This window comes from Sarcophilus harrisii, chromosome 3, assembly GCF_902635505.1.
Source record: "Sarcophilus harrisii chromosome 3, mSarHar1.11, whole genome shotgun sequence".
Classification (NCBI taxonomy): Eukaryota; Metazoa; Chordata; class Mammalia; order Dasyuromorphia; family Dasyuridae; genus Sarcophilus; species Sarcophilus harrisii.
Genome location: NC_045428.1, coordinates 418,553,567 through 418,697,745, shown reverse-complemented (window position 1 = coordinate 418,697,745; position 144,179 = coordinate 418,553,567). Strand labels below are relative to the sequence as shown.

Genomic DNA, 144,179 nt, shown 5'->3' with positions numbered 1-144,179 from the left:
ATCTCTTGTAATAAAGGTACCTTTTGAAAAAGAGAATACCGTTGTGAATTCTTCATATGTGCCTTGAGCCTTGCACCTCATATTTTGAACTAAGAATTGCTATCCTAACTTCATCATTTGGTGTCAGTCTCATCATTCAAAGAATTGGATATTACAGAACAACAAAACAACTAAGTTAATAGCTAGCTTATGGAAAGATCGGGGTTATGGAGTGAGGGGATTTGTGTTAGGAGATATGGAGGAAGAGGATGTTTGGATACACCAAAGTTACATTCTATATACTATGTCATAGTTTTATATTACATAGTCTTCACAGTCATATGTCTGGGGCAAACTCGGGAAGTGGCATTTTTTAAACTACAGAACTGGATTAGATTGTTCTGATAAGATATTTGTTTCATATGATTCTTCTCCAAATCATATTTCAAGTCAAAAAAGGTTTAGTAGTTAATTATGATATATTTCATTTGAAGTGGTCATAGTATGATAATATTGCTTACACAGCTGAAATTAAAACATTGATCCAGCAAATGAGAATGAGAAAGATAAACTGAAGTTTCTTTAAGCTCCACATCTGTTTGGACTTCAGAACCTGAAACTTGCACGTCTAGTCAGACTAACAGCAGAGAGACTTGTGTCCTCTCTCCCAAAACTGTATAAAAATAATGAGGATGATAGTAAAGGGGAACATCAGAGCTAAACAGATATAAGGTGGCAGAATTCATTTTTCTCAGGTAGACATGAATTTAGTTAAAAATTTTCTTATCACTGGGTTGACTGATGAAATATGACTAGGGAAGATTTTTAATTTGGGTTCATTTTTACTAGAATTGACCCAGCAGCATGGCAGAATATTCTGAAGACCTCTCAGTTATAGAATTACAGTTAGGAATAATTTCCAAGCATATTCAACATTTAGCAAAGAAGACAAGATCCCAAGGAGCAAAATAAGCCCCGGGAGAAAAATGAAGAATATTTGGAAATTGAAAGTCCCAAATTTCCCTTAGTGAATGGGAGGTTATAAGTTATCCCTTCTTGAATGCAATCCTGCAAAGTTTCATTAACAATCTTTTACCTGAATACATGACTGCATGTCTGGAGCAAAATATCACCTGGGGTAGGGGAAGGAAAGAAAAAAAAACAAAAACTAAACAAGCTTCCTATTGGGTTTCCAATCTCCCTGGCCAACAATTTATAATTGTAAAGAGTCTCATTCTGTCTTTAATCACAGAGTTGCCCTGAAAAAAGTGAAGACATTATCCAGGTTCTCTACATGATGTCCTCAGTTAGATAATTCAATTATTGTAGAAAATTATTTTAAACATTAAGATGCACAAAGTTCAGTTTTCTTCTGTTTCTGCTACTATCACTAAGCTATTGATAAGATGTCTAAATTTATTGCAGAATAATTCTGCAGGAAAAGAGATAAAAGGTTCCTGAATAAAATATGAGGCGAGAGCTGTAAATTGTAGCAATGCATATCATTTCATTCAAATGTTGGAAGCAATTACCATCTGCTATACTCATCAGTTCCCTCCTTTATGACTTAATTATATGTTTAATGCTATCAGATCAAGGAAAGGGCACAATAGATGAATGAGTGAGAGAAATAGAAAAGATTCCGCAACAAGACAAAAGGCAGATGAAAAGTACCCTAAGAACAGAATTGATTTCATTTGTTGGGAGAGAAGTTAATTTAAATAGTATATTCTATCATCTCCTGTGCTGTGCTGAGATAATATAAATCATGTGTTTGTGAATTTGCTTCATACAATTTTAACAAAAGCATTCAAGTTTCTGAAAACCGAGGGTCTGCAGGTTTTGATTTATTTATGAAATGGGTAACATTTACAAAGAAAGAGCAGTGACTGACAACTAAAGCATTTAAATGATTATTAACAGTACTTTGCTGTACAAGTAGTAGATGACAGAGGAAAAGCTGCCTTGCTTTCCCTGTTTCCCAACTATCTGGTTTGAAGCATCTACAGAGACCTATAGCAGCTTCTACTAAACAATCCCTCCATTCCTTTGAATATTTGCTTTACCCCAAACCAATCAAATGCTTCAAATATAGTCTCAGAGAGGATATCAGAACAGGGCCATGTTAAATGGAGGTATTTGACTTAGCTGAATATTCTTTTAAATACTTAAATGTAGATTTATTACATGGGAAAAGGTGTTGATGCTTTTTTTTCTAGATTTGCCAGGATTGAGAAGGTGTTTGGTCCCAATATTCTATCCTAGAGGAAATTCATCTGACATTGGGGCTCTGTTCAGTCACTCATTTTATGCAACAAAATTTCAAATATATCATTTCCAATCCAGTATCAATACTCTAATCTAGTTCAAGTTTGAGAAAAGGTCAAGACTACTATTCCTCCAAGACTTCTCTTATGAATGAATGAATAAATGAGTAAGTATTTATCAAATGTCTGCTGTTTGTAAACAATTATGCTAAGCACTGGGAAAACAATCCTTAATTTCAAGGTAATGTCTTGCACAAAATCTCTAGCTTTTAGGATGATGACCATGGTATCATGACCATGATGACTCATAGGTCCATACAATCTAATCTTTTATGTTGTAAAGGAAAGCCTAGAGGAGGGGTTCTCAACTTGGAATCCCCTCTTCCATGAACCAAAGTTCAGGGGGCCAAGGAATTTGGATGAGAAACAAAAATGACATTTTTATTTTTACTAACTTCTAACTGAAATTAAGCATTTCCTTCAATTATTTAAAAACATTCTGAGAAGAGGTCAATAGGCCAGGCTGCCAAAAGAGTCCAGGACATACAAAAAAAAAAAAAAAAAAAAAATCTTAACTTCTGCTTTAGCTCTAGAAAGGACCTTTTAAAAAAGAAATATCTTGCCACTGGACCTAGATGGCTTTAGAAAAGAAAGTGAGGCTGGTGACTTTGCACAACCCTCCCTCAGTCAAATCCAATTAATTTGTATGTCATGGCATCATCTCCCTGCTCTTCAAAAACAAAGGAGTAACAACAACAACAAGAATGAGCATTTTAAGTCATCCAGTCAAATCCCCTTATTTTACAGAAAGGAAAAACCAAGGGAAGTCTAGGTGATGACTTGTTTGAGTTCATAGAGAGTAGTTACTAGCATAGTCAAGATACAAACTGAGATTCTATAATTCCAAAACTCAAGAGATGGAAGATATTTAAAATCCCTAGTGTCTCCCCATCCTCACCCCAATTCACCTTCAATCTCTGAATTCCTTTCAAAATGCTCTTCAATGGCAGCAGGACAGAGTCATATCTTGATTGATTGGTCAAAAAGGATTTAAGATTCTTTAGTTTCCTGTTTTTGGATTATCAACAGTGTCTTCAGAACAGTTTCATTATACAGGTATTTCTTCTTTTATTTTAAACACAAATATACTTCCAACACTTCTCTCTTTTAGTCTTTATTATAAAAGTCATTAAACAATCTGTCCAAATTATTTAGGGCAAACGTGCTTTATATAATTTGTGTCTAGGTTCAACATATGTCTCCTGGTTAATTTTGCTTTTTAATATCTTCACATTCTAAGGGGCAGCTAGTTGGTGTAGTGGATAGAACATCAGCCCTGAAGTCAGGAGGACCTGAGTTTAAATCTGGTATCAGATACTTAATACTTCCAACTGTGTGATCCTCTGCAAGTCACTTAACCCCAACTGCCTCAGGAAAAACCCCTCAACCCTATTATTGATACGAAGTAATAGTAAGATTCAAACTTCTTTCATTAACTTTTATCTAACCTTCTCTTAGCTCTTTGTTAAAGGCTTTCAAATTCTTAAGTAGAATGACCCTGAATTTTGAGGATTTTTTTTTTTTGCTTTTTATGACCCCATGCTTTTTTGATTCATATGCAGCTAAAACTGTTACTTGGAATAACAAGTAAATATTCCATGTGAAACTAGTTTTATACTCTGCCCCCCCTCCCCACTCCCTGCCTGTTATTCCTATAACATATGTTTGATACTTACATTGGAAAGTCTTAGCATGCCAACACCAATTTTCTTCTCTCAAACTTGGAAGCTCAAAAGCAGCCAGGTGGAATTTTGTTAAAATTTGCCCCTACTTCCCATACACACACACGCACACTCACACACACACACACACAAGCCTTAAACTGTGATCAAATCTCTACCGTTCCAGGCCCAGAAGTGCTAGTATTGTAGAGAACATGACTAATGGCTAAAAATAGACAAGCTTAACTAGACTAGCAAGATGACAGCTATGCTACGATTTAGAGCAATGACTGATAAGTCAAAGTTATAAGTGCCAGGCTGTCTTCTGTTGTTGCTCCCAAGTGGCGTGGCGCCCATGTTTGTTCAGCTGAAGACAATTTAAGAGGTTTTCCTGGCAACAAGGAGAACTTCGTTTTGAAAATGGCATTTGTTTACCTCTATAGCAAGCACTTTATAGTAATCACTCTAAAGATGTGCTTCAGTTACTGTCCAGGAACTTGGTGCCCTCTGTTTGCCCATGTAACAGACATAGTAATAATAATAAAATAATAATATATTCATATTGTTCTTACCAGGGCACAATTTATTTAAGAAGGACTTTCTGGCTACAAGCCTTTAAGGTATATTGTAAACTGAATGAATGAATTTTAAAAACATTTATTGTGACTAGTATGTTAAATAATGTGTTCATAGTTAATAGTAAAAAAAAAAAAAAAATTATCCAATGCCCACTATGTTCCAGGTACTGTGTTAAGAGCTGGGGATACAAATATGGAAAAAGAGAGTTCCTGCTGTCAAGGAACTAAAGCTATAAAGACCAAAGCTAAACAGTACTTTGAAGGTGCTTATGAAAGCAAGAGACAATGCATGTGGGAGAATAATGACCAAAGAAGAAAGTTTTGTCTAAGTCATCCGCAAGATTGGTCACTAAAACTGCAGGACTATTTATTCTTATGCCCTACCAGAAGTAATGGCAACATTGCTTTGATTGCTTTTCTGAGAACAACATGGTCAAGGGTCAGTTAATGTGGTCCTTGAGGTAAGAATTTGCATTCACTTACTGACCAGTCAAGTTCAGCCCCATGGTGGAATTCTGTAAAAGGATTGTATGTCAATGTGCCCAAAAGAGGGAGTTTTGGAAGGTACATGCAACAAATGAGTTTCTTCTAAAATTTTAATTCAAATCACCAAATTACAAGTACAGAGTACCAATTATTTCATCATATAAACAGTATACTCAAGTGTTAGCCTTGACTTAAAACAGCATCAGTAAAAGAAATTGTGATCCTACCAGGGCTTGACCTTTCCAGTGAAGTAAGCTGAGGCATGTCATTCAGCTAGGTCATTCATTCTGGTGGTGCTAAGATAGAAATCACTTAGCCAAAATTTCCGTTATCATCTAGCATTCTAGACATCAACAAGGAGCTATATACTTTTGGGCTTTAAAGAATTGTTACAGTAAAAATTATGGGACCAACTTTTTCCTTATCTTCTTTCAGTTCAACTTTCATTCTTCATGACCAGAGTGAGAAGGACTTAGAAATACTATCTTATCTTCTGGTGCCAGGGTAGTAGCATATCTTTTTTTTGTGCCAACTTTCGGTGTATTTGTGAGTGGTGGTCTTGTGTCTGGTGATAATACATCTAGATGGATTTGTAACTTGTATTGATTAGTAGAACATTGTATTGATTAACAAAACAATGTCAATCTGGGGGGAAAAAGGTTTTTAGTGGTATGGAAGGGATATGTCCTTGGGTCCATCTAATATTTTTATCACTATGTAATAATTTCAATGATATTCTTATTAAATTTGTGGATCAAAGAAAAGTAGAATTAATAACTTCTGTATTACCAGAACTGGAATGAAAAAAGATCTTGACAAGAGAGAAAGATGGACTGAATCATCAAACAAGCAGAAATTTAATAGTAATAGATATTTAAAGTCCTATATTTATGTTAAAATCAACTACAGAAATAATAATAGCTAACATTCATAGAATACTTGTTATGTGCTGGGCACTGTGCTAAACATTTTACAATTATTTTCTTATTTGATCTTCATTGCAACCCTCAGAGGTAGGTCCACTCCCAGCACCACCCACCTAAGTATGTGATAGGGAAGATATAAGTAGATAATTTTATTCAAAAAAAAAAAAATCTTAAGAGTTTTAACTCAACAGAAGTCAATGGAATAATAAAACAGACTAAAAAAAGCAGTTATGATCTGAGGCTGTATTAATAGAGGCATAGTGTATGTGATTAGAGAAGTGATTTCAACTATACTTTGACATGGTCATATTGGGATATGACTGAATGTTTTCATTCCATTCTAAGGGACACATTTTAGCAAGAACACTTAAGTAGGAAAGAGCCTGCAAGAGAAGAAAAACAAAGACAGCAAAAAATTTACAGAATTATAATTTATTGATTTGTTGAAGAAGAAGAACTAAGGAATGTTTAGCTTAGGAAAAATTTAGAGGAGAAAGAATAGCTTAGTTGGGTCTTTAAAACCTACACACAGACCACCAGCCCTGAAGTCAGGAGGACCTGAGTTCAAATCTAATCTTAGACACTTAACACTTCTTAGCTGTGTGAGCCTATGCAAGTCACTTAAACCCAATTGCCTCAGCAAAAACAAACAAACCAACCTACACATAGGTAGTGAATTAAATTCTTCTACTTGGTCCCCAGAGAGCAGAAGATGCAAATAAGAGTTTGTTTTAATAATTAAAACTGTCACAAAGTAAAATGGGTAGTTTTTACATTAGGGCTTCAGCCAAAGGTAGAGTCAGGTTACTTTTGTTGACTTTGACTCTGTCCCAGTTTTTTTTTTTTTTGGGGGGGGGGATTTAAGTTTGTTTTGTTTTGTAATATGTCTATATGTCTACTAATCTATCTTATGAATACGTGACTCAGTAATACATGAAACAAAAGTTACAAGTCTTATGTAATTTTTTATTAAGTAAAAAATCTTAACCAATTAGTTAACTACTTGCAGGATGCCTTATTTATTCTAAAAATAATTTTTCCTCCTCATCATAGAACTACCTAACCTGGCTTGTTTTCATTTTTTAATATTAAATTTTCAATCATTTAAGGCAGTTTTCTTAAGGGAATAAATTATAGTAGCAAGATGGCACATTGGACAGTGTTGAGCCTGGACTCAGGAAGACCTGAGTTCAAATATAGCCTCAAGTACTTCCTAGTTTTATGACCCTGGATCTCTTAACCTGTTTGCCTCAGTTTCCTTATCTATAAAATAGTGACAATTATAATACTAACTTCCCATGGTTACTTGAGGATCAAATGAGATAATAAAAGTAAATCAATTAGCACAGTGCCTGGTACATGTTTATTATTACTCATAGTCCTCCTCTTTCTCCTCTTCCTCCTCTTTTTCCTGCTCTTTTCCTTCCCCCTTCTCCTCCTAATTAAGGGAAGATTTATTAGTGACTTCTCTCTATCTGAGATTATTCACAAAAGCAAAATAAGAGATATTTGCTTTTAAAAATATTTGCATTATCCTAATTTTTTATCATTCAATAATGGTTTTGTCTATGTGTGTGTGTGTGTGTGTGTGTGTGTGTGTGTCTGTGTCTGTGTATGTGTATGTGTATATAATTTAATTATTGGCTTTAAGAGATTTTTTTTATTTTACTGAGGAATACAAGAGGAAGTCATTCCTCTCCTCCTGCTCACCCTCTGCAAAAGAAAAACCTACATATCCTTGGTGTTTGCCTTATTTATCCCATTAAAAGAAATCTTTCTTTGCTTTTTGGTGAAATGATCTAACTCTAGAATACTGGGAAGGAAGTTGATTATTCCAGTTGTCTAGAAAACTGTTTTACAAAAAAGTACAGTTCTGTGTGAAGCCTGATACTAATAGCTTTATAAAACATGAATAAAGTTTTATAGTAGATCTTAGGAGATAAAAAGGCTGGTATTAGAATATTGGGAATATCTGTGTGAGTATAATTTGATATAGGGATTGGAATGAGTCTAATGATTTCAGTGGCATAGGTAACTCCCAGATGATGAAACTCCTTCTGCCAAAAGGGCTAACACTTTCTCTGCAATTTCTACTAATCTTAAAGAGCTAGCCCAAGCCCTGAAAAGTAAGTTAAATTCCCAGGGTTTTTTTTTTTTTACTATTATGGACTTATGTTCTAATGAAAGATGGTACTGAAATGCAGGTCTTCTTGACTTTGGATCTTAATCTCTAAGAGCCATCATGGCAATGCCTTTGTTGCATAGATTGAGATGATAGATGGAGTGATAGTAATTACATAAACAGATGAAAAATAGATAGAAAGATGATAGATATCTATATATAAAAATCTAGATCTATATCAATAAATATATAGATGTTGTTGAGTTTCTGTTTAATTTTTTTATTGGACTTGTGATTACTTTGGTAAAAAGGATTTCTTAGGAACTTCTAACAATAAGGATCAGCACTTTCTCAATTTATCACAATTATCTGGGAGGCCTAAGTAATTTCAGGCTAAGTAATACAATATAAGATGGAGGAATAGTTTCAACTTAGAACTTACAGCTTTAAACTCAATGTTCTTTCCATCGTTCATACTTTATTAGTACTTTATTTAACTACTTTGAATTTATTTTATATTTATATTGATTTATTCTGCGTATATGTTTTTTATTTTCCCTGGTAGAATGAAAGTTTAATAGTAATAGGAATTGTCACCCCCCCCCTTTTTTTTTTCTTATATGCCTAACAATTAGTATAGGGATGATACATTTTTGTTTGTTTGTTTGTTTGTTTGTCTGTTTGTGGTTTTAGGGAAAAGTATTAGGGTTAAGTGATTTGCCCAGAGTTACAAAGCTAGTAAGTAAGTATCAGAAGGCACATTTGAACTCAAGTCCTCCCGACTCCAAGGCCAGCACTCTATCCACAGCACCTAGATACCCTCTGGCATATACTTCATAAATAGTTGTTTATTGATTAATTACTTGAGTAACTCCCATCTGAGACAAAGCTATGAATTCATCCCAGATCTGGGCAGATCCTAATGTCTTTGCAGTTTCAAGCACAAAGACTGATAGGTTTGTCTTTTGATCCCATGAACCCGATAGTTTATAGCTATTAGGAATAGGAAAAACTATTGGCAACCTCTGAGCCTATATAAGGAAGTGAAATCCCTTCTATATATTCTATATATATATATATATCCCTAATATATATTCTATATATTAGAAAAGAGCAAAATCTCTTCTTGGAGCTGCTGTAAACTTTGAAGATCTATATCCCAACTGTGAGCATTTAACCTAATAGTGGTCAGCTGTGGACCAAAGTCAGCAAAACCCCCAAAGGGTGGAGGAATATGCTTTCTTAATTAAAAAAAAAAACCCAAAACGAATACTATTTTATGTTTCCAAATACATGCAAAGATAGTTCTCAACATTCACCTTTGAAAAACCTTGATTTCCAAATTTTTCTCCCTCTCTCTGTCCCCTCCCCAAGACAGTGAAATCTGAAATAGGTTAATAATGTGCAATTCTTCTAAATATATTTCTATGTTTTTCATGTCACACAAGAAAGAAAGGAAAAAAAATCACAGGAAAGAAAAAAAAAAAAGCCCAAGCAACCAAATAGCAAAAAAGAGGTCAGAATACTATGCTTTGAACCATATTCAGTCTCCATAGTTCTCTCCCTGGATGCAGATGGCACTGAAGAATATTATTTTAACTAGAAGAGCTCAGGAGACTATGTGCATCTAGGAAACCTGCAGAAAAGTGCACTTTTCTGCACTCCAAAATTTAATTCCAATAAAGTTTTCTTAAGATACACAAGATTTATGCATTTTCTGGTGTGAAAACAATGCTACAAAAAGTAGTCACTTAAGCCCCAGAACCATAATCCAATTGTAGACATTAATGTTGTGTATGTGTGTGTGTGGCATTTCCTAAGTAGACTTTGACCTTAAGAGGTATAGGGGAAGGGTAGAGAGAAGACATTTTAATCTTTGCATCTCCAGTGCACTGCATGTACTCAGATGGATCTGTAATCTCAAATATGTGGGTACAGACCACAACAATACAGATCACAACTAATTCATGTTGGTTATCCTGTAATGTTCTTACACATGCCATCCCAAAAGTTTACCACAAAGGGTGTATTGAACTAATATATGAAAAGCCTTTCTATTCACTGCTTATACCTTATTCTTACCATGTTGACAAACCTTTTTTTTTTCCCATCAAACATTTCTTCAATGGCATGGAACATAGCTTGGTATAGTGGAAAGATCACTGACTCTAGAATAAAAGGACATGTCATTAAATCTCAAACTTGACCCTTAGCTACTGGGATAAGCCCCCAAAGTTCAATAAAAATTACGGGGAAAAATTGGAAACTATTTCAACAGAAATTAAATATGGGCTATTTCCTAGGTCCTGTATTAAGCATTTTACATATATTATTTCATTTAAGTGGTGGGCACTATTATTATTCCCTTTTTACAGATGAAGAAACTGAGGTAATCAGCACCAAAATGATTTGCCCAGGTTCACATAGCTAGAAGGTACCTGAGGCTAGATTTGAATTCAAATGTTGTCCAGTGTTCTACCTTGCTGCTATCTCCAAGCCCTGAGCTTCATCCACTGTGGGTAAGTAGCTTCTGTGAACCTCTGACCTTTCTTATTTCTGCACTTCTGATTTATTTACTCCCCATCCCTGATTTCATTGAAATCACAAAATACTGAAGTATGTTTTAATTTGTTTGGTAAATTACCAAGTTTATGTAAAATTTCTCTACTCTTTCTTTATATAGTTTTTGGCTGCAACTGTCTTCATGGTGTGTGTGTGTGTGTGTGTGTATATGTGTGTGTGTGTGTGTGTGTGTGTTTTAACACTTATCCTGAGCTCTGCCATAAGACATGACAAAACCCATGAAATGATTTTTCTTGTTACCTTTGGATGAACAATAAAACCAACTTTGCCAGCTCTCTATTTGCCTCTCTAAGGGAAAACTTTGGACCTTTCTTCTATTCAGTTACAATTTCATTTTTTTTTCTTCCTATTTCATTTCTAGTGAAAATGTCAAGATTGATATGATTCATCTCCTGTAGCTCATGTATACTCATTGGTCACTGGAGAAGGAGCTCACATTCTGAGTACTACTGGCCAAGTTAATAGTTCTCAATGATATTTTAAAACAGTATGACTATTAATATTCTTGACTCCATTTTCCATTTCTATCCCACTGATAGATAATATTGATGCCAAAGGAGACTGAGTAAGACTGAGGCCCACTTCATAAATTTTTCTGCTTTGTGGATTTCTGTGGTTAATAAATGATTTCTATGGTGATTTTCATCACGAAGTAGCTTTCCTAATAATGATCAATTTGTTCATATTTAGTTAGGCTACTCCTCAGAAAAGGGAAAGGGAAGAAAAAGCATTTACATAGCACCTACTATGTGGCAGGAATTTTTTTTACAAATATTATCTCATTTGATCCTGCAAAGTAGTTGTGTTATTATTCCCATTTAAATTGAGAAAAATTAAGCTGACAGAAAGGTTAAGTGACTTGCCCAGCATCACACAGTACCTGAGGGGAGAATTAAACCCATATCTTTCTGATTCTAGGCCCAGGGCTCTAATCACTGAACCACTTAGCTATCTCAAAACAGACTTTGTTGCCAATATGCTATTATAAACTTTCTAGTGTGACAGAACCTGCTTAGGCTTGTACAATACTAGTATTAATTTTAAGAACCAGGGTTATTTATCTGCTCCAATAAGGTAGCAAAATAAGTGGTATCATGCCTAGAGGCAGGAAGATTCCTTTTGATGAATTTAAATTCAGCCTCTGATATTTACTAGTTGTGTGAACCTGGGCAAGTCACTTAATCCTGCTTGCCTCCGTTTCCTCATCTGTAAAATGAGCTAGAAAAGGAAATGGCAAACTCCTCCAGTATTTCTGCTAAGAAAACCTCAAATAGGGTCATGAAAATTTGGATGTTACTGACATCACTCAACGATAGTACTTTGTGAAGAGATTTTCAGACTTCAGAATTCAACAGTGACTTGGGGATTCAACTGACTTGGGGATTCTCCCAATTATTTTCTGTTAGCTTTCTTCATTATGTTTAATAGAATAACAGAAAATTCTACTGAAAGGTGGTGCATTTTCTGTCTACTTTCTGCCCCTCCCTCATTCCTGGCTTTCTTCAGGTTTATTCTTTGGACAAACTGTCCTGTTTTCTTGCTTCCTTTTTTATAACACAAAGCACTAAAACTACACATCAAAACTGGACCTCTCCTATAGACGAGTGTTTCATTATCCTTCTTTAGTCACAAATTCCTATTTGTTCTGATTGAGCAACCTAGATACCACAGTATATCTTTCAGAATCATTTTTTAATACCAGAATTTATTTTGCTATAAGTAAATACTCTTTTCATTTATAAGCACTGGTCTATAGAGCTCTGATGTAACCAAGAGCTGCAATTGTGACATTCATTTGGATGTGAAAATAGACTTGCACTTGTCTGATTTCAGGGCAGAAGGCTATTGGTATAAGAACCTCAGAGCTGGCAAAGACCTCAGAAACTGCCTAATTAATGCTATAGCTAAACAAGAAAATCCTCTATAATTACTCCGCTCCTCCTTTCCCCAAGTGTCCATCTAATCTTTGAAGATTTCAAAGAAAGGGAATCAGCCACTTTGTGTGACTGTACATAGTTCAATTAGGGCAGTTGGGTGGCACAGTGGATACAGTGCTAACCCTGGAGTCAAGAAGATTCATCTTCCTGAATTCAAATTTGGTCTCAGTCACTTACTAGCTGTGTGACCCTGAGCAAGTCATTTAACCCTGTTTTTCTCAGGTTCCTCATCTATAAAAGGAGCTGGAGAAGTAAATGGCAAACCAGTATTTCTGCCAAGAAAACCCCAAATGAGGTCATGAAAAGTTGGACATAATTCAAACGACTAAACAATAATAGTAGACTTCATTCAACACTTTCAGACAGTTTAACTATTAGGAAGTTTTCCTTAGCTCAAACCTAAATACACCTCATTGCATATCCTATCCGTTGAGCCTCCTTTTGCCCTCTGGGGCAAAAATAAATATAATCCCTCTACTACATGATGGCACTTTAAATACAAGAATACAGCTATCATTTGCTCATTTTCTTTTCTCTAGGTTCAACATGTTTAGTTCTTATAACACTATCTCCAGTCCTTTCATACTTCAGATTGACCTCTTTCTTTTTCATGTGCTTCAGTCTATAAATGTTCTTTCTAAAATAAGAGACCAGAACCCAACCCTCTAAATCTATTATGACCAGGTAAAGTATGGCAGAACTAGATACATCCTTGATGTGAATGATATGTCTTTTCTAAAAAAATTCTTGGGACAGCTAGGTGAGGTGATAGATGAAAGAACAGGACCTGGAGTCAAAAAAAAAAATTCACTTTCCTGAATTCAAATCTGGAATAAAGCTCTTAATAGCTATGTGTCCTGGACAAGTCACTTAATTCTGTTTGCCTTAGTTCTTCATCTGTAAAATGAAGGAAATGGCAAACCACTCCAGTATCTATCTTTGCCAAAAAAAAAAAACAAAAAAACTCCAAATGGGGTCACAAAGAGTTGGACATGACATGTTGTTTCAACAACTGATGACAACAACAGTGAATTCTGAGATAATATTAGTTCTTTTGGCTGCCATGTTCCCTGTTGAATATTCACTGTTCACTTTTGACAATAAGGTCATAGATTAATTAACTTATTGAGCTTGCTTCCAGTAAAATCCCCAGTTTTTGTAAAAACCTTTGTCTAGCTATACCTATATCATCTGTTTTCTGTGAACTAGATTTTGTAAAACCAAATCCAAAACTGTATAGTTAGATGCAACAAAGTTATGTAGTGGATAGAGTACTAGATGGAGTCCAGAAGACTTGAATCTCATTCCAGCATCAGAAACATACAAACTGTGTGACTGTAAGCAAATCATTTAATCTTTTTGCTTGTTTTCTCATCCACAATAGCATGTGCCTCTCAGGTTTGTTATGAGGAACAAATGATATAATAATTTAAAAGGATTTAATACAATGCCTAGGATATAGTAAGCACTTTATAAACATTAACTATTATTATTGCTATTATTTTCTCTATTTTACTAGATTCCACTTATTTTTCTAGTATGTAGAAGTATTTTTGGATCCTAACTTTGTCATAGAAATGATTAACTATTTCCTCCAAGCTTCAAAGTAATTGTAAATTTAACCAGCACATCTTCTCCATCCTCATCTAAATAAAAGTGTTTGGGCCAATGGCAGGGCCCTAAGGCACTCTACTAGAGATCCTGTCCAGAGTTGATATCAGCCCATTAACAATTATCCTTTGGATATACAGTCATACAACCAAATCTAAAGCCATTTAATAGTTTTATCTCAATCTCCCTTTCTCAGAGCTCTCTAAAAGGACAGTTTAGATGACTGTCAAATATTTCAATTAAATCATATCAAATCCCCTTATTCTCACTTTCTCCAAGAAAAAAAAAAAAGGAAATAAAATTAATCTGGAATAATGTGCTTTTGATAAAGGCTTCCTGCCTTTAAATGATCACTGTCTTCCTTCCTAAATGTTTACAGGTCATTTCTTTAATAAAGTTCTTTACAATTCTCTAGGAATCCACTGTCAGACTGAACTATGTAATTCACAGATTTCACCCTCTTTCCTAATTTTAAAATTGAAACATTTTCTTTCCCCCAATCCTATAACTGTTTTCATCTTCTCTGGGATCTTGCAAAGACTGCAAGCAAAGATCACTTGCAAAGCTCAGTAATCACATCTTCCAAGTCTGGCAATGTCTTATGAACCTGATTGGAAATTATTGGAGTTATATAAATTCTCTCTTACTGTCTCCTCACTTAACTTTGGTTTCATCTATCTATTAACCCTTTTTGTATAGCAAAGGATCTGGTGTTTCTTTTTTTAAAATAGTATTTTGTTTTTCCAAATACATGAGAAGATAGTTTTTGTCATTCACCTATGACCAATTTTTTCTCCCTCTCTCTCACCATCTCTAGTCCCCAAGATAGCAAACAATCTGATATAGGTTAAACACGTGTAATTTTTCTAAACAAATTTCCATATTCATCAGGCTATGCAAGAAAAGTCAGATCAAAAGGGAAAAAAATACAAGAGAAAAAAACACAAGTAAACAAATAACAATAACAAAAAGATGAAAATAATGTGCTTTGATCCATATTCAATCTCTATAATTCTCTCTGTGGAGATGGCACTTTCCATCACAAATCTATCAAAATTACCTTGAATCATTTCATTGTTGAAAAGAGAAAAGTTCATCACAATTGATCATCACATAATCTTGTTTAAACTGGTGTTTCAAATAGGAACTTTTAAAATTCTTTTGATATTGTTGTAACAATTGATTTATATCAAACTTCTCTAAGAAAATATTTTATGAGAGAAATAATAAAGTGGAGAAAACAATGAACTTAGAATCAAGGAGTCCTGAATTCAAATTCTTGCTGCTGTATAAATCTAAGGATGATTCTTAACATCTTTCAATTTCAGTTTCTTCATCTGTAAAATGGAGTTAATAATGTCTATCTCATAAGGTTGTTATTAAGATCAAATGAGAAAATGTACTGTGCTTAGTAAACCTTAAAGAACTCTATAAATATTATGACTTTTTCACTCATATGATTTTTCAAATATATCATGTTTGAATAGGTCAAGGTGGAGCTATTATAATTGCTATGTTCTCATTTTTACTCTGTTTAATCTTTGTATTAATTTTCATCTTTTCTCTAATAAATGAATGTCCTTTCTGACCCAGACTGATTAAAGAATGATCCCATCACTAATCTGTCACTTCCTTTTTGTTCAAATATAATTTTACAATTGTGATATTATTCAATGCAAGATGCTAATCAAAACTTACTTTATTTCACAGATTGCTTTTCACTTTTCCCAGCAATTATTGGGATAGTTGGTGTTCTTGGATTTTTGAATAATACATTGTTTTCTGAATTTGTTTCTAAGATTTCCTTATCACATCTATTCTGATCTACTTATCTAATTTTTATCCAGGCCCAAATAGCTTTGGTTATTATTCCCTTCAAGTACAAATTGAGATGTGATAGTAGTAAGTCCCCCTCCTTAATATTTTTCCCTCATATCCCTTGTATTCTTGACCTTTTATTCTGCTAAATCAGTTTTAATATTTTGTCTAATTCTTTAAAGTATCCCTTTGGAAATTGAACAATTTGGGTAGTATCATCATTTTTATTATATTGATGACACTCAGCCCCATCCATTAATAATGTTTCCAATTATTTAAGTTTTTTTTATTTCTGTAAAAAATGTTCTATAGTTGTTTTTATAAAGTCCTGAATGTGTCCTGAAACACACATTCCCAGTTATTTAATGCATTTAAATTATCTTAGTTGCATTTCTTTTTCTATATGTTCCTTTTCAATTCTGTTAAAAATATGTAGAAATACAAACTGATTTTTGTACCATGCTCCTTCCCTGAAGTTATGTTAATCACTTTTTTGTTGATTCACTATTGTTCTCTAAGTAAACCATAGCCTATCCTCAATAAATACACATTTATCTCCTCTTTACCTATAAATATTTCCCATTTGTGTGTTAATACAATAGCTAGTGTTTCTAATACTATTTAAAGGAATATTTCTTGTTTCATTCCAATCTGATTGTTAAAACTTCCAGTGTTTCTTATAAATAATAATAACTTTTGGTCTTTTTAAAATATTTTATTCAGGAAAGTTTCTTTTATTCCTTTGATTTTTTTTTAATATATTTAAAATAAAGGAGTTGTATTTTATTCAGACTTTTTCTGAACTTGATATAATATATGACATTTTAATTATAATTTTCCATAATATTTATTATCACTATGTTTATAGTATTCCTAATATTAAATCACTATCATGTTCTTGATTATAACAAATAGTTTATAGAGATACACATAGACTCTTTGCTATTATTTTATTTAATGTACTTGCTTCAATATGTATTAGAGATTATGAGTCTATAATTTTTTTCTTTTTATTTAGATAATTTAAATTCATTAAATGATTGAGAATGTGTGTTTCAAGACACATTCAGGATTTTATAAATACAACTATTGGACAATTTTTACAGAAATAAAAGAAAAAAATGATTGGAAACATTATTAGTGGTTGGGGGTGAGCATCATCAATATAATAAAAATGATATTATTATTATTCATCCAGTTTCACCTGTCAGAGCCATATTTGTTTTAATAGTTGTTAAACCATTTTTTTTTTTTTAGTATTTTAAAAGCCATTTTATATTCCATGGGAGTTATTTGTACTTAGGTATTTACTAGAATTGATTTGCATATTTATCTCCATCAGAATTGATTTGTTTTGATTTTTCCTTTAGGAATTCATTCTATCTTGTTTAAGTCCCCTTTCTGAAACTGATTTGTTTAGATTCCTTATTTTCTATTTTGTTCAGGAAGGTATTTTATGTTTACATATATAAATATAATATCTGTGTACATATATATATAGTATTAATACTTCAGTTCTATTTTTTTCAATTTGTGCTTATAAATTATTCATAATCATTTGTGATAATTTTCTTTCTTTTCTTACCTTATTGTGAATTACTTCTAGTTTTAAAATTTGGTTTTAAACACTCTTCTAAAAATGAAGTTAGCTAATAGTTCTCTATTATTTTTAAAAATATCATTCATTTTTTGTAGTATTTATTAGCTTAATGGTCTTTTGGTTTCTTTCTTATTTTACTTTAAAATTTATATTTTTACCTGGAGATTATTAATTTGTAGATTTTCTAGGATTCTTAAGTTATATGTCCAATTCATTCATTTTTTTCTGTATTTTATTATGTATTCAGAGAAAGTCACTTTAAAAAAAAAGAAATTTAGCAGCATTCCCCAAATTTGAGTATATTATTTCAGTTATAATTTTATCTAATACAATTATTTATTTTTCTGTAATTTGTTCTTTGATACACTAATTACATAATCTCTGCTTAAATTCAAGTCCTTCTTCCATATTTTGATTACCTCTTGCAATTTAATTTCATTATAATCTATAAATTGTGCATTTAACCTTTTTAATTTCTATATCCAGGTTTTTTTTCCCTACTGCATGATCAATTATTGTAAAAAATACCACAGAATGCTGAAAAAGACATGTATCCCTTAAGATTACCATTTTTAAAATGATCAAAGTTCTGTTTAATTTTTTTCTTAATATTTTGTATATAATCAATTTATTTCATTTAGCTTTCTGATTCATTGAAAAGATACATTGAAAATACTTACAAGAATTGTCCTACTACTAGGTAGTTTTGTTTGTTTTAATCTGTGAACTTTTCCTTTAAATATTGAGAAGCTTTGTCATTCTGTGATTTTAATAATATAGTTTTTCCTGTTTCTGTTTTGATCATATCTAAAATACAGACTCGTTTATTTGGTATTCATAATCCTTTACAACTTGACTCTATTTTCAGTATATATAATTCTGTTACAATCATTATAAATCAGCCAAAGTGATACTTTTGATGATATTCTAGCTCCCATTTCTGCGTCTTTGAATAGGTGATTGGTCTGTGTTTACCTCTATCTCTCAGAATCCCTAATTTCTTGCAAGGCTTAGGATAGGCATTATCTTCTACATGTACATTTTTGTAATTCCAACTGTTGCTAAGATAAATACCCAAAACCACACATACACATACAATTCAGTATACACATGTGTGTACATATATGTGTGCATCTGTGTTATTTCTCCTAAATTGTAATCTCCCTGAGGCCATCATTTTACTCTTGGTTTTTATACCCTTAGGGTCTTGCATAGTGTCTAGAAGGCACTAGGAATTTAATAAATATTTGTTGAATGATTAAGACAAAGAAGCAGGAGGTTTGTGCCAGTAAACTAGGTGATAGCAAGAGGGCACTTAAAAAAAAAAATACAGAGAAAAATGAGAGCTAAGGAAGGCACTGTGTTATAAGAAGCCCACTTCTTCCCTGGTAGCCACTGTTCTGTGGTGGCTACAATGGTATTATGGTACAGAGAGACTATACCCTCACCAGGCTGGGTTCAGAGCAATTTTGTTAGTCATGTGATGAGAAGAGTCTGAAGGTGGCCAGAGCAGAGTATCTGAATATTAGAGTGGTCAGTGGAAGAATCAATATCTCTTAGTCTTTCTTTACTAATTATATATGGTCCCTCTAGAAGATTGGGATGGAATAGCCTTCATTCAGGGATGACTGCCAGATTCTACAGAATTAATTAAGAAGGAAATTGAATCTAAGTATCCAAATTGTGCTTAAACTAATCTGTTAGACTTATCTATAAAATAAAATCAATTAATCAATATTTTTAAAATACCTACTATGTGACATGTCCTATATTAAGCCCTGGAGACTCTGAAATGGCTTATTGGAAAATGAGCTGGAGAATGAAATGACAAACCTCTCCAGCATCTCTGCCAGGAAAACCCCAAAAGAGGTCATGAAGATTCAGATAGGACCAAAACAACTGAAAAAGGACACACAGATTACAGTACTGGACCATTGAGTTTGGTACTTCTACTAACAGAAGAGGTTGAAGAAGGAATTAGAGGTAGCCAGCTTTCTGATGACCAGAATTTCCCTGAGTGGCCTATGGGAATACTTAAAGCACTTACCTATTAGGTCAACTACCATTTCTGGGCTCTCATCAATAAAGTCAGGGAATTAGGCATTAACACCTGGAATTCCTAGTATCAAGGCCAATCACTAGAGCTAAAATTTTAAGAAAGGATCTCTTTGTCATTTTTATGTAAATATTTTAAATATTTCTGTATGCAATATTAATAAAAACAATGACTCATTTCTAAAACTTTAGAGCCAAGTCATCTCAACAAGCATATATAAAGTGCTTATTATGTCTGGCATATTATGTATAGCTTATTATGTCTGACACTGTTAAGTATTGGGAATACAAATACAAGCAGAAAGACAATTCTTGCCCTTCCAAGGAAGAAAATAATGAGTAAAAGGAAGCTAGAAAGAAGATGGAGGAAGAGAGGAGATGAAAGTATCAAAAGGGAAATGGGGGGGAAAGGAAGAATCATGACCTTAGCCTAATGAGAAATTAAGATAAGGGTAGACTGGATGTCCTTCTTAAAATGGAAGTTTTAAGAGAAATCAACCAGTGAGAAGGAGGAACCATAAATGTAAAAAAAAAAAAAAAAAAAAAAAAAAATTTCAATAGGGTGCCATCCATATCCAGAAAAAGAACTATGAAGTTGAATATAGATCAAAGCATGCTATTTTCACTTTATAAAAAATGCCTTTTGTTTTCTTTATTCATGTGGTTTTCCCCTTTTGTTTTGATTCTTCTTTCACAATAAGACTAATATGGAAAGATGTTTAATAAGATTGTACATGTAAAATCTGTATCAGATTTCTTACTGTCTTGGAGAAAGGAAGGACAAAGAAGGAAGACTGAAAAATTTAAAACTTGAAATCTTACAAAAATGCATGTTAAAAACTGTCTTTACATGTAATTGGAAAAAATAAAATACTAGTAAATGCAAAAGGGAAAAAAAAAAAAAGACTTCTAATGAATGTAGTTCAGGACTAGAGTGAGTTTCCAAGGTAAAGAGATTTGTGGGGCAGTGCAGACAAAGTCTGGGTGAAGTCAGAAGTGTAGCTTAGAGAGAAATAAAAGATTTACTAAGTGCTTCCCTTACAGCAATGAAGAGATAGTATAATAGCCCAATGGACCTAAAAGAGGCTTCTAGAAGTCCTTATAATCTTTATCTAATAAGAGGTTGCTTTTGTTTCACTGCTTTGAATTATTTCTGTTCCTTTCCTGTGTTGTATACCCTAGTTTTGTTTCTTTTTGTGTTTACACATTCCATCTAGCTCTCCTGTGCCCCAAGTCAAGCTTTAATGCTTATCTCAGATTGGTCAAACTGCAATATTTAATTACCTTTGAGTTGATCTTTGCTGCAGTGAAGTACTTGATGTATTTGAGATGATTTATGGTGTTTTGCTTAAAAAGAGGTAAGTAAAAACCCAAACTCACATTCAGTCCTAAAGTCACCTCCTTGGTCCAGGGCCCCAAGTGGTATCTGGTCATTTCTCAGTAGAGGAATGAAATCCAGGCTTCAGTGAAATCTATTCAGAGTTTGAGAACTAGGGGAGCTTGCCATGACTGTATGGCAGTAGTAGCATATTTTTATGCATATGTGCATTATTCACCTAAAAAGCATCTTTTTCTTCCAAAGTAATATAAAGATACCAAATATTTAGCCTGATGGTGGTGATCAAGGCAGCATTTCCTTGAGCTCAGTGTTGATACCTGAGAGGCATATAGCTGAGCGAGAGAGGGACCAACTCTCACACATGGGTAGAGAGTTATTATCTCTCTTTTGCAGATAAAGCAACTGAGGCTCAGAGAAATCAAATGGTTTACCTATGATTGTCATAGCTAAAAATATGATATGGAATTTTGAACCCAGGTCACCTATTTCAAGTAATAAAAGCATGTTTATACTTGGATATTTATACTTAAAGGCTAACATTATGGCTGTACTTTACTTGAATACTTTACAATTCAGTATTTCAGGGTTTACCTTGACTGCTCTAGGCATGGGGAAGACATTTTTATTCATCGATGTGTTCAGGATTGTGATCTTTAAGTGGAACTGTGCAAACAACCATGAAGTTCTAATATCACCCCTGAAATGCAAAAAGTTGATCTTTCTTTTCAGAATTCAAATTGCTTATCCGATCCTATAAAAGACAAAGTAAAGACCATAAAAACAAACATATGGCGTTGTTATCTACGGATGAAGAACTAGGAAAAGGGGAAAAAAAAACACAACACAATTTTGTCAGTAAACATCCCTGTGAAATTCATCTCCAGACTCATTTTTGCATGCTTATTCACCTCCTCTTATATTTTGATGTTCTCTTCCTCCAACACAGACCACTAATTCAGAAATATAAATAAGGGCATGGACAGCTATCATGAGGGATCAAAGAAAAACAGAAAATTATATATTGGAGGAAATAAAAACTACCATACTTACTTGAATATTTGCAATACCCAAAAAAAGTCATTAAAATTAAAAATAATAAAGTCCTTCATTTAGTCATACATGGTAATCAAATTATAATCAACTGTCCCAAATTCACAAGATTGTAATATTAGGTTGTGTCTCCCTTTCTATGCAGTGAAGTTCTATTCACTATTTATTTATATTTGGTCAATGCAGGCGAATTTAGTCAATAAGAGTACTGAATGTGGTCAGAGGATTTGACTTTTGCCAGTATGACCTAAGGCAAGTGGCTACTTCTTTGGGTCTGTTTCCTCATCCGTAAAATGAGAGAGCTGGGCTAGATTAGGGCTTCTTAAACTTTTCCATTTGCCACTTCTTAATTATACCAGAGATATATTTACACAACTCTAGGTATATAGATATGTGGATATATAAAATAGGCATACAAACCAAACACTTACTGATAATAAATCATAATTTTGTGACCTCTACATTTAGTTACACAACCCCATATGGTATTGTGACCCAATTTGCTTTGATCTATATGATCTTTAATGCTCCTATTAATTACACTCCATATTTCTGTAAGCATTCTTTTTGCTTCAAAAGATCTCCGATTTCAACAATGAGGGTACTTATTCTGCTGATATAGAGCACAATCCCTCAAAATCTTAGCTTATCAAACATTATTTATTATAAAGCTCTTATTGTGTAAAGAACTGTGCAAAGTTTATGTGTACTTCATGAACTATGATATGTAAAATATGTGTATCTATTTATATATGGATATATTTATGTATTTGTATATTATATTTATATATAACACACATATATAATTTGTACATATAATACATATATGTATATAATATGCATATTATATATCTATTCATCATCTGTTGGTCAATCTTCTTGTGCCAGCATTTTGTGTTCTTGGTAGAGGTGGAACTTTGAATGGTTTCCATTTCTAGATTTCTGTCCAAAACCTTCCCACCTATTAGGACCTTCCAGAAACCAAGATCATCTCCACTGACAAAGATGACCAAGAGTTGTCTCTCCTTAATACACATTTACCTATTAGAATATTCTGGATGTAATGACAGAAACACTTCCAATTGAACTGTGTCCTTATTTCTTTTTGACAATTAAATGACTAGGCAAGGAGGTGTACTGCATTTTAGATAACTTTGTTTTTATAAAACAGTTCATTTCATGAGGCCTCAGCATTTCTCTATATTACTGTACCAATCCACAAATGGCATTGGTAAATAAAGTCCTTTAAATGTCAGTATCATATTGGTTATAATAAAGATAGAAAGGAAATAATCAGTTGAATGAATGAGAATGAGTGTCAAATCAGGAGTATAATACTGAGACACTTAAAAGACTTCTGAAAATCTTAAGATAATTCAGAGGATAGAGGTGAGTGATTATTCCTTTTTCTTCCTCTATGTTCTTCTGCCCCTTCTCTACCATCAAATTACCACTTTCCATACTGGCAAATGTACAAGTTTTATGTTTTATTTGTATCCTGATATTTGTTTCCTATCTTCATTTAGAAATTTCTTCCAGCTATTTTTCTATTTCATGAGGTTAAGATATTCTTTTCTATGAATCTGTACTTAGATTTTAGTGAATTTCATCTCTTACCCATTGAACTTCCCTCAGTTCAAAGTATTTTTTCATTGTTTTGGAGGATTTTTTTTCCTTTTATACATATTTTCAGTCTCAGTGTCTTCCTGGATTTGAGTCAAACTCTGCTTTGTTACTCCTGAATGGCATGGGTAGGCCCTGTTTTGTCCCAAATTTGATGGATAAAAGCAGGCCCCACCTTGTGTAGGGATTGCCTGGCTTTTCCTCCTTCTGTAGTTCAGGATCAGGCTATCTAGATGCTGGCCTGAGCACAATCTACCTGCTTGCTTGGTCATGCTGAGCTTGTCTCCTGAAGTGGATGTTCATGATTCTGGTTTGTCTCTCCCACACTGAAAACTAGTCTAACCCTTCTTCACATCTGTCTTCCTTTACCTCCAGTCTAACCTTTTATGAGATTCTGGAAAACTTTCTGCCATGTCAAACTAAATGGAGGAAATTGTAGTTGATTCTCCTTAGTTTTCTTTAAATTGTTCCTCCTAGTACAGTTTTAAAGAATTTCTGGGGTATTTATAGAGAGATTAACCTTCTCTATGCCCTAACATACCATCACTTTCCCACAGGCCTCTGGACTCCATTAAGTTATATATCAGGTCTTTTGTTTCTTTTAAAATACAAGCCAGCATGGGGAAATGGAAGGAGATAGATGGGTTCAGACCCTATGTCTGACACTTCCTGACTGAGTGACCCTGGACAAGACATTGAATTCTTGATTGTCAGTTTCCTCAACTGTAAAAAGGGGGATACTAATAGCACTTTTGAACTGATAGCTGATAGCATAGATTCATAGATTTAATGAGCTAATCTGAAAAATATTTTGAAAATTTTAAAGTCTTATGGAAATTACCATTATTTATATAATAAACTACTCATGGGGCCTCTAAGAATGTAGACATGTACATTCTTATATTGTATATCAGATAAATGGTCTCAATCTAGCAGCAATGTCTACATTGCAGAAAACATGCAAATGATTACAAACCAGTTTGTCAAGTTAAGTTTTTAAAACCTGGATAAGACTAATTGTGTACCTGTGCCATTCAGTCCAGTCAACAACCATCAAGATGCTCAGGCAGCTGTTCTATTATGAACTATAGTAGAAAGACTGTGAGCAGGGGAAGAGAACACAAAGAACACTTTTAGAATTCACTGAAACACAGCTTCAACTGAAAAGACCAAGAAACAACAGGGACTTATATTCCAGCTTGATTTGCATGAGGAAGCAATGAGGAAGCTTATTTTGCCTCTTTTAATCAACTGGCAAATGCTGTGTTGGGTTCTACAAGAGAAACAGAAGACCTGTACTCCCTTATTTTAGAGAGCCTACAATCTAGTTGAAGAAATTAAGACTAAAACAGAAGAAACAATTGGCAAAGAATACATGACAGTATATTAGTAATAGAAACACAGATTATATAGTATAGGAGTTGGATTTTTAAAAAGAGATTAGGGGACAGTTGGGTGGCACAGTAGATAGACCACCAGCCCTGAAGTCAGGAGGACCTGAGTTCAAATATGGTCTCAGACACTTAACATTCCTAGCTGTGTGACCCTGGGCAAGTCACTTAACCCCAATTGCCTCAGCAAAGAGAGAGAGAGAGAGAGAGAGAGAGAGAGAGAGAGAGAGATTAATTCAAGTTTTAAAGTTGGAAAAGACAAATTGCACAGCATACAATATGACCTGTGACTCCAAAGTTGCATAGAACTTCTACTGATGAATGGAAGAAGAGAAGGTATTCCCAGCCAGGGGATAATATGAATGATAACAAGGATTTGGAAATGAGCATGGATGTAGCCCAAAAGTAACTGATCTAACTATGGAAGAGTATTAAGAAAATGACAAATGTGAAATCAAATACACAGTATTGGTCTAAATCCTGGGTGGAAAACCCCTTTTTTTTTCTGCCAAGGGCCATTTGGACATTTTTAATATTATTGTGGGCCATACAAAATTATCAATTTATGGAACTCAAACAGTGGGAGATTGTTGTATCTTATTTTCAACTGATCATTGTCTGTGGTTGCCTTAGCAAATGATTTCATGAGCTTTATATGACCCATGGGCTGAATATTCCCCATCCCTGCTTTAGATTGTGGAGGATCTTCAAAACTTAGTAGAGAATTTTAAATATGATGGAATAGACATTAAGACACCATTAATGGCATGGGGGCAGGAAAATGATAAAATCAACTCTATGACTTTAAAAAAAAACTATTCAGACAATGCTGTGCAAAATGAATTAAAAGAGAAAGGGAATGGAATCAGGTGGACCAGCTAAGAGTGACTATAATAATCTAGGTGTGAAATGATGAAGGAGACTAGGGGGATGATGATGGATATAAAGAAAAATTCAATTAAATAAATAGTAAGCTTCACTATGCACAAAGCAAAGTGATAAGTACTAGAAATACAAAGATTTTTAAAATGGCATGCAAGGACCTTAAGTGTATTTAGAAGGATAAGGCATATTATTCATGTATATATACATATACATAAATAACTATAACATGAGGAAGAGCATGGGAAGAATTCAAGCAAAAAAGCATGTGGGACTTAAGAAGATATTGTTTCTCACTGGGAAAGAAAGGGAAGATAGCATATGGGAGATAATTTCTGAGCCTGAAAGAGGAGAATGTCAAAAGTTGGAGACAAGATGAGAATGAGTGAATGACCCAATTTGTCTGAAAAAATAAAGTGCACAAAGGAACTACTATGGAAAAAAAGAAAGCTAAAAAAGTAAGACAGAGCTGAATTTTGGAGAATTTGGAAATGAGACTATGGAGATGGAGAGAGAGTAATCAGAAGACATTAAGGATTAAGGATCACAAAATGACATGATCAAATCATAATGAGAAAGAACCTGGATTTGGAGTTGTTTTCTTTTTCCATTTTGCCAAATCTATTTTTAAAGGAGTGGCTTCTTCAGATAATTTTTGTATTTCCTTTTCCAAACTCTCCTGCAAAGCTTTCGTTTCCTTTCCCCATTTTTTTCTAACTCTTCTTTTAAGATGCTTTTTGGATTCTTTCAGGAGGGCCTTGTGAGATGGAGAAGAGTTCATACCATCCTTTGAGACTTTATCTGGAGATATTTTGCCTTTAGTATCCTCAGAGTTGGAAATATGTTCTTCTCCATTTCCATAAAAGCTTTCTATGATCAGAGCTCTTTTTGCTTTTTTGCTCATTTATAAAGGTTGATATCTGCTCTTAGGACAAAGAGGTTATTGTCCCAAGTTTCCTCTACAGGCCATAGCAGCTTCAAGCTGCCCTGGGGCTGGTACTGCTGACTTCCTTTCCATGCTAGGTGGCCATAGCAAAGTCCTGATTGTTAGGTTGGAGTTCAATCACTATTTGCCTTCTGTAGTTGATCTGAAGGTCTCACAACTAATCTGCTTATCTCCTGGTTTCTGAACCTTGACAGGATAGCTAACACTGCTGTATTTTTATTAAGAGCCTCCCAGTAGATTGCCATGGCACAAGGAGGTCTTTTCCTAATCCATATTCTCTATGAAGTTTTAGTCACTCTTAATCTTTCTTTCACCCTCAATACTCTCTCCTTCTTTAATTTCTCTGACACTTAGCTTTCTGGGTTTTTTTCCTGCTCTCTTTCTGGCCACTCCTTATTTTTCTTTTTTGAATCATCATCCATCTCCAAATTACTGATACTTTTTTTTCTCTTTATTCCTTTCTCTTGGATGACATTATCCATACTCAAAAGTTTTGCAATGTCTATGTAGATTACTGAAAAATCAAAATATCCAAAAATAATTTCTCTTCTCAAATCTAGTTAAAAATATTGGTGTCCCAATGGATAGAGTTCCAGATTTAGAGTCTGGATGATCTGAGTTCAAAGACTACTTCGGATACTTAATAGCTATGTGACCTTGTTTACAAGTCATTTAATCTTTTTTCAACTTTAGTTCCCTAATCTGTAAAATGGGAAAATAATAGCACTCCCAGAGTTGTAATGAGGATTAAATATTGTGTGTGTGTGTATACATGTACATGTATTTATATATGTGTATGTACATATTGTATATATGTGTGTGTGTCTTTGTAAACATTAAGGTGCTACATAAATACTCACTATTGATATTATTATACTCTACAGAGCTTCTAAAATAAATTCCCCTAAGGTTAAATAAAATTACTAACATGTGATAATAATAGCCCCTTCAAGATCTTTTAGTGTATCCTGATAGCTTAGAAATCCAAATTCCTCAGTCTACACATGAAATCCTCTCCAGAGTTTGTCCACAACCTATAACTCTAGGCCATTTGTGTAGATTTAAGGGTAATAGACAGCTTTCAAATTCATTAATGAGTTAGAGGAATGCCTACTCTAAGCATGTGAAGATTTCCCCCTGAAGAATGGGTGAATGAAAACAATTTGTTTTATTGACCATGAAGGTGGCTGAAGCAGGTACTGGGGTTCATTTATATCTTGGTCACACATTGAAGACATCAAGGTTATCTGCTGTATCCTGGTCATCACCAGATCTTGACGTTTCTCTTGCCATGGGACTTCAAGGACTCTGGAAGACAGAATTAAACTGACAATTGCACCATCTTGCCTCACTTAAATTTAATTCATGTGCAAATCAAGACATCAAGTCATGTTATCATTGGTGCTCTTCAAAATTAGGGATGAACATCTATATATCTAGAACTTTGTTTCATACTTTTCCATATCACTTTCTCTACCTCCCTCTATTCCTGATACAAACTGGACTGTAGCTACATTTATACATTATTTTTCCTACCACCTCCATAATCCATAAGTTCTCAGAAGCCACCTCTCATACCCAGAAAGCATTCACTCACGTCAATTCCGCCACTCAGGATCCTAAGCTACTCTCAGTTTGTTCCAGTCTTGTTAGATTAAATTAAAATGTCATGAATGGTTCCATGTTTTATTTAAATTTAATTTTATTAAATTTATATAATACATATTTTATATAATATATAATATAAATTAAATTACTTAAATTTAATTTATATTATATATTATAAGTATTATACACATATTTATTTATTTATTTTATTAAATTAAATTAATTATTTAAATTTAAATTTAAAATATGCTCTTAATTTTACTTCAATAGATCTGTGATCTGATTAGTAATCCCATTCAACAGTACAAATCCTATAAGAGACTGGAGTCTGTATCCTCCCGTGAAATCCATCTAATATGCTGAGGTCCTTGCTAGAATGCTCTTAACATTGTAAAATTATCATTGTTTCTTCCCAATTCACTGTTTAAATTATTTTACATTTATTTTGAATATGTTCTGTATTTATTTTTTCTCCCAAACCCATCCATAAATTATAAATATATCAAAGACAAGGGTGATTTTGCTTTTGCTTTTGCAGCTCCAGTGTTTGGTTTAGTATGTATTTAATAAAAGCCTACTGATTTGAAACTCAAGGCTCAGTTCAACTGTCATTTTATCAATGGAAACTTCCCTATCCCATATTTTTTGTGTACATAGAATATTTATTCCCCATCACAGCAGATTAAAAGGTCCTCTGGAGCAAGAATTTTTTATTTCATTTTTTTTTTATTCCCCTCATCTAGCTCAGTACCTGGGACATAGTCAGTGCTTAATAAATATTGGTCGAGTTGAAATTTAGTTAACTAGAAAATGCTGTCTCACAAAGTACCAAATTACTCTTCATTGGAAATATTTAAGCAGAAGGTAGATGACCATCTGTCAAAGATGGCCATCTGCTGTAGAAGAGATGCTTATATTGAGCAAATTGGACTAAATGATTTCTATGGTTTCTTCCAACTCTAAGATTCTATCATTTTTCCAAAGCTATCTATCAAAACCAGTTACAGAAGAATGAAAGTAAGATCTCTTTATAAGGAGTGCCCAATTTACTTGGAGCTAAAGGTTGTTATTATAACCCACAGTGCTCAGGACTATCCAAATATTTCTTAAAAGATTGATGCTCATCTATACAGGAAATTTTTCTGTTAATAGGTCTTATTTATATTGAGTTATTTTTAAGAAAAATACTCTATCAAATTCCAGGTAGCTTATTTGACTTGGGAGGATCAAGAAGACTTTTCTTCCAATGTATCCACTGTTTCTCTCCATATTTGTAGATTTACATCATGAACAATCTCTAATGGAGCTCTTTTTCTGTAAAAATTAAATTTGCACTCTGCTTCCACAGTGTTTTTCCTCTCCTTTAACAAGAATATTTTGAAAATGTTTTAGTTTTGAAATCCATCCAATTGCCTAGGACTCTCATGTGAACTGCAAGGAGATGCATTAAAAGAACAGCAGTCTCCATATAAGCAAGTTCACACCATGTTCACAGGACAACCACAGAAAATCTTTTCACGTTCATGGAAAAAGGAATTTTACTCAGGTGAAAATTCACCCTACTTTGACTTTACTTGGGTCATTTGCTAAAAGGATTAATTTCACAGTAAATAACCAATCTAGATGCTATCTAACTATCCTGCTCTTTTTTCAAATACCTAGAAAGTTAATTCTTAATGTAGATGTGTTATAAATATTATTAGATGGGGTACAAAGAGCATCAGACTGTACTTTTCCATATGCCTCTTTCTTCCTCCTGCTACAAGATCAGAAATCTTGGATTGGAGTCCCAACTCTCCCACTTTGCACAGTAGCTTTGACCCAATTAGGTTTTTTTCTCTTTTAACATAATGTATAAGTAAAAGTTAAAGTGCCTTCCATGTATGTACTCTTGTATTACTGTGATGATTTAGTTCTTAAAAGTAGGGAGAAGATTACTTACAGGAGTCCAAAAAAGAATAATTTAATACAACCATATTTAGTCCTTTGACCATTTATATGAGCCTGACAACATTATATCAATTCTTTGCATCTCAGTGTTCTCATTTGTAAAATGGGAAGAATAAAGATGTTTGTCCTATCTTGCAGGGATAATACAAAGAGAGAACCCTCTGTAAGCTATACAGTGGTTTATAAATATGAGCTATTGGTAAAGATTACCTACTTTTCACATTAAATAAGGATAGCAAACATTTTGAGTATCCCAAAAATCTTAGTGCAGCTTGAAGCTTTAATAGCTAAAAATTACACTAAGACTTTAGGGACACCCTGCATAATGTTTTATTGGCAGAGGTAGGGCAAAGAAATTGGGGAGAAGCACTGAAAACTTGACAAATTATGTCAAGAACATATTAGCAAATGCCACTGTTTGTTGGATGAATTCCCTAGAAGGATATACATTCCAGAGTCTTACAGAATGGATACACATGGATGGATTTTGGGAGTCTTTCTCTAATACTTTGAAGTTTATGTGCTGTTGTTGCTGTTGTTCGGTCATTTCAGTTGTATTCAACTCTTTGAGACCCTGTTTAGGTTTTCTTAGCAGAACTGGAGTGTTTTGCTATTTCCTTCTCTGGCTCATTTTAGTAAGTAACTTGATTAAGGCCATATAGTAGCTAAATGTTCCATGTTGGATTTGAAAGATGAGTCTTGAGTTTTCCTTACTTTAGGTCAGACACTAAATCCATGGTTCCACCTAGCTGATAGCTAAATTTGCATATGTTTAAATGCATTATTAATTAAGATGAACCTAATAAATGATTGCATGAGGAAGGAATTTTAAGTATTATTAGCCTCAATTTACAAATGAGAAATTTTAGACTCAGAGGCACTAAGCATAACACTGCTAGAAAAGTGTCAAAGGTATTCTTGAGAGGAATGCTAGTCTTAACACTTCATTCTCTCTCTCTCTCTCTCTCTCTCTCTCTCTCTTTTATTAAGCTTTTTATTTACAAAATATATGCATGGTAATTTTTCAACACTGACCTTTTGTAAAACCTTCTGTTTCAAATTATCTCCTTGTTCCCCCCACTCCCTCCCCTAGATGGCAGATAGTCCAATACATGTTAAATATGTTAAATCCATTATATGTATAACACATATCTTGCTACACAAGAAAAATGGTATCAAGAAGGAAAAAAAAAAAACTAGGAAAGAAGACAAAATGCAAGCAAACAACAACAGAAAGAGTGAGAATGCTATATTGCGGTCCATACTCAGCTCCCATGGTTGTATCTCTGGGTGTAGATGGCTCTCTTCATTACTGAACAATTGCAATTGGTTTGTATCATCTCATTGTTGAAGAGAGTCACATCCATCAGAATTGATCATTGTATAATCTTGTTGTTTCTGTGTATAATGATCTGGTTCTCCTCATTTCACTCAGCATCAGCTCATGTAAGTCTCTCCAGGTCTCTCTGAAATCATCCTGTTGGTCATTTCTTACAGAATAATAATATTCCAAAACATTCATATACCATGATTTATTCAGCCATTCTCCAATTGATGGGTATCCATTCAATTTCTAGTTTCTTGTCACTACAAAAAGGGCTGCCATAAACATTTTTGCACACAGGTTCCTTTCCCTTCTTGAGGATCTTTTTGGGATATAATCCCAGTAGAAACATTGCTGGATCAAAGGGTATGCACAATTTGATAACTTTTTCAGCATAGTTCCAAATTGCTCTCCAGAATGGCTGGATGTGTTCACAATTCCACCAACAATGTATCAGTGTCCCAGTTTTCCCACATCCCCTCCAACATTCATTATCATCTTTTCCTGTCATCTTAGCCAATCTGACAGGTGTGTAGTGGTATCTCAGAGTTGTCTTAATTTTCATTTCTCTGATCAATAGTGATTTTGAGCATGTTTTCATACAGCATTTCATTCTCTAGGTCTCACTTTAGCCACTTGTTTTTAATTTTTTCTCTCCTTAAATCCAGTGCATAAGTGAACATTAAATTCCAACTCCTCATGAATGCATTATTATTTTGTTGTAGAACCTCAGTGCTTGAAAGTGAGAAACAGACATTTTCATGAGTCCAAAAGGAATATAATTAGTACACCAAATACCAAACCTCCCATGACTGGAGCTTAGGCAAATTCAATGTAAAAAAGTTAAATATGGCAATGAGAATAATTATCCTGGAATGGACAGAAACTATTATTCAAGAACACAACATGTTAAATTTCTCTTTCATTGCAAACTTCCACACCAGGATTTAGAGCCATCACTATATTGTACAATCTCTTTAAGCATCTGCATCCCAAGTGTCCCATTCTTTCCACGAAAACTTTAATCATTCATGTAGAGAAAACAAAACAATAATTTAAAAGAATGGTCATTTTTTTTCTGTCCAATAATATTTAACAAAGTCTATCTCAAGATTCCCTGATCTTTTTTTTTTTCTTTCACTTATTTTTTTACTATCATGACAAAACTGCTCCATTAAAGCTCCCCCACGGCCTCTAAGTTGTGATTGGCCTACAAAGAACTTGCTGTGGGTGATGGTGAAGTTTTTCCCTCTCCACCTTCTCCTTCTGCCTCATCAGTGTCTGGCTTTAGAACTAAGAAGTTGCTCTCCAGAGATTTCTTCTCTACTTAAATATTTTTATTTGCTGCCTTTAGAGTTGTAAAGGGAAATCCAGATAAAGATATCAGAGTAGCTATGTGATGCAGTGTATAAAGCACTAGGCTTAGAGTTAGGGGGACCAGAATTCAATTTAGACTCAGACACTTTATAGCTATATGACCCTGAGCAGATCATTTAACCCTGTTTGACCCAGCTTTTTCATTTGTAAAATGAACTAGAGAAGGAAATGGCAAACCACTCCAGTATCTTTGCCAAGAAAAATCTAAATGAGATCATGAAGAGTTGGATATGACTGAACAACAAAAACAGTTAAGTCAATTTTTGTTGGATTTTAAGAAAGGGTTTGTTATAAAGAAATGGACCATGAGGAGGAGTGAAGGTTAAAAGTGAAGTCAGGATAAACCATTTTAGTTTTAACCACAAGCCTGAATTAAGCTCCTTAACTCATTGCACAGAATGGTGTCAATTTTAAAAAATCACATAATTATGAGATAGTGTTGCTTTTTCCCAACTTAAATTGTCTAATTGCCTCAATTCTCTAATTTACATGGTAAAGTTCTAGACTTCAATAATATATCAAGACTAAATCATTTCCAAAGCTATACAACTGAATATAATTTTTCTTATTGCTCTATTTCTAAATGTGTTTGTTGTTAAAAAAAAAAAAAATCCCAGCTGTATAGTCAAACACTGCATCTGGTCTACCAAGATTACCTTATAATTAATAATATTATCACCATTGAGTCGACAAATATCAAATTAGAAAAAAATCTGCAGCAGCTTCTGAAAAGCCTTTCACTTCTAAAACTATATGGAACTTTGAGAGAAATGCAATACTCATACTACTTCATGAAAGCAATTGGTCTAATAGATTAGATAATGTACCTAGAGTCAGGAGTTGTATTGAAATCGGGCTTCAGACACTTAATAGCTGTATGACCTAGGCAAGGCATTTAATCTTTGTCTTCCTCAGTTTCCTCAACTATAAAATAAGGATGATAATAGTATCTACTTTTCAGGGTTGTTGATCAAATGACATAATAATTACAAAGCCCTTGCCAGGATCTGGCACATGGTAAGTGCTGATATAAATGTTATTATTCTTATAATAGTTCAGAATACTCTCAAGGTACAAGTTATTCCCCATTCAATAAATACTTCCAATTTTTCTTGTAAGTAATGCTTAAGTCTGTTTGCTTCATGAGAAGCAAATGAGCTTAGTCTGTGGATGAATTAAGTATATAGGACCCAACATTGAAATTGTATATAAGTGGGGCCACAGAAATAATAATAGAACCAATAAAAATGCAAGTCATTAAGTAGGGAAGAGAGAAGGGGTGGATTTTGACCTGAGATAATGAGATAATATATCCAAATATTCCAGTGTAGTTAGGCCTTAGTTGTACAATAATACTAAAACCAACTTCCTGTTTGTTTGGACATTTTGGGTAGCCTAGAAATCACTAGCTTTATTGAGACTGCCAATATGCAAAAATGCATTCTTCCATGTAAAACTTACCAGCAGAATTAAACTGGCTAATTGCACAATCTAACAGTCCGCAGAGAATGGGAAGCAAAAACAGATCTTTCCAGGCTGAACTTCTTTAAAGTCTGTAAGAAAAACATATGCATATTTGCATATATTTACACAAGGAGAACAATTCTTCTCTTTTCCTACATGGGCAGATATACTACCCACTAAGAAAGCTATGAAGGAATGAAATGGCTTTGTGCTAATTCCCTTAATTTAATCTCACAAAATGTCAGTGCAATGTCATCTCAAAACCTTTAATGATTTTAAAACAAATGATCCCTGAGGCAGGAAAATAGTTCTACTAACATTGCAAAAATTAATTTAATTTCTTTGGAATTGAAATATTAAATGGACCTATTCTAGCCCATTTGCTTTTGAAATGATATTAAGAAATATCTGAGGACCTCTCAGCAAAAAGAAAAAAGAAAAATCCTTCACCCCCTTCTGTGAATTCCATGGAAATTTGATTCTCAGTAAAGCTGGACAATTCTATTGGGCACCTAGAAAAGAGATAATTGTCATAGTACGCACATCTCTACAACTTCTTTTGTGAAAAATCCAGGCCTGATTCATCAGCACAAGAAGTCTACTTAGTATGGTTGCATAGTTCTATATATATTTTTTATTTTCCATGTTAATGTGAGTCATCATAGCATATCTCCTTAACCATATGTGCAAAAGCTAAGGACAGACAGTTATTTTAATATTCCTGGCCTAGAATCCTTCCCACAACAAACACATTTGATGCTCATACATGGTCCCTTCCTTGCCGACACTCATGCCTGTCAAAATGGCATTGTGCCTACTCACCATATGGCACTCTAGTTTGTCTCACTGGGGCACAGTTGCCAAGGAAAGATGGGTTCAGCTGGGCAGTCTGTGTAGCAGAGCAAGTGACAACTCTCTTGCCCCACTACAATGACAGGGACACTACATAAGCTCTTCCAACCCCTCCTTATCAATGCTCATCATTGTTATGTGAAAGAGAAGAACTAGAGGCAGCCCCTCACACTTCTTCTATCTAGTTCATTTGACCCCATTGTTTCTTATTCATGATGAGAAAAATCAACCTTTTGTGAAAAGTACTCATAGTTTAGTAAAGCCTTCAAAACCCAAGTTTTATGGAACATGAATAAATAGCAAAGACAGAACATGTAGGTGTACACATACAGACTTGGAGGTCTTTCATCTGAGGCGCCACATTTTCTGCCTACAACAGTTTTGGGCAAGGCTCTATCACAGATAGTTAAGAGTTGAAGATAGAGCACAATTGTTTAAGTCTTACACAAATAAAGTTCTTTCATTACGTTAATCCAGTGAATCATTTCCTCAAGAACTAGGCTGCATCCTGTTTGGTTTATAATTTACGTTTCAAAACTCCCAAACCTTTTTTTTTTTATTTGTCTAAATGAGTTTGTTTTGGCAATGGCAGAAAAAAGATCAGATTTCCCCCAAAACTTTTCCCATGTAACTTTGTCATACAGTTAGTTGGAAACTTAAATAAGTTATATACTCTGGACCTAATTTCCCAGCACAGATGCCAGGGATGGCCTCTTTTGTCAAATCTATATAGGCTGCATTAATCCATCTGATAAATCAAGGAAAAGAGATTTCCATTTTCTTTTTTTTTTTTTTTTAATAACTTTTTATTGCCAGAACCCATGCCAGGGTAATTTTTTACAACATTATCCTTTGCACTCACTTCTGTGATCTCCATTTTCTTAATGAAACTTCCAAGAATGTGAATGGTCTCCCAAGCTATCCAAATGATGTCAATGGGGACAATGCATTTAATTAATCATCAATGAATATGCTGACATTTCATGGACCTGTGTGTCTATTAGACCAATCTACTGTATAATTTTAATCATTTCTATGTAATACATCAAATTGACTATTTCAGAAAACATGTGTTTGTATCTGTATGTATGTTTAATTCACTAAATGATCAGCCCCATTGATTGAGAAGATCAAAATGCTGGGATTACCAAAAAATAAGGCCCAAAATAATCCCTAACAGGTATATAAAACACTAACATATACCAAAGGGTAGACCTGAAACTAGGAAGATTCACTTATCTGTGTGATCCTGAGTAACTCATTTAAACTTCTCTTAGCCTCAGTATCTTCATTTGCAAAATGGAAATGATAGAAGCACCCACCTCATAGGATTGTTATGATGATCAAATGATCTAGTATCTGTAAACTCTTTTAGCACTATGTATTATTTGTCATTAATACATAAAACCAGTCTTAATTTCACATGGTCTATTGCATTAGCAATAAAAAAAAAATGAAATGTTCAGAACTACAATAGATTTGCTCTGTGGAACCAAAAGTATCATCAAGCAAGTTTAATAATATTCCATACATGGAAAGACTAGCTAGCTCTTTTCTTCACTATCAAGTTCCACATATTCCACAATCCTTTCAAAACCAGCAAATAATATTCCTATGAGGCTAAGAATGTTCCTTTCTTTATCCTATCATTGCCTTCATCATTCTTCTCTATTATATAGTCTTTACTAACCCACTACTCTGTGCTATAAATTTTAAATATTACCCTGGCATTCAAAATCATCTATAAAATAGTCTCTACCCACCTCTCATTCTGATCTCATTTTCCATTTCAACCTAAGGAGTAACCCACTACTCCAGTAAAACTACTGTGTTGTCTTCCAAATATGCTTTTCTCCTTAGTTTTCTCCTAGAATGTTCTTCCTTTCTCTCTCACTTGCTCTAAATCATATCTAGTCTTCAAGGCTCAGTTGAAATTCTATGTCATCCATGAAGCCTTTACCTGATTACACTAACATTAATTTCTTCTTCCATTAAATTCCTGTATCTTTCATTGTTCATATTGCTCATTAGACACTAATCTCTTACAGATTTCATGACATGTCTTAAATTCCAAACTAAACCCTTAGCCTTTTGAGCATAGGGCATGTACCAAAGATTTTTAAATATTACAATGTCTGCATAGTAACTGCTCAATATATATTTTATTGAAACACATCTTTATCAGATTCTCAAATATTTCTGTCCATTCTTCAGTTTTTCCTTTCTTTCTGCATCTGAAACTCTTAGCTGACTGAATTGGTGGAATGGGCTAATAATGAGTCAATAAGCATATATTTAGGTCTTACTATGCATTGTGCTAAATACTGGGAATATGTAGAAAGGTAAAAATCACTTCTTTCAAGGAGCTCACAATCTCCTAGAGAAAACAACTTATAAATAACTGGATAAATTTGAAATAATCAATAGAGGGAAGGCACTATAATTAAGGAAAATTAGAAAAAGTTTCCTATAAACGGTAGGATTTTAAGTGGAATTTGAAGGAAGTCAGGAATCAGGAAGCAGAGGTGAGGAGAGAAAGCTTATCAGGCATAAAGGAGTGCCAGTGAAAATGCCCAGAGTTGTGAGATGGACAAAATTGTTAATATTATCAAAAGGCATTTTTCCTAACTAGCTCTAATATTTTGTCACATTCCGGCAAGACAATGAAATTTCTCTCTGGTATTTGGTTTTTTTATACATAAAATGAGAAGATATTTCAGATGTCGTCCATCTCCAAATGGCATCCTCTTGATGTTTATCTTTATATCTTATAAAAGATGGTCATTTTTTATTCATTTATTTATTTTTTGAGGCAATTTGGGTTAAATAACTTGTCTAGGGTCTCATAGCTAGTAAGTGTCATGTCTGAGCACATATTTGAACTCAGACCTTCCTGATTCCAGGCCAGTTCTCATATCAACTGTTCAGCCTAGCTGCTCTGATCATGTGAGCATAATGTTTAATGGAAGCTCCAGGGCCAGGAAAGTCAAGTAAAGAACTGAGGTTAATCAGGAGCTCTGGGTTGAAAAACAGCTTCAAATACTTACTAGTTCCATGACTGGACAATTTATTTAACTTCTTTGAGTTTTAGTATCCTCATCTATTAAAAAAGGGGATTGAATTCCCTGGTCTCTAAGGTCCTAGATCTAAGATCCTAGTGTCAAACTCAGATAGAAATGGAGTCTCCCTTTCCCCCAAATTGTTTTAAAAAAAAATCACAAATTAACATTATGTTGTATTGTATTATATTGTATTTATTTTATTTTACATATCCCAATTACATTTCAATTTGAGGCCTATAGGCTGGAAGTTTGACTCTTTTGTGACAATCTATGATTTTGTAAATAGAATAAGATAAAATAAACTTCAGGAAGAAGATACAATAAATTGAGGTATAAAGGCACATGTTTCCATTTTTCTTTTGTCAAATATTTATTTCAGAAAGATCATCTGGTATTGGCATGCCTCACTTTTTCAATTATTTTTCCATGACCCACATCTCATTTATTCAGTTTTTAGATTATTGAGGGCCACTGTTTAATCTACAATCCCTACTATCTAGGGATGTTCCTATGTCAATCCCATCTGCCTTTACCCAAAGAGAGAACACAATTTAATCAGTCTAATCTCAGAAACTATTTCAAGAATTCAGATGACAGTCATCTGAACTAAAAAATATTTTCCAAAAGCAGATATGCATAATTTCTAAAGTATGATCAAGACCTGCAAAGAAGTCTCATCTGCAAAGGTGGATAAAAGTCAGGAAAGAACTGGCAACCCTGAGTCAGTCAAGTTTACCAAGTGAATAGAGTTAGTCATCTAAATGGTATAGTGAATGGAATGCCCTGCCTAGAGTTCAAATGCAGCCTCAGACATTTATGATTTATATGATCCTGGGCAAGTAATTTAGCTTCCGTGTGGCTCAGTTTCCTCACCTGTAAAATAGGGATAATGATAGCACCTTCCCCTCAGGATTGTATTGAAGATAAAATAAGATGATTATAAAGCACTTAGCACAATGTCTGGCACTTAATAAGTGTTATATAAATGTTAGCTATTACCTTATTATAGTCTCACCCTGAGCTGCATGTACTTCCTATTCTTTTTAAATCAGACCAGCCTTACTAAGCCTACCTTCCAGTGTCTCTCAATAGGTATAGAAGTATCTTAGGAGTGGCTTGTCCATAATGACATAGCTATTAAGTAGCAGAGCAGGATGTGAATTCAATTGAGTCTTATCAGTCCCATCTCTAAACTAATCTGCACATAAATGCCAAAATGACTTTTCTACAGCATAGATTGGACCATGTAATTCACTGCTCAATAAACTCTGGTAGCTCCCTATTATCTCAAGGATCAAATCCAAAGTCCCCTTTTTTGTGTTTAAAGCACTTCACAGTCTACCTCTTATCCATCTTTTAAAACCTTTCTACTACTATAGCCCAGTGAACCTAGCCTCTTGGGAATTCTTCATATATAGCTCCCCTACCTGGAATGCATCCCCTCCTGATACCTGGCTCTCAATATTCCTGGATTCCCTTAAACTCAGTTTATAAGCCACGTGAGGAATGGGTCATTGCTCATGCTCTCAGATAATAGTTGTTTTTTACTGTCCCTAAAAATTATCTTGTATTTTTATATGTATTCTGCATATATTTATAGAAGGACCAAAATTTAAGAATACCTCCAAAGACTACCTTGTAGTAATTAATATAATACTTTTTTTAATTCTTAAGGCAAAGAAAGTATTGAGAGTAGAACAAAAATTTTACTTAAAAATAAAATTATATCTGTATTTAAAGCACATTTGTACCAATAGAAAAATATAATAAATTATAATGAAATTATTTTTTTTCCTGTTAATTGATATACCCAGTCTTTTTAATATGAACTCTGTACATGTTTTTGCCCTTAGTAGAGGGAAGTCCTTGAAGAAAGAGACAGTTGCTAGTTTTTTTTTTGTCTTTGTAACTCCAGTTACAAAGTAACAGTAACGTAAAAGTTACAGTAATTCTGGCTTAATACAGTACCTCGTACATAATAAGTGCTTAATAAATGCTTGTCAATTAATTATGAAGGTAAATGTATTATGCAGGTAAATGAGATTGTGAAGATAAAAAGAGGTCAAGAAATGCAAATAGCCATGAAGGTGAGTATAGTAAGATATTTAAGTGGGAAAGAAAAAGATGTCCCAGATGCTACAGCTAGTCAGTCAGAGAATACAGTCTACTTTGTGTCGGGCACTATTCTATACACTGGGGACATAAAGGCAAAAGTATTCCCTACTCTCAAGGAGTTCCCAGTCTAATGAGGAAAAAAAAAAGCATGCAAAAGATAATTAAACTTGATTTTTTGTTCTTGTTTTTTAGTCAGAATTGACTCTTGTGATCCCTGGGGTTTTGGGGCAAAGATATTAAAGTGGTTTGCCAGTTCCTTTTTCAGTTCACTTTGCAGATGAGGAAACTAAGGCAAACAGGGTTAAGTGACTTGGCCAGAGTCATACAACTAGTAAGCACTGCAGATCCAGAACTCCATCTACTGTGCTATCTAGCTGTCTCCATGTTATCCTTTATATCAGTGAATATAAAAACTTTAGAAGCAATCAAAGACTTTAGATAACATCAAAAAAGGGAACAATTCTCTCAAGTCTATGAGGAACTTAGAACCACTCAGGAAACAATGAATTCAGGTGCTTCTTCTATAAGATGATAGGAACATACAAATACAAAAATAATTTTAAAAGACACCACAAATTTGAAAGTGTTTTAAAGTTCTCCATCCTTGCGCAATTTCCAAAATTAAAAAGAAATTTTCCCTAGTATTTAATAAATCAGTTTCCACCCTCTATGCAAGTTTCTCCCACACCCACATCCTGGCTGATGCTTTTTAAAGGAGAGAACTGCTGCTGACTTCTACCCTGGGACAGATTTTAGGCTGCCTTTTTGTTTTTCCTCTCTCCAATAGCTGCCATTCCTTCTCAGTTCATCACACATAAAACCTAGAAGTAATTCCATTTGCCATAACTACTTTTCTAATAAGGAAAAGATAAAAGACTTTTGAGAGCATGATTTTGGTACTGTTTCCTGTTATCATTTATGTCCAAGTGCATTCAATCTATGCTAAGAATTTCTGACCCATCGTGAAATGCAATCTAATTGATTTAGCAACACTATCTAATTTAATGCAAGCTAGTTATCTTTCTGTGAGACTCATTGTCGGAGACCAGAATGAAAATGGTCCAAACCAAGAGATCAGGCATGCTCTATGTAAAAAAGCAATCAGCGCCCAACAGCAGACAATGAAAGGAAGTCCAACAAAGCAAGGCAGTCTAACTTTAAGTAAAATAACTCCATTTACAAAGAACTCAAGCATTTACTAAGTACTTTCCCTATCTAATCCTTATGTTAGCAATTCCCTTTTGACATGAAGGCCATAGATGCACTTTGGGGAATCTTCTGATTTCCCTGATGGGTTGCTTTTATTCATAGGGGCTGGAAGGCATTTTAGAACCCATTTAGTTCAATTGCCTCATTTTATAGATGAGAAAACTGAAGCCCAAGGAGTTTAATTAATTTGCCCAAGCACTGAAGGTAGAATTCAACCTTTGTTCTCTCACTAAAGAACAGTGTCCCTCTGAAAGACACTTCTACCCTCAGCATCAGAGCTCTTGCAATAAATAAACTCAGAAAGTTCAAAACATGATTAGTATTATGTACAAAATAATGGAAACATAATCTATACCCAAGCCTATAGAAAGTAATGATAGGACCAGTAAGTGACTCTCTCCCTAGAGAGTTTGATATTAAAATCTCTAAGACTTTCAGTACCATCTTGAATAGGGTTCTAGCCTGGAATGATCAGAGTTCATTTTCAGTCTATGCAGTGTTGCTCATTTGCAACCATGTTTTCCTTCCACTACTGCTCTTTTATAGCTCTCTGCCTCTCTCCTGAGCTCCTCACAGATGCTGATCATTCCACTTAGTCTTCCTGTCCTCTGCCCTTCACAACCCCTGCTTTATACAGATCTCATCTTCTACTCCTCAGCTGGTCACTCTTTTCAATCTCTACTCTACCAGTTTTCCTTACTTCCTAGCAGATGTGCATTTAATTTTCAGCTCATTTTGCTGTCTCCCAATATTTATGCTGTTCCCTTCACAGTAAATAATACTCATTACTTTCCCCACAGGATCAAATCTTTAACAACTGGTGTTTATAGGAAAAACAAACAAACAAAAAACATCCAGGTTAATTTGCTCATGGAAAACACATCTCAGATGCTCTTAAGCCTATTTTTGCATTTAGCTATCCTAGCCCCAGATCTCATACTTAAAAAATATCTTAGAGACTATAAGAAAATTCTTTTTATGCACCTTATAAATGAATCTCTCCTTCTCAGTCTTCTATAAAACTATGGTGCCTCATACCATTTATCTCATCTCTAATCCAGCTATCTTTTATTTATTCATTTGTTTATTTGTTTGTTTATTCATTTATTTATTTTTCTATCTATCTCTATGTTTATTTGTTTATTTCTATTTGTATTTCCAGCATCTAACACAGCACCTGCAACATAGAAGACAGTTATCAAATTCTCACTGATTGATTGATTACTCCAGGGGACCATTATTCTCACCTTCCTTCTTTGACCAGAGATTCGAGTGATGTATCTCATTTCCCTACTTCTTCTTCTTTCTCCAGCCATCTCCCAGGCACAGATTGGTAAAAAGATCCTTATCTGCCTCTTGATTCATTTAGAAGTCCTATATTAATCAAGTGTGGGTGGTCCTGAATTCTGAATAAGGTATCCACAAAGCAATGAGAAAAAGTGTTTAGTATTTGTATTTTCTCTACCATACTCATAAAAATCCTATGATTATGAGTAGTATGATTTATAAGTATATCATAAGTATTATTTTTGTTGCTTTATAGAAGATGAAACTGAAATTCAGAAAGGTTACACAACTTGTCTGTAGTAACAAGCTTAACAGAAGACTTGGATTAAGAAAGATTTGGATTTGAATTCAACCTAATACTTACTGAATGAACCTGGACAAATCATTTCACTTTTATGCGTCTCAGTTTGCTTATACAATTTGCTTATAGATGGACTCAATAAACTCCAAGGATGCTTCCAACTTTAAAACTGATGATCCCCTCAGCCTTTTCTGAATCACTATCCACGTCCCCCACCCTAACCTTCTAATTCCAAGTTTAGCACATTTCCATTTTATCATGACATTTTCTTTCCTGGATGATCTTCCTCTTCCCACCATCCTTCCCTGCAGTGGTATTCTGGGTTCTCTCTATCCTGGGTTCTCTTCTATTTATCTAATTCCTTTCTCTTGATTTTTTTATACTACTCTCCTTTTGGTACTCTGCTTTTAAGTCCAACTTCCTTTTTGCTGTTACCTAAACTCAGTATGCCATTTTCTCTCTCTATTCCATTGTACATAGTCTCCCATTCTAGAATGCACTTTCTTCTTGCCTCCACATTTAAAATCCCCCTATCTTTCTCCAAGTTTCAATAATGTCCCACATGTTATAAAAGCTATTAAGAATCACAGAGCTCCTCTTCTCAGGGCAAAAAAAATGGAGATCAAGATGATGCCCATCAATCGGTAAATAAATGGCTGAATAAATTGGTAAATGATTATGATGGAATGTTATTGTTCTATGGGAAATAATGAGCAGGATTCTCTCTTTCTTCTCTGTTTTCTCCTCCTCCTCCTCCTTCTTTTCCTTCTTCTCTGACTTTTCCTTCTTCTCCCCCTTCTCTCCCATTTTCCCTCAACTTATTATATATATATATATATATATATATATATATATATATATATAATGCTGGAGTTTGGTAGGAGAATGAAAGCATGATATTAAGGAGAAAATACAGAAATAGATACCTAAAAACTGGGGACTCAGAGTCAGAGGGAGGACTATATTTCCCAGAAAAAAACTAATAGAAATAAGCCGTAACCTAAGTCCAAGAATTCTAGTACTATGAAGAGACTCAAACTTGAAATTCAAATACTGGTGTACAGAACTGGGATTGTTTACTATAACCAGTGAAAATGATGGGTAATTTGTCACAGGGAATAAGGTAAGAGTCTAGTTACTGGAATTAAGGCATAAAAGCAAAACAGAAAGAGTAGCAAAGCTTATTTGATGTTTAACTTTCTAGGTACAGAAGTTTGACATCCTTAAAAATGCTTTACCTTGAGATGCGTTTGAAGGTAGGAGTCAGATGATTCCAACTATAAGTTAGAGAGAGCTACAGGGGTAGGAAACCAAGTAAATCATTACCCTAAGCCTCACAAAGTATTTTGACTCAATAAAAATTTGCTTATAACTCATATCTCCCAATGCAGTTTACAAAAGAAGTGAGGAAAAAAAAAACTAGATGGAAAAGGGCAAGGAAGCGCAGACAGGATATAAAAAATGAGAACAATTGCTCATCTTGATATCTAAGTTTTCCAGCAATGACTGTAGTAAAAGGTCTAAATAATCAAGGTGGTGTGTATTTATCCACTGGACTATAAATCATTTTCTAATCCTTGTTTGGTAGGATAACCTAATTTACCTTTTTCCTTCCATTCAGGATGGAAAAAAAATTTTTTTAGTTAAGAAAATTGGTCAGTTATAATTAATTTTCATTATTAATAAGATGTTGGGAGTTTATGATTCATTAATTTCTCTATTTCCCGGAGAATCAGAAATAATTTCATAAGTGGGGTAATCATATTTGCTGATGAAAATGTTCCAAATTCTTATCCTTGTCAAAGAACAGTTTCTATCTCTCTCTCCATCTCTGTTTCTCTCTGTGTGTCTCTCATTTGCTCTCTCTTTCTCTGTTTCTGTCTCTATTTGTGTGTGTATGTGTGTGCATGTGTGTGTGTGTATGTGTGTGTATTTAAAACCTGCATTTTGAAAGTGCAGAAGACCAAATTATCATTGGTATAAGGCTTTTTAGCATATTTCTATTACTCCTAGATTATTCACTACCCTCTCTCTTATTAATATCTATCAGAGACTGTATTAATTATAGTGATGCTTATATATATATATACTACCATTTCTATAACATTTCAAGATTTACAAAGAGTTTTCTCACAACAGTCTTTGAAATAAGGGTGTGATTATTATTGCTCCATTTAGCAGATGAAAAAATTGAGTGATTGAATGACTAACTCAAGGTAAAGCACATGGTAAACTTAAAAGATGAAAGTCAAATCAGAGTTTCAAAATTTTGCAGAATCTAGTTGTGCATAAACATAGTATATCTTAGGATAATCATAAGTCAATCTGACCTGGGGGACTTAGATAGTTGTTGACACCTAGTCAAGATTCTTTGCTGGCTAAACCTGTCCCCAATTGTCTCAGCTTCTCAATATTCAGAGTGACAAATTATGAAAGTTGTTGCTTCCACCTTAAGGTGTCTCAGGACTCTGAAAGGTTAGGACTCTAACGAACTAGTTCTCCCATCATAAAGCTAATTCTTTCCTCCTATCTCTGATTCAAATATATCATCTGCTAAAGTGAAAATCCTTTTCTTGATTCCTTTAGGATAATGTAAATTCAGATTTAAGAAAATAAAAGCGGCAAAAAGTAGTAAATGAGGGGTCAACCTTCAATGTAGAGAGAGTTGACTAAACTACTAGTTGGTCTAGATTTCAAGGAATTCATGAGTAGGAATGATTTACCTTTCCAGTTTATCCTACAAACAGAATTATCAGGAATGCATCCAGTTAACCGCACTCTCAGATACTAAAATGTGAAACTGTATTACACTAAGTATCTTGGCATATAAAGGCTTGAAAAAGTAAAAATTATATGAAAATAACTATGGAATTAGAAACTTTAGCTGTAGGCATCTTCATCCCAATAGGTTGTTTTAATGGGATTATAGAGTCCTTAGGTAACCCTAAATTCTTACACCATCCCTGTTCTTTCTTCCTAAAAAATCCTAGAAAATAAAAGGGACTTTGAGGAACTGAGCAGGAAGCCTCCTTCCCTAATACAATATGAAACAAAGCTAATTACCTTTACAAATATGGATCATTTGTTAAAAGAGATGTTCACCTTTGATCTTTAAAAAACAAACAAATAAACAAACCAAGCTCCACAACCAGTGAAGAAGTCCTTTTCTGAATCTGTATTACTGTCAGAAAGAAAAATTTGGAAAATAAAATTCTTTAAGTTAGTTCAGGAACCCCAACCTTGTCTCCTGGGCCTCCTTTGGAACTTTCTTTCTCACCACCTTCTTCTCCCAATTAGACTCCCTTCTATCTTTGTCACCAGGGAGTTACCATCACTGAAATGAACCCTGAGAGATTCCTCATGATCTTTTACCACCATTCACTCTTAAGAAACAAAGAACACACACAAATTTGCCCTAGAAGTAGTCCCTCAGTTAGACATGTTAATAGTTTTTCCCATGATATTAGGGAAAACATAAAAATATATCTTTCTATAAAAATATCATGCCTGGTAGTTTTGTGATCCAGAACCTTCTCTCCCTCAACTCTTAAGTCTAAATCTGAGATTTTATTGATGTATGGAACTCCCTCTACTTATACAGATCAGAATCTGCTCTAAAGTTTATTAAAATCTTAAGCAATTCTCTGGGTGCAATGAACAATTGAGACACTTGTCCAGGGTTATTGAATCAGAGGCTTTCTTGATTCCATGGCCGTCTCTCAATCTTATTCCTTGCTGTCTGCATTCTCTTACAAGTAAATAGGGGTATTACATTATACCATGGTAACCACTGAATCTAGAAGGTGACCATATATATATGAAGTTACATCTCATCTTTCAGTTTTTAGGGTACTAAGTATTAGTTGGTACTATATGGAAACCAATATTTCATACAGTTTTAATATACAGCATAGTAAAAACCTGTCTCCAACATCCACTCTTGGGAACAGGAAAAATCAGTTGCTTGGTAGAGGAAGTCTTTAACTAAAGGTCAAATAAAATTGTACTGGAGACCTTGGGGATTCTTGAAAGTGGTCGCCTAAGATAGGGAAGCTACTTAACTGAGGTGAATACTTTGTGGGGATGTCACCTCAGTAGCTCCATGTAAATCAGGTTAAGCTCAGGAGGCCAGAGGCCAAAAAAGAATTAAGACAAACAGTCTAGAAAGAGGGTGAGGATTTAACGGAGAGTATATAGTTGACGAAAAGGATTGGAGTTGATTTTTTTTTTTCCTTTGATTTCCAGTTTGGATGAAGTAGTAATCCTAAAACTGCCTTTGAAGTGATCAGTGATCAGAAAAAGAGCAGTGGGTGAGGAGCCATTTAAATTGAAGATTTTGAGGGCCCTTCAACCTTTGTTGATACTTAATCTAGATTCATACACAGAATCCTTCCTTTCCCCATTTCATAGAACCAAGAACTGCCTGAGCTAGAAGGAACCTGAAGGAATATATCACAACTGACTCCCTCATTTTGCAAAAAAGAAATTAAGGCCCAGAAAAGGAAGGCATCTGCTAAGGTTTCACAGCTCATAAGTGATAGAACTGCAATGAGAACACAGCCTTCCAATTCCTAGTTCAAAGAATGTCCTTCTCCCAACTCAGGCTGCAATTAGCCTCCAGGAAGAAGCATCAAGTATTTTCTTTTTGCAAACCTAACTGATTTTCCTAAAAATTTTGCTATAGCCTTGCAAGGATAAGTAACCCAGTAAAAGAGTATCTCTGGAAAATTCAAAATGATAGATAAAGACAGAGCATTTTTACCAATGTAGCACTCCACCCCCTTTTCTGGGTTTACTATTCCAACTTTCACAAGGGGCAGGTTGGGTCCCTTACAATAATATATATCTCTCCCTAGTGACTATTGGTCTGAAAGTCAAGACATTTTAAAACCGCAAGCCTCTGATGCTCATGAACTCTGTCGAAACAATCAACTCTTAAAAGGGTTTTAGCAGATAAAAGGGGATTGTAGCCAGTCTTTTCCACAGCAGCACTAGCAGCAAGTTAGCAAAAAATGAAGCCAACACAGTAGCATCCTTGCCTATAGAAAAATGGCTGCAAGACCATCTGCCAGGAATATTGAAGACAGAATTCATCGTTTGGGGGAGAGTTTGGACTAGATAGACCATCTCTGAGGACCACTGCAATTCTAAGAGTCCATGAATGTCAAACAAATGAAGAAAGGTAGCTCAAAACATAAATTACCTCTAAGAAAAAAATAAACAGGAGCACAACATTTTCATAAAAGTGAAACAAATCTTTTTGTAGTTTATTTTCAACAAGAGATTTTTAAAGGTATACTTCTATTTTCCTTCTCTTCATCCCCCACTGCACCACTACAATTTTTGAACTACTAAGTTCATGATCAGATTGAAATTGGTGTTAGATAATCTTTTAAAAGTTGGGGTGACATACAAGTGTTAATCAGTTGGAGAAACATACCTTAGAGATCACAGAAATAATCCTAATTACTTTGGCCCATCAAAATAAGACATAAAGGATGGTACCCATGGTTCTAGAGGGTAATATATGTACATGTATGCATGTGTCACATATGTATATGTGTATATGTATATATGTGCATTTCATTCTCACCTTTATATTAACATTTCTTACCCAAGGGTATGTTAGGGGAATATTTTTGGAAACGATGACAAGTGCTTTGAACTCTAATGATTCTTCTAAAATTAAAGACTTTTTTCAATCATTTTAAAGATTTTTTTTTTTTTTTTTGCTGTTTCACTGAAATAGAGAGTGCAAAAGCACCATCTAGTGGCAAAAGGGAGTTAGTATTTTGACATAAGTGCAGTACAAATAGTGGTGTGTGTGTGTGTGTGTGTGTGTGTGTGTTTTTTCCTTTTCACACATACTTTTTATGAAATATTTGTCAAGTTTCATTTTAAGCACTTGGTATCTTTCTCAAAACAGATGGCTAACTGAATTAATACAATTTGGGATTTAATATGTCTTAACTTTACTTTTACATAAATTTGATTCCAGATTACAAATTTCAATACATGGCCATATGAGACAGGAATATCTCAATTTTGAAATAAAAATAGAAATGTGTTTAATAAACAGGAAGCTAAAACTTTGTTTTAGATATGATAATTGACTATTGATAATTTCAGAATGTAAAGTTATTTTTAATTAGAATTAATTATCAGAGGAAGGAGTGATTGTTCTCATCTAATATCAATAAAATCAAGATTTCATGACAGCAGTATCTTTATCTATAGATAGATCTAATATAAATATCTAATTTCATCTCCTGGGAATAAGGTAAAGTTGTAGTTTTTCTTTGGCCCTGCCTCTGGCCTCTTCTCTGCCATCCAGCTAATGTAAATATTTAAAGTATTTTTTCTTCCACCTGAGCCTATTTCTTCATTTTCTTTTCTTTGGTTTATTATTGCTTCAAATTTTTCTCTACTCCATTTTTCTTCCATGCTCTCTCTTCTCCATATCTTGCCATTTAAGTCGCTGAAAAAAATAAGGCTCAGAATCATGAGTTATATAGCTGAAATAACAAAACATGAGTAAAGCTAAAAGTGACGAAAAGGTAGACTTTATATATATATATATATATATATATATATATATATATATATATCCCACAGAAAAGGGCTAGAGAGTATTTTAATACATGATAGGAAGAGAAATAAGTGCAGAGCCAGTGAAAAGTGAGGTATGAAGTTCTCATTGTAGTCATTCAATTCTGGGTAAATAAGAGTAAAGAGGTAAGATAGAATTCCTAACTTTTGCCTAATTGAGTCTATGATCACTTTTGTGTTTTACATTCAGCTATGTGTTCCTGATCTCACCTTCTGATTTATTTTGGATCCCCTTCAACTGGAGAACCTCAAAGCACCTCTCTCTCATTATTCTCCAGAACAATGTCAGGCAGGAAAAAAAAAAAAAAAAAAAAAAAAAAAAAAAAAAAAAGTGGTTAAATATCAAAATGCTTTTAATAAAGATAAAAAAATTTCCTTTAAAGGATCCCGTTCTTTTTCTACTGATTAATGTCCCTCCCCTTCTTCAAACCTTATCTCAAAACATATTCTTTAAGAAACATTCCATCACTAAGTCCACTTTATTATTCTGATTTTGCCTTTACTTTATCTCTTTATTGCATATTTAACTCATTTGTTCCACGTTGCTTTGATTTTACTACATGCTGCCTTGAAAACATATTTAGCTGTTTTTCATGTGCAACATTTTAATATTGTCCATCTCCTCCTAAATGCAAGTTACTCGAGGAGAGGAACCATAATTTTTGTATCCTTTGTTTCTTTTCTACAATTTTGTAACAATGTTCAGCCCACAGTGTCACAATGTCATAAACTGACTATGGTTAAAATAATGATCGTGTTATTGTTGACGATTATCTCATTTAATACTTAGAACAATCATGTGAGGAGTTATTATCTTCATTTTTACAGATGAGGAAACTGAAGTTGAGCAAAGTATAGTAACTTTGAAGGGCTAAGGTAGTATTTGAACTAAGCTCTTCCTGAACTAAGATCCAGCATTCTATATGCCATAATACCAACTCCTTCATGCATAAAACATCTCTTTTGGGATTTTCAGCATGTCCCCATTTCATTCTGCTTTTCTCCATTTTTCTCTACCTTTGTTTATAACTGAAATATTTTCCTTCCTTTCTACCATTCCCATCTCTGCCCATTGAAATCCTTCTCTTTTCTCAAGCCCTAACTCATATGGCTACTTTTTCATGAAATCTACCTTAAACTCCTGACTTCAGAATAATGGAAACTAATTTAGGTCTTTGACTTTTTTAAATATCTGAAATCCCTAATTAAGCAAAAGGCAACAACAGCTATGCAGAAAGCTAATACCAAAACTAATATGACTTTCACTAAAAGGAGATTTCTCCCAACCTGAATTTCTTAAAATATTTTATTTGAAATTTGTCTTTGTACTTGTTCTAATATATATTATGTTCATTTGATTGAATATATATCTTATCTTCCGTGCTAGATTTTAATTTCCTTTATTTTATACACTCTATACTCAGCACATGGCATTTAATGAATAATTGTTTAATTGAATACACAGTATTATAGACTGTGAAATGGAAGGCAATTTAGAGATCATCGAGTTCAATCCCTTCATTTTACAAATGAGAAAATTGAGGCCTATAGGGATATAGTGACTTGCTCATAAGCACTATTTAGATTTTGAAAGTGAAATTAGGATTTTCACTATTCTATTTGAAAGTGAGATTAAAAAGTGAAAATTAAACCTCAAATCTAGTTCTTATAGTTTCCACTTCTAACCTCTTTTCAAACACATCATTTTGTTTCCCTGAAATTACATCAATTCAATTCAATTGGATTGAATGAATAAGACCAAGAGGAGTAAATATTGTCTTAAGATCTCTTCTAACTGTAGGATCCTAGAACCCTGAAGAAATGGAATTTAACTTTATTTTGTTTAATTCATACATTTTAGAAACATGTTCCAAAGAAAAGGACAATCCATACATAGTATGTGGCTAAAACAAGCAAATAAACGAAAATAGAATAAGATACATTTTTTTCCACCCTATTTACTGGTATATAGGAAATAATTGGTTTTGAAAACTTTAAAATTAAATTGAAGAAATTAAAGTTGAAGAAGAATTCCAACTGGATATGGAAAGAGACTAAACTAAATAATTCATCATGGTAACCTTTTAAAACATTTTGGCAAACACCTCACTTGCAAAAGATGGTCATGTTTAACCCTTACAATTGGAAGCAACAAAAACAAACTAGGATGTGAAATGGGATGTGGTTGCAAAAAAAAAAAAAAAAAAAAAAAATTAGACTTAAGTAGAGCTTAAAATACTTGCAATCTAAAAAATGTCTTAATGATAGGCAATTTGGTTATTATTATGATCAGCACCTAAGGCAAAAATCTAGTCACACTCCCCTCCTCCATAAAGTCAAGTTACTCTTTATCACTCTAAGATTGGGGTTGTTAAGTTTTTTGTGTTGTGAACTCTTGATTATTTAGTGTAGTCTATGAACTCCTCAAAATAATGCTTTTTAAATATATAAAAAAGGAAATTCAATTATATTAAAATGCAATTATTAAAATATATATTTTAAAAACCAAGTCAATAGCCCTAGGTTAAGAACCCCTACTCTGAGAAAAAAATGTAAACTCCTCTGTCATTTACAATTCTTACAACTTGGATCCAATTTAACCTACCTTTTAAACTTTATCACTCTTCTAATGCTCTAAGATCAGAATAAACTTCTTTTCTAAGATTCAGTTGAAATAATACATTTCTTGAAGTCTTTCTTTATCTTCATCAATGACTGGTGCCCTCCTTTTTAAAATTACTCTTTTTTTTTTTTTAACTTTGAATAGTTTCTGTATATACATGTATTTAAGTGTTCTATCTTTCCCCAAAGAATACAGTCTTTTTGAGGGCAGACTTTCATTTTCTTTCTTCATATTCCCAACAGTACCTGAGACATAGAAAACACTTAACAAATGTTTTTTGATTGATTGATTCCATCGTTACAATAAAATTATAATGATAATAACAAACATCCTTAATTATCAAAGTGCTTTAATATCTTACTTTGTTGTTATTTTATTCTGGCCAGGATTCTGTGCTATCATTATCCCTTGGAGATAATGGCTCCTTATCCAACTAATAATTATCAGAACAAGGATGTTCTGATGAATTAATGTTTGTGCTAGTTCAAAAAGTCCTTACCTCTTTTTAGTATATAGCCTTTTTATATTACCCCTCCTAATTGCAACAGCTCTAGAAAAGAGAGAGAGAGAGAGAGAGAGAGAGAGAGAGAGAGAGAGAGAGAGAGAGAGAGAGAGAATAACTTTTTTTTTCTTTCAGGTTTATTTAAAAGACCTTGATATACAAAAATAGCTCACTATTACCAATTGTTGATTGTCTTAGTATCTAAAATTCCTATTTTAATCAGTCATTTAAGTCAAAGTACTGAAATTTCCTGTCAAAATCATTTAATCCATAAGCATTTATCAAGTGTCAAAGCATTGTGTTGGAGGTCCCAGATACAAAGGCAAAGACTACCATTCTTTGCCCTTCTAGAACTTACATTTGAACAGTGAAAAGGACAGACATACAAAACACTTGCAAAGTAACCTTGGATCTGGAAAGCCTTAGCAGCAGAGGGAACTCGGAAAGGCAATTATGCTATCTTAGAGAGTACTGTGTTAAGTTATTTATCATCTATTAACACTTCAATGGAGAATAGGTTCTATCTCGTTAGCTAAGTAGTGACCTAGCCAGGATCTGGGGGATGGGCACAAAACAGATAAGGTTTAAGGCAGGAAAGAAAAGTTATTTCCAAGCCCAGGTTGACCTGGAAGTGCCAAGGTTGGTAAGGAAGAGGGGAGGAGGTTAGACTGGAGCAGGTTTGAGTTCATCATAGGGTCTACATTTCAATCAAGTTCATAAAATTAAATTAATTGAATTAAATAATGAAATTTAATATTTATGATCATAAAGATATGGTCAAAGTAACATTGACTTAGGGGCACTTTGTTAAACAAATTAAAATATAAATAAGGAAGGTTTTTTTTTTTAAATGTTTTAAGCATTTCAAAATAGTTGAGATAAAAATTATACAGGAACTTATTTCCCTTTAAAGTGTTGGCATGCTAATTACAAACAATCTATTCTATAAAAAGAAATACTAAGAATAAGAGAAGCCATGGGAAGCTAAGGATCAGGACTTCTGAATTTTTATTCTAGACCCACTTCTGGGACCTTTGGCAATTTACATACCTCTCAGCCTTGGTTTTTCCCTCCTTAAAATGAAAATCTAGATGATCTAATAAACTTCCAGTGGACTGAGCAAAGGACCTGTGCTTGGTCCTCCACTATCTAACATTTTAAATCAATGATTTGATTTGGACAATGCTAGAGGGTTGTAAAAATCCTGATAAAGGCAAACAAAACAAAAAGAGCTATGTGTTCAATCTATAGGAGACTTACTGGTTAGCTTTGGCTCCACTTTGCTGCAACTCAATCTCCCCACCACCTTCACCTTCACCCCACAATACGAATTGTTCCCTTGGAATCAGCATAAAGAAATACTGCCCTATACTCCAATGGGCATTTAATTATATGAAAAACAAGGATATAAAAATAGAACAGGAAGCAAGTCCAAAGTTTCATAATCTAAAAAGACATAAAGCCCTATGCTTTAGACCGTGTTTGGACAACCAATCAGGTGATCCAAAGACTCACAAAGTTGGAGGGATGAAAGCATTCTTATAGGGAAGGTTGCTGTTCCAATCTTAGGAGACCCTCACCCATGCACAGACTGCTGGTATGGAGCCAAAAGTCATACCTCTGTAAGAAGCTAAGGAAGGCACAGGAAGCTGGGACCCACCGCCTACTGGGTTTGAGTTTCATCATTTATCTCTGACTGCTAATGTTCCTGTATCTTTTGAGGATCTTAGTAAAGGTAAAATCATTGCAACTGGAGCAGAGAATGATTTCCTGCTGAATCCTGAATTTTAGTTCCCCCCAGGGCTAATTCAGAGGTGCTGAAGGAGTGAGGGATTTTTCGCCTAGAAAAAGCTGAGATGTGACATAAATAGCTGTCTTCAAGTATTTGAAGAATTGTCCAGTGAAGAAGGATCAGATATGTCGCGTGGTCCACAGAGAGTAGAAATAAGGAAGAACAGAAAGTAGTTACCAAGAGGTAAAATTAGGCTAGATTTAAGGAGAAACTTCTAACTAATGATATCAAAAATTAAATAGGCTGTTCTCAGATGGTTTAGGGTGTTTTTAGTTGTTGTTGTTTTTCATTTCACTTGAAGTCTTTCAGCAAAAACAGAAGAATGATTACTTCTCAGACATTCCTTTGTTCTGTAGTGTTTCATTCAATCCTGAAATTCTATGATTCTATAATTCCTATTCTAAAATTATATCATACTGATGGTTTCTAAAATACTATGTATTTTTAAAAAATGTAAAATCATGAATGACAGGATGAGGCTGTAGGCAGTAGGCATCTACTTCCTGTTCCTCCTTCTACTCTCTGTGGACTAGGGGGCATATCTGATCCTTCTTCAACTGACAATTCTTCAAATACTTGAAGACAGCTATTTATGTCACATCTCAATCTTCTCTAGGTAAAAAATACCTCATTCATTCAGCATCTCTGAATTAGCCCTGCTAGGAACTAAAATTCAGGATTCAGCAGGAAATGGATTTCAAGTCATTTTGGTAAGATATATACTAGGTGCAAAGTATTCAAATTCTTTTTAAAACAAACAGCCTAAATTCTGACAGACTTGTGTTGGAAAGGGCCATCTGCTGCTAGAGAGAGAACTATAGAGATTGAATATGGATCAAAGCATAGTATTTTCATTTTTTGCTGTTGTTGTTGTTGTTGTTTTGCTTGCTTGCTTTCTCATGCTTTCCTCCTATTTTTGATCTGATTTTCCTTGTGCAGCATGATGAATATTAAAATTTGTTTAGAAGAATTGCACATATTTAACTAGTATGGGATTTCTTGCAGTCTAGGGGAGGCAGGAGAGGAGAGAGGGAGAAAAATTTGGAACACAAGGTTTTGCAAAGATGAATGTTGAAAACTAGCTTTCTGTGTATTTTGAAAAATAAATACTATTTTAAAAAAGAAACGTAAAAATATGTATGAATTTTTATCATACATAATCTTAACAATAAATAAAGAAAAAGAAAAAAAAATATATATATATATAACAGAACTTAGGACCAGACCCTTGAATTGCTTTATCATCAACTATTAAAAAATAATTTCAAAAATAACAAGGCATATTCTCTCACTTAGCTCAAATTAAAATAATTCTTATTAATGCTATAAATAAATAGACAAATAAATAAAATAGTCCAAGGAACCAGAATAAAAGAAATTCCAAGAGCATTCAATTCAGTAATTATTGAAGCAGTTAGGTGGCATAGTAGATTGAACACTGGACAGGGAGACAGGAAGGACTGAGTTCAAAACCAACCCCAAACACTTGCTAGCAGTATGGCTCAGTTTCTTCATCTGTTAAATTAAAATAACAATCACATCTACCTCTCCAAGTTACTATGAGAATCAAATGAGATAATAATTGTAAATTGCTTAAAACAGTGCCTGGCAGTATTAAGTTCTATATAAATTTTAGTCTTTGTATTTAAGCATTTATTATGTGCTAGACATTGAGGCCTATACACACACACACATATATATATATATATATATATATATATATATATATATATATATGCCTCTCTCTCTCTCTCTATATATATATATATATGATGCTTGTATTCAAGGAGCTTATATTCTATTGTGTGAAGGCAATAGATACAAAGATAAGTAAATATAAGACATAAAGTAAATAGAGCATAATTTGGTTTGATAAGAGCACTAACAAGAATATTAGAAAAGGTCTCTTGTGGAAGATTGCATTTGAGTTTTGAAGAAAAATAGGGACTCCAAAAAGGTGGAGGTGAGAAAGTTGTGCTATGCAGACCCTGTAGATAGACTATTCAATGGAAGAACAGGTATGGGGAACAACAAATAGGCTAGTTTGCCTGAAAGAGTGGATAAAGGGGAGAAACAATTGTCTGGAGAGTTCAGTTGGAAAGTATCTCAATTTTTGTTGAATTTTGGGTGAAGTGATATTGTTTCCACAAGAATTAGAGAAGGCCACAATGACAAAAATCATTTGCCATGACTAAAAATATTTCTTTTGGCAAACAATTATGGGATAGAGTGTCATTGCTTTTGAGGTCTACTCAGTGAAGGAATGAATGCTAACTTTGAACCACTTAATCTGTTTCAGAATGGAGAGTAAAGAGACACAATACTATCTAGGATCTATTATAAATAAACATTATCTAAATGAGTCAATAACTACCCTTGTTCATGAAAACAGCAAAAACAAACCACAGCATTTGGGGATTAACAAAAAATCCCACTGAAATAAATAAGACACAGTAATTCTTAAGAAAAGGCAGAGTTGTAAATGAATAAGTCAACAAAAAATTTAAAAGTAACTATTAAAAGGAAGCAAATCCAAGTTAAAGATTATAGCAGTTAATTCAAGCCACTGGCTCTTTTGACCTTAGCTGCTATTTTCTCTTATTTTCCTTCCTCTTCCCTAAACATATTCTGAGGAATAGATAAGAGGCCATATGTGCAAAGTAATTCAAATCACCAATACTATGTTGGCCATATTATTTCCTGAGAAAAAAATGGAGTCGAACCAGGATCCTGAACCCCACCAACAGCCTTAGGAATGGCAATCCTTTCAGCCCAGTGTCCTCAGTCATCACCATAGGAAACAATCCCTGGAAGATGAAGCTTGGAAAATGCTCTTGCAGTTGCTAAGGCAGAGCTACCAAAAACCAAAAAAAGAAAAAAGTTCTTGTCATCACAATTCTTGGCACAGTTGAATGGTTCAACACGAGAAATGCAAGCATCATTATATCAGTGAAAATAACTTAAAAGTAAAAACAGTAAAATCTACTTTGCCTTTTTACCCTAAAAACCATGGCATCTTTCCACCACATCAGTTTACATATATATTGTCTCCTCCATGAGGATGTGATCTCTTTAAGAGCAGGGATCGTCTGACATCTATTTGTATTCTCAAAACTCAGCATACTGCTTTGAACATAGTAAATGTTTTATAAATGCTTTTTTCCATTCATTTTTCAAATACCTTATATTCTGATAAGCATCTGGTACTGCTTTATTAATCTATCATTCTATAAACCCCAATTTCAAATGAAATCTGCATATGTTCCAAGAAAATTTCCTAATCCATTGTGAATCTCCTATGTCCTTCTTTCTTATGGCCCAATCACCCAATTTATATAAGCCCTTTTCTTTCTGTCTCTTATGTAATGAATCCTTAGCATATAATGGAAAGTAATAATTATGCTTCCTGAAAAGTCCTAAAACTTCTACCCATTCTTGCTGTACCTATGCACTTAACTCTCTTTTGTGCTCATTTTCTCACGTAGCAGGGATTGTAGTCAATTATCTTTAGGGATTCAATCAATCAATAAATCAATAAGTAGAAAGCATTTATTAAGCACTCACCAAGTACAAAGAACTGCACTAAATCCAGTAGGTACAAATAGACAACTTCTAATTTAAGAAATTCAAATTTTAAATTCAACACATACAGAAAGTTTTAGTGACAAGTCAGATGTAAATATTCAGTGTTTCTTATGGTATGGTTTCAGAGTGAAAGACAGAGCCATCAGTAATAAATACTTACCTATATGGCATGGTTCTAGACAATCTCAAGAGATACATCCCATCCAGTTAATGCTTAGTCTTTCTTTTTTACATCTGCTAGTTTATTTCTGTCTTTGTATGAAACATGACATTCATTTCTCTATTGGTTCCTAGGGTCTGCTACATAATAGGTGCTTAAAAATGCTTACTGACTGATTGATTTCACAGTTCCCTTCCAACTATTCCCCAATCCCTTAGAGCTCACCACCCAAATTATATTACAACACACACAAAAATCCTGCTGGAAAGACAGCAGTGTTCTCAAACATATCCAACTGGAATATCTATTAAAGAGAGGGAGCATGATTACTTAAGATAATTTTCACTTACTGAAAAATCTTATTGTAGTTTTCATTCATTTTATTTTTCATTCAATTAAAGATTTCTTTTTGACCCAATATGTACACATATACAAAGATCAAGAAAGGCACAATCCCTGCTTTCAGGTAGCATATGATTTCATATGTGGCATAAGACATCTACAGAAATAATTATAATTAAATGTAAAAAACCATACTAATAATATAAGAGAGACTAATTAGAAAAGCCCAAGAGATCTAAGAATCACAGGCAGCTGAAGTGGGACTAATGGGAGTTAGGAAGACTTAGAAAGATTTCCTAAAGAAGGTGACACCTACCTAGAGCCTTAAAAAAAAGAGAGAAATATTTAACAAATCTGATGATACAAAATAACATAATTCTAATGAATTAATTATTGGTTTTTGAAGTAGGACTATTGTTTGCATATTAAAAGAAATATAGTTTGGAAAGATAGCCAACTGTACACAGAGTTAGTGAGAGACTTGACTTCAAAATCATGATCATAAGCAACTCACAAACTCTATGAATTCTATTTTCTTTATTTGGGAAATAAAGACAACATTGCCTGTAGTACCTACTTCATAGGGTCTCTTTGTAAGGATCAAGTGAAATCCTTTGTACTTTGCAAACTTTATAAATATAAACTATTTTCATTATATAGTCACAGTGAAAGTAGAAGAACATAAGTCATGTCATATATTTTTACTCTACTCATTTTTATTTTGTTATGCGATATAGTCCCCTGTAATGGGCTGAGGTTTGAGTTGATGCACTGAGGTCCCAAGTACATGAGGCTAAATAGTAATTGAACTATACTCTATTAATATACATGATTGGATAAAGAATGGTCCCTGCCCACTCTCCATGCAAGTCCTGATGTGTTGTAGAGGAAATGACGATTTTGGTGGGTGGAGGCAGAGAGAGACAGGAAGAGAAGCTGGGAGAGATTGGTAGCTGCTGGTCGTGTGGTGGCTGGTCTAGCTAGCTTCTTGACTCAGCTGCACACATTGCTATCGCCGATTCTCTTCCACCTCTGATCCTTCTTCACTGAGAATAAAGACTAACGATTTTCCCCTAACCTGAATTCCTGACTCCTGCTGATTTAAAAATACACGGTCTTCACAATCCCCAAACCATATTATATGATATCATATTATATTATACAATATAAATCATTACTACACCTGAGTTAAACAGTGAAAAGTTTATCCTTTAGCTTTTTAAAATATTTTGGCTTTTATATCATTATGAACAGAGATTCCTAACTTGGTTTCCATAAACTTATTATTTTAAATATTTTATAACAATTTCAATATAGTGGCCTTTGTAATCATATATTTAATATTATATTTCTAACACATTTGCATAAAAAAAGAGTATTCTGAAAAAGTTTCTATAGGTTTTATGACTAAAAGCATGCAAAAAATGTCAAGGGCCCTTGGACTGAAGTCTATTCAGTTTTTCAAAGTAACCAGAAAAGTTTATAGAGTCTTTTTCAGTAACTCATTCTAGGGGTCTAATAACCCTCAGTGCCAAGAAGTTTCTTTTTATTTCTAACATAAATCTCGTATGCTTATGCAAAGAAGGATCCTTTATTTAGGAATTTTTACTTTCAAATGTACAGGGCTCTACTCTCTTCCAGTAATCCCTAGGAAGTACTGCTACTTTTTTTCATTATTCTTATGAAACTTCTAGATCACAGAACCCAAATAGCAAAGCACATGTGCAGAAGGCAAGTTATAAGTTTTGGTTTAGTTTATGTTCTTATTATTTTAAAGATAAAATGATTTTAGTAGAAAAAATTTTGAACTTCTACTCTTGAACACAGAACCCTCCCTCTAAATATCATTTGGGTCATTTTTATGACCCAAATGTTCCATCAAATGTACTTTCCAAATGTTCCATTAAAAAAACAGAGCAGGCTACAGAATTACCATATGTTATATTGTGACAAATTTTCAAAGCTCAAACTCCTGGAATAATTTGGAGATTATATAATTAATCAGTTTCCCACCTCCACAAGCAAGGAGGGGATCACAAAACAAGGAATTTCATAAATTAGTAAGTCAGAAAAATGCTTCTTGTGCTAGTTTCTATTCTTCCTGACCCAAGACCTAATGTTACTTGGTCTCCTAGAAGCACTAAAAATGGTCTAAATAAAAACTTGTTTTTATTAGACTAGCAGCAAACCTATCCCCAGAATTTCTAACAAATAAGCCCTTCTGTTCATTTGTTAGAATCGTGATCAAGAAGAAGCCAAAAACAAAAATTATGTTAGCCCATTAAGATCTTAGTTCTGGGAAAGAGTGAAGATTGGGTTATTTAGCTGGCAAAGTTCTAAGAAGTATCATCGATTTTGCATGGTTCATATGATAAATATGAAGAAATGTTAATTTGCCATCAACCTTTTCCAATATCTTGCTTTTAGTATGTAGCTAGAGATTTCAGTATACATAAAAGAGTAAAGAATAAAATATTCTTTAAGGTGCCTGTGGACTCAATCCATTGTGCTATTTGAGGTTTTGTTAAATCAGAGACATAATGATAATAATATTAATGTGATGAATGACCTTGGGTCTTGAAATATACCATATTGATATTATTGCTTCCTACAATCCTTTTTTAACCACTAATCCAGATCTAGCTTTTGTCTTTATAACAACTACAGCAAAAACTCTCATAAAATGATAATTTACTTTATAATAATTCACAATAAATAACAATATTATAGAAACTAATATATTGAAACAAATACATAAGTAATAAAATATATCACAATATCCACTATAGAGAAAATACATTAACCATAAAAACTCAGATCACACTTTTCCACAAAATAATAGTAGTAAAATGAAGCCATATGGCACAGAAATGAAAAGAAGAATGAGAGAAAATGAAGCAAGACAAAATACTGCATTTCAATCAATATAGTCACCAGAGATCTATTTTGGATCTGAGATACTTAAGAACCAGGATTGTCCAACATGTTACCTATTTGATGTCTCCCCTAAAGCACTCTAATCTTTTCCTTATCTTATATAATGATATTGATAATGATAATAATAATAATTCACAAATGCATTATAGATGAGCCTCAGAGTCAGAAAGACTCAAGTTCAAATATTACTTCTGAAACATCTAATTGTGTGCCCGGGCACTTTGCTTTAGTGCTCTAGACAACTTTCAAAAATTATAAATTGGAGAGGAAATAATAGCCTACATTAATGGAAAGAATTTCCTATACTGATATAATGAAATTAAAAGTCCAGTTTCTGCATTATTCTACATGTAGTCTTTGTAATTTCCACTTTACACATGAGGATTCTAAAGATCAGTGAACTTAAATGCCTTAGCTGTGATCATATAGCTAATAATCAATAAATCAACAAGCTTTAAGGGCCTACTATATATGCCAGTGGTGACATAGCCACAACTTGAACTTGAACTAAGCTTTTTGACTCCAGGTCCAATTATCTTCTCAATATTGCAGCCCTTGAGGCCCAAAGCACAAAGGCCAAAAATAATTTTGATTTATTCTATTTATCTTCCCAAAGAGCAAGTTCATAGTGAGATTTTGGCATCTAGCCCAAACTCATGCTGAGGAGTGGAAAGATTGTGAAAAACCACGCCTCCTTTTGGTCTTTGTTCCATTATTACATAGGCCCATTAGGGAAACTTCTGTTAAGGCTTACCTTGAACAGCTGAATCTAAGCCAAAAGGAGAAAGAGCTTAGATATTGAATCCTGGAAGCAAACTTGTTTTACAACTATTTATGTTTCTTGTTTATGTCTTTATAATGTTTTCCATTGGGAGGATCTGGATTTTTAAGGAAAAAAATTCCTAAGAAATGAAATATTTATTCCTTATTTATACAAAGAAGCAAATGTATGTTCTTTATTTATAGAGAGAACCAGTTTCTCAAATTTGCAGAAAACTGAGTCAAATTTATAAAAATACAAGCCATTCCCAAATTGATAAATGATCAAAGGATATGAGCAAGCAATTTTCAGATGAAGAAATAAAAGCCATTTATAATAATGTGGAAAATGATCTAAATTACTATTGATTTTTTGTTGTTCAATCATTTCAGTTGTGTCCAACTTTTCATGGCCTCATTTGGAGTTTTCTTGGCAAAGCTATTACAATGATTTGCCATTTCCATCTCCAGCGTATTTTATAAATGAAAAAATATGGTAAACAGTTTTAAGTGAACTACCAAGGGTCATAAGATTTGAACTGAGGTTCTCCTGACTCCAGGGCCAATGGTCTATCCAATGTGTCACCCAGCTGTCCTTCACTATTGATTAGAAAAATGCAAAGTAAAACAATTCTGAGGTATCACCAACATCTATCAGAATGGCTAACATGACAGAAAAGGAAGATGACAAATATTGGAGAGGGTGTAAGAAAATTGGAATACTGATACACTATTGGTAGAGTTGTGAACTGATCCAACCATTCTGGAGAACAATTTGGAACTGTGCACAAACTACAAAATTGTGCATATGTTTTGATCCAGCTTTACCAGGTTTATATCCAAGAAAGAGTGGGAGAGAGAGAAGAACCTATTTTTATAAAGATAGCAAAGTAGCTCTGTTGTGGTAGCAAAGAATCAGAAACTGGGGGAATCAGGGAATAGCTAAACAAATTATGGTATATAATTATAATGAAATACTATTGTATATAATAATGGCAAGCAGGATGATTTTGGAAAAACCTGGAAAGACATACATGAAAGAGTGACGTGAACAGAACCAATAAAATATTGTATATAATGAGTATTGATGATCAACTGTGAAAGATTTAGCTATTCTCAATAGTACCATGTTCCAACACAATTCTAAAAGACTCACAGTGAAAAATGCTATCTACCTACAGAGAAGGAGTTGTAGTCTGAATTATATACTGTTATATACTCCGTTATCATAGATGTGAAATTTGTGGAACTATATTAAGTACTAAGTATATATACTGAACTAGAGAACTATTAATCACCATGCTAAACTAGATAACCATTGTATTTATCAATTCCACTGACTTAACAGCTTGTAAGGATCCTTATTTCAGAGTTCTGGTCCATAACATTGCCCACCTGGTCAATTCTGGTTTGTTCCCCAATGGGACATCCACTACTATTCCCCACAGAGGTTGTTTGACTTTCATTCTTGAAGAGGAGCATGATATTGAGGAGGTGACACCATAACATGCAAGTGAATTGGATTTAAAGGAGGGAGGGATATACAAATTAACTAGACTCACTTTCTGCTTCAGTGTCATCAGAGTCCAATGGCAAGATCAGGATGACTGGAGATGTCCCTGAACGAAGTGGTAGACATTGAATTTTTAAAATGCTACACAAAATATTCATTCACTTGCACTCTACAATTAAAATAGACTTTTCTTCAATCTACTTCCTCATACTAGAATACCAAAATCCTGTGAACTCCCTCTGCTTTTCCTCCTCAAATAAAAAGTGGAAGAAGATAACTATTGTTAGGTGGAAGTTAAAGTGAAAAGCTGTCACCAGAGTTCTTGGGCAATTCTTTCCAATCAATCAAATCACTCAGCTGAAATGTTTCTCTCAGCCTGACTCCCTGTAAGTAACAATTTCAGTGGAGCAGCTGGTTTCTTTACCTTCTCCTTTTTTACTTTTTCTTTCCAGTTCTTCTTCTGTTACTATTGCCCTCTAGCCTTGTCTTTCTCTTCTGTTTCACTGTAGAATTTATAGTTTAAGAGAGCTGTTTCATTCTCAGTGATTTACTTTAAAAATCACAATATCTCAAATTTCCCCCATTAAATCAATAGTCCCCTTTCTTCCATGAAAGTGTCCTGTCCTTTCTAAAATTTTCCTATATTAACTGAATATGGATTTCTTCCCATTTCTTCTAATCCCCTGCCTTGTACCTATAAGGTATAATGTCTCCTACTTCGGTCTCCAAATGTTTATTTATTTATTTTCCCCTTAGTTTTAACTTTTTAAATTATGAAATGTGTAAATTAGCAAATTAGTTATATTTAAATTAGCATCATGCCTCCTCTTGTCTCCAACCAAGAAGTCTGTCTCTTTGGTGCCCTTGAAGCTCCGTTTCTTCACATATACATTTCTCTATTAAAAAAAAAAAATGACTCTTTAAAATGCTAAACTCTTCCCACACAAATGAAGCATCATTCCACATTGTTAACAAAGATACATAAGTCCCAAATCTATATCACTGATCACTTTCTCTCAAAAATTATCCAAAATCCATCTGAAATCTATTTCGTTTTTTGTTGTTGTTTTTTTATAATCTGTTTCTTTATACATATATTTTTAGTAGTTTATATAAAAAACAATGCTCTCTTTTCTCTAATTTAAGATATCTAAATGTTCATCTAAGACACTGGAAATGTTTTATATCCTTTGACAATAGATACAAATCTAGTTCTTTATGCAAAATCACATTTAAAAAATTATTAATTGTGTTTTATGCAAAGGACCAGCATACTTTACATTAAGAATATTCTAAGATCCATATAAAATTTGTTCTTCCTTCCTTTTTCCTTCATCTGTTCTTTCTATATCCTGGTTGTATTGCCAGAAGTTTATATTTTTAATGTAATAAATGTGTAGCAGAAAAGGGAAATCTAAAAATAAATATCAAAAAAAAAGTCCCAATTGAGGTAAGGGAAAGATAAAGATAAAGGAAAGAAGTCTGGAATTGGAAGAGACCACTATTACTTTTCTAAAGTTCTTGAAAATCAATTGCCTCTTACAATCAAATGCTAAACTATGAGCATTCATGCTTATTTTAAAGATTTCTAAGAAAATAGAGTTTAAAATTTCCCTCCCTCAGAAGCAGCATTTAGAAATCATGCTTTATATTTAATTTGAGTCATTCTTGTTTCAGTGCAAGATTGCTTGTTTTTAGTTCTGTCCTCAACATAGAATATTAATTAATTCATTATTTCATCCATCCATCCATCTATCCATTCAGCAGATTTTGTGGAAGGAACTGTGCTTACAATGATACTATTCCTGTCCTCAAGTAATTTATAACTTGGAGGGGAAGAGTGGTAAGAAACAGAGATGGGGACCAAATAAATATAAGGCAGAGAATGGAGAAGGTGGGAAAAGAGTCATATAAAGCACAGTAGAAACATTTTAAGAAGAACAGAACATTTCCTGTGTAGATGAGGAGGGAAGTAGGACCTGTGAAGTCTTCACTGCAGTGAAGTAGGTCCTAAGCTGGGCCTTGATGGAAGGTAGAAGTAAAAAGACTGCACTTTTTTCAGTGCTTAAACTAAGACCAATATTAGGTCAAAACAAAGATCCTGAATAATGGAGGAGAGATAGCTAGATTAAGCACCCAAATAAGAATTATTTCTAGAGTAGATAAGAATGGATTATCCATTTATTCTGTGGACCATTCATTGCCTTTGTGGATATATCTTTACTGCCTAGATATTTGTTACACTCAAACAGACCATCCTAAGAAGGGGGTTGATATATAAAGAATATATCAACTATAAGATAGAAGCTGGGAGGTAGAGTTCCAATCCCAAGGTTTTAGCTATAAGTACAAAAACAAGCCCTCAGATGGTGGAGCCTGATTTTATTATCAAAGAGGATGATTTCCATAGAATTTGGGTGTCACATGAAGAATACTGGACTTGGAACAAGCTTAACTTTATTGTATGGAAAAATTCTAGAATATACAATTTTAAAATTTTCATATTTTTCATTTAATCCTGTTTCAAAACCTATTTGAATAAGACTCTTCTTACTGGTGGAGATTGATTACTTGATGTTCCATATCTGTGTAAGGAGTGGAGTTGGCAAGAGGTTGGAGAGAAAAGAGATTCTGTTTTTTTGGCTTTTAGTTTCAAGAGGGAAAATACCCATTTCCAGGTCCTTATCAGGGAGAGATCTGAAGGAAGAGACTCTGGAAAGTAATTAACAAGTAGGAGAATTGGCACCTTAATGATCACATCCATAACCTAACCTATTTCCCTAAAACTTTCTCCTTGAGATGAGATCTGGTATTTATTCTCTCATAGTTGATCTGAAATATCTTGCATTTTTACCTCATAGCTTTCCTTGCTTCCATATGAGATCCAAGCTAAAATCCTACCTTTTATAGGAAGGCTTTCCCATTCCTCCTTAATTCTAGTGTCTTCCCTTTGTTATTTTTACTCAATGTATCCTGTATAAAGCTTGTTTATGGATTGTTAGTTACATATTGTCTACTTCCATCAGACTATGTGCTACTTGAGAGAAGAAAGTATTTTGTGATTTTCTTTGTATCCTCAGTTCTTAGCCCCATGTCTGAAACATAGTAGGCACTTAATAAATGTTTTTTGACTGGTTCCCAGTGTGACAATTCATTCACTCTGGATATATATTTATATATATGTGTGTATATATATATATATATATATATATATATATTCCTAAGTAGTGCCTCAATAATCCAATAATTATCCAATAAATAATTTGATTTATAATGAATTAGTTCTTTTCCAGTCTGTGATTAGAAAATTGCCCTTAGTCTCCTCCTCATGATTACTGAAAATTTACTATTCATCTTCTATTAATATAATTGTGAACTAAAATATATATTCAAGAGCTGAAATGGAATCTCAGGAGTATCCACCTAGGATACTCACTGATTTTTTTTAACCAGATGAGAAAACTGAGGACCAGAGAGAGTAAATGATTTGATGTTGGTTACAAAGGTTATGAACAGAAGTGAAATCAAAACTTCTGACTCCAAATCCAATGGACTTTCTTTTTATACTCCTTTTGGTACTCCCCTGGTGACATATCTGAGAACAGTCCAAATCTAGAAATTACTAAATCTCAAGATTTTCTTTTTATTCAAATGCAATTGGCACTTAAATTATAATACTTGAAGCAACAGATTTGCCAATTTTAAAGTCTGCACTAGCTGGCTTGAATGTTTCTTTTCTAATATTTTAATCAATAGCATATTTATTATCAACCTACTCTATGGTTCTTCAGTGAAGAATATCATTTTTAATATAAAATATGGAGAAATAAATATAACTTATCTGGGAACAACAGGAATATTGGCACAGCATGCCAACTACGTGCATAGGAACTAATAGTTATAGTTGTCTTTTCTCCAGACTGAGCTTCTCATACAAATTACCAGGTCTATACTCATGCTGGCAACCAGTTTTCTTTCCAGAGATTGCCATTTCAGAAACCATGTGCTGCATGTCTCCCAAAGCATCAAGAGTTGGGTGAGAGGGCAATAGATGCTAAAGCCAAGCTCCATTTCACAGTTTGACTTCTCCAAATGCTTTGAATTTACTGATTAATTCACTCATTCAACAAGCATTTGTTAAATATCTGGTATATGCCAGGGATGGTGTTGCTTCTGAAAATACAAATGCAAAAAAACTCATACCAGCCCCTTACATTTTACTAAGGGAATATAATCATTACACACACACACACACACACACACACACACACACACACTCAAGATAATTTGAGGAGAGAAAGAGAACAACTAGGAAGATCAGGAAAAGCTTCAAGTAAGAGGTGGTACTTGCCTTCAAGAAGTTTACTTTTTCTCCTCTCAAGTTAGAACATGAGTTTTAGAATTCCATGGAATTCCATTGTTTTTATAGTATTGTTCCTTCCCCCAATCCTTTGTAGCTTTTTAGGGAATTCTTCCCTAAGAATTCATCAGCATTGAGGAAATTTGGTGAAGGCCAATTTCTATTAGCTTTCCTTCCTTCTATTTCTTTTTGTACAGAAAGTAGGAAAGATGGTAATACAAGTGGCTATGCCAAAAAAATGAATTTATCCACTTGTTCTATCCAATTCTTCGTGGAGATTGCATAGAGTACAGCAATGACCACAAATCTGAGCCCACAATTCCTTATTATTTGTTTCCTACTTTTTCCAACATATGACACCACTGATGATAATTCCACAAGTCTCAGACTCCTGAAGACAACTTGACAAATTTAGTTAAACTGTTTTGATGTAATAAGCTAATTAGGTAAACTGGTTCAGCAACTGATCACGTTCCACTCATTTCAACCATCTGCTTTACCATTTGTTCCTATGTGTACCAGATTTCGTAGCTTCTTTCCTCTAATAGTAATTAATGAAACTGTTAATAAGCCACATATATCATACAAGACTGTAATAATTTACCAAATTATCACTTCTAGAACATTACCTGGGCTACTAAATGTTGTATAGTGCTAACTATTTTCCTTACTCTTTTTTCTTAATGAATTCTCTAATTAATTTAATACAATATTTATGCATAATTTGAAATTTAAAAACATTCCTGGGTCAGGTTTTACCATTGTCTTTTACATGCTGTCTGCTTCTACAAGATACATACTAAGGAAACATGACCTCTATGCAAATTACAGTGACCTGCTGTTATTTTCATTTGCATTTTGGAGCTCACTCTAATGTACTTTCCCATAAAAGATTTTTCCCTCCTATTACCAAGATGAATAAAGAGGTAAACCATAATGCTACCCATCTTATGAACAGTATTTTCAAGAATAACTCATAAGTACCTGGCCTGATTTTAGGCATTATGGCAAAAAATCAAGCTCACTCATTCTTGCATACCTTGAGGAAAACCAAGTAACTGAGTGGAATCCAGAATGCTTTTGGAAAGAATAAGTCCTGTCAGAAAATCTATTCTTCTAGGAAACAGTGACAGGTCTGGCAATTCATAGGGAAATGAAATAATATGTGGTATATCTTACCTTTAGCAAGGTTTTGGTTTCTTCTGACAAATCAAAAATGTAGACTTGATAAGGATTTTCCAGCTAATTTCTATTTAGGACACATGTACATAGGAAAAGGAAGAAGAGAAAAAGAGGTATGAAAGAGGGCAAAGAAGGCAGGCATGGGATGGGAGATATGGACCTTGTTTTCTCCAAAAGAATGAAACCCAGATGCTAGTGTCAAAAAAGTGGAAAAACTAAGTACTAGACTTAGGGAAATGACTTAAAAACAATCCACATTTCAGTCACAGTACACATCAATACATGATGAATCTATGATTTCAATGGTATTAAAACTCTTCATCTGTAATTTAATAGATATCTTTTTAAGATAATTACTTGAGGTAGGATTTAAACCCAAGTCTTCAATGTACTCTCTCTTATACAACCCTATATCTCTCTATAATGGTTTAGAGTTTATAAATACTTGATATTTACAGTTATCAAAGTCCTTTGTATCCCATGTCATTTTCTCTCTCATTCTTTCTCCCTTCTTGAATTAATGGAATATTGAGTTTCTTTCAAAAACACTTTAATCTCTGACTGGCCTTTAGAATGTAGGTTGTAGCTTTTCTCATTTCTACTACAGAAGTCAACAAACTTCTCTGTCTCCACTAAACCTAGGTTCTCTCTCTAACACCATTCTTCAGCAACATATCCTCCATGTAGATTTACTCCATCTGTCTATATATTCCTGTCTAGATTCTTATTGCAATTGTAAGAAACAAAATATCTTTTTTTTTTTTATTTAATAGCCTTTTATTTACAGGATATATGCATGGGTAACTTTACAGCATTAACAATTGCCAAACCTCTTGTTCCAATTTTTCACCTCTTACCCCCCACCCCCTCCCCTAGATGGCAAGATGACCAGTAGATGTTAAATATATTAAAATATAAATTAGATACACAATAAGTATACATGACCAAAACGTTATTTTGCTGTACAAAAAGAATCAGACTCTGAAATATTCTACAATTAGCTTATGAAGGAAATCAAAAATGCAGGTGTGCATAAATATAGGGATTGGGAATTCAATGTAATGGTTTTTAGTCATCTCCCAGAGTTCTTTTTCTGGGCGTAGCTGGTTCAGTTCATTACTGCTCCATTGGAAATGATTTGGTTGATCTTGTTGCTGAGGATGGCCTGGTCCATCAGAACTGGTCGTCATATAGTACCGTTGTTGAAGTATATAATGATCTCCTGGTCCTGCTCATTTCACTCAGCATCAGTTCGTGTAAGTCTCTCCAGGCCTTTCTGAAATCATCCTGTTGGTCATTTCTTACAGAGCAGTAATATTCCATAATATTAATGTACCACAATTTATTCAGCCATTCTCCAACTGATGGACATCCATTCAGAGAAACAAAATATCTTACCAAGAACTCCACTGACTCACTGATGAATGCAAGAAGATTTAATATTTTATATTCTTGCAAGAATGAGTGGGGTCCATAGATTCCATACATTCCATAGAAATTTACCTACAAAGGCCAGGGCAAGCCTTCTTAATGGGATTTAGTTAGCCCTACTTCCTCCTTCAGGATCCTGATTGGTCAAGATCCTTTCCAGGTTATCATTCTCCCTCATATGGTATGTAACATATCCATTTTTAAGCAAAATGTGAACATAGCAGTTCTTTCTTTGGTTCTTTAAGTTCATGTTAGGGATCATGTCTTCACTCTTCCAGTCCTTCCTTGTCTAAGAGGCGAATTCCCCCTCATTGTCTCAAAGCCAGTCCCTATCCCCAAGGGCTTCATTCTTATATTCTTTTGGGGGAAGATAACCCAACAAGGGACGAGGGAAAGGGCAAAGTCCAGAGGGCTCCTGTTTAAATCTCAAGCATCCACCCCAGTTATTCTTTGATGTCCTTGTTGGTTTCAATTTTTTAATTTAAGTTTCAATCCTCCAATTTAATTTTCATAACTGTGGAAACCAAATGTCCATCCATTTCTCACACAGTTATATAAAAATTCCTAAATGATTTGCCCTCCCTTCCCTAGTTTAGTTGTTAAACAACAGATTTCATTCTAAACCTCCCTCATACTCAGGGACCCTAATATTCATGTTGATACCTTCATGGTCTCTCTGTGCATCAAATTCCTTATCTCTATGATTATATTTTTAAGCAAACTAAGCCAAAAATAGGGGCAATCACATCTTAGATGTTCCTATAATCCTCACTATCATATCTGCAATGTCTTTAACAATTCTTTTCTCTAAACATAATTTTTTGTATTTTTTTCTGTCCCTATGCCTTATGCCCCTAATTCTAAACTTCATCTTCATTTTAACCTTAATTCCTCCATTTCTCTTTGTTTTTCTAACCTATTACTATTGTTCTGGCTTCATGTTACTCCCTTTAGTCTTGTCTCTATAGTAATGATTCAACAAAGTAGTACCCTATACTGGTGATTCTCTTGTCCTTTTTTCCCTGCTATTGAGCCATTGATCATATCCAGTGAATCCTCACCCTTGGATCTCTCTCTCTGTCTCTGTGTCTCTCTCCTTCTCTCTCTCTCCATGTCTCTCTCTCTCCCCCTCCCTCCGCCTCCCTCTTCCCTCTCTCCCTCCTTCTTGCCCCTCTCCCTCCCTCCTTCCCTCCCTCCCTCTCCCTCTCCTTCTTCCTTCCTCTCCCTCCCTCTCCCTCCCTCTTTCTCTCCCTCCCTTTTCTCTTTCTTCCTCCCTTTCTCCCTCCTTCCTTCCCTCTCTCCCTTCCTCCCTTCCTCTCTCCTTTCTCCTTCCTTCCTCCCTCTCTCTTTCCTTTCCTCCCTCCCTCCCTCCCTCCCTCCCTCCCTCCCTCCTCCTCCTCCTCCTCCTCCTCCTCCTCCTCCTCCTCCTCCTCCTCCTCCTCCTCCTCCTCCTTCTCTTTCTCCTCTCTCTCTCGCTCTCTCACTCTCCCTTTCTCCCTCCCTCCCTCCCTCTCCGTCTCTGTCTCTCTCTGCCTCTCCCTGTCTCTCTCGGCAAAAACACTGACCATTTTCTCAAGGAGTTCATATTTGAATAGAGAAGACAAAATGCAAAAAATACACATGTAAGATAAATACAATGTAAATGGAAGATAATCTAAGAGGAAAGATATTGTAAGGAAAAGATAGGGACAGGGAGAGAGACCAGAAAAGTCTTCCAACAGAGTGTAGATTTTGAACTGAGTCTTGAAGAAGTCAGCTTACAAAGGAAGTGGAAATGAAGACCATTGCAGATATCGAGGACATCCAGTAAAAGGGCATTGACTTGAGAGAGGGAATGAATGAGGAACATCAAGAATGCTAGTGCTGGTAGGGAAGAGACTCCGGGAATCATGGGATGTCATGGTTGGCAAAAGTTCTGGTGAAATCTGGAACCTGAAATCCCTGTCTATTTTATGCAGGGAAATGAAATAGATATTCAATGAATTGACAGACTTTAAAGATTTTATTGCTAAATGACCAGAACTTAATAGAAAATTGGAAATGCAAGATCCAGAAGAAATAACCATCAAAAACCAATTATAAAAGACTCAATAAGGACAAATTGTTTATTTTTATACATGAAAATGTAAATCATATTTCTAAGATTGTCATTAATACTTGGGTAGATCAAAAGAAAGATCTGATAGGGCTGCATGTGATATAATTCTAAAAAAGCAAAATGGTGTAGCAAAAGACAAAAAAAGTAATTATCTCATACAAATAAGGTGCAAGAAAAAGAACAGATAAAGAGAAATTAGATGGGGAAGGAGGGCTGGTACTTCACAGCAGATATGGGTCAAATAGAACATGACATACATTTAGAAGGGTATAAAAATCTTCTAAATTTCTAAAGAAATAAGAAGGTAAGGGAACAGGATAAGGGTAGGGAGTTCTAGAAGGATATGTAGATTAATGGGATGGGATAAAAAAGAAATAACATATTTAGAATGGTATAAAAGTGTCCTAAATTCAGAAAGAAAGAAGAAGGCAAAGGAATAGGGTGGGAGGAGAGAAAAAGGGGGCGGAATCTTTGGAGATGGGCTGTATTAAAGTATAAGAAAGCCAGGAAATCATTAAAAGTAAAACAAAGGAGTGAGGAGAGGTAGAAATAGGGTGACAAGAATAGTGAGGAAAGTAAGAAGGAAAATTATACAAGTATTATAGCTTAGAATGTTAATAGAATGAATTTATCCATAAAATGGAAACTGATAGCAAACTAAAGATATGTTGTCTTCAGGAAATGCTATAAAAATAAGAGATACATACAAACATAAAGGTCAGGAGTAGAATTTGTCATGTAAAAAAAAGGAGGGGTAGTAATCATGATCTCAGACAAAGCAAAAACTAAAATTGATTTAATCAAAAAAGAAAAATAGAGCAACTATACATGAGTCATATTAATTGGTTTTGCTTTAGACAGTTTAAAATAACTAGAAAGTATTAAAAAATATGAGAAACATATTTTATGTTATGTTATGTCAAAACATATGCTGGAACTATATAAATAAAAACACAAAATAGCATTTATATAAATAAAGTTAGATCTAAATAAATGAAGTTCAGTCATTGTTCATGGATAGGTAAAGTCAATATAATTGTTTAAAATGACAATTTAAATTAACTAATCTATTTATGTACTGTCATCCCAATTAAATTACAAAAAAATTGACACCTAAAATAGGAAGGACCAAAACAGATAAAGAAAATTACAAATTTCCCTAATTATTGATGCAAATTTATTGATGCAAATATTGATGCAAAAAATAAATAAAATATTAGCAAAGATATTACACCAACTTATCAGCAGGATAATACACTATGACCAAGTGGGATTTATACCAGGAATTCAGGGCTGGTTTAATATCAGGAAAACTATTGCCATAATCAACCATATCAAATAACAAAATCAACAGAAATCATATGATAATCTCAACAGATGCAGAAAAAAAGCTTTTGACAAAATATTGCACCCCTTCCTATTAAAAACACTAGAGCATAGGGTTAAAATATTTTTCATTAAAATAATGAGCAATATCTATCTAAAACCAACAGCAAGAATTATTTATAATGAAAAGAAACTTGATGCATTCCCAATAAGATCAGAGATGCAACAAGGATGCCTATTATCAGCACTATTATTCAATATTATACTAGAATTGTTGGCTTTAGCCATAAGAAAAGAAAAAGAAATTAAAGGAATTAGAATAGGCAAGGAGGAGATAAAACTCTTTGGAGATGATATGATGCTATACATAGAAAAAGAAAACCATCGAAAAACCTACTTGAAACAATTAACAACTTTAGCAAAGTTGCAGGATATAAAATAAACTCACACAAATCATCAGCATTTATATATATATATATATATATATGTATATATATATATATGTATATATATATATAATTACTGACAAAGACCAGAAAACTGTAATTGTAGACAAAATAAAATATTTGGTGTCTACCTGGCAAGACAAACTCAGGAACTAAATAAACATAATTACAAAATATTTCTCACACAAATAAAATCAGATCTAAACAACTAGAAAAATGTAAATTTTTCATGGGGATGCTGAGTTAATACAATAAAAATGACAACTCTATTTAAATCGGTCTACTTGTTCAATGCCATACCAATCAAAGTGACAAAAATTATTTTACAGAGGTAGAAAAATAATAAAATTCATCTGAAAAGAATAAAAAGTCAAGAATATCAAAGGAATTAATGAAAAAATACAAAGGATGATGGCTTAGCAGTACCAGCCCTAAAACTTTATTATAAAGCAAGCAGTCATCAAAGCCATTTGGTGGTAGCTAAGAAATAGAGTGGTGGATCAGTGAATAGGTTAGCACACATGATTCAGTAATCAATGACTATAGTAATTTAGGATTTGATAAACCCCCAAACTCCAGTTTCTGAGTGAGTTCTGAAAGAACTATTTCACAAAATTGCTGGGAAAACTGGAAAATAATGTCAGAAACTCAGCATAGATTTATATTTCACACCTCATACTAAAATAAGGTCAAAATGCACACATGATTTGGGCATAAAGGGTGATACCATAAGCATATTAGGACAGCAAGGGATAATTTACCTATTAGATCTTTGTAGACCAAAGAAGGACTAGAGAATATTATCAACGGCAAAATGGACAACATGGATTATATTAAATTTAAAAGTTTCTGCACAAACAAAGCCAACAGAAACAAGATTAAAAGGGAAGGACAAAGTTGGGGGGAAAAATTTACAGCCAATGTTCCTGATACAGGTCTCATTTTAGTTTTTTTTTCCCCGAGGCAATTGGGATTAAGTGACTTGCCCAGGGTCACATAGCTACAGAGTGTTAAGTGCTGAGGCCAGATTTGAACTTCAGGCTTGTGCTCTATCCACTGCGCCACCTACTTGCCCCCTCATTTCTAAAATATATAAAGAACTGTATCAAATTTATAAAAATACAAATCATCTATAAATCATTATTTATTAGAGAAATGTAAATTAAAACAACTCTGAGGCACCAGCTCATACCTTTCAGATTTGCTAAGATGACAGGAAAAGATAATGAAAAATGTTGGAGGGGATATGGAAAAACTGGGACACTAATGCATTGTTGGAGGAATTATGAAATGATCCAATCATTCTGAAGGGCAATTTGGAACTATGCCCAAAGAGCTATAAAACTGCACATTACCTTTGACACAGCAGTGCCACTACTCTCTCATAGTTTTTCCATTTTCTTCTGATTTTTCTCCAAAGATCATTCATAAAGCAATGTATATTGAAAAAATAAAACAAAAAATTTTTAATTACTAAAAATTATCTTAGAGCTAGAAAAAATAATAGCAGAGTGTATTTGGAAAAGAGCAGAGGGTCAATAATTTCAAGGAAACCAGGAGAAAAGATGTGAAGCAACTAGATTCAATAGTCTCAGACCTTAAACCACATTGTAAAGGGAGAGAATTGTTAAAGTATAAAATGAATGATTTAATTTATTTTAAATTAAAATTTTCTTGTATAAAAACTATGCAACCAAAAACATTCACGAAATTGGGGGAAAAACTTTCATAGACAATTTTTCATATAGAATGTGATTTCATTAGAAAGGGGAAGAAATAAAGTAAAAAGTTCACAGCAGAGAACAAAAGAAAACCTACAAGGAAAAAAGAAAAAGATGGACAATTTTGAAAACAATATGTACTATTTGTTATATAGGGCTTTATTGAAATGGAAATTCATTGATTTATTTTGAATCTTTTCTTATTTTCAAATGTATATTTGAAAATGTTTTTTTCTTTTCTTATTTTGTATTTAAGTTTAAAATAAATTTAAAAACTAAAAAGAAAGAAAAAGAAGTCAGTGTCACTAAATTTTATAGTATGTAGTGTGTGGAAAGGGATGGAGGGAGGGGAACAAGCATCATTAAGTGCCCACTATATGCCAGGCACTGTGATAATTTTTTTTCCCCCTGAGGCAATTGGGGTTAAGTGACTTGCCCAGAATCACACAGCTAGGGAGTGTTAAATGTCTGAGATCAAATCTGAACTCAGGTCTTCCTGATTTCAGGGCTGGTGCTCTATCCCCTGCGCCACCTAGCTGCCCTTGTGATAAACATTTTACAAATGAAAGTGAAATATAAAAAGACTGGCAAGATAGAAAGGGGCATGTTTTGAAGGGATTTTAAAAAACAAACAAAAGATTTTATATTTCATCTTATGGAGCCACAAAAGTTTATTGAGTGAGAGGTGGGGAGGGCAACATAGTCAAAACTTGGACTTTAAGAAAATCATTTTGGCAGATAAATAGAGAATGGATTAGAATCCGGAGAGATCTGAAGAAGACATACGAACCAAGAAATTATTACAATAGTCCAGGTATGAGAAGATAAAAATCTATATCTATAGTGCATATGTAAGAAGAAAGTATGGGATATCAAAAAGTTAGAAAGAGAAGATTTGGCAAAAAGTTGGCTATGTAACTTAAGTGTAAGTGAGAAATTAAGGATAATACCAAGATTGTAAGTCCAAGAGACTGGAAGAACCATGGTTCCCTCAGTAGTAAGGGAAATTCAGAAGAGGCAAGAGTTGGGGGAAAGTTCCATTTTGTTATTCTGGGTGTGAAATGTCCACATGATTTCTAGTTTGAACAATTTAATAGATGGTTGTTGATGGGAAACTAGAACTCTGGAAGGGTTGAATAAGGAGGTTAGAGAATTATCTACTAAGAGATGATAGGTGAATCAAGTAAGAAGAGAGGTCAAGGAAGCATCAAATATTAATGACTTTCTCAAGGTGCCAGATAGCCTGGAGAAAAGATTATTTGATCTCAAAAAGGCCCTTGATTCTATATGGAAATCATTTCATTTTCCATTAACTCCTCAACCTCCTCCTTATGATCATTGTTCAATTTTTTATTTCCTCAAAACTCCCAAGTCTTGCCTTGTCCTCTATTTGGTGGATGTGCTTTCTTATCATTTTAGTACTAAAAACATTGAAGTTTTTCATCATGAGCTTTTTTGTTTCCCCTATTTCCTTACTTAAAATTCTTTTTCTTCATTTGTCCATTATTTTTTCTAATTTAACAGACTGAACTAATTGTTCTTTCTAAGGATAACTTTCCTACTTGCACACTCTGAGCCTATCTTCTCCTATCCCAGTTGATGGCCTTCTAGGTCTCTTATAAACAACAGAGATAGTAACTCTTAAAAAATCCATCCTCCTAAATTTTGTCAGCCAATCATCTTGAATTCTCTGTATGGAATCAAAAAGGTACCAATAGACACACTTACTCTCTTCATGGTGAAAAGGGGTTCCTCTATACAAAGGTCCATAAGTTTTTAATCTCTAAAATCAACAGACTGATTAGAAAACTCAAAATGATCATGAATGCCTCTGACTTGCAAACCTTACACATCTCTTTAATAATTTACTTTAAATGTTTTTCAGGAAATGAGGTCAAGCTTATTGACCTATTTTTTACCTTCTCCTTTTGAAAAAAAAAAATGGGACATGCCCTTATTCAATACTTTAGCCACTTATAACCTGGTTCCAGACTACCTTTCCAGTCTTCTTACACTTCACTTCTCAATATACTCTTCCATCTAGTGATACTTCTTGCTGTTTTTTGAACAAGACATCATTGATTCAGAGTAAATGTAATAGTGATTATTTGTGTTTTGGTCAGAAACTATGAGGGTTTTCCTCTCCAAAATAGATTTTTTTTGACTAGATAAAAGAAGTAATTCTTTGCCTTATTTCTTACCTAGCTTTAATCACTAAATGGATGTTGCTTCAGTCAAACTAGATCTGGGAAAGATATTAGCTTAAAAATCCAACGTCTGCCACTGCATCTAGGGCCACTGCCAGTTGTCCTGATCTATAACGTGCCCCTAGACCCAGATGGCTCCAAAGGAGACAGTGAGACTGGTGACCTTGCTCAGCCCTCCCTCACTTAAATCCAAATCACTTGCAAGTCATGGCATCACGTCCCTGACATGATCCTCTTAGAGAACAAAGTACAAATGACAAAAAAACCCACCTTTTATCCCAATACATTTTCATTGGCTGTTGCTCATGCCTGAAATTCCCTCCAAACTCATTCTCATATCTTGGCTTCCCTGAGTTCCTTCAGGTCTTAGCTAAATACACATTTTCTGTAAAAAGCCTTTTCTACTACTCTTTAATACTACTGTTTATCTCCAATTTATTCTGTCTTTATTCACTTTCTTCTATCTTTATTGAGTTTGTGCATAGTTGTGAATATGTTATTTCCTACATGAAGTATGAAGTCCTTGTGTTTTGTGTTTTTTATGCTTTTCTTTGTATCCTTAGAACTTAGCATAGAACCTGACACTTAGCAATTGCTTGTTGACTTGATTACTTGTTGTCTTCTTCATTGGAATATAAATTCATTGAGATTAAAGATTGCTTCACTTTTTGGTGTATTTGTCATTCTAGGAATCCATAAGCATAGTGATATATATCTAAAGGATAATTGTTATTCATTTATTGAAATATTGCTGAAAGTTTACCTTTCAGGATAAAAAAAATTAACTTGGAAGTAATGAAGTAATTGTTTTTTAACTTGGAGAAAATAAAAACTTGAAGTTGAAGTTTTTATTTTCTGGATGGAAGTCTGATTGATGAGGATTGAGGGAGGAGAGTGTTGCCAGATGTGAAGGGAACAATTGCAGATTATACTTTCTGTATGTGTAGTAGTGAAGGTGAAGAAAGAGTTAAGATGCTAAAATGAGTGGCAATAGTGTGTAGGAAGGGCTTTTTTAGAAAAGAGGAAACTCAAACTTATTTGTATATATATAATCACTAAAATAAGGGAACTAATTTCCATGGCAACTCTAAAATTCAATAATTTTCTAATATCCCTTCCAGGTCTAAAAATTTTATGATATTCTCCCAACATGTTATCCCATATCCGAGGCAAGAGGAATGTGACTGTTTGCCAGGTCACTTTCATCATCCTTAATATTCAAGAAGAATTCTGAACATTTCGGTTATTTAAGACAGTAAAACTTTGAACATTCCAGTGTGCTGTCGTGGGGAAATGAAGTGCCAGAATATCCACTGAAAAGAGAGACAAATATTAGAGTTTACTGACATATTTTATATTCGTAGCATTGTATCTGATATTGTCTCTGAAGGCTAAGCAATGAAAGATAAGAGAAAAAATGTGAGGAAGGAAAATGGTATAATTTTGTACTTAATGAAACAGGAATTGATTTAATGCTAACAGACAGATATATTTCAATCCCATAACAATTTAGGTTATTTAAAACAGAGTTTGCACTCTGTTATTAAGAAGCACTACTTTGGGCTGCTTCTGAATATTATCAAATTGATATTCTATTATAACTACAAGTCAAGGACCAAAGAAGATGTGTTAAAATCTCTTTCTAATTCAATGAGGAACCATATTCACTCATCTTCTGACAGGTAGTTCCAGTGCTTGCATTTTATCTCAGGGTCAATCAAACTACTGTATTAGATCACTAAATATACACCACACTTCCCTTTGTGAAAGTGATGACACAGTTGATTTACTAAAATAAACAAGTCCCTGGGCAAGGCAAAAATTAATCCAAAAGTACTCCAGAAGCCAAAGTGGGACAAGGTTCAGAAGGAAAACTCTAAAATATTGGATAACAGTGGATACCATTTTGAGGAGAAGAAAAGATAAAATTTAAACAAGTGCTTAAACATGTGGAGAAACTCGCTATAAGTCATGAGCCTTCTAGTACCTTCAAATCTACTGCTTATTCTTTCAAACATAATTGTGCTGAGTATATAATTCCACTTGATTTCCAAATATAATTATTTATCTCTGTCAAATCATGATTTATTTTCAGCAAAATAATTTTTAAAGCTTATTTCGAATTACTAATAGGTTTCCAAAATAATATTTGGAATATCTGACTCAAACTCTCTGAAGTGAGTACTAAAATTATTTAAATTGGAAAACCTGAAAATCTGAAGAGTAAAAAATATTAGGAAATATTATTAAAGAAGTATGCGGAAGCTTCTATTGCTCTTGAGATATTTTAAAACCATAAATTAAGCAAAAAGTACTAGAAATCACACAATTTATAGACTATTCAAAAACTATGATTTAACTATCAATGCTCTAAATGTGGGGGCAGCTAAGTAGTGAGTAGATAGATAGGAAGACTCTTCTTACTGAGTTCAAATATGACCTCAGTACTGTGTGACCCTGGGCAAATCATTTAATTCTATTTGCGTCAATTCTTCATCTGTAAAATAAGCTAGAGAAGGAAATGACGAACTATTCTACTATCTTTGCCAAGAGAATCCCAAATGGGGTCCTGAAGAATCAAATATGATTGAAATGACTAAACAACAACAACTCTAAATATGAGTAACCTATTCAACAATCAGTGAATATATACAAATAGACATGGATACTCATATGTATATATATATATATATTATGTCAGGAATTCTTAATCTTTTTGTATGTATCATAAACGCTTTTGACAGTCTGTTGAAGTCTATGGACACTTTTTCAAAATAATGTTTGTTACCTATATTCTCACAATTTAGGGAAATATTAAATTTCAACTATAGTTTAGTGGAAATGAAAATCTTTTCTTTCAATCTAAGTTCATGTAACCTTGAAAATTTGTGGACCCTAGGCTAAAAATCCATGTAAAGGACCTGAACCAAAATCACATTAATATTCACATTGTAACTACATATAAAAAGAGAAGAAGCACTATAAGGGAAAGGATGGTTCACAGGTTCTCCATAGAGAAGCATGTAAAAGAATTGGCAGAATTGGTATAATTATAATTCCAAAGGAAATAAATTTTACCATTTCATGGGATATTCATTAATGATAATAATTAGCATTTACATAGTGCTTTAAACTTGTAAACTCCTATCTAGAGTTTTGATTTTCATTTTATCTTCACAATTGCCCTGAAAGATAAGTGCTATTATTATCCTTACAGCAGAGGAAACTGAGTCAGACAAAGATTAACTGACTTGCACAGAGTCACACAGGAAATGTGTCTAATGTTGGATTTAAACTCAAATCTGGTTCCAGAAGTCACTTCACCATCTAGCTGTCTCAATGTCATCTCCCATTGCAGAGCTCACTAATACCACCATGAAGATAATTGCATCTTATACACCAACATATATAACAAAGGATGAGAAAGTAGAAAAGTTGTACAAGGAAAAATATTTCATCATCAATACTTAATCAGCATCAATAAATCAATTAATCAAAAAGCATTTATCATGCACTTAATATTTATATTAATGATATTAAGTAATAAGAATGCTAATATTAAGTATACTACATAACATTACTGCTGAGATTGCAAAAATAATATATACATACAAACACATAATATGTGTGTGTGTATGTAGTTCTAGAACTCAGGGAACTTAAATTAAGGAGGAATAACATGTAAAAATTTAAGTGTTTGCATAATATACACAAGACACATGCAGAAGATAGAGGGCCATTATAGATGCTGGAGGAGTTAGTAAGTAAGGGAGAGGAGGAACTACTGAATTCACAGAGTTTAAAGCTGGAAGAGACCTCTAAGATCATCAAGTATAATCCCTTCATTTGTCAAATGAGAAAACTGAGGCCCCAAAGAAGCAGTTTGCCTATTCATAAATGATGACATTAAGTTGGGTACATGCACAAATGAAGAACCTGTAAAAGTTTTATTGAATCTAAATTAGCAAGAGTATATACAAATAAAATAATGGCATAGCAAACAAATAACTGATGAAATGCTCTCCATGTTGGATTACTTGGCTCTGAGTGTTTAGATGGCATAGCAACTGATCTTAAAGAGAAACTCAATTCTGACTGTGGTCCTATGCTTGAAAACACCTTGATGTATTATTATCTGAAAACTAGGTATTATACATTCTGACTACATTGAAAGAGCCTCATGAAAAGGATCTCATGGACAAAATTAGTGAATATGGGGCAAAGCTACTATTTGTTTACTGTCCTCTCATTACAGGGGCATGATATAAGACTTCAACCACCATAAAAATATAAGTTCTCTCAATCTCCTCTCTTGCCTTTTTTACTTGAGACTGATACAGATGTAGTAATATTCTCAACAGGACTTTCAATCTTAATAATCATGCTTTCTTTGATTTCAGTCAGGCAAACAATTTCTTCATGACTTCTTTGATATTTTTGGCCATTTTTCATCATGGTGCCTGAAAAATACAGGTTATATGACAGAAATTTATCTCATCTATCTTCATGCCAGTGTTTATGTTGTCTTTAATCACCTTTATGGAATGTAACCTTGTGACTCTGTCTCCTTTCTACTCTCACTACAGAATAAAGGAAAACGAGGAGACCTTTGAAGAAATAGTAAAGCCAATGAGGAACATGTTCAAATTCATCTAGAATTAGTGATTGGATCCAAGGACCATAAATTGGATCTACACAGATGGAAGAGATTAGAAACTCATGATGTTGAAATAAAATGTGCCAAAAATTCTCTGGACTCTACTGAAGTTTCATACAAATATGGCTATTCTGTGTCTCAGTGGATCTCAACACGTTTTCATTGTCATCCAACTCTTGCCATTGACAGCTCTTATGTTGATACACAGAATAGTTATGGAAAGTACTACTTTTACCCTTTATTCCACTCCACAGCTGGCATTGTTAAACATGCCAGTGCAACTAGATCAGGGATTGAGTTCCTCATTGACACAGGTATCAACTGAACCATCACAAACTGGAGTTGTTCTGCAATCTGTGGTATGATCACTCCTTCAGCTTCACCTGGAAATGTCCCACTGAGATGTCACATCCTTATAGAAGAGTCTATGGTACATCTGAAGGGAAAAGAATTCTTTTGGGAACACCAGTACCCTCCCCACTCCCTCAGACTATACTCCCACAAGGAGGACAGATTAGATTTTGTGAGATCATGTCTACACAGACATGTGTAATACTAATAATAAGAGGATTAGAAGAAAGATTTGACAATAAATAAAAATATTGTCCACTGCAATAAATCACTTTAAATGATCTTCTAGGGTTTTTAGGTGGTATAACACTTGAAGAAGATATTGCAGAAGACAAAGAAGAAGCTACAAATCAAGAAGTTTTCTGAAGTTACTATAGCAGATACCAAACCTGCGGTACCTTGAAGATATTTTGACTCTCCTTCCATGTTCTCAAGAGAAAGTCCCATCCAACATCTTCTAACACTCAAATATTAACACTGAACCTCTAACTTATTTCCTGGAGTAGTTTGAGCCTGACACACAAAAGTAAACCTTTACTCCCATAGAGTGACCTTGTCAGTGTGCCAATGAAAGCCCTGCTGTTAACAGGGAAAATTAGACTTCACTGGAGATGAGCATCCTTATACTTAGCTCTTGTAAAATTCCATCTCAGAGAAAAGTAGATTTTATAGGTGGACAACCTTCCCCATATAATCATCTTTTTGAGAAGTCATTGCCAAAGACTTCTTACCATTTTGTCAGCAAGAAGACTGAAGAACTGTTAAAGAAAGTGAAAAGAAATAGGGAGGAAAATGATATGCCCTTTAGTTCCCCAGTGGAAGTACTGAATAAATTGATACCACAGGGGGCAGATGAACACATCAAGTAGTTGATTGAATTATATTTTCTCATTAAGTCTGTCAACTGGACCCACATTGAAGGCTTTCTATCTTCACATGAGATTCACACCTTTTGGAACCAATTGCTGTTGCTATACAACCAGTGACTCTCTAAGCATTTTGGTAATAAGGTCTCTAGAACAGATGTTATTATGAAAGGTAATCAAAGCAATATCACCAAGGAGGCACAAAACTACTGTGAACAATCATTTGAAATTCTAATTGTAGTATATCCATATGTGGAAAATAAGTCTTCAGAAAGAACAGACCAGATACAATCAGTTTCAAGAGAAACATGACATTGTGGTGACCCAGCTCCACAGCCAGATCAGACAGCTGCAACACGATCAGGAGGAATTTTACAACCAGAGCCAGGAATTACAAACAAAGCTGGAAGACCACCAGAATATGATTGCAGATCTGAGGTCAGAAATAAAGAAGGCCAATAATGAGGTGTATAACTCTGTGTCTCTCCCAGAGAGTTATTGCTCAGCCAAGTTTCTTAAAACCTTTCAAACAGTGAATCAGTCCAGCAGCAGACAGAGTTCTTGAACAAGCAGCTGTTGATCCTTTGGGAGGTCAATAAACTGTATTTGGAATCATTGCAGAGCAAACAAACAGACACTACACAGGAAGTAAAAAAGAAGAAGAAAGAACAAAGAAAAATGGAAGCCATCTCCTCCAGCAGAACCAGCAGATCGATACCACCCAGAATCAAATTGTGGAACTAGAATCTTATCAGGCAAAGAAGACCATCCTCTATTGGAACAGAAAAAAATAACTGAAGGATGTTAAATTTCGTCTAGAGGACAGTTACAGGACAGTAGAGAGAAACTATAAAGCTCAGAAAAGGACTATTTAAGTAATTAAATTAGAAATATTAGATTTATATGGTAGCCTGAAAAAAAACTTTAAAGAAAAGACTAAAGCAGCTGAAGCAACTGAGGAAAAGTTTGATCGTTGCAAAAAAGATTGTCCTGATTCACTGATAGAGAAGAATAGAGACTGCTGGCTGCAATGATGAGACCAAGACCCCCCAGTCTGGTAACAACTAGGGCAGCAGTGGTAACAGAGGGAGTGAAGAAAAAAAAAATAACAGCAGCAATGAGTTTTCTATCCATGAGAAACCCACAAGCCAGAGAGTAAGGACATCCAGTAAATGGTAGGAAATAACAATTTTAGAACCTTCTACCAACATCTTTATAACTCTTGGCTCATTTCACAATTCAAAGAGCTTCCTGGCTATGTAGTCTCAAATTATTTTGTAATCAGAGTGAGATCCTGGATGATGAAGACAATTTGATCAATAGCAGTTTTTCTAAAATGATAAAGACTCAATTGTACAAAAATCTAAGAAGGGAAATGAAGGAAATCCCCTTCCGTACTGAGGGGACCAACCTCACACATTTCTCAAAAACCATTCTCAGCATCAACAATACTTTTTTACAAAAAATAAATCATGTACTGGTTCATAAAGAATTAAATGAATGTAAAAAAGACAAAAAAATGTTAAAAATTCATCACCACTATTGTAAAATTTATAGACCACAATACAAAAAATTAACAAAGGTAATATGAGCAAAAGATACAGACCTAAATGAAATGTCAGTGACGACATCCCAAACAAATGAATGAGTCATGAAAAAATCAGAAGTAAACAATTTTATTAAAGAGATTGATAATAATGAGGTAATCTATCAACACTTTTCTTAGGTAAAACCTAAATCCATGAATACTTATATTAACAAAATTTTAAAAAAGGGTCAATAAATTAAACATGCAATTTTAAAATCTAGAAAATAAACAAATAAAAACAAGTATAAAAGATTTTTTTATTATAGGAAGAAATTTTAAAATAAAAAACCTGTGGAATTAATAAAACTAAGAACTTATTTTAAATGGCCAACAGAATCATCAAACATTTAATTAACCTGATTAAGAAAAATAAATCAAATTTCCAAAATAATAATTAACTAATCTAGTAACATTTTCATGATACTTCAAGGTTTGCAAATTGTTTTACAAATATCATCTCACTTTATTCTCTCACAACAAATCTGAAATATAGATGCTATTGTTGTGCCTATTTTTAATAGATGAAGAAACTGAGACAGAGAGAGATTTGATTTGCCCAGAGTCACACTGCTAATAAAACATTTAAGGTGGAGTTAATCTTCCTTATTGCAAATCCAACAATTTATCCTCTGTGCTTTCTAACTGCTTGAACAAAATGGATTCACAGAGAATTATCATACAGCTACTATATAAGAATATATGTTAGCAAATCTGATAATCAAAGGAAGATAATAGGATAATTATACATAATTATACATAGGACAATTATGCAAATGAACAAAATAACAAATAGAAATACTAATAAATTCTGCTTTAGGATCACACCTCCCCAGAACTGAACTCCCCAATTCACTTAAGCTTAAGTCTTTTTTTTTTGGTTCCTTGGTCATGAGTGATATCCTAGGATAACCCAAGAAAGAAACTTGGACTTTTCTTCTTGCTATGGTTAATTTCTAGTGAATATAGAAGAATGATGGTAATAATGGACATCCTTATTTCACTCCTGATCTTATTGAAAAGGCTTCTAGTTTACATTAATTGCAGATGTTTTGCTTTTGGATAGCTATTTATCATTTTTTAAAAAGCTCCATTTATTTCTATGCTTTCAGTGTTTTTAATAGAAATAAATGTTGTGCTTCTATATGTATTGAAAATAATTGTAAGATTTTTATTGATTTTGTTATTGATATGGTCGATTATGCTTATATTTTCCCTAATCTTGAACAAACCTTGAATTCCTGGTATAAATCCATTCTGGTCATAGTGTATCATCTTTGTGATAAATTATTGTGACTGGTACTTTATTTAAAATTTTTCATTAGAGAAATTAGTCTATAGTTTTAATTCTCTGTTTTACTGTATTTGGCTTAGGTTTTACTGTATCTTTACAAAATCACATTTGTGTCATAAAAGTAATTTGGAAGGCTTCTACCTATTTTTTGAATGATTTATATAATATATGGAATTAATTGTTCTTTAAATATTTGGTAAAATTCACTTGTAAATTGACCTGAGACTGAGGTGTTTTATTTTGGATTTAGGTTGGGGAGGAATTAATTTTTAGCTTCCTGAAAGTCTTTTTGAAGAATTCTAAGATAGAAGTATTTAAGTACTCTCTCTTATGTTAAACTGGGAAAGTTATATTTCTGTAAATAATTATCCATTTATTAAGTTTGTCCATTTTATTGTCATATAATTGAGCAAAATAGTTTTTCATAATTGCTTTCATTACATCTTCATCAGTCTTTTCATTTTTGATACTAGGAATTTGATTTTTTAAATCAAATTAGCCATCATTTAGCTATTTTAATTTCCCCCACAAAACCAGCTTTTACTTTATTTATTACTTCCATGGCTTCTTTGCTTTCAATTTTATTAACATCTTTTTTTTTATTTATCAGGATTTTTATTTTAGTGTTTTTTTCCTCTTTTTTAGTTGGATGCTCAAGTCATTGATCTGCTCATTCTCTCTTTTATTGATATTATCATTTAAAGATTTTCCCCTAAATAAAGCTTTGGTTGCATCCCACAAATCTTGGCATATTGTCTTCTTGTAGTCATTGTCTTTCATAACACTATTAATTGTTTCTATGACTTCTTGATCCATTCATTCTTATTTCATTTTCAACTTTTATTCAGAAAAAAATGCATTTAAAATTCCTGTTTTCTTCATTGTTAGTGAGATTTTATGCCCTAATGCATGGTCAATTTTTGTGAAGGCACCATGCAGAACTGATAAATAGATATGCTCTTTTCTATTCACATTAGTGTTCTTCAGTGGTCTAGATATTTAACTTTTTCAAAATTCTATTCATTTTATGTTTAGATTTATCTAGTTCTGAAAAGAGTATTCCCTACTACTGTAGTTTCTCCTACAACTCATTGAACTTTTCCTTCAAGAATTTAGATGCTATGTCATGTGGTACATATATGCATAGTATTAATATTACTTCATTGTCAATTGTACCTTTTAGCAAAATACCATTTCTCTGATTATCTTGTTTAATTAGATTTACTTTTCCTTTGGCTTTGTTTGACATCACAACTGCTAATCCTGACTTCTTAAAAAATTTATTTTAAAGAATAATTTGTTTTATTTTTTGTTTAACTCATATCTTTCAGTTTCAGTATGTTTCTTGTAAACAAATTATTGAATTTTGATTTTAATAATAATTTTTTCCAATTATATATAAGATAGTTTTTAACATTCATTTTTTAAATAAGATTTTGAATTCCAATTTTTTCTCCCTTCCTTCCTTCCCCTTTCCCCAATAATGAAAGCAATCTGATGCACTGTCATGGTCCATGGTTTTTGAATAATTCCTCTTTTTCTGTTTTTAGCATTTTTGCCTTGATTTAGAAACTCTGAAATTTGGTCATAATATTCCTGTGAATTTTCATTTTGTAATTTCTTTCAGAAGATGAGTATACATGTTTTCAAGTCCTAATTTTTCCCTGTGGTTCCAAAATATTTAGGCAGTTTTTGTTTACAATTTCTTGAAATATGTTTAAGCTCTTTTTTTGGTTTTTAGGTAGTTCAGTAATTCTTAAATTATCTCTGCTTGATATACATATTTTCCATGTCAATTGGTTTTGCTACGTTTCATATTTTATTTCTACCTTTTCCAATTTTTTGATTTTATTGCATTGCTTCTTGATGTGTCCTGCAGTCATTAGTTTCTACTTGGCCAAATCTAATTTTTAAGGAGTTATTTTTTTTTTTCAGTGAGGTGTTGAATCTTTTTTACTAGTTGACCAATTCAGATGTATAAATAATTATTTTCTTCAATAATTTTTATGCCTCCTTTACAAGTTGGTCATCATTTTTTTCATAATTTTTTTGAATAGCTTTCATTACTTTCCCTATTTGTCCTCTACTACTCATTTTTTCAATATCTTTTTTTTTCTGTTTTTAAAAATACATGTTTTTAGCTCTTCTAGGAACCTTAGTTGAGCTTGTGTCCAATCAGCATTTTCTTCTGAGGATTTGTGTATTTTTAAATCATAGTTTTCAGCTTTCTTGTCATCATAGTAGCTTTGTATGACCAAATTCTTTTTCTGTTGTTTTTATTTGTTCATATTTTCAACTTACTTTTTGACTTTGGATTTTATGTTTAGTGCTGGGATCTACTCCCATCTGAGAGGATTATTGAATTGACCTTCTATCTTTTATGAACTTTTGCTACTTTGACACTTCAGTCTGGGGGACTATATATTTTTAGTAGCTTCATTGTAGGAGAGTCTATTCATTGCTCTCCTGGTCTATTCTCTTTTCCTTACACAGGTAGACCCTTTCTCCCATGTAGTCTCAATCACTTTTCTCTACCCTAGAACTATGACCCCAGACTGAGCAATGGGATCTGCTGGATAGCACCCATTCCTGCTCCTAGTTCCCTGGGATCTCATTCTACCCATTTAAATATTCATTTCCCTTACTAACCTTGGTTTCTATTCTGCTCTTTATCACTGCTGCCACTCCATCCTGGTACTGCTATCACAGATTGAATAAGCACTGCTTCTGTTACTATGTTGGGACCCTGACCAACCCACACTGCAGTGTCTGCAGACCTCTGTATCTTCCTAAGCAGTCCTGGGCTGGAAAAAATGGCTCATTATGACTTTATCTTCACTTTCCCCCTTAGAATTCAGTTTAATATATTCTTTATGTGGTTCTAGAAGTTGTGGGGGAGTTGTGACAAAGTTCTTAAATTCTCACTCTACCATCAACTCAGACTTTTCTCACAGTCTTCAACTCATGATTTCCCCACATTAAATGGGAACTTTAAAATGGATTAATTGTGTTTATTTTAGAAAAGATACTACTCAATGTACAAAGTAGTTGTTATGTAAAAAAACAGGTATTTCCTCTACCACCTAAGAAATGCTTAGAATACAACATTTAAAAAATGCTTAAAAGTTCAAAAGCTTCTGTTAAGTTAATAATACTTAAAACATGGGGCAACAATTTACCACCTACTACAATCTCCTGGGACATAAAAGAGCTTTATTGGATTGCTAAATAAACATTTCATTTTTGACCTGTGCTGTCTGCACAACTCACAAGCTAGGTCCTCATAAACACATTTCTTCTTCATTTTAGCTTTAGTATCCTTCCAGTTAATTTAATAGTAATGCATATTTTCCTTTATTTTTTTTTTGAGTATCCACACTTCCTTTATTCATTAATGTTATAGCAATAAGACCCCTGAGAGTACTCAGAAGCACCAGCCTTTTAAAAGTTTAGTACTGGTGCTGCTGGTCATATTTTTAATTTACACTAATGTTCTTTTTTTTTTTTATAGCCTTTTATTTACAGGTTATATGTATGGGTAACTTTACAGCATTGATAATTGCCAAACCTCTTGTTCCAATTTTTCACCTCTTACCCCCACACTTCCTCCCCCAGATGGCAGGATGACCAGTAGATGCTAAATATATTAAAATATAAATTAGATACACAATAAGTATTCATGATCAAACCATTATTTTGCTGTACAAATAGAATCAGACTCTGAAATACTGTACAATTAGCCTGTGAAGGAAATAAAAAATGCAGGTGGGCATAAATATAGGGATTGGGAATTCAATGTAATGGTTTTTAGTCATCTCCCAGAGTTCTTTCGCTGAGCATAGCTGGTTCAGTTCATTACTGCTCCACTGGAAATGATTTGGTTGATCTCATTGCTGAGGATGGCCAGGTCCATCAGAACTGGTCATAATCTAGTATTATTGTTGAAGTATATAATGATCTCTTGGCCCTGCTCATTTCACTCAGCATCAGTTCGTGTAAGTCTCTCCAGGCCTTTCTGAAATCATCCTGTTGGTCATTTCTAACAGAACGATAATATTCCATAATATTCATATACCACAATTTATTCAGCCATTCTCCAACTGATGGGCATCCACTCAGTTTCCAGTTTCTAGCCACTACAAAGAGGGCTGCCACAAACACGTGCACATACAGGTCCCTTTCCCTTCTTTATAATCTCTTTGGGATATAATCCCAGTAGTAACACTGCTGGATCAAAGGGTATGCACAGTTTGATAACTTTTTGAGCATAGTTCCAAACTACTCTCCAAAATGGTTGGATTCGTTCACAACTCCACCAACAATGAATCAATGTCCCAGTTTTCCCACATCCCCTCCAACAATCATCATTATTTTTTCCTGTCATTCTAGCCAATCTGACAGGTGTGTAGTGGTATCTCAGAGTTGTCTTAATTTGCATTTCTCTAATTAATAATGACTTGGAGCATCTTTTCATATGGTTAGAAATTGTTTCAATTTCTTCATCTGAGAATTGTCTGTTCATATCTTTTGACCAATTATCAATTGGAGAATGGCTTGATTTTTTTATAAATTAGAGTCAATTCTCTATATATTTTGGAAATGAGGCCTTAATAAGAACCTTTGACTGTAAAAATGTTTTCCCAGTTTATTGCTTCCCTTTTAATCTTGTCTGCATTAGTTTTGTTTGTACAAAAACTTTTCAGCTTGATATAGTCGAAATTTTCTATTTTGTGATCAGTAATGATCTCTAGTTCTTCTTTTGTCATAAATTCCTTCCCCTTCCACAGGTCTGAGAGGTAAACTATCCTGTGTTCCTCTAATTTATTTATAATCTCATTCTTTATGCCTAGGTCATGAACCCATTTTGACCTTATTTTGATGTACAGTGTTAAGTGTGGATCAATGCCTAGTTTCTGCTATATTAGTTTCCAATTTTCCCAGCAATTTGTGTCAAACAGTAAGTTCTTATCCCAAAAGCTAGAGTCTTTGGGTTTGTCAAACACTAGCTTGCTATAGTTGTTGACTTTTTGTCCCTTGAACCTAACCTATTGCACTGATCAACTAATCTGTTCCTTAGCCAATACCAAATGGTTTTGGTAACTGCTGCTCTATAATATAATTTTACATCTGGTACAGCTAAGCCACCTTCATTTGATTTTTTTTTCATTAATTCCCTTGAAATTCTTGACCTTTTTTTTCTTGACCTGTTATTTTTTCTAGGTTATTAAAATAGTTTTTTGGGAGTCTGATTGGTATAGCGCTAAACAAATAGATTAGTTTAGGTAATATTGTCATCTTTATTATATTTGCTCGCCCTATCCAAGAGCATTTAATATTTTTCCAATTGGTTAGATCAGACTTAATTTGTGTGAAAAGTTGTTTATAATTTTGCTCATAAAGTTTCTGATTTTCCCTTGGCAGATAGATTCCTAAATATTTTATACTATCAGTAGTTACTTTAAATGGAATTTCTCTTTGTAACTCTGACTGTTGGATTTTGTTAGTGATATATAAGAATGCTGATGACTTATGTGGGTTTATTTTATAACCAGCAACTTATGCATATTTTCCTTTAACAATCCTTTTAGAACTCCTCCTTTTGGATAGCTGAAACAGATTCAGCTACTCCACATCTCTCAAACTCCTTATAAGGGATTGAAAGCTGAAAACATCTATTTTTTAGGGATGTGATCCAGTGAACTGTATTCAATCAAAGAAACTCAAAAGAGAAGGGGCAGAAATGGACCACATTTCGATCTCAGTCTCATCTAGGCAAGTGCATGTTCACTGCTGTTGCTGAAAGAACCATAGTGGATCCTGGATAGGGAGGGGAGAAAAATCTCGTCCCTGCCCAATAAATCCAAAAAAGATTTAGCTTTATTATGATCCAGTAAAGATCTTAAAGAGGACTAAATCTGGTTCTTCTTTTTCTTATATCCTCCCAAGGAAGCAGCTCTTAGTATTTTATTTATCAATCATCTTTGACACCTCAGTAGTGAAATCTATAAAGCATTGTTGTATCTTCTCAAATTATAGGTCTCTTAGTGCTAAAACAGAACATATGACCATCCCCATGATGACAAATCTCACATACTTATATATTCAAGAGCTTCCCCAGTCCAGAAGATCAGGTTTTCCACTGGTCATCCCTCTTACAGATATGAAATAATAAAAAGAAAAACTACGTGATTATTTCAATAAATGTAGAAAAAGCCTTAGGCAACTCTTTTTAAAAAAACACATGCATGAAAGTGACCTTTTTAAAAATGTGAGTAAAAGCATATCCATGAAATCAAGAGCTAAATTAACATAAAATGGAGAAATTCTTGAGATTTCCCTAGTACAAATAAGAGCTCTATCTTGAGGCTGCTAAATAGCAATATTGAGAGTGTTGGCCCAAAAGATAGGAAGACCTGAATTCAACCTGATCTCAGATAGTTCCTAAGTGTATGACCCTCAGTAAGTCAGTGCTAGTGAGATTTAGGTATAGTTCCAAATGATGAGATTGATATTCTGGCACAAAATGATGAAATTTAGAGATCAACCGGCAGCAAATGTTGGGGTTTAATCATGTGAGGAATTCACAATGGCCATCCTCTGTGGCAAAAGATTGGTTTATTTAGAGGGAAAGATTTCAGGCAAAATGAAGAGATACAATAGACACAAGGAATAGTAAATATGAAACAGAGCTGGGAGAGCAATAAGGTTACCAAGAAAAAGAGTTTGAAAGAATCTGTTAAAGGAATATATTATGAGGTGGGAGTCCTCCATTGCCTGGAAGGCTAAATCCATAGTAGGATTTAGCACCCTGAAAGAGATAATTAGCTATAAGAAGGAGAAAGGCTTGATGGGGAGCAGGGTAAGGGAATAAGAAGAAAAGCATCATGAAGTGTGGGGGAGGAGAAATGAGAAAGACACCAAGAGGCAGAACGCTCCCAAAGGGAGTTAGCCAAGATGGCATGAGTCATAGGCAGATTTATAGGGGAAATTTAACCACAGATGTTTGACATAATTGGGATTTCTGATTTGACACAACAAGGTGGGGTTACCCATGACCTCCACAGAGGGTGAGACTTTGAGATTGAGGTGATAATCATCAGTGTCCTTCCCTGCTTGTCTCAGGGAGTACTATGACCCAGGACCTCATCATTTCCCCATTCTTAATTTATTTAAAAATCTTTTGAAAAGTGGGTTGGGGGTAGTCCCTAAATAGCAGGAGGTATAGCAGACAAATGCTGAGATTTTAGAGGTGAAATCCAGAGACACTTCTTCAATAGAATCCAGAAGCTGGGAGTGAAATTCAGTGGTATGTGGTATTGGAGTGTTGCAGAGATGAAGTCAAAGTTTGGTGACCACACAAAGGTATAAAGTTGGTGATCACGTCACAATAGTGGAGATAAGCACAGGGTCAGTTTGCTCTTTACTGGGTCTCACTCAGATAATGGGTAGTATTTTGTTAGGGGTCCTTTGCTTCAGGGAGTAATCTTATCGGTACTTCAAGCTTTCTCAGCCAATCTCTTACCCAGTTACTCAGGACCTCATCAAAGGGGAGGAGAATTTTTAACCAAAGCAATAAAAGGTTCATAAAATAATTTTAATTGATGACAAAAAATTAAAGGGCTTTGAACATATCTAGTTAATTAAAATAGGAAAAAATAAAAAAAGTTTTGAGTAGCAAGTATTACTGATTAATACAAATATCACTGATTAGTAGTCCATACCCAATATATGCATACCACCAAGAGACATTCCCCAATAGCAAAATAGCCAAAGGATATGATCAAACTTTAAAAAAAAAAAAAAAAAGCTACAAATTCTCACCTTCTCTATTGTCTCTCTAGCTTCATTTCTGTCCTCTGTAGTCCATCCTTCACAAATGCGAAAGTGACTTTCCTTAAGTACAGGTCTGATCACATCATCCTACTATGCAATAAATACCAGTGATCTATAGTCTCAAAAAAATCTATTTGGCTTTTAAAGTCTTTGATCACTTGGCCCCAACCTATCTTTCCAGACTCATGCATTACACTCTAGCCTCTGGCATCCAGCCAAATTAGTCTCTTTGTTCTTCACACAAGATATCCCATCTCAAATGTCTAAGGCTTTGTACTAGCATTTCATGAATGATCTCCTTCCTCACCTCTGCTTCATGTAATCCCTCTTTTCTTTCAAAATGAAACTGAAAAATCAACTTCTATATGAAGTCTCTTCTGCTTTTCTTATAAATACCTGATATTTAACTACCTTGTGTTCATTTTATATTTGCTCAGTATAGACATATATGTATATGCTATCTCTTTCAATAGAATGTAACCACCCAAAAAATGGCTATTGATTTTTAAAATTTTTTTTTGTTCCACCAGTGTCTAGAAGTGTCTGATACATAGAGGAAAATTAATACATTTTGATTGGTTATTGAAATTATAGGTGGCCTCATGAACATATGTTCCAAATCCTTTATTATAAGAGAAATAAAAATTAAGACAATTTGGAGTCTTCATATACACCATGTATAGAGACAAAGATGTAAAAAATGGGAACAGAGAGTATTTGAAGGGCTTTCAGAAATTAAGCACATTGATGCACAATTGGTAGATTTGTGAAATGGTCCTGATATCTTGGGTTTTGATTTGAAATTATGCATGGAAAGTGTATAAATTGTCAATCCCTTTGATTCATTGACTCTATTCTTGAAAAAATACTCCAAAAAGTCAGACTGAAATGAAGGTTTATTATGTACCAAAATACTCATTAACAGCACTCTTTGTGATAACAAAGAATTTGGAAACAAAATAATTTCTCATTAATTGGAGAATGGCAAAATTAGATCTCTATTTTTATGTCTCTCTGAGTCAGGAATCATCAAAGTTATCACAATGGTTAACTTATGAAGGAAAACCTCATTTATTATAAAATAATCCTTTCTTTTGCCAAATGTGCTTGATACTCTTAGACACTTTACTTCTTAGAATCCAAATGGAAGAAATATTATTATTTATGGATTGTAAGGTCTCTAGTTGATCCTGCTTGTAGATGGGAGCAAGCCTAGAACATAGTGAAATAGATAGAAGCCAGACCATAAAAGGATTCAAATGTGTCCACTGAAATCAATGAGAAAGCATTGAACATTTTTGCAAAACAGAGAAGGGGATGACATAGGTGAAATGGCATTTTCACAGTTAAAGTTCATTGTAATTTGTGGGAGGATTTGAGATGAATATGCATGCAATGTGAAGGTAGGGAGACATTTCTCATTGTAAGAAATAAGATCTTAGAGCAAAGTTCTTTATGCATAGTTCAAGTATTAGGACTTGTCTTGCTTCTTTCCCCAGCATGAAATTTATAGTGGGAATACTGAGCATAGGTTTGACCTAACTCTGTGGAAAATAAAACTTTATTCTGCAACAACTCTATCACTAGGTGGGAAATTTGTTGAATTTTATGGACCAGAGGATTTGGTCAAGCAAATAGGTACTTTTCAAAAATCTGCAATTCATTTATGTGATATAGTAAATAGGTATTTTAATTTTAAAATGAGTTCTGTTTGTAAGGGATGTTATAGGTAAATAGAGCCTTGTATCAGTCAGAGGCAAACCCAATACATAAATTGAACTCTTACAGTTCTTCCAACTCCATGATTCCCTGATTATATGTTACTATGAAAATGAAGTCCAGCTACTAACCAGACTTTTTTTCTGAGTAAGCTGAAATAACAATCTACCAAAGACAAAGATAACAATTGTCGCAAGAAAACAACTACTTAAACAGTGGAATAAACCAAATGGAAAAAGAGATACAAAAGATAATTGAAAAAAATCACACATTAAAAATGAGAACAGGGCAAATGGAAGCTAATGATTTTGTGAGACAAGAAGAATCAGTCAAACAAATTAAAAAGAATGAAAAAAAATGGAAGAAAATGTGAAATATTTCATTAATAAAACAGTCAGCTTGGGAAATAGATCCAAAAGAGACAATTTAAAAATTGTTGGCCTACCCGAAGACCATGACAATAAAGAGGCTGGGTTGAATTCTACAAGAGGTCATTAAGGAAAAGTGTCCCAATATTCTAGAAACAGAGGGAGAAATGCTCATTAAAAAAAAAATTCCTCAATCACCTCTGAAAAGAGATACTACAAGGAAAACTCCAAGGAACATTGTTGCAAAACTCCAAAACTATAATCTCAAGGAAAAATACTGCAAGCTGCCAGACAAAAACAATTCAAATAAATATCAAGGAACAACCATCAAGATTACCCAGAGTCTGGAAGCTTTTATAATAAAGGATCAGAGAGCCTGGATTATTATATTCAGGAAATCAAAGGACTTCGGATTACAACCAAGAATTTACTACCCAGTAAGATTCAGCATCATCTCTTAGGGAAGGAAATGGAGTTACAATGAAGTAAGAGACTTTCAATCATTTCCATTGAAAAATACAGAACTAAACAGAAAATTTAATCTACAAACATAGGTATTCAAGAGAACCATAAAAAGGTAAACAGGAGAAATTATATAGATATGTTAAGTTGTTTACATCACTAGATGGGAAAATAATATCTGTAACTCTTGAAAACTGTGTCTGACACAAGGGCAGATGGGGGAGGGGCAATTCATGGACAAAGGGTGTAGTTGTGAAGGGACTCTGATATGATGACATCAAAGAAAAGGACATGAAGTGTTGGAAAAAGATCTGTGTTGGAAAAAGAGGAAAAGGAAGATATAATGGAACAATTAATTCACACTTAGAGGTTCAAAAGACCTATTACAATCCAGGGGGGAAAAGGGAGGGGGATGAACATTATCTGAAGCTTGATCTCATCAGTTTTAGGTGTAAGAAAGAATAACTTAATCATTCAGTTGGGTATAGAAATTTATTTAATGCTATAAAGAAGTAGGAGGAAAAAGAGGAAAAGAAAAGGGAGGGCAGGATAGAAGGGAAGGCAGAAACACCAGGAATAAAAGGTAAGAGAAGGGAGGGGGGAAGGCTGATAGAACAAAAGGTAGTGGGTGGGTAAAAAATCACTGGTAAGAGAAGGAGGAGGAGTGATAAGAAGATAAGAGTGAAATGGTTAAAAAAAACATAGGACTGAGGACAGGATGGAAAAAGGGAACAAAAGTATATATAGTGGAGAAAATAGGATGGAAGGAAATACAGAGTTGGTAATCGTAATGTAAATGGGATTAACTCTCCCATAAAATGGAAGCAAATAGCAGAGTGATTAGAAAAAACAGAATCCTACAATATGTTATTTACAAGAAACACATTTGACACAGAGACATACATACAGAATAAAGGTAAAAGGCTGGAACAGAATTTATTATGCTTCAGCTAAAGTTTAAAAAAAGCAGGGTTAGCAATTCTGATCTCAGATAAAATAAAAGTAAAAATAGATCTTATTAAAGATATAAAAAGGAAAAGTACTTGATAAAAGGCACAGTAAATAATGATGTAGTAACAATTCTAAATGTGTGTGTACCAAGTGCAGGCAAGTTGCTAAAGAATATTTTAAGAGATTTATAGGAAGAAATAGACAGCAAAACTATTCTTGTACAGGACCTCAACCTTTCCCTTTCAGAATCAGACAAATGTAACCACAAATTAAACAAAAGAGAAACTAGGCAGATTAATAGGATCCTAGAAAACCTATGATAAACCTCTGGAGAAAATTGAACAGGGACAGAAAGCACACTTTTTCTTGGAAGTCCATGGCATCAACACAAAAACTGACCATGTATTAGAACATAACAACCTCACAATCAAATGCAAAAAGGAAGAAACAGCAAATGCTTCCTTTTCAGAACACAATGCAACATAATTATATTCAATAAAGGGCTAGGGAAAGATAGATTAAAAACCAATTGGAAATATAAATAATCTAATTCTAAAGAACGAGTGGGCCAAACAATGAATCTCAGAAACAATCCATAATTTCATCCAAGAAAATGATAATAATGAGACAAATTACCAAAATCTGTGGGATGCAGCCAAAGCAGTTCTTAGGAGAAATTTTTTTTTCTCTAAATAGCTACATAAATAAGGTAGAGAAAGAGGAGATCAATGAATTAGGTATAAAAAAGCTAGACAAAGAACAAATTAAGCCCCCCCATTTAAATACCAAATTAAAACTTTTGAAACTCAAGGAGATATTAATAAAATAGAGAGAAAGAAAATTATTGAACTAATGAACAAAACCAAGAATTGGTTTTATGAAAAAAAACTAACAAAATAAATAAAGCTTTGGTTAATTTGATCAGAAAAAGGAAAGGAAAAAAATCACCAGCATTAAAAATGAAAGAGGAGATGTTACCACCGATGAAAAAAATAAAGCAATAATCAAGAGCTATTTCCCCAATTCTATGGCAGCTAGTCTGACAATCTAACTGAAATGAATGAATATTTACAAAAATACAAATTGCCCAGATTAACAGATTAAATAAAATACTTAAATAGTCCCATTTTATAAAAAGAAATTGAACAATTCATTAATGAACTCCCTTAAAAAAATCTCCAGGGTCAGATGAATTCTACCAAACCTTTAAAGAAAATTAATTGCAATACTAAGTAAATTATTTGTAAAAAATAACGAAAGAAGGAATACTGCCAAATTCCTCCTATGAATCAAATATGGCACTGATACCTAAACCAACAAAGGCCAAAACAGAGAAAGAAAATTACAGACCAATCTCCCTAATGAATATTGATGTAAAAATGTTAAATAAAATATTAACAAAGAGATCACAGCAACTTATCAGCAGGCTAATATACTGTGACCAAGCAGGTTTATATTAAGAATGCTGAGCTGGTTCAATATCAGAAAATTATTACAATAATCAACCAGATCAATAACAAAACCAACTGAAATCTTATGATAATCTTAATAGATTCAGAAAAAGCTTTTGACAAAATACAGCAGCCATTCCTATTTAAAACACTAGAGAATACAGGAATAAAAGGAATTTTCCTTAAAATAATAAACAGCATCTCTCTAAAATCTACAGCAGGTACTATTTGTAATGGAGAAAAGCTTGATGCATTCCTAATAAGGTCAGGGTAAAACAAGGATGTCCATTATCACCACTATTATTCAACATTGTATAAGAAATGTTGCTTTAGCAATAAGAAAAATAATTAGAAGAATTAGAATAGGCAATGAAGAAATAAACCTATCACTATTTGCAAATGATATGATGATATACTTAGAGAATCCTAGAAAATCATCCAAAAACCTACTGGAAACAATGAACAGCTTTAGCAAAGTTGCAGGATATAAAATAAACCCACACACATCATCAGCATTTCTATATATTACTGACAAAGTGCATCAACAAAAGATAAAAAGAGAAATTCCATTTAAAATTACTATAAACAAAATAAAATACTTGGGCGTTTATCTGCCAAGACAAACCCAAAAACTATATGAACACCAGTACAAAACATTTCTCATACAAATTAAAAAAAGATTTAAATAATTGGAAAAATGTCAGTTGTTCATGGCTAGGCTGAACTAATATAATAAAAATGTAATTCTGCCTACATTGATCTACTTGTTCAGTGTCATACCAAACAAACTGCCAAAATATTATTTTAATAGAACTAGAAAAAATAATAACAAAATTCATCTGGAAGAACAAATGGTAAAGAATATCAAGGGAATTAATGGGAAAAAAATCCAAAGGATGGTGACTTAGCAGTATCAAATCTGAAACTATATTTTAAACCAGCAGTAATTGTAGAGGGTTGCAGATAGTGGGGGAATTCTGAGTGAGGTATAAGACCATCCAGCCCAGAGGAAACCTGCTAAAAATATCTGGTTTGGCTCTCCATTTTGCCTTTGGAATTTTCACTTCTCCCTCTCTGCCCTCCCCCCCCCCATTTCCCCAAGAAGTCAGGGAGGGTATGACTACCTGTGTTCTATTTGAAGCAAGGATACTTATAGCAGGGTGCTTATAGTAAGCATTTACTCTGTGGGATTGATGAGATAATGGTTCTGTAGTTCACACATAATTAGTGTGATATAATGATGTAATCACTCTAATTGACATATATTTTGTGTGATGTAATGATGTAATCATACTGAAATATTTAAGGGCTGAGAGGACTGCGCCCTGAGAGGACTGGAGATGAGAACTCAGGATTCAGACACAGAGGAGACACAGAAGACAGAGACAGAGACAGAAATCCTCCTGGTGGCTCTCCTACCTACATCACTTCTCTACCTAAGACCAAGGCCCATCCAGAGAATCGCCAGAAAGCTAGTCTGGACATTATATTTTGGTACCCAATGTGGGGCACTAAGTGTAGGGCTCTAGATGTGAGGCTCTGGACACAAGGATCTACACTAAGCAGTTTGAGTATGCAATCGTAAGCTCAGTGGAGAAGTACCTGTGACCCCAAAATAGGGAGAGTACAAAAATAGACAAGCAGGAAACTTTGGTAAGGGCTAAACTAGTCACTTTCGTTTTTCAGCTGAAATGGGACAAATACGAAGAAAAGAGCCTCCCCCACCCCAAGGGAAGTGTGTAGCATGCATAGTTAGGTTAATAAAGAAGCAAGGTTTGTTAGTAACTTGGAAGCAGATCACTAGACTTTTAAATATATTACAGTACATGTCTCCTTGGCTCTCTAAGGAAGAAAAATTAGAACCAGATATATGGAAAATAGTAGTAGAGCAACTAATTGAACATTACAAAGCTATGAGTCCTGATTCAATTCCTGAGGAAACATTCCTTATGTATAATATAATACAATTGGCTTTAAAGAAGCCCACAAGTTCTAAAAAGAATAAAATTTTTAATGTGGACAGCAAGACAAGGAAGTGAGAGGAGAAAGAACAGGAGGGTGATGCCACTGACAAAGCAGCTGAAAGTCATGGAGAGTTGGGCAAGAAAGGAGTTAAGTACCTTAAGGACAGTGCTGATGAGCTTAAAGAGTGTGGTGCTTCTTACTTTCACAGCTCATTTTCAATTCTGCCTACATCCAAGCAGACACCCTTAGAGCATTCCCTATCTCCTCACTCTCCCTCCTCAACTTTGCCTTCCTGGGCAGAAGGAAGAGGAGAAGTGGGAGGGGCAGTGACACCATCAACACTGCCCATGCAACAGTTTTGTCCACCATGATTACAAAAGGCACTAGTTAAAGCTAAAGAGGAAGGACGGGATACATCTGATTTGAGAATAGAAGCATACCCTGTGATTGAAGAGTTTGACTCTTCAGGCCAAGTCAGTAGAAGATATACTCCTTTTAATCTGGAAATTACTAAAGATCTGAAAAAGGCTTGCACTCTTTATGGATCTGCATTGTCTTATGTTAAGATGGTATTAGAAAATTTAGCTTATTAAATTTTAACCCCTAGTGATTGGAAATATATAGCAAAAACATATTTAGAACCTGGATAAAACTTGTTGTGGCTTTCTGAGTATAGTGCCTTCCTTTCTATGCACCTACACTCCCTCCAGGGAAGAATCCTCATGGTTTGAGACCCAATCAAATTTGGCAAATGGATGTGACTTATTATAAATCTTTTGGTTGTCTGTCTTTTATCCATGTTGTAGTGGACACCTTTTCAGGATTCACTTTTGCTATACCAGCAGCAAAAGAGACAGCCTGATCACTGAATTCCTTATACAAGCATTTTCAATAATGGGTGTGCCACAAGCAATAAAAACAGATAATAGACCTGCATATACTTCTAAACATTTTACACACTTTTGTGCACAGTATGAGATTTTACACACCACTGGCATACCCTTTAATCCTCAAGGACAGGCAATAGTAGAGAGGAGAAACAGAGACATCAAGATTCTCCTCCAAAAACAAAAGAAAGGAGGAGCCACAGGTAACCCTAGAGAACTTTTAAATTTAGCTCTTTATACTATTAATTTTTGATTTTTGATAAAAATGCACTGGCTCCAGCAGACAGGTTTTATAAAAACCAGGAGGGCAATGTCCAGTGCGAGCAGCTCCACTATCTTTAGAAAATCATCAGGTGATATGGAGAGATCCAGAAAGTAGTGAATGGAAGGGACCAGATAAGTTAATCTTCTACAGATGGAGAAGGAATCATTTGGATGCCAATGAGCCGTATTTGCCTTGTCCATTGGAGACAGATGGAGAAGACCATTGAAAAAAAGGAAAAGACACAAGAAACATCTGGTGGTTCCATCTCTGACTACATGTGCCACTGAAAAAGCATGACTATTAACCCAATGTGTATGGCAATTGACTCATGAACATAGTCATTGAGATTGCTGTAAGACTTCAAAACCTGCAGGAATCAATGGATTCCCTGACACATGAAATAATGAACAATAGATTGGTTTTGGCTTACCTCTTGGCTGCTGAAGGAGGTGCATGTGTGATTGTTATTTATATACCCTCCTTCTAGGACTTATGGACATGTATAATCCTTCATATTGATTCATATTGTTTGTTACATCACTACTAGCCTGTATTATTTACTATGTGCTTGTGTAATACCTCCCATGCTGATGGATTTATGTATACCTGTTTTAAGTAAAACAAAAGAAAGTGGGAGATGCAGAGGACTGCAGATAATGGGGGAACTCTGAGTAAGGTATAAGACCCTTTAGCCCAGAGGAAACCTGCTAAAAATATCTAGTTTGGCTCCCCATTTTCACTTTGGAATTTTCACCTTCCTGCCCCTTACAAGTCAGGTCAGAAGGTGTGACCATCTGTGTTCTACTTGAAGCAAGGATACTTATATCAGAGTGCTTATAGTAAGCACTTACTCAGTATGATTGATAAGATAATGGTTCTCTAGTTCACATACTTAGTGTGATATAATGATGTCATCACTCCAGTTGGCATATACTTAGTGTGATGTAATGATGTAATCATACTGAGGTATTTAAGGAATGAGAGGACTGGAGATAAGAACTCAAGACACAGACACAGAGGAGACACAGAAGACAGAGACAGAAACCAGAGAGTCTTGGTGGCTTTCCTACCTCCATCAGTCCTGCACCTAAGACCAAGGCTCATCCAGAGATCCTCCAGAGAGCTCCTTCAGACATTACAAGTAATCAAAATCATTTGGTACTGGCTAAGAAATAATGTGGTAGATCAGTGGAATAGATTAGATATACACAATACGATATTCAAGACTTATAGCAAACTAGTACTTGATAATCCCCAAAATCCAGCTTCTTAAAATAAGAAATTATTATTTGGCAAAAATTGCTGAGAAAACTGGCATTATTATGCCAGAAAATCAGCACAGACCTGCATCACACAACCCATACCAAAATAAGGTCAAAATGGACACATGACTTGGGCATAAAAGATACCATAAGCAAATCAAGACAGCAAGGGGTAATTTTCCTATCAGAAATTTTCCTATCTCTTTGGAGAAGAGAGGAATTTATGACCAAAGACAAACTAAAGAACATTATGAAAAGCAAAATGAATAACTCTGAATACATTAAATTAATAAGTTTTGCACAAACAAAATCAACAGAAACAAGATTAAAAGGGAAGTACAACGCTGGGGAAAAAATCTTTACAGACAGTATTTCTGATAAAAGTCTTATTTTTAAAATAAATAAAGAACTGTGTCGAATTTATAAGAATACAAGTTATTCACAATTGATAAACTGTCAAAGGATATGAACCATACTTTTCAGATGATGAAATTAAAGCCATTTATAGATATGAATAAATGCTCTAAATCACTACTGATTAGAAAAATGTAAATTAAAACAACTCTGAGATGCCACATCATACCTCTCAGATTGGCTAAAATGATAGGAAAAGATAATGATAAATGATGGAGAGCATATGGGAAAACTGGGACACTAAGGCATTGTTTGTGGACTTGTGAAACTATCTAATCATTCTGAAGAGCAATCTGAAAATATGCCCAAAAGACTATAAAACGGAGCATAATATTTTACCCAGCAGTACCATTACTGGGTCTGTATTACAAGAAAATCATAAAGATGGGAAGAGGACCCATATGTGCAAAAATGTTTGTAGCAGATCTTTTTGTGTTAGCAAAGAATTGGAAAAAGACTGGATGCCCATCAATTAAGGAATGACTGAACAAGCTGTGGTACATGAAGGTAATGGAATATTATTGTTCTATAAAAATGATAAACAAGCTAATTTTAGAAAGGCCTGTAAATATTTACATGAACTGATGCTGAGTAAAAGAAACAGAACCAGGAATACATTGTACAAAATAACAGCAAGAACATGCAATGATCAACTATGAAAGTCTTGGTTCTTCTCAGCGGTTCAAGTGATCTGAAGTGATCCCAATAGATTTTTTTAATGGAAAATGCCATCTACAGCTTGAAAAAGATCTAAGGAGACTGAATGTAAATCAACATATACTACATACATTTCTTTTTCTGTTTGTTTTGTGTCCTGTGGTTTTTCCATTTTCTTTTGATTTTTCTCTCCTAAAAAGCAATATCCCATTTTCCTGTATTCCAGAAATTTTTATTGAATGAACAATATTCTGAAGTCTGTGATAAGATAAAGTGAATACAAATTGTCCCTGTACTCAGGTAGATGATAATCTAAATGGAGGACAAGATAGATAGATAGATAGATAGATAGAAAAATAGTTATAGACACATGTATACTTATATACATATATTTATATATTTACATATATATCTATATACATACATAAATAAAAGACAGAAACAAATAGGTACATAAAATAACACAAATACATGCAGAATTAGAGTTAGTCAACAGATAGAAAATAAAGAATTCCCAGGATATAGTGAACTGAATACAACCTGTTTAACTTTGACTCAGAAGTCTGGGAACAAACAAATTCAATTCAGCTTGGCTGAACCATTGCTGTGTTGAGAATATTCTCCTGGAAGCTGGAAAAAACACATTTAATTATGTCATGTCTCATGGAACTCAAAGTCTCATAGGTATATTTTAAAAAATTAAAATACAAATAATCTTCCCAAGTAACTATAAAGCACAATTTTACATGAGGAATGCATTAGAAAGTGGAGCATGGATTATGGTAAGGAAATGTTAGGATTCCTTGCTCTAGATAAGTACTTACTGAGCACTTAGCATAAATAAAGGAAAAAACAAAATACAATTATAAGACATGGTCTCTGCCCTCAAGGAGTTTTGATCTATCTATTGAGGGAAATGAAACATATGTGCATGGAAACTTAACATAAGGCAATATATTCTATGTCAAATATAAATTCAGACAAGGGATGCCAGGAATTCCATGGATGATCCTGAGCATGGCTTTAAAGCAAAGGTATAATTTAGAAGGGCAAAGATGGAAAGAAAGCTAAATGACAGGTATTCTAGTTGTAGGAAATGGCTTGAGTCACTCTTTCTACTGACCTTCCACATTAGAATTTAAACTCTCTGAAGGCAAGAACTATTTTTAAAATCTCCACTAATATTTATTAAATGAAGGAATGAGTGGATGGATATGGAAGAATGCCAAAAATCTATTTAGGAAACAAAGAATATTCTGATCTTAATGGCACAAAAGATTCCTACAGAGAAATACTGGGAGACTTGCTTACTCATTGAAGTCATACTATATAAAACAGATTATCAAGTCTTTGCCTAGGCATATATTACATATATATGAAGTTTAACAAGCTCATGTAAGCCAGTTGCACCATTTTATTTTCTAGAAGGAAAGCCAAAACAGGAAAAACTGTCTAGTGTTCCTAGCCAAAAATATAAGGCCATTTTCCTTAATATCATCCAAAGGATGATATTAAACGCTGATTTTTATGTAATGATGCTTTGATTTGCCAGAAAATTTTGAGCAGAATAAAAACAAAATGCATGTGTCACCTGGACAAAGGAGAAAGGGAGATCATATGGTGTATTCTATTGGCAGTGACATATTTTGGTGGATTGAATCATGACCACGATTTGTAACATTTGGGTTCACCACAGGGAACATTTGGTGAGGGAAGATGCTCACGTAGGGATATTGGCTCTAGGAAAGCAAAGAGAAACAGTAGGAGAAACAACATTCTCATTTAGGAAATGATGATGCTTCCACTAGCTGGAGGCCTTTACATCAGCAGTAACTGTTTTTGTTTTGGAAAGAAAGGAAAGGGGAAATGAAAGGCATAGGAAAGGGCAAAGGATATAGTTGGTGAATAGAATACAAAGCTCATTTTCTTCATGATAATTTTGTCTTTGTTGCTGGATTATTTTGCTAAACTGCTATTAAAATACATGTTATAATCCATTACCTACAAATGACATTTAGGCATTGTAGGAAACTTGTTAGACAGAGTTCTATCTCAGATCCAATTAGATTGGAATTTGTTTTACTAAAGAGGTTCAATAAAGAATCAAAACAGACTGAATTTTGAGAAATGAGCCAAGTTCTAATACTTGAACTTACCTCTGAATCCTGAGAATGTGTAGAAGAAAAAGAAAATTTTCCAACAACAAAGGCTGGGCCATAGTGAAGGCACCACATGGGACTTGGATGATTCCAGGTCTTCCAATAAGATAAGTAGTATGTGCCAACAGTGATATCATCACTAGAAAATCCATCCAAAGATAGAATAGAAAGTATGAGGTTGCTGATGACATAAAAACAGAACATGAGATTAGTAACTGGAGCAAAAAAGTCGAGACATGGAAGATGGGAATCAGGAAATGGATTCTAACAAAGTGATTCATAGATTGGCAAGTCTAGGACTCTATGCACTGCCATCATAGTCTCATCAAAACCTGTGATGAACCATATTATCCCCCTCCCAAAAGTCAGGTGATGGACTGAAGGGGCAAAAGGAGACATACTTTTCTAGATAAGTCTATAATATGAAATTTTCTTTGCTTCATGATGTGTATTTGTTTCAAGGTTTTTTTTTTTAATTGCTGTTCTGTTTTATTTGGGGGAAGGTGCTGGGGATATTGAAAATGATGCAAAAATAAAAAGAAAATAACAGTCTGTTCCACTGAAATATTTTTTAAAGTACACAGAAGGATATGAAGAAAGTAGGGAGCACATTCAAGTAAGTTTTGGGTTGACTTTATACATTAAAAAAAGCAAGTGGTATCAAATGGTGAGTCATACTTCATGTGTAGCCCTTTTTTATTTCTTTGTATATGGAAATATTGTTTATTGTTTATTTTTTGTGCTTATTAAGTTCAGATTTTGAAAAATTAAGTAATTTATTAAGCATCCCCTTTCTAGCTTTAGCATGCAATGGTTCTGAATTAAAAGGTAATTATATAAAATCGATTACATTTTACACATCAAAAGTCAAGTGGCTACTTTGATCCAGTGTTCATGGTGAGAAGTCAGTACTAGTAGAGCAAGAACAACTGGAAAATAAAGATCAAACTAAAATTGATCAGAAAATTTGTAGAATCAGGATGGATGTCAATGCTGATGGTAAAAGATAAGAGTTGAATGATAAACTCAATCAACCATTAGGAGCAAAGGAATATGCGATAATTAAACAGGAAAAAATAAAACAGAAAATCAAAGTTGAGCTGTCAGGGTACAAGAAACAGATACCATATTTGGCCTGTATAGAAAAACCATTCCCTATCCTCACCCTGTTCTTTGTACTATCTGAATTTGAATTTGTTTCACCTAGATAGGATCTTCTTAGAGAGGACCATTTCATATCAGAACAAACAAGCTTCATGAAGGTAGTATGTTAAACTGGAAAGCATATTGTATCTATAACCATAAGAACCGGATTCAAAACCTATTTTTAATATTTCTAGCTGTGTGAGCATTTCACATGGCCAAATTAATTTCTGTAAGCCTCAGTTTCTACTTCTAAAGATGAGGACAATACCATCTGTATTATATCTGTGTGTAAGTAATCATCTATCAACAAACAGACAATAAACAAAATTTCTGGTATTTCCAGAGCATCCTTTTTTGTCACATCTGGCAATTAAATCATTTGGTTTGAACATCATAATTAGTGTGTTATAATGAGGAAAAGGAGATGGCACTTAAAAAATAAAATCTAGAAGAGACTCTAAATCGGACCAAATATACAGAGAAAATATCTATGCTGAAGGTGTGAGATATAATTTTGAAAGCACCAATGGATGGGTTTTTAAGATATTTGAAAACAAAAAATATCTGCACAATGTAACATTAAATAAGTGTTTACTGTTGTTCAATGTTAGAGTTGCTAAGTGGCATAGTGGATAAAGTACCAGGCTTAGATTCAGGAATACTCATCTTCCTGCTATCAAATAAAGCCTCAGACACTTATTAGCTGTGTTATCCCAGACAAGTTATTTAATACTTACTTTCCTTATCAATAAAATAGAAAATAAATGCTTACTTTCCTTATCTATAAAATGGTAAATCATTCTCTAGCATCTTTGCCAAAACAAACAAACAAACAAATAAATAAACAAACCCAAATGGAATTATAAAGAATTGGACATGAACAAAACAACTGAATCACAGCAAATTTTTGAATGGTAAAAATAAGTAGGGTAAGATAACCAATGATTTAAAAATATCATGGATACATTGAATTTGTAGGACATATTTTATTAACAATCTACATGCCTATTTGCTTATTTATGTAATTTTTATGAGAAAGCTCTATCAATTTAATGAAGATACCCTTGATGAAGTATCAGAATGGAAAATGCAGTCTTTATTTCATTGATGATTTTCTACAGAATATGTCATACAAGATCTTTACAAGTCATATAAGATCCTATGATGTCTATTAATTATAAAATTATTTAGAATTGAATAAATAAGAGAGTAGACTGAATTGAAAACAAGAAATCAGTGCATTATTCATCCTAACCTGATTTCTGGCATATGAAAATCATTCTCATAATTCCAATACCATTTTTCTTCAGATGATGTTATATGGTTAGAAAATAGGGAATGCCATAATTCTGAATGCTTAAAATTGCTGATGATCCAAAAGAAAATCAAAGGTACTCATGATGGGTGCAAATAGGATCTAACATGTTACCAATGTTGATTTGTGCTTCTGGCAGGGACAGGGGAGAAATAAAGGAAGAAAGATGGGATAGCATAGTAAAAATCATATGGTTTTTAGACTATCTATAAGTAGTGATTTCACAGCTAGTACTCTGAATATGTAATTCTTGTATAGTCATCAAATATTAAAATACTACTGAAGTAACCAAATTATATAAATATTGACCTAAAAGAAATTCAGAAAACAAAAGGAAATTGTAGCTAAATGGAAGGATAGAGCATAAAGAATATGGGACAATTATCTTTATTATATAGTCAAAGGCAGTAGGAAACATTGCATGAGGTTCATGGTCATATCATGTTGCAGTACTCATGGCAAAACCTTTGGCCAAAAATTATCCTGGTGATAACTGTAACTCAAGAAAGTAGACAAACTGTATTGGGAATTCAATAAAACCCACCAAGTTCAATCAACATATATTTATTAAAATTTTTTACTAATATGTTATGTTTCCAATTACACAAAAGATAGTTTTCAACATTCATATTTCCTTTTTAAAATTTTTAATTTAATGACTTTGTTTCATTATCATATTACTATTATTGTCAAATGAGGCATAAAACACCAAGAAATATACTTACCAGAAAAGTATGCCAACGTAATGAAGGATATTCAGAACAGAGTCCAAACAGAAAAGGATTTCTGTATATATAGATTGAAAAGTCATCTAGTTGATGGCTTCTGTAAGTATTGTTTAGATTGCTTTAGTAGTACATTGTTTAATCTCATAAATAAGATCCATAATCACCTCTCCAAAAAAATAACTATCAACCAGGAAAAAGTAACTCATTAAAAGATACTTATTGTCCAAACTGTGACTTTCATTTCTTGTGCAAGTCATAGAGCCGATCCATCATCACATCTATCTTGGATAAACACCAAAAAATGAACAACAAACTAGGTCATATTTTTAATGACCTCTAGAACTTCACTGAAACAAAGACCCATCTTTTAAATATCAATACTCTTGAAATATTATTCTATTATAAGGACAGTAAAGAGATACATAGTAAGTATGAGTGAGCTGTATCATAATAGCAATAAAAATTATGTAGATTTATCTGCCAAAAGCATGTGAGCAAGGAGATGCATAAAAGCCAACTGGCTGCTCAGGAAGACCTAAATTCAATCCTGTCTTAGATTCTAACTAGCTATATGACCTTGGGCAATGACTTAATCTCTATGTCTCCCTTTTCCTCTGTAAAAATGATGACAATAGTATATACCTCAATATATATACCTCAAAAGAATGTTGTGAGAATCAAATAATTTAACATAACAGAGTGCTTTGTGAACTTTAAATCACTATATGGCCAACTTTTATTATTAAGAACATGGCATAATATACATAGATTGCATGTTTCACTAGTAACCAACAATACTAAAAAATCTGAGGAAGGTACCTAATATGTTAGAAAGAACCAAGAAAGAATGTATGAGAGAACAGGAGCAAAAATCATATGAGATGGAAAAAGAGGAATTAATTCTACATTGTTAAAAATGCACAACAATATGATTTAATACTTACATGTAAAATGTGATATAGAGATCTGTAAGGAAAATTGGGTTTGGAAATCCATTCATAGCAACTCATTTCTTTAAGGATGGGTCAGGAAAGTATCATTTAGCTGAAATAGCCTGGTAGTGGTAGGGCTACCTGTAGCAGCAGCCCTACTACATTAGAGAAAGATACCAAGATGTAGGTTAACCCTATCTCCTAGATAATCAAATTTGGTCTTGGCATTAATGAAGATGATTCAAGTACTGAAGAAACCAAAGCTATCTCTTAAAAATTAATATCTATTTATTGATTTTTTGGTTTTAGCCCATTATATTTCCTGCTTTATTCCTTTGCCTCACAAAGAATTTTTAAAGGAGAAAAATTTCAGCAAAATTAATGAAAACTTTAAAAAACCTGACATTATATACAATATTCCACACCCTTGAACTCCTCACTTTTGCTTTTTCTCATATCTATTTTTTAAGGGTTAAGCTTGATGTTTAGAATTTCACAATATATAATTTTGATTATTTTGTGGTTATTTCTTTTTCTATTTACATTGTCGTAGTCATTATATAGTTTTCTTGTCTCCACTTACTTCATTTTGCATCAGTTCATATAAATCTTTCCAAGCATCTCTCCATTCATTATTTTCCTCATTTCTTAAAGCATGTATTTCATTCCATTTATATCTCAAAATTTGTTTAAACATTATAAAAGCCATAATAGATCAAAACATTCTAATACATAGACATTTTTATGAGGCTATTTTAAGTGAGTTATTTTTATAAAGTGTTCAGAAAATCCTTTATTTTTTTATTTCCTTAATATACAGTTTCAAAATAAAAATTATATCTGCTAAATCACTAATAAACACAGCTATATCTGTACAACATGAACATGTTATTTATGTTTCCTTTACTTACTACAATCAGCATATGGATATTTTAACCATTCAAACAATAACTAGTAATTATCATAGTTATTTTGATTTTTAAGGAAGAATAATAGCCTTTTTACATATCTAAACATTGTAACATGAATGTTAGCTTAATAATACTCTTTTGTGTGATCAGGATGAACTTATCAAAAGCTGAATAAAGGCACATCCTGAAGTCAGCAAGACTGATGTCTAATCCGACTTCAGACATTTGACACTTACTGTGTGACCCTGAACAAGTCACTTAACCCCAATTGCCTTAAGGGAAAAGTCAAATAATGGAACAAGTTTCTCCTTAATCTCTATTAATACACAGTTTAGTTAATTCTTAAAATGTTTGTAAATCTGTCTAACCCTGTTCTTTTTTTATACTCAAAAGAACTGAGTAGCATGCTACTCCACCAGTTTTGCATGGATGAACCCTAGAAGTCTAAGAGGAAAATTTTAACTTCAATAAAGAAAAAAATTGATGAAGCAAATGCCATCATACTCTTTTTATCAGTCATTCCATAAATATTTATAAAGCACTGACAATGAGTCAAGCATTATGCTAAGCTCTAGGGACACAAAAAAAGAAAAAAAGAAAGAAAAGAAAAAAAAAAGAAAAGAAGAAAGGTAAAATAGGAAGGGTAAAATACTGCTTGCTTTCAATGAGCTTACAGACCAATGGGAAAGACTTATTGGTGATGGTGTTTGCCCTTCATTCTTGAAAAAGGCTATAACATTAGGGAAGTGATGCTATAACATGCAAAAGAATTAATTACAGACAAGCTATTTATAGGATAAAATGGAGGAATTCAACAGAGAGAAGGCAATAAAATTAAGGAAAACTGGGAAAGATTTCCAACAGAAGGTAGGAGTTTAGCTAGGAATAGAAGGAAATCTATTTTAGCAAGAACCAAAGAGTGATTTCTAAGGAGATGGCAAAATTGGGAGCTAGAAGTTCAAAGGTTGTTGAAGTATAACTCTTTACTACACTTAGTAGATAATGAGAACAAATAGAGTAGTTCCTTCTGCACAAAAGGGAAAAATGATGATTAAATAATAACATTACTAAGTACCCAGTAATGGGCAAATTCTAATCCTTTTTTCTTAATGACAATGAGAAAATGATTTTTTTGAGGGGACAATAAATTAGTTAAAAAATATCAGAAAAAGTGCCATTATCAAAAGATATATCTGAGAGAAACAATGCCTGATCCTTTGAAAATGAGGAAACAAATCATTTGGCACACTTTAGTGTGATGCCTTATTATCCACAGCTGTTTTCAGGAAGTTGCCACTAAACCTTTATGCCTTTAAACTTTGTCCTCCAAGTTTGAACCATAAAAATTACCTTCATTGGCCTGACCAAACATCCCCTGTACAAGTTCTATATACTAGGTTTCTGGCTCAGCAAATATACGTGGCTATTTGAACAGCATTTCTTGACTTGAAGAGGCAGCTGCCTTTGTATGGACAGATTGATTAATTAAATCTATATCACTCTGACATTAAAATAACATGAAGGGTCACATTTTCAGCTCACAAAGGATTTAGGGTGAGAGGAATACACTAACAGAGCAACAAGAGGAGGATGGTACATTTTATTCCAGAGTGTCATAATTCCTACTATACTTAGAGCATATAAATCAACACTCAGAGAAAAACAAAATAGAGAAGTGTCTTTATATAATATAAAAAGAATGGGAGAAAGAGGGACTAGAGGAACTTAATGGGATCTCTGGCTTATAGAAGTAAATTACTTAGAGGGACAATTAATAAGGCTGGATTTGAACTCACTTCTGCCTGATTCTAAGCTCAGTTCTGTGCCACCTTCCTGTCTAACTGAAAAACAAAACATGTATATTTATATGTGCATGTGTGTGTGAACATATATATATACATTCTTTTGCTGATAATTACATATTATATATATGCATATGTAATTAGCAAAAGAATATATAAAAAAGATACAGGGTAGAGGATTCAGGGGCTGGTTAGGAAAAATCTCAGGTGGAAAATCTTAAGTTCTGCAGAAAATTAGAAATTCTTAGAGGTAAATATGAGGAAGAAGTGCCTTCCAGACAAAGAGAAGAGTCTAGGCAAATGTAGATGGAGTATTTTGTGTGATGAATATCAAGAAAGTCAATATGACTGGACCATGCAAACATAAAGGGGAACAAAGGTAAAAATAAGCCTGGAGAAATAGACTGTAGTCTAGTCTTACAGTGTTTGAAATGCCAGAAAAAGGAGTTTTTATTTGCTTCTAGAAGAAACAAAGGGACCAGTGAAGTTATAGAACAGAGAAGTAAAATGAGGGAGATATAGTAGGTTATCTCAAAGATTCCTCTTAACCCTGATATTGTTTGATTTAAGATAATTACTGACGTAATATAAGGAACACGGGAATGCTAGACTATTCAGAAATCTCAGGCCCTGTACCCTGCTGTGGTGTCTGAAGTTCCCACAGCAAAACTGTTCCTTTAAGCTAAGACATTAAAGCTCTCTTGAATTTTTTTTTAAAGAGTAGCCTATGAAGATTTTAGCACCCATGGTAATCTTTGCATTAATAATTTTAGACCATAGTTATTGCAATGATTCCTAAGGTCTTAAAGAACTGGGGCATAAGAGAATTCAATTTAGAATAAATTGTAGCAGTGGCAGAAAGAGAGAAAAAGAGAAAAGTTTAAGGACACAGGAAGAACAGCTCCCCAGTGAATCCTCAACAGAGGAATCTGGCAGAGTAGCAAAAAAGCAGTAGATTATAAGAGAAAGCTGGAAAGTTGTTGAAAATAAACATGCTTTATATAGAATTTTTGTAGGGCCATCTTCTAGAGAGGGTGAACTGGAACTTCTGTATCTATCTGTGTTGATGATAGCACTGCTTCAGGTTCACTGGGAGGCAGGGTGACCCTTCTCCAGGCAGACTTGTCCCTACAGGGATTAGGAAAGAAAACTCAAGAAGGGTTCACTAGAGTGAAATGTTTTGAAAAGGAACATTATTACAAAGCTGCTCTGGAGCTAAGATCATTGAAGGAAGATGTAAAAGCCAGAAGAGGAGCCTGAAGCATAAGGAAAACATCCTTCTCCCTGACCCCATGTCAACACCCTGGGACAAAATCCCAATCAACTGCCCTAGTTTCAGCTCTAGATTTGGTTACCTTAAAACATTATAATTTGTTTCCTACACAGAACATACTTTTCTTAGTATCATGGTGCTTGGGAATCCTAAGCAGTAGTCAAGAAATGAGATTTTTTACACATGATATTCATCAGGATTTGAAAATATTTAAAAGAAATTTAAAGTTTCTGGAATCAAGAGAAAGGCATACCTCCTTAAAATCTTGGTCATCTTCTGTGTTCTTTAACCTTCCTGTCTCATGTATAATACTAAATAAATACTACTAAGTTTTATTCTTCCAAACTCATTTTTATTGATGCTATGCTAATTTTGTTTTTGTTTTGCTTGTCACATCTTTAAATTTCAACAGACTTGTATAACCATTTATAATTCCCAATGATTTTTCAGTTTATTGATTTTGTTTATTGACTTTTTCTGACCCCATTTGGTGTTTTCTTGGCAAAGATATTGAAATGGTTTGCCATTTCCATCTCCAATTCATTTTAAAGATAAGGCAATTAAGGCAAAGAAAAGTAAATGATGTGCAGAATCACACAGCTAATAAGTGAAAATGGATTTGAACTCACAAAGATGAGTCTTTCTGACTCTATCTAATGTATCACCTCACTGCCCCTACTTTATTATTTTCCTCTTCATTCATTATAGGTTTGGTGCTTCCTGATGGCCTATAGGAAAGCTCATTAACATCATCAGTAAACTGTTTAAATCACAATATGAGGCAGATTACTTCTAGGATAGTGGCTATTTAGATTACTAATCTCAGATATTTTTGTAATAGTTCTTATTCGCACAAATTTCACAGGATGGCTCTTACTCACTGTCATCTTAATATCCTTGTATTCTGATCTTGAAGACTGTGGCTACATCATAGACTAATTTGTTACAATATCAATCTTTTCATCATACCTACAGTGAGCTTGAGCTCCAACCTCCAGTCCTGTCTTCTCCGATTCTGTCTCCCAGACTTCTCTAAGTCTGACCCTGACTTCTTAAATACTCTATTATAATTACATCATCACAGGTGTGAATCTTGTAGAATAGGTGTCAATCTTGTAGAACTATATAAAGTACTAAGAACATGTGCTGAACTGGAGAACTATTAATCACCATGCTAAACTAGATAACCATTGTCTTATCAATTCCACTGAGTTAACACCTTTCTCCAGAGTTCTGGCTCATTACAATTTTTCAATGGTTAAAGGATATGAACAGACAGTTTTCAGAAGGAAAAATCAAATCTATCAAGAATCACATGAAATAAATGCTCTAAATCTGATCTGAAAACTACAAATTAAAACTTAGACACCACCTCAAATTTATCAGATTGACCAATATGACAGAAAAGGAAAATGACAAAAGCTAGAGGGGTTGTGGGAAAAAATGGAACACTAATACACTGTTGATGGAAGTGTAACCTTGTCCAACTATTCTAGAGAACAATTTGGAACCACACCCACCAGGCTATAAAATTGCATATATTCTTTGAGACAGAAATAGTACTACTAGGTCTGTAGCAAAAAAAAAAAAAAAAATCCGAGTAAAGGGAAAAGGAACTATATGTACAAAAATATTTATATCAGCTCATTTTGTGGTAGCAAAGAATTGGAAATTGAAGGGATGTTCATCAATTGAGGAATAACTGAACAAGTTATGGTATATGATTGCAATAAAATACTCTTGTGCTGTATAATAAATACAGCCTTAAAGGAGGAGGCCTTAGAGAAACTTGGAAAAATTTATATGAGTTGATGCAAAGTAAGGTGAGGAGAACCAGGAGAACATTATACACAGTAACAGAAATATTGTAAGCATAATTGGCTGTGAAAGACTTGGCAATTTTGATGAAACCAATGATCTAGGACAATTTTGAAGGAACTATGATGAAAAGTGCTATCTAGCTCCAATGGGAGAATTGATAAAGTTTGTATAAATGCATATTGAAACAAACTTCTTTTTACTTCATTTTTCTTGGTGTTTTTGTCCATATTTTCTTTTACAACATAGCTAATATGGAAATATATTTTGCATATCTTTACATTAATGTAAAATTGCTTGCTTTCTCCAGAAGATGGAGGCAAAGGAGGGAGGAAATTTGGAACTCAATATTTTAAAAAATAAATATTAAAAATGTACATGTAATTATGAAATACTTTATGAAATAAAAATATATTGAACAAAAACTTATCTGGGTTTTAGTTTTCTGATATGTAAATGATACCTACCTCACAAAGCTGTTGTAAGGATCACATGAGATAATGTACATATTACTTTGTAAATTTTAGAACATATTATATACCTTAGTTATTAAAATACAAATCAATCCAGTATAAATGAATAACATTTACTTCATGATAAGCAAATGATAAATACTAGGGTCACAAATATAAAAGCAAGACAGTCTCTGCTCTCAAGGAGCTTAATATAATGCTGAAAACAATATATATATATATAAAGGCATAGTGGTTAGGCAGGGAGTTATAATCTGAGAAGTCACAAAGATGGAAATTAAACAGTTCAATAATCCATCAACACATTTTCCCCAAAAGCCTCAGTAATGGTGATTTCAATACAGGTTTCAGAAAAAGTTGGAAATGGGAGAGACACTGCATATAAAAGGCTGGAAAAAAGATGAGGACACATTGTCCCAGGAATTTTAGAGCCAAATGGCCTACTTTCTCTTGGCCTCAGCCCTTGGTGAAAACCACTCAAAAATCTTGATATTGCTATAATCTGTTGAAAGAAGAAGATAGAGAACCATCTCCCAGATCCCCAGGACTTGATGAAGGCTAAGATAGAAGTATTGGTGATTCTATACCTTCCAAGTCAGGTTTAGCCAAATTTGAAACTTTGTAATTTGTCCATGGCTCAGGAAAAGTCCTACTTTTTCTACCCTTAATACAAATATATCATAAGAAATCTAATTTAAACATTTGCAGAATAACATTTTTTCAATCTTGGAGGGACCCACCAAGATGACCTTATTCGACAAGGGGAAAAGTGAAGTTCAGAGAATTTAAACAATTTAATTTTTATCTTTGTTTTCCTAGTGCCTTGCAAATAACAGGTACTTAAGAAACATATTTAGTTGAATTGAATTCCCACATATTGTTACTTCTGCCTTTAGAATTTCCTCCTTAAAAGTTTTCCATTGCTCCTGTTTCTATTTTCACTGTCCAAGATACTGAGAAACCTACTTATTCTTTCCTTGAACCTTTTAAAATTTTCTCCAAAGAGCAATATGGAACTATGACCAAAGGACTATCAAATTGTACATACCCTTTGAACCAGCAGTGTTTCTATTAGGTCTGTAACCCAAAGAGATCAAAAAGAAGGGGAAAGGACCTATCTGTGCAAGAATATTTATTGCAGCTCTTTTTGTAGTAGCAAGGAATTAGAAACTGAGTGGATGCCTATCAGTTAGATAATGGCTGAATAAGTTATGGTATGTGAATGTTATGGAATATTATTGTTCTATAAGAAATAATTAGCTGAATGATTTCAGAAAGGCCTGGAGAGATTTATATGAACTGATGCTAACTGAAGTGAGTAGAACCAAGAGAACATTGTAGCAACAACAAAATTATGTGATGATCAACTGTGATGGAAGTGGTTCTTTTCAACAATGAGGTAATTCAGGCCAGTTCCAATCATTTGTGATGGAGAGAGCCATCTGCATACAGAAAGAGGATCATGGAGACCAAATAAGGGTCATAGCATAATATTTTCATATTTTTTTGTTATTGTTTGCTTGCTTTCCCCCCCTTTTTTAATAGTAAGTTTATTTATTTTTAATATACATTGCTTCATAAATCATGTTGAGTGGGAAAAATCAGAGCAAAAGTGAAAAAACATAAGAGAAATAAAAAACAGAAAAAAATAAGTAAACATAGCATGTATTGATTTACATTCAGTCTCCTTAGAGTTTTTCTGGATCCAAATGGCATTTTCTTCCCCCCCTTTTTGATCTGATTTTTCTTGTGCAGCTTGACAAATGTGGAAATACGTGTAAAGAAATTGCGCATGTTTAACATATACTGGATTGCTTGCTGTCTAGGGGAAGGGGGGGAGAAGAGGGAGGAAAATTCTTTGTTATTCCCTCCACCTTTTGAAAGATTAAATGATTCTTAAGATAAAGAACGCATTTCTAAGCTTCTCTGCTTTTAATAGAGAGAAGTTTTGCAGGAGTCTGGATATTTGAAGTTCCCCATATTATAAAAATCAAGTCTTTGAAGCAGATTCATGACCCAGTTACCAAATGTCTCACCTAATTCTTTCTTCTGAGTATTTAATTAGATATACTCTTGTTCTTCTTTGCTGCAGATCTCCAGTTACCTTCCTGTATTCACCAGACCTCTAGATGTTAGGTTACTCATCAGGAACTCACTGTTAGAGTCTGAAGGGCTTTCTGCTTTTTTAGTGTAGCTCTGTACCATTTTAGTGACAGGTGTATCTATATCCTAATCCTTCTCTGACATACTTAAGAAGTTATTTTCAACCTCTTTGTTTAAATATAGGTGGAGACAGAGAGCTCACTATTTTTTCAAGGTAGACAATTGCTACCCAGCTTAAATTATCAGCAAAACACTACATTGAATTGAAAACTCCCCTTGGTTCTATCTCTACTCAATAAAACTTGCAGAACAAGTAAAGAAATTTATAATATAAAATTACATAAAATATAGACATTTTATAATCAAGGAGAAAGAGCAGAAGAGAGAAAATATACCCTATCTTCTACAAGGCAATATTTCAGATTTTCAAAAACAGCTTTTAGGTATCCACTAAGGGTTTGTCTTCTGCAGTTTTAAAAAAGTCACCATATACATTTATACACATAAATATACAAAATATACACAGCTGTGCAAATGGATACTTTTCCAATGTGATTAATTTTTCCTTTTCCTATCAAAGATTTTTTTTCTTTGCATAGTTTTAATCCAATATATGAACATATCTATGTCTACTATATACAGGTACTTACATAAACATCAGGAAAAATATAAAAAGGCCTTGTTTTGCCTTGTCTCTCCACACCAGTTTAAGAACTGGATATTAACAAAGTTCCCTGAGCTTGGAACATGCTCTTTCTCATCAGAATTAATCTGGGTGCTGTGGGGATAGGATTTATGTTCTTTGGCATAGCTATAGGTGGGCAGCTTGAATCACTCCTACTGTCTGTGTACTTGGCCCAATGCACTTCTCATTGCACCACTCAGTTTCCAAGAAGAATAAATACATTCAGCCATTCTATATCTGAGAAACCGAAAAATTCTGCAACTATGTGACAATTTAAGCAGAATCTATATTTCATATCAAGTGCAAATCAGATTAATCTGAGCCTTCTTATTTTTTCCTTTTGGTTTCATTTTTAATTTGCCCAAACTTTAACTGCCTTTTCTCTGTATTTTGTCACACTTACCATTTTAAGAGGTTAAAAAAAGGCTACATTTTACATCAAGGAAAATGTTCAAACTGTTGAGTTAAAAATACCTTTCTCTTCATTCTCTTCATTCAGTAATTTCTAGAAGGCCTTGTTCAATACATTTGAGAATCATAAATAGAAAAGCCACTTCTAGGACATGAAGAGTTACATTGTTTATCAAGGTCCCCCTCATCATTTTAGCCCATTGAATCTTCTTTTAACTCTTCTGCCTGAGGCAGGAACTGGGCTTATTTTTGGCTAAAGAGAGATAAACCAACGCTTCATTTTTTTTTTCCTGGAAAATTTTGATTTCTTGCTATTTCAAAAGTGGTTTAGAAGTGTTCCAAAAATGCTCCTCACAATCCTTTGTTTTTTCCCACCTTACTTTTACTTTCTTTTATTTCTTTTCCTCTCTGCCTGGGTTAGGAGTAGGAGTATGGAGATCCAAGCAGCAGAGAATATATGTGATCAGTATTAGTCTCAAATCTGGTCAGAGGAGGAAGGAAATAAGGACTGTTCTAAAGAACAATTTCATAGGTATTGAAAGGCCTGTCTAACCACAAATATTTTTCCTTTCAGTATCAGACTTTGAAAGTCTCAGCAGTAATATTCACTTCTTTTTTGTAATGTCTGGGCTAGCTCTCTGGAGGGCCTTGGGACTAGTCCAAGTCCTTGGTCTTTAGGTGGAGAAGTGAAGGAGGCAGGAAAGTTGCCATGTGGCTGGTCCAAGATAGAATCTGGAGTTTGCAGTTTGGAGTCTGGAGCCTGAAGTTTTCTGTGGCTGAGAGCTGCTGTCAATAGCTGCTGCTGAGAGTACATGGTGGAGAGAGAGAGAGAGTCCTCTGTGTCTGTGACTCCTTTAAATACTCCATTACGATCACATCACTACCTTACACAGAGCATGCCCAACCACACTTGAACATGCCCCAACTTGTCAAGAGAGCCATTATATCACCAAATTACCTTAAGTATATGACTTTACTAGAGTAAATATATCAATAGCTAGAGAATTATTATCTCATCAACTATACTGACTTAAGTACACCTATTCAGAGTTCTAGCCCTCTACATCTCTCACTTTCTTTTGTTTTAGAACACAGGTAGTCATGCCCTCTCTGACTTCTCAGGAAGGGAGATGAAAACACCAAAAGGGAAATGAGGAGTCAAACCAGATATTGTTAGTGGGTTTCTTCTGGGCTGAAGGGTCTCATACCTTACCCAGAGTTCCCCTACTGTCTATAGCCCACTACATCTCCCACTTTCTTTTGTTTTAGTTTAAAGAGGAATACATAAATTCATCAGCATGGGAGGGATTATACAAGCACATAGTAATATAACACAGACTAGTAGTGATGGCTCTCCCCACAGCTGGCACAGGCTCAGTGTGGTATAACAAACATGAGTTATACATGCACGTAGTGATATAACAAATAATATGAATCAGCATGGTATTGTAAAAGATTTCCATAAGTTCTAGAAGGAGGGTATATAAATAACAATCACACGTATGCCTCCTTCAGCAGCCAAGAGATAGTCCCAAACCAATCTATTGTCCATTACTTCATGGGTCAGGGAATCTAATGATTCCTGAGGGTTTTGAAGTCGTGCATCAATCTCATTAACAATTTTTGATGTCCATGAGTCAATTGCCATAACTGCCATGCTCTTTCAGTGGTGGGCACAATCAGCAATGGAATCACCTGATGTTTCTTGGATCTTCTCCTTCGTTTCAAGAGTCTTCTCCATCTCTCTCCAATGGACAAGGTGAAAATGGCTCATTGGCATCCATCTGATTCCTTCTCTATCTATAGAGACACAAACAAACTCTCTCCTCCAAGCAGTTAACCTATCTGGTCCCTTCCATTCACCATCTTCTGGATCTCTCCACATCACCTGGAGATTATCTAAAGATAGTGGAGCTGTTCACACTCCCTTCTGGAGACACTGCCCTTCTGGAGGGTTATAAAACCTGTGAGCCAGTGCATCTTTATCAAAAATCAAAAAGTTAATTGTATAAAGAGCTAAATTTAAAAGTTTTCCAGAGTTACCTGTGGCTCCCCTTTTGTTTTTGGAGGAGCGTCTTGATGTCTCTGTTTCTCCTCTCTACCATTACCTGTCCCTGAGGATTAAAAGGTATGCCACTGGTGTGTAAAATCTGATACTGTGCACATAAGTATGCAAAATGTTTAGAAATATATGCAAATCCATTATCTGTTTTTATTGCCTGTGGCACACCCATGATTGCAAAAGCTTGTATATGAAATTCAATAACTACTCAGGCAGTCTCTTTTGCTGCTGTTATTGCAAAAGTAAATCTTGAAAAGGGGTCTACTACAACATGGATAAAAGACAGATGAACAAAAGATTTATAATGGGTCACATCCATTTGCCAAATTTCATTGGGTCTCAAATCATGAGGGTTCTTCTCTGGAGGGAGTGTAAGAGTGTGGAAAGGAAGGCAAGCCATACAGGCTTTTACTATGGTTCTAGCTTCCTCTCTTGTTATTCCAAATTGTAAATGTAAAGCTTGAGCAGCCTAATGATGTTTAGAATGAGATTCTTGGGCTGCCCGAAATAAAGGAGTATTGGTTAACATGGTTAGAAAGCTATCTGCCTTTGAATTACCATCAAAAATAGGACCTGGAACTCCACTATGAGAATGAACATGCAAAACATAAATCCTACCTGGATGCTTTCTCACTTACTCTTGAAGTTCCTTAAAGAGCTGATATATATTAGAAACTACAAATTTTATTTGGGCTGCGGCAATTCTTTGTACCACACCTACTGAATAGGCTGAATCATATATTATATTTACATCTCCTGGGTAATAATTAAGAGATAGAATGATTGCATACAATTCATTCTTCTGAGTGGACTGAAAAGGAATTCTGACTACTCTCTTTATAGTTAAGTCACAAATGTTATGTTTAGATGCATCTGTAAAGATAGTTAGTACTTTAAGAGGAACCTTAGAAACCTTTTCTTCAAGAATCCATTGCCAATTATGTAATAGCTGGGATATGTTTAATGGAGACCCATGTGTAAAATTTGGAGCTGTGGTGAATAAAATTTGCCATTCTGTGATGGTTTCACAGCATACATTAATCTGTGCATTGGTATAAAAGGTGTATATCTTGTCAGGTCTTATCCCAGATAATTGTACTATTCACTTAATGGTCTTTAATAAAATTCTAGCCACAAGAACTGGGTAAGGAGTAAGGCTTTGTTCTGGTTGTGCTGGGAGGTTCACCCACTCTGTCATACTGTGTCCTTGATGAAGGACTGCTGTGGATGCCTCTTTTGTAGCAAAAACTGATATTTCCAAGGGTTTTTGAGGGACTCTTTCAATCACATTGGATAAAGCCAGTTATACTTTCTCAAAGCCTCTTGAGCTTCTTTTGTAAGCTGGCATGGTGAGTTTAAAGCATTGTCTTCCCTTAAAATGCCATATAATGGTTGTAACTGATAGATAGTCATACCTAACACTGGACACATACATTGGATATCTCCTATCAGTTTCTGAAAGTCATTTAAGTTATTCAACTTCTCTCAAACTTAAGGAAAGTTTTTGTATTATAAGCACCTTAGAGTATACTTCATATCCTAAATATTGAAAAGGAGCACGTCTTTAAATTTTTTCTGGAACTATATGCAATTTATAGTTTCTTTGTGTTTCTATGGTCTTTTATAGCATGCTTCTAACATTTGCTCTTCAGGTACACACCCCAAGATATCATCCATGTAATATAACAACATAACTTTTTTTTAACTAGAGTAAGAGCAGCAGCCACATACATTTGACCCACAGTAGGGCTATTTTTCATTCCCTGTGGCAAAACTGTCCATTCATATCTTTTATAAGGCTCAGCTAAATTAACCCTGGGCACTGAAAAGGCAAATCTTTTCATATCCTCCTTATCTAGAGGAATAGAACAGAAACAATCCTTAATGTCTATAACCCAAAAAGGCCATTCTCTAGGCCAGGGGTCCTCAAACTTTTTAAATAGGGGGCCAGTTCACTGTCCCTCAGACTGTTGGAGGGCAGAACTATAGTAAAAACAAAAACTTTGTTTTGTGGGCCTTTAAATAAAGAAACTTCATAGCCTTGGGTGAGGACGATAATCATCCTCAGCTGCCGCATCTGGCCTTTGGGCCATAGTTTGAGGACCCCTGCATCTAGGCAATTGAATAGTAGATGGAAGTTCAGGCTGAAGAGTTCCCATAGTTTCCATTTACTTTTCTTAAATCAATCAACATCCTCCATTTTCCAGATTTCTTTTTTACAATAAATACAGGGAATTCCAAGGACTTAGAGAAGGCTGTAAGTGTCCTTGGTCAAGATGCTTCTGTACTATATCTAATAAGGCCTGAATTTTTTCACTTTGCAAGGGCCACTGTTCTATCCACACTGGTGTATCAGTTTTCCATTGAATAGGAGCGGGTGAGAGTATTGTCAGGCCTTCAACAGCAACCCTGACTAAAAAGCTGAAGTTATAGGGTAATAAAACCTATAAGTACTCATTTGTAATCCTAACTTGTAAAATGTTTCTTCCACACAGATTGATAGGGATTTTTTCAACCACAAAAGGAGTAAAAATTCCTGTTTCACTTTCAAATGTCCATCTCAAAGAGGTAGTACTAACTTTAGCTCCTCCTATGCCAAACATATAGGTGTCTGTCTTAATCTTTGGCCAGTGACTGGGCCAGTTGGCACCTCTAATGACTGTACAATCTGTACCCTTGTCTACCAACCCTTTCAATGGTTTGCCATTTACATAGATAGTGAGCATAGGATGGTCAACTCTTTGACGGCTTCAGTCCAGAATATTCTTGGATTCTGCTGTTGGGAGTTAGAATCTGGGTAAATATCACAAAATTAGGAGTCTGTATCAGCAAACCTGATGCTACTACTTCTCCTGGGTGATAGATCACACATTGTCTACCTGTATTAGTAACTGGGATATTAGCTACACACTCCCCAGTTTCCCACATCAGTGTATGGATGGATACTATTTTGTAAGTACTCTCAGGAGGTGAAATGGTCAAACCTACTGTGCCTGGAGGCAAAGGATCTAAAGGCCGGACAGGGGATTTCACCTCTCCAGGGGATATCTCAGTAGTCCCAGGTGAGTACAATTCTATTCTCCCCAATTGTAATCTCTGTCTCCCTTCAGGTGCTTCTCAGGTGATTGATCTTGTTGGAGTACTGAACTTCTAAAGACTCTCTGAATGTAACATTGGCTGCCATCATGCCCCATTTCCCTGGACCTGGGACCCTAGAGCCAAGCCCCATTTCTTATTTCCCTGAGTCAATCTACATTCTGATGCCCAATGGAAGCCTTTGTTTCATTTTGGATATGGGGTTTTGGGTCTTGTTCTCTTACCCTGTTTTCTTACTCTATCTTTATACCAACATTGAGCTTTCGGATGCCCTACTTTACCACATTGAAAGCATTGACGAGTCTCTCTGGAAGTCCCTTGCCAAAAAGGACCCTGTGTTCCCATGTTTGAATCTTGAGAAGTCTGCATCAAAGCCTGGGTATAAAAAGTATTTGTGTCCACTGTGGCACAGCATCTTATGATCTCTTCTAAAAGAGCATCCTTGTGTAATCCTAATATAATTCTTTTACACACCTCATTAGCATTTTCCTTAGCAAGTTCTCTTAGCATAATTTCTGTTGCTACATTTTCACCAATAGTTTGTATGACAGCTGTCTGCAAACTTTCCACAAAATCAGCAAAGGGTTCATTGAGACTTTGCATGATTTTTGTGAAGGCTTCCCCTCTATCTTGTCTTCCTGGGAGGGTGTCCCATGCTTTGATAGCAGATGCAGCAATTTGTTCATATGCTGCTAGAGTGTAATTAATCTCTGCTAAAGTGTCTGCATAAGGACCTACACCTGTTAGTTGGTCAGAGGTGACTGGTATATTAATTCCAGGTTACCTATTTCATTGGACTTATATTCTACAGAGTTCACTATACTCAGAAACCACAACAAGTTTTGTCCAAGTTGTCCTTGCTATAGATTTCCAATCATTAGGGTTAAAATTTCAAAAGCCAAATTCTCTAATAACATTTTAATATAAAACAATGTAGACCCATAAAGAGTGCAAGCCTTTTTCAGATTTTTGATAATTTCTAGATTAAAAGGAATGTATCTTCTTTTTTCTTGATCTGAAGAGTTAAACTCTTCAATCACAGAATATGTTTGTATTCTCAAGTCAGATGTATCCTGCCCTTCCTCTTGGGCTTTAAGTAGTACGTTTTGTAATGAAGTCATAGGGGATGAACAAGATTGCTGTGGGATTAGTGCTGGTGGTGTCACTGTCCTTCCCACTCCTCCTCCTTCCTCCACCCATGAAGGGGAAATTGAGGGGGAAGGATCATGAGATAAAGAATGCTGTAAGGTCACCCTACAGGGTGTAACTGAGCTGTGAAAGTGAGAATCACCACACTCTTTAAACTTATAAGCTTGGTACTTAAGATGTAACTCCTCATGCCTTTCAGCTGCTTTGGGTACCATCCCTCTCTTCTTCTTTCTCCTCACATTTTCTTGTCTGGCTATTTTCCTTAAAATTTTTCTTTCTTTCTTTTCTTTTTTCTTCTTTTTTTTTTTAGAATTTTTTATGGGCTCCTTTAAAGTCAATTGTATTATGTTATATATATAGAATGTTTCCTTAGAAATTGTATCGGGACCATTATCATCATAATGTTCAATTAGTTGCTCTCCCACTAGTTTCTATTTATCTGGCTCTAATTCTTCTTCCTTAGGGAGCCAAGGGGATGAGTATTCTAATTTTTCTAAGACTCCACCAATCTGCTCCCAAGTTACAAGCAAACCTTGCTTTTTTATTAACCTAATTATGCTTTCTACATACGTCCCTTGGGGTGGGGGTGGGGAGACTCTTTTCTTAGTATTTGCCCCATTTCAACTAAAAAAGGAAAGGAGACTATTTTTTTTTGTTTTTTGTTTTGTGTTTTTTTTAAATCTCTCCCGCGGTTTTTCCTTTTTGCTTTGATTTTTCTTTTCTAACATGATTTATAAAGCAATATGAGTTTAAAATAAATAAATAAATGAAAAGAAAGTCTCCACAGTAGAGTCACTCTTTTGTGTTAAAGTAATGCTGCTCTGAGAAACAACTGATTTGTTGTTTGTGTGGGGTTATTTTCCCTACACAATAACATTATATAGAGATAATCTAATGAAAATTTTGTGGTTATAAAATATATGTTCTGGAAAAATTTTTGAAACTACTGTCTACTATAAATTAAGAGTTGGGAAACAAGGCAGGAAAAAAGAATTAGAAACAGGTTTTTTAGAGTGGGAAAACATAATAGAATTAAGTTGTCCTATTTTTCATTTTACAGATGAATAAACTGAGCATAAGGAGGTCAAATGATTTCTCTGTGAATACACAAATGTAAGCTGTAAAAGGCATGATTGATGAAAAGAAATGCTGCATTTCATAGTGTGGCCTGAGAAAACACAAGTGTTAGATATAACAGGCATAATTGATGCGGAAAAAAGACTTCATTTCTTAGCATGCCTAGGGCACAGGATGATTGTGTGATGAGAACAATACTACTGCTACCAGCACCACTAGTATCACCACCACCACCACTACTACCACTCCCACTCCCACTAGTACTACTACTACTACTACTACTATTATACTACTACTACTACTACTACTACTACCACCACCACTATTACTACTACCGCTACCAGTACTACCACTACTACCACTACTACCACTACTACTACTACTACTACTACTACTACCACCACCACCACTACTACTACTACTACCACTACTACTACTACTACACTACTACCACCATTATTACTATTACCAGTACCACTACTACAACTACTACTCCTACATTACTACCACTACTATTGGTAGTACTACTACTACTACCACTGCTACTGCTACTGCTACTACTACCACCACTACTATTACTACTACTACCACTACCATTACCACTATTACTACCACTACCACTACTACTAGTAGTATTGCTAATAATAATAATGATAATAATAAAATAGCTAAAGAATACAATATTCTCAATCCTTGAACTATTAAGGAGATAATCTTTTAATCAGAATTCAGATAAAGGAAAGATAATTACTTCTCAAAAGTCAACCAAAAATGTATTCATCCATTTTCATCAGAGCAACACTTTTTATTTGAGGAATTTGTCATAATAGGAGAGATCTGTAGCATACCATCTGTGTTTTAGTACTATCCATTTTTTTTTTTGATGTAAGCATGATAATTATGTTTTCCAACCTCCTCTCCATTTTTGTTAATTTTATTTGTAGAGGCAGGTTACATTACTTACAGCCTGGTTTTGTTGTAATTAGAAGACTTTTGAAACCTTGGAATTCGGATGCCATAATTTTGACATTTTCCATGTCACTAACTAGCTGTGTGACATTAGCCTCTCAACATTTATAATAAGTGGGGATTGTATTCTTTAATGTTCCATTCAGATCTAAGATTTTTATAGTTCTAACTAGGTCAAAGGAGACTGAACAGGCTTCTCTGGTTGGTTTGTATTGGCTTTTTTGCTTTGAAATAAAAAAATTTCCCTTGGAAGATGGACACATTAGACTGAGTCAGAAGAGCTTTTATAGAGACACAAGAAAATAAATCTGCATTCTTGAGCAGTATTTTTTGCAAATACATCTCTTTAATCCTCCCTTCCATATTAGTTGGACCTAAATTAAAAAATCTAATTCTAATTTTAGAAAAAAAAGTGATTCATCTTTAAATCATTATTATTCTCTGAGAAAGAGAATTTTTAAAACATATTCTTTCCTTCCTCTTTTATTATAATGATCCAGGTAAAAGTTGAGCAAATATAATAAAAGCAAACAGAGTAGGCACTGAGTACACAAAATATGCTCAAACACATATACACCCTCAAGAGTCATTTAAACATGCCCTCAGAGGGGAAGCCTCTCACTTCTGAAGAGTAGATCCAGGGATTCTAAATGAATATCTATGTGGTTTTAAAAGTGCCAGTAGATTTCAAAGCACCTATCTGGATGTGATTAGTATACAGAGGAGTTTATATATAAAGTTTCCAAAGTATGTCACAATAATGACATAGTTTATTGTTGAAGTCTTATTTTCAAAAGAATCAACCAAGAACTGAGCTTTTATAAACATATGAAGGGTAATTACCAGCCATGGTACATAGGCAGTCACAGACTTGGAAAAAAACCTCAGAGTGACTGATTTTGCAAGCTAACAGTTCTTAATCAGTTCAATATATAGTTAGTTCAATAATCAGATCATTATAATTATCAATGTGATAAATATTGTATCACATTCATCTATCTAAAATTATCAGGGACACTGGAATCTAGAAATTACTGAATGAATTTTTATTTATCACAATAATAAATACACAAGGACTCATACATGACTTTGGCCATTCACAATAGCAATTATGGAAGTACAAAACCCCAATAGGAAACGTTTGAGTGTAACCCATACTTGAATAAGAATTTTATTATATATGTTATATGACAAATGGTCATTTAGTATTTTCTTGAAACTTGCTAAGGGGTCTCTATTCTAGCAAAAACAGTCTATTGCAGTTTTAGATAGATTTAATTACCAGTATCATTTTTTTTTAAATTCTACCCTACCATCCAGATATCCCTTTAAATATTTGAAGATGGTTATTATCTCTCGCCTATCACTACTTCCTTTGATAAAATATCACATTCTTCTTCACTCTCATGATTGCCCTCCTGGAGCAATTTATCATGCCCTTTCCTCAATCATGATAATCATAAGTGAACACAATAGATGTTTTAGGTATTGTCCTTCCAAAATACATTGTTGATTCATATTGACCATTAAAATCTCCAGGTTTTTTTTTCCAAATGTCTAACCATAGTTCCCCTATCTTTTGTACTTCAAAACTAACACAAAAATAAGTTACACTGGTATCTTTTAAATTTCATGCTATGAGATTTAATTCATATACTTTAATCCAATATGCTAGTCAACCATTCTAGTTCAATGTCTTTCACAAAAGCAATGTGTATATCATCCATGTGCCTTTATCCAAATCATGGATAAAAATGTTTAAAAGCAGAGTCAGGACACAGACAAGATGGCAGAGTAGAGGAAATGTTATGTTCAAGCTCTCCCAAAATTCCTCTTCAAAGGTATTTAAAATAAAGCCTCAAACGGAATTGCAACTTTTTTCCCAAGCAAGAGAATTTAGAAAGAAAAGTCTAGAACATTAGGGTAGGAGAGAACTCTTGAGTTGTGGGCTTTGGAGATGGCAGCAACAGCAGCAGCAGTAGCTCAGTGAGAGACAATAAAAAGACTGGATATCCAATTAGAAAGAGTTTAAAGGGGATCCCTTGTTTGCACTGGGTGTAGGACTCTGTGCTGTTGGACAATTCTATTGCCCATATCTACTTATGGCTCTAGTTCCAGCATGGAAAGGAGGTCACAAAGGAGGAAGGGCCCTAAAGAGAAATAATACCTGTGGCAGTAAAGCCTCAGGAACTCTTCCTGGGTAGGGACCAGAGCACAGACCAAAAGAGCAGCAAAGACATCTCTCCCTGGATCACTTTAGAAGCACTAAAGAGAGAAGTATTTATGAAAGGATCAATTTTAACATAAAGTTCAAAGCCAAAAAATAAGCTGGAGAAAATGAGCAAAAAGCAAGAAAAAAGAGCCTTATTTAAAAAAAAAAACTACTAACAAAGCCTCAGAGAAAAAAAATACAAATTGAACAAAAGCCCAACAAAAATTCCTATAAGAGCTAAAATTTATTTTTAGAGTTAAATAAGAATGATAGAGGAAAATTGGGAGAAGAAATGAGAGTGATGCAAAAAAAAATTATAAAAGACTAATAATGGGACAGCTAAGTAATACACTAGTTAAAGTAATCATTGTGGAGTCAAGAGTACCTGAGCTCAAATCTAGCCTCAGACACTCACTAGTTGTGTAACCCTGACAAGTAACGCAACCTCAATTGCCTTCCCCAACAAGACAATTACCAAGTTGGTAAAAGATGTACAAAAAAGTAAAGAAAATAACTTTTTAAAAATTACCAAATGGTAAAAGAAGTATAAAAGCTCACTAAAAAAAATTCCTTAAAAATTAGAATTAAGAAGTGAAAGTTAATGAGTCCTTAAAACATCAAGAAGTAATAAAACAGAGGAGGAGAAAGAGGAAAGAAAAGGAAGAGGGCCTCACCTGAATGGAGTTCTGGGGATGAAGCCAAAATAACTGAGTAAAGTCAGGAAGCTGCTCAAGCGTTCCCAGTTTCCCTAGAAAGCCCCATGAAACCAAGCCTCTGACCAGAATCTGATGGAATGAAACTCCTCTCCAATTCAAGACAGACTGAAAAAACTTCAAGAAAGATCAGTCTCGTTGGGATGAAAAGAATGTTCAGCCCAGGTCAAGTAGACGCTGGGAAAGTCAGATAGAGGGGCTTAATCACAACAAATCAGCAAGTAAGACTATTAGTCCTGGCTCACTAGAGGAACAAATTAGTGGGACAGTGTCCAGTCCTAGCTTAGAAAGCAAACTCTGGAAAATCAGGCTGTTTCCTGAATGGAGAAGAAAAAGCTATAAACAAAAGAACCCCTGTGCTCAAAGCCAAGGCTCAGAGATGCACAGAAAGCTTGGGACAGTACCATCTTTACCCCAGGAGCAGAGGTCCACCTTAAAAAGAAAAGAAAAGAAAAGAAAAAAAATGAATTACCACATAAAAAGGAAAGGAAATGAGCAAGAAATAGAAAAGAACTTTGAGGATAGAAAGCTACTATGCTGACAGGGTAGACCAAAACACAAACTCAGAGAGGACATAATGTCCACAGAAGAAATATCAAAGAGTGATATAAATTGGTCTTAAGCCCAAAGAGACTTTTGGGAAATGTTCATAAAAGACTTCAAAAGGCAAATAAGATTGGTGGTACAAAAAATGAGAAAAGAAATGAGAAGTATGCATGAGAGAGTCGACAGTTTGGAAAAGGAAGAAAAAAATTGTCTGAAGAAAACAACTACTTAAACAGTAGAATAAACCAAATGGAAAAAAAGATACAAAAGATAACTGAAGAAAATCACACATTGAAAACTAGAACAGGGCAAATGGAAGCTAATGACTTTGTGAGACAGCAAGAATCAGTCAAACAAACTAAAAAGAATGAAAAAAATAGAAAAAAATGTGAAATACTTCATTAACAAAACAGTTAACTTGGAAAATCGATCCAAAAGAGACAACTTAAAAATCGTTGGCCTACCTGAAGGCCATGACATAAAAAAGCCTGGGTTGCATTCTACAAGAGGTCATTAAGAAAAAGTGCCCCAATATTCTAGAAACAGAGGGGGAAATATTCATTGAAAGAACCCCTCAGGCATTTCTGGAAAGGGATTCCACAAGGAAAACCCCAAGGAACACTGTTGCAAAAGTCCAGAACTATAATCTGAAGGAAAAAATATGTTGGCTGCCAGACAAAAACAATTCAAATAAATATCAAGGAGCAACCATCAGGATTAGGCAGGATCTGGTAGCTTCTATAATAAAGGATCAGAGGGCCTGGTTTACCATATTCCAGAAAGCAAAGGACCTGGGATTACAACCAAGAATTTACTACCCAGTGAGATTTAGCATCATTTTTTAGGGAAGGAGATGGAGTTACAATGAAGTAAGAGACTTTCAATCATTTCCATTGAAAAAACCTGAACTAAACAGAAAATTTAATCTACAAACATAGGTATTCAAGAGAACCATGAAAAGGCAAACAGGAGAAATTATATAGATAGGTTAAATTGTTTGCATCACTAAATGGGAAAACAATATTTATAACTCTTGAGAACTGTGTCTGATACAAGGGCAGACAAAGGAGGAGGGGAAATTCATGGACTGAGGGTGTAGTTGTGAAGAGACTCTGATGTGATGACATCAACGAAAAAGACATTAAAGGGTGGAAAAAAGGCCTGTATTGAAAAAAGAGGAAAAGGAAGGTATAATGGAACAATTAATTCACACCAAGAGACTCAAAAAACCTATTACAATTCAGGGGGAAAAGGGAGGGGTATGAACATTGTCTGAAACTTAATTTCATCAGTTTTGGCTCTAAGAGGAAATAATGTAATCATTCTTTTGGGGATAGAAATTCACTTAATGCTATAAAGAAGTAGGAGGGAAAAGAGGAAAAGAAAAGGGAGGGCAGGATAGAAAGGAGGGCAGAAACACTAGAGAAAAAGGTAAGAGAAGGGGGGAAGGGCTGATAGAAGATAAAGTAGTAGGTGAGGTAGGTAAAAAATACTAGTAAGAGAAGGGTGAGGGGTGATAGGAAATAAGAGTGGGGTGGATAAAATAAATATACAACTGAGAAGAGAGTGGAAAGAGAGAACAAAAGTATACGAAGAAAATAGAATGGAGGGAAATACAGAACTGGTAATTATAACAACACAAATGGGCTCAACTCTCCCATAAAATGGAAGTAAATAGCAGAGTGGATAGAAAAAACAGAATCCTACAATATGCTATTTACAAAAAAAAAACAAAAAAAAAACACATCCGACTTAGAGAGACACATAGAGAGTATAGGTAAAAGACTAGAACATAATTTATTATACTTCAGTTGAAGTTTAAAAAAAAAAGCAGGAGTACCCATTCTGATCTCAGATAAAGCAAAAGTAAAAATAAATTTTATTAAAAGAGATATGGAGGGAAAGTACTTCTTGATAAAGGGTACAGTAAATAATGAAGTAATAGCAACACTAAATGTGTAGGCACCAAGTGGTAGATCAGGCAAATTCCTAAAGAAGATTTTAATTGAGTTATAGGAAGAAATAGCAAAACTATTCTAGTGGGGGCCCTCAACCTTCCCCTCTCAAAATCACACAAAATCACAAATTCACAAATCCCAACACAAAATCACACACAAAATTAAATAAGAAAGAAACTAGGCAGGTTAATAGGATCCTAGAAAATCTAGATATGATAATCCTCTGGAGAAAATTGAACAGGGACAGAAAGAAATACATTTTTTTTCTTGGCAACACATGGCACCTGCACAAAAATTGATCATATATTAGAGCATAACAACCTCACAGTCAAATGCAAAAAAAAACAGAAATAGTAAATGTTTCCTTTTGAAACTACAATGCAATAAAATTTATATTCAATGCTGAGGGAAAAGCTCAGGGAAAGATAAGCTAAAATACAATGGGAAATTAAATAATCTAATTCTAACGAATGAGTGGGCCAAACCATAAATCTCAGAAACAGTCCATAATTTCATTCAAAAAAAATGATATAATGATACAACTTATCTAATCTAATCTAATGGGATGCATCCAAAGCTGTTCTTAGGGAAGTTTTTTCTCTAAATAGCTACATAAATAGAGAAAGAGGAGATCAATGAATTAGGCATTTAACAAAAAAGCTAGAAAAAGAACAAATTAATCATCCATTTAAATACCAAATTAAAAATTTTGAAACTCAAAAGAGAAATTAATAAAACAGAGACAAAGAAAACTATTGAAATAATGAACAAAACTAATAAAATAGATAAAGCTTTGGTTAATTTGATCAGAAAAGGGAAAGAAAAAAACCAAATCACCAGCATCAAAAATGAAAGGAATGAAGTCACCACCCATGAAAAAAAAAACCCACTAATTATCAGGAGCTATTTTCCCCAAATCTATGGCAGCAAACCTGACAATTTAATTGAAATGGATGAATATTTACAAAAATATAAATTTCCCAGGTTAACAGAAGAGGAAATAAAAAGAAATTGAATGTCATTATTCATAATTAATGAACTCCCTAAGAAAACAATCTCCAGGGCCAGATAGATTCACAAGTGATTTCTACGAAACATTTAAAGAACAATTAATTTCAAGATTATGTAAACAGTTTGCAAAAATAGGTAAAGAAGGAAATAATAAAACAAGTCAAAAGAATAAAGAAAGTGAAATAATTTATCAAACAATTGACCTGGAAAACAGATCAATGAGAGGTTAAGAATTATTGGACTATCTAAAAGCTATGATCAGAAAGGAGACTAAATATCATATTTCAAAAAAGATAAAAGAAAAATGCTTCCAATATCTTAGAATCAGAAGGGAAGATAGAAATTGAAAGAATCCACTAATCATTTCCAAAAGAGACCTCAAAACAACAACTTTCAAGTTTATAATTATCAAATTCCATAGCTTCCCCATCATGGAAAGAATACTAAAAGCAGCCAAAATAATTTTTAAAATAGTATTCAAATATGATATTATAGTCAGGATCACACAAGATTTATCAGCTACCACATTAAAGAAGCAAGGTGCTTGGAACATATTTGAGAAGGCAAAAAAGCTAAATTACAACCAAAAATAATTTGTACAAAACTGAGCATAATCCTGTAGTGGGAAAATTATATATCTAATGAAATAGAGAATTACCAATCATTCTGATGAAAAGACTAGAATTAAATAGACAATCTGACTTTCAAATATAAGATAGAAAAGAAGCACAAAAAGGTAAACATAAGAGAAATACAAAGGGGCTTCATAAATTCAAATGGTTTATATTCCTTAGATAGTAAGATGATATCTGTAATTATTGAGAAACTTTATCCTTATTAGAACAGCTAAGAGTGTACATGGAAAGAAGATGTTAGTTTGAGTAGATCATGTGGGGATGATATGGAGGAAAAAAAGGGATGGATAAGAAAATGGGATGCACTAGAAGGAAGGAAAAAGAAGAAAGGGGGGATATCTCACATTAAAGAGGCATGTAAGGAATAGCATTTATGAAAGAAGGAGGAACTGGAATGGGCAATGTTTGAACCCCACTCTCATCTGAACAATTAAAGATGGAAAAAATATGTATACATATATATATGTACACACACACACACACACACACTAAATTAAGTGTTTAAAAATCTGTCTTTCCCAACAGGGAAGTAAGAGACAAATGGAACAAGAGAAATGAGGGGGTGTCTGATAAGAGGAAAGATAGATTAAAGGATACAGTAGTTAGAAACAAAACAAAATTTTCAAGAGAGACAAGACTGAGAGAAAGATGAAGAAACAGGAAAAAATAGAATAGGGGGAAATATGTAGTAATCATAGTTACGAGTGTTAATGGGACAAACCCATAAAATGGAAGTGGAAATTAACCATAAATTAATAAGAAGTAAAGAAGAATATAATTTTTCAAAAATTAGATATAAAGAGAAAATTTAATAGGAATAGAAAGGAACATAACTTTTTTCTCAGCTGTACATGGCATCTTCACAAAAATTGACCATATATTAGGCCAAAAAAACCATATGATCAAATGCAAAAAAATAGGAATAGTAAATGCACCCTTTTTGAACCAGAAGCAATAAAATTTCATTCATTAAAGAGTCTTAGAGAATAGATTTAAAATTAATTTAACTGAATAAACTAATCCTATTGAATATGTGGGTCAAAGAACAAATTATAGAAACAATAAATAATTTCATTAAATACAATGACCATGAGGCAATACATCAAAATTTGTGGGATGCACCCAAAGCAGCACTTAAGGAAAATTTAGATCACTGTATGAGTATATCAATAAAAAGAGAAAGAGCAGATTAGTGAATTGGATATGTAATTTAGAAAAACTAGAAAAAGAACAAATTTTAAATCCCCAAATAAGCAAAAAAAATCAAAGAAAAAATTTAATAAAATTTTAAAAATGTAAAAAATTGAACTAATAAAACCAGAACATAGTTTTTTTTTGGGGGGGGGAGTGCGGTACAATAAAATAGATTAAAACACTGGATAATTTTATTTTAAAAAAAAAAGAAAACCAAATTATCAGTATCAAAAATGCAAAGAATTGTTGCACCAGTTTTGAAAATCAAATTAAAGCACTTTTAGGATCCATTTATCAAATTATATGCCAGTAAAATTTACAATCTAAATGAAATATATATTTACCAAAAACCCTAAAAATTGCTTATATTAGCAGAAGAAATAGAATATTTAAATAACCCTATCTTAGGAAAAGTATTTGAGTGAGTCATAAATGAGCTCTTTAAGAAAAAAACAATCCCAACACCAGATGGATTTATAAGTAAATCCTATCAAACATTTAAAGAACAATTCATTCTAATATTATACAAACTATTTGAAAAACATAAGTAAAGAAGGAGTCCTATTAAATTCCTTATATAAGATAAATAGGGTTTTGATAACTGAACCAGGCAATGCAAAATTTGAGAAAAATATAGGTCATTTTTAATGAATATTGATGCAAAAAATTAAATTTTTTTAGCTAGCAAAGAGATTTCAATAATTTGTCACAAAAATCATACACTATGACCAGATGGGATTTATATCAAAATTATGAAATTCAAAATTAGAAAAACTGGGAAATAAGTATTAGATTAATCACAAAACAAAAACCACATGATTATATCAATATATGTGAAGAAAGCTTTTTTTTTAAAAAAAAATATGATATCCATTCCTATTTTTAAAAAATCTAGAAACCATCGAAGTTCATGGAACTATTTTTTAAAAAGATAAATAATGTCTATCTAAAACCAAGAGCAAACATTAGCTAAAATGAGGATTAGCTAGAAGCCTTCCAAATGAGATCAGGGATAAAGCAAAAATATTCATCCTCACTTCTATTATTCAATATAGTACTAGAAATGTTAGCTATAGTGATAAAACCAGAAACAAGGAAGTTGAAGGAATAAGAATCAATGACAGAAAAACAAAAATCATTCTTTGCAGATGATATTATGGTATACTTAAATAACCCTAGATAATAAACAAAAAACTAGTCAAAACAATTAACAAGAGTTGCAAGATATAAAGCTCACAGAAATCATCAACAATTCTATATATAAGTATACAAACATATTGAAATTAGCAATATAAATTCATAATATAAATCTTAATCTTAAGACAGAGATAAGAAAGCATTCCACAAATAGGATACAAACATATTATACCTTATCATATAACTGTAGATCTATCTAAGAAACAGTGTGACTTATTGAAAAAACTCCTAGATTTGGCGTCAGGAACAATATAGGTTCAAATCCTAGTTCTGGAACTTACTAACAAGACACTTGACCTCTGAATTTCAGCTTTTTCATTAAGCAAGAAAGGGTAATAGCTGCATTATCTATTTAATAGACTTGTTAGTATAGAGAAGCCTTTAAAATTTTTAAAGTTCCATATAAATCTCAGCTATTATTATTATAAGGCTATGAAGTTCCCAGCTATAGACTATGAAGATAGAGATTAAAGGAGAGGAGATAAAAGGGAAAGGTGAGGGAGAGAGAGAGATGGAGAAAGAAGGGAGGAGGAGAAGAAAAGAGACTCAAAAAGAATGAGAGAGGGAACAGAGAGACAGAAACAGATAGAGGCAAAGAAAGAAGAAAGAAGCAAAAGAGAAAGAATGCAAAACGGAGAGATAGAGAGAGGGAGTCTGTGTCCTGTCTGAATTTCCTTTTACTCCCTAGAACACTGACAAGGTAATGCTCTACTCTAGAGGAAATAAGTGATGGTGGAAAAGAAAGCTATAAGGGAAAAGACAAAGAGCGTATAGGTTCTTAAGACTTTCTCATTACTTTCAGTCCATTTCTACATAGTGTTTATACCTTGAAAGAAGTATACCACAAAATGAACAACTCCAAGTTTTGTTTAAGGAAGTCCAAACCTGTAAACGTCAGAAAGTCTCAAAATATCACGATTCTTTGCTAACCCACTTTTCTGATACCTATTGTTCTATCAATAGCCAAGTAAATAGGATACACGTGATACATAGACACTCTCAAGGTCTCTCTGAAGAACTTTGATATCCATTGTGAGGATCATCCAGCATGGCATCCTCACATCAAAGGGCTGCCCCACACAAGCAAAGCAGAATTGCAGAAGCTTGAAAGATAAGATTGTGGATGAACAAATGTAGAAACATCTCCTTCCCAAATGGCCATATGGAATATTTGAGCCCAATTTGTGATAAAGCTTTCTGAGCTCAAATTGATATGATCAGCTACAGCTAGACATATTATGCAGTGACTGATATTATGATATCATTTTGATCCTCTTCAAGCATGAAGGACAAAAAACAGCCAAGAAGAAGAGGAATAGTTTATGGTTTATCTCTCCCTTCCCCTTTTCAATTCCCCCAATTGAAATAGCAATTTCAAATGGCTATAAAGAAATGGAAATGGAGGTAGAACCAAGAAGGTGGAGTAAAGGCAGTAATTTGCCCAAGCTCTCCCCTAAAACCACTCCAAATTGCTTTAAATAATGATTCTAAACATTTAGAGCAAGAAAATACCAACAATGATAGAGTAGAACATTTTCCAGACAAAGGCAACTTAGAAGATCAGTAGAAAAAAATCTGTGATACCAGAGTGGGAGTCCAGCATGTAGTGCTGGTGCAAGGCCCACTGGTGCAATTCCAGCCCCAGTTCCAGCCTGACCTTTGAATCAGCAGCTTTACTTGTGGCTTCCAAACCTCTCAGCTTAGAGACACCAAAGAGGACTTGGAAGGTCAGCAGAAAAAGTCTGTGGAAACCCAATGTACAATCTCAGCACAGCCCATGCCAGCAGGTGGAACCTCTGAATCAGCAGTAGTGCTAGAGGCTTCTGGACCTCCCTGTGGAGGGTCAGTGGAGAGGGTCTGTGGCAATAGGGTGGAAGTCCTGTGTATAGTCCCATGCAGACCACGCCAGTGCAACCCCCTGCCTCAACTCCTGGCCCAAGCGTCAGTAAAGCAGAGCTCTGCTGATTTAGCACACTAGATCTTACAGGTACAATGGGGCAGGGACATACCAACAGCTCCAGGGCAGAAAAGAATATTTATGGTCAGGTTCCTAGAAGGCTCTCTGAAAATAGCTGCACAAAATCCCTGAAATCTGGGAAAGTACACTCTCAACCTGGAAACAGCCTTGCTTTAAGAAAGAGTTAACAGCTGAATAATAAGCTAGGAAAATGAACAGACCCAAAAAAGTTTTTGACCTTAGAAAGTTATTATGGTGACAAGGAAGATCAAAACACACACGTATAGAAGATGATAACAAAGTCAAAGCTCCTACATCCAAAGCTCCCAAGAAAAATAAGAATTGGGCACAGAGCATAGAAGAGCTCATAGGGGGTTTTGAAAATAAGTAAAAGAGATAGAGGCAAAATTGGTAAAAGAATTGAGAGAGATGCAAAAGGAAATGCAAAAAGCTATTGAGGAGAAGAATGTCTTTTTTAAAAATTGGCCAACTGGGAAAGGAGGTAAAAAGCTCACTGAGGAAAATAATTCCTTACAAAGTAGAACTTAGAAGTTATGGCATATGAATGTTATGGAATATTATTTTTCTATAAGAAATGATTAGCATGATAATATCAGAAAGTCCTAGAAAAAAATTACTTGAATTGATGCTAAGTGAAATGACTATAACCAAGAGAACATTGTACACACCAACAAGAAGATTATGTGATAATCAACTCTGATGGATATGGCTTTTTTCAATAATGAGATAATTCAAGCCAATTCCAATGGACTTATGATGGAGAGAGCCATCTGCATCCAGAAAGAGGACTATGGGGATTGTATATGTTTCAATATAATCCCTAACATAGTATTTTTCATAATTTTTGTTGTTTTCTTGCTTTTTTTCCTTCTCATAGTTTTCTTTTTTGATCTGACTTTTCTTGTGCAGCATTATAAATGTAAAAATATGTATAGAATAATTGCACATATTTAACTATGGGAGAAGGTGGAGGGAGGGGAGGGAGAAAATTTGGAACACAATGTTTGGCAAGGCAGAATGTTTGCATGTATTTTGAAAGTAGAAAGCTATTGCTTAAAAAGACTATCAAAAGTATTTCTGAAGTAATCAAATAAATAATATAAGAAATAAAAAGTAGAATTGAGCAAGTGGAAGCTTGCTAATGATTTTATGAGAAATAAAGATACAATAAAGCAAAATGAAAAAAGGGAAAAATGTGAAATATCTTATTGGAAAAACAACTGACATGGAAAATAGATCTGGGAGAAATAATTTTAAAATTATTGGTCTACCTGCAAGTCAAAAAAGAGGTTGGACATTATCTTTCAAGAAATTATCAAGGAAAACTGCCCTGATATTTTAGAACCAGAGAGTAAAATCAAAATTGAGATTCCACGAGTAATCCCCACATGAAAACTCTCAGGAATATTATAGTCAAATTCTGGAATTCCCAGGTCAAGGAGAAAATATTGCAAGCATCCAGAAACAATTCAAGTATTGTGGAGCCACAGTCAGGTTAACACAAGATTACACCCAACAATCACATACCCAGAAAAACTTAATGTAATCCTTCAGAGGAGTAGTTGATTATTCAATGAAACAGAGGATTTTCATATATTTGTGATGAAAAGACCAGAGCTGAATGGAAAACTTGATTTTCAAATGTAGGACTCTGGAGAAGCATAAGGAAGTAATCAGAAAAGTGATATAAGGGACTTAAAAAGGTTTTTCTGTCTGCATTCCTACATAGGAGAATGATACTTGTAACTCATTAAAACTTTCTCATTATGACAGTTAGAAAAACACACACACATGGGGGGGGGTAGAATAGATGTGAGTTGAATAAAAGATGAAATTAAGGGATGAGAGAAATGTAATGGGAGAAAGGAAAAGGGAGAAGTGGAATAATGCAAATTATCTGCCATAAAAAAAGAAGCAAGAAAGAGCTTTTGCAGTGGAAGGGAAGAGGGGGATGAGGTCAGAAAGTGAACCTTACTCTCATCAGAATTGGCTTAAAGAAGAAATAACATAGATATTCAATAGGATTATAGAAATCTATCTTGCCCTACAGGAAAATAGGGAAGGAATGGGATATGGAAAGGGAGGCAAGGTGATAAAAGAAAGGGCATATTGGGGTAGGGAATGATCTGTACCACGACAATTTTGAGGAGGGACAGAGTGAAAAGAGAGAAACAATAAATGGGGGAGTTAGCAGTTAGCAATAGTAATTGTTAAAAGAATTTCAAGGCAAGTTTCTCTGGTAACTTTCTCAAACATAGAAGGAACTGAGTCAAATAAAAAAAAAAAAAAAAAAAAAAAAAAGAACCATGCTCCAATTATAATTTCATCCATATCTTTTGACCTAACAACATCACTGCTTGGTATGAATATCAAAAGTGACTTTAAAAAAGGGAAAATAATCTACATGTACAAAAATATTCATAGCAGCTTTATTCTCAGGGCAAAAAATGGAAATTGAGGGAATATCCATTAATTGGAGAATGGTTTAATAAACTGTGATGTATGTTTCTATTGGAATATTATTGTTCCATGGGAAATAATGAGCAGGATGCTCTGAGGGGAAAAAACAACCTGGAAAGTCCT

General features: G+C 33.9%; 1 pseudogene; it reads left to right on the top strand.

Moving 5' to 3' along the window:
• Positions 1–82,673: 82,673 nt before the first annotated feature.
• On the top strand, positions 82,674–141,596 carry LOC111719751 (annotated as a pseudogene).
• The last annotated feature ends 2,583 nt before the right edge of the window (positions 141,597–144,179 follow it).